At 44.3% G+C, this 144,179-nt stretch overlaps 2 protein-coding genes and 4 long non-coding RNA genes across 11 annotated transcripts in view; 4 read left to right on the top strand and 2 right to left on the bottom strand.

Moving 5' to 3' along the window:
- Window positions 1–11,868: 11,868 nt before the first annotated feature.
- LOC308583099 lies at window positions 11,869–18,764 on the bottom strand. The gene is made up of 2 exons (XR_014006055.1): window positions 18,675–18,764; window positions 11,869–12,323 (listed from the first exon to the last, which is right to left on the bottom strand). It is a non-coding gene; the product is annotated as an uncharacterized lncRNA (long non-coding RNA).
- An 11,617-nt stretch (window positions 18,765–30,381) lies between these two features.
- On the top strand, window positions 30,382–61,719 carry LOC308582190. Its single transcript, XR_014005543.1, has 3 exons — window positions 30,382–30,696; window positions 54,154–54,282; window positions 61,390–61,719. It is a non-coding gene; the product is annotated as an uncharacterized lncRNA (long non-coding RNA).
- On the top strand, window positions 39,395–49,036 carry LOC308582295. The gene is made up of 3 exons (XR_014005607.1): window positions 39,395–39,518; window positions 39,981–40,051; window positions 48,895–49,036. It is a non-coding gene; the product is annotated as an uncharacterized lncRNA (long non-coding RNA).
- LOC308581791 lies at window positions 60,574–69,981 on the bottom strand. Of its 5 annotated transcripts, XR_014005287.1 has the most exons (6): window positions 69,849–69,951; window positions 67,818–68,017; window positions 67,283–67,538; window positions 65,748–65,894; window positions 63,773–63,917; window positions 60,574–61,118 (listed from the first exon to the last, which is right to left on the bottom strand). It is a non-coding gene; the product is annotated as an uncharacterized lncRNA (long non-coding RNA). The 5 variants fall into 5 exon arrangements; XR_014005285.1 differs by lacking the exon at window positions 67,818–68,017 and having other exon boundaries at window positions 69,849–69,965; XR_014005286.1 differs by lacking the exon at window positions 67,818–68,017 and having other exon boundaries at window positions 67,499–67,538; window positions 69,849–69,965.
- Window positions 69,500–135,841, top strand: ITGA6 (integrin subunit alpha 6). Of its 2 annotated transcripts, XM_081204900.1 has the most exons (26): window positions 69,516–69,985; window positions 92,831–92,958; window positions 94,483–94,562; window positions 97,010–97,265; window positions 99,933–100,064; window positions 102,856–103,069; window positions 103,796–103,989; window positions 105,815–105,903; window positions 107,891–108,018; window positions 109,409–109,504; window positions 112,359–112,420; window positions 113,728–113,915; window positions 115,268–115,426; window positions 116,264–116,379; window positions 116,483–116,672; window positions 116,916–116,999; window positions 119,099–119,178; window positions 119,351–119,428; window positions 119,519–119,621; window positions 120,395–120,568; window positions 121,076–121,174; window positions 123,378–123,488; window positions 123,715–123,810; window positions 125,099–125,224; window positions 127,005–127,134; window positions 131,848–132,086. In XM_081204900.1, the coding sequence occupies exons 1-25, from the start codon at window positions 69,831–69,833 to the stop codon at window positions 127,110–127,112; spliced, it is 3,246 nt and encodes a 1,081-aa protein (XP_081061026.1). In that variant the 5' UTR covers window positions 69,516–69,830; the 3' UTR covers window positions 127,113–127,134; window positions 131,848–132,086. The 2 variants fall into 2 exon arrangements, with proteins under 2 accessions (XP_081061025.1, XP_081061026.1); XM_081204899.1 differs by lacking the exon at window positions 127,005–127,134 and having other exon boundaries at window positions 69,500–69,985; window positions 131,848–135,841.
- A 4,994-nt stretch (window positions 135,842–140,835) lies between these two features.
- PDK1 (pyruvate dehydrogenase kinase 1) overlaps window positions 140,836–144,179 on the top strand; it is a 15,684-nt gene continuing 12,340 nt past the window's right edge. The window contains exons 1-2 of the mRNA XM_081181622.1: window positions 140,836–141,250; window positions 143,883–144,024. Of these exons, the coding sequence (XP_081037748.1) occupies window positions 141,133–141,250; window positions 143,883–144,024 (260 nt within the window). The 5' untranslated portion in view covers window positions 140,836–141,132. The remainder of the gene's footprint in view (window positions 141,251–143,882; window positions 144,025–144,179) is intronic.

Here is a 144,179-nt window from a genome sequence, read left to right as displayed (position 1 = left end):
AGGATGAGTCAGGACTTGAGTAAGTACTTACCCTCCTGGTTCTGCAAATAAGACCTGTCGTTGCGTGTCTCCTTGCTAAGGCATGTCTAGACAAAGATACCTGCATTTCCAGGTGAGCTCTGCTATGTGCAACTGGAAGGTGGTGCCAGGGGAGGCAGAAGCAGCTGGAAATTAAAGGCAGGGTGCTATAGAGCTACAATTTCCAGAGTTCCCTGAGATGAGGGATTGATTGTTGAACCACTGTGGCACCTGGAACTCTGTGAGGGGAATAGAGTCTCTCAGCATCCTTAACAAATTACAGTTCCCAGGATTCTTTGGGGAGAAGCCACGACAGTTTAATGTGGTATGATACAGCTTTAAAATGTAAAGTGCTGATGAGCTCCGTCATTCATGATGTCCCTCAGGGAAGTTTTACATTGGCCTTTGGGGACCAGTTTGGAAGCTTCTCCATCTGGGCTGCTGTACAACCTGCCAACTTTCATATGCATGCAACTTCCACCTGCAATATGCAGCTGGTAGCTGGAAGTGGAAGGTTTCGGTCGTCAGCTGCTGCTAATAATAGCAAATTGATCTGTGTTCACCTGTCAACTCCAGCAAGGCCATTTTTGGTCATTTCAGTTAACAGTAGGGCTATTAACAGAATGGGTTATTTTTAATATGCTGTAATAATGAACTGTTTTTGAAGAATGGGGGGACTAACAATGAAACGTATCCACCTTACTGTGTTTTTGGACTTTGTAATGATCCTTTGACAAGTTGTTGTGTTTTGCTCTTTGCTATGGACATCCGATCTCTCTAATCCATAAATACATAATTTTAAAACGTTCATTAAAATCAGTGGGACTTTAAAGTGCAGACCTCCAAGTATCCCTATTTTCCAAGGACAGCCCCCAACTTATAGGTTTCTGCTTTGATCCCAGAATGTCCCGCTGTTTATTGAGAATGCAGCCTGATTTCTTTGCAAAACCATTGCAAGGAGGCTAGACAACAGTGCTGCCTATTTATTCAGCATTCATTTTGATTTGTGTGCTGGGAGGTGAGATGATGTTGCGTCAAGTAAATGTAACTCCATCGTTTCCAGTGACACTTTCCGAATCACAACAAGTCTGATTTGAGCAGAAGCTGTAAATCAGCTTTAATTGTGCAATCTGGATTTACTGGAGTTTGAAACCAAAATAGCAGCAGTCCGGCAGCTCTTTTAATCAGTAGGACTTTGCAGACCCATTCCTAGGTGTTGCATATGGCATTCACTTTTTCCCATAACCAGATGGTACGCCCAGAAAAATGGGTCCATATTTCCTATACCGAAAATGCAATAGCCAGTATGTAAGTGAAGAGCAAATTGAAACTTTTCACTTCTTGACTCTGTGCTGCCAACTGAATTAAGCCGCAAGGCTGAATTCTTCCTAAAATTCAGGCTATAATTATACCCTTTTAAAAGATGTCTCTTTGTGGGGTGGGGGTGGATGTTAATGGGTTGTTGTTTTTATTCTGATTACCGTATTTTTCCTGATACGTTCATTAAATCTGGTTTGTGGCACAGGTCATCCTCTGGAGAATTTTGAGCGCTGCTGTGCAGAATCTAGCACAGGGGTCGGCACAATTTATCGGCCATGGGCTGGATCACTCCCACGGAGGTCGTCCGTGGGCCGGGCCAGCGTGGTGCGATGCCGGAAATCATTTCTGCGCATGCCCAGACACCAAAAATCTCACCTGCGCAGAAGTGATTTTTGGTGTCTGGACATGCGCAGACATGATATCAGGTGCCGCTCGGCAAGTCCCTGCACTGCGCTCATTTAGCACAGCGCGTGGGGGACTCACCAAGTGGCTGGCTCGGTTTGGGGGCGGCTCGTGGGCTGGTAAAATGGTCTTCAAACGGTCTTCGTGGGCTGCATTTGGCCCATGGGTCGCACGTTGCCAACCTCTGATCTAGCAGCATTGTATGCTGTAGCAGGATTGGTAAAGGTAAAGGGACCCCTGACCATTAGGTCCAGTCGTAGCTGACTCTGGGGTTGCAGCGCTCATCTCGCTTTACTGGCTGAGGGAGCCGGCGTACAGCTTCCGGGTCATGTGGCCAGCATGACTAAGCCGCTTCTGGCAAACCAGAGCAGCGCACAGAAACGCTGTTTACCTTTCTGTTGGAGCGGCACCTATTTATCTACTTGTACATGCTTTCGAACTGATAGGTTGGCAGGAGCAGGGACCGAGCAACGGGAGCTCACACCGTCGTGGGGATTCGAACCGCCGACCTTCTGATTGGCAAGTCCTAGGCTTTGTGGTTTAACCCACAGCGCCCAGCAGGATTGGTAGCTTCTTCTTAAAAGAAATTCACTTGGATGGTAGCAGCCTCTTCCTTTCCCTAACTCACTTTGCTTCTTTGGTGGCATGGGGAATCCTTGGTTATCTTATCTCTTCCTCTCTCCCCCACTGCTTGTTGTGCAGTGCTTGAGAGGAAATGCAGAGGTGAGGTAATGTTGTGCCAAGATATCTGATAATGCCTTTTCTGTCAGGAACACACAAAAAATGTGCAGTGTCTTCTTGGGTACAAAACTGTGCTTCGCAAGCATATTTTCATTCAGGGTATTTCAGCTGCCATCGTGTGGATCCACTTTGTCTGTTCCCTTGTGCCCATTAATGAAACTCTTCAAAAGTGTAGTTGAATGACGACGACGATCGCAATTTTTAGTCTGCTACGAGAAGAAGATTAGATACTGAAAAAGATGCACGGGAGGCAGTTGCCCAGATGTTACTCTCCCACTTTCCCCAGGAAATCCTGCCCATATTGTAGAATGCAATTGCATTATGTATGCTGCAATACATAGCCAAAGTCGGTCATCTGCCAAGAGGGAGGAGGCCCTATGTCAATAGGCTGTAGGTGAGCCAAATGTATATGAATGCAGCTTGGCAGCAGGGAGAGAAAGGAGGGAAATGGCTTCTGTTGCTGCTGCAGGTTCCCCCAAGAACACTTATAAAGCTACTGTGAAATCATAAGCTGAGTTAAAATACAAAATGGATGGGCGGAATAACAAAGGTGCTTGGTACCAGTAGCCGGTCTACTTTACCACCGTGTGGCAAAACTATGTTATTATTTATGACCCGAGATAAGAACGTTAAAAGATCCCTGCTGGATCTGTCCTAGGTAAAAAAGGTAAAGGACCCCTGGACGGTTAAGTCCAGTCAAAGGCGACTATGGGGTTGCGGTGCTCATCTTGCTTTCAGGTCGAGGGAGCCAGCATTTGTCCACACACAGCTTTCCAGGTCATGTGGCCAGCATGACTAAACCGCTACTGGCATACGGAGAACCGTGACAAGTACCAGAGCGCATGGACTAAGCATGACTAAGCCGCTTCGGGCGAAACCAGAGCAGTGCACGGAAACACCACTTACCTTCCCACCACAACGGAACACCGTGATGGAAGCCAGAGCGCATGGAAACGCCGTTTACCTTCCCGCCACAGTGGTACCTATTTATCTACTTGCACTGGCATGCTTTTGAACTGCTAGGTTGGCAGGAGGTGGGACAGAGCAATGGGAACTCACCCAATTGCAGGGATTTGAACTGCCGACCTTCTGATCAGCAAGCCCAAGAGGCTTAGTGGTATCTGTCCTAAAGGCCTACCTGCATTCATTTTGAAATCCACCACCATTAAAAAGCTTCCCTATAATCTTCAGCTGTCTTCTTGTATAGTTACTTATCTCCTTGGTTCAGGGGTCACATAACTCCATACCCTCCGGTGAAAATAGGAAAGTCCTACCATAACCCTCCAACATTTCTCCAATGAAAATAGGGACATCCTAAGGAAAAGCAGGACATTCCAGGATGAAATCAGAAACTGGGACGGCTTCTCTAAATCTGGGACTGTCCCTGGAAAATAGGGACACTTGGAGAGTCTGGAATAGAATGTGTCTCTTGAGTGGAGGAATGTGTCCTGATTTACAAGGTGCAACTGCTTTCTTACTATCTTATTATTCAAAAATAAATAAATGACAGTGGTCTTTTGGAAACAGAAGAGCTGTATCTAGGAATATCACTTTGCCCGAGATGGAAACTCTTCCCAGAAAGCAGAAATTCCCTGACAGCTAGCTGGCACCACACTGTACGCTGTGATCTAGAAAGAAAATTTCAGAGACCGAATGCTCATTTCTCATTAGAAAGAACTGCAGAGTTTGCATCTCTTGCTTTTCTCTGCAGTTTCTTTTTAAAGAAGTAGCGATAATAATGTCCATCGGGCGGCCCAAGCTGAAAATAACACATTCCACCTTCCCAACAGCCAAGGGAACTCTCTTCCGGAGCTGCGTGTATGTTTTGGAGATTGTCCTCCCAATGTGTCAGCCAGGAAGTCTGTGATTCAGGGTCGCTTTGTGACAGGCACCTGATGCACAAACACTGCCGTGAGTCACGCTTCCAGGTTTACAGGAGAAGCAATGGCTTGCTCTTCTGCCAAAGGAATTGACGCCGGACTGAGTTGGCTTTGTAAATACATGCTCCTCGGTGCATTCTTATCGTGTTCCTCCCTCTGCTGATGAATGCCAGAAAACCTTGCCTGCGTTGCCCCACCCAATAGCACAGAAAACCTAGAGCGAGATTTTACGATTGTAGCTTCTGATCAGGGTGATCCGCTTTGTTCCTAGTGCAATCCTGTCTCAACATGGAACATTTTCATTCCAAGAGCTGCATATTATATGTATTTAACGTATTTTTCGCCCCATAGGATGCACCAGCCCATAGGACACACCTAGTTTTTTGGGGGGGAAATAAAGGAATTCCCCCCTTTATTTCCCCCCCAAAACCAGGTCGGGGAATCCAAACCAGGTCGGGGAACAGTGGGATGGCGGTGGTCGACCTCCCCGCTGTCCCCCCAGCTTGTGGGGCTGCCCGATGTTTTCCCGAAGCGCCGGGCGCTCTGCTTTCAGCGCGCCCCGCGCTCCGGGAAGCAGGCTGCTATCCACAGCTTAGGGATCCCTGCGGGAACTCCCGCGGGCTCCCCAGGCTTGCTGATAGCTTCCTGAAGCCTGGAGAGTGAGAGGGGTTGGTGCGGACCGACCCCTCTCGCTCTCCAAGCTTCAGCGAAAGCCTGCATTCGCCCCATAGGATGCACACAGATTTCCCCTTCATTTTTGGAGGGGGAAAAGTGCGTCCTATAGGGCGAAAAATACGGTATACAATTTATAAACTCATACCCTCTAACGTTTCTCCGATGAAAATAGGGATGTCCTACCACACCCTCCGTGGGACGTGGGTGGTGCTGTGGGTTAAACCACAGAGCCTAGGACTTGCCGATCAGAAAGTCGGCGGTTCAAATCCCCACGACGGGGTGAGCTTCTGTTGCTCGGTCCCTGCTCCTGCCAACCTAGCAGTTCTAAAACACGTCAAAGTGCAAGTAGATAAATAGGTACCACTCTGGCGGGAAGGTAAACGGTGTTTCCGTGCGCTGCTCTGGTTTGCCAGAAGCGGCTTAGTCATGCTGGCCACACGACCCGGAAGCTGTACGCCGGCTCCCTCGGTCAATAAAGCGAGATGAGCGCCACATCCCCAGAGTCTGTCACGACTGGACCTAATGGTCAGGGGTCTCTTTACCTTTACCTAGCCCCTTCATGAGGAATTCTGTGGATGCTTGGACAGCCAGAGCCCCAGGGAGTTGGCACCCATGGCCAGTACATACGCAAGGCAGCATTAGCATGCCAGTAACTGGTGCCCAGAGCAGGCACACAATTGGTCGGCTAACTTTCTGTGAGTGTGGGACCGGTGTGGATGGAAAGTGCATTTACAAATGATCGAGGCAAGGAAGATGTCTGCAAAAAACGTTTGTGCTGGTAAGTACTTTCCCAGAGGCCTATAGCATGTATCTATGGATCCCGAGTAAATTTAATTCGCACCACTGTGTCCATATATGGTCACTGTTAAACTGCATTGCGCGTTACAGGAAAATAAGGAGTGTTTGTTTATTTTGACTACAGCAGAAATTTATGGAATTAAAAAAAATGCATTGGAATATTTTAAGGCTCAAAAGGTGGGGAGTGTTTTTTTTTATTAAAGCTTTCTCTCCCTTACTCTATTTGTCTTTTTTAATTGGTCTTTATAAAAAAGATTGATGATCCTCCCCCCATCTCTTGCTTGACCCTGTCAGGTCTTGTGCTGTATCACACATTGGGTATCTTATATTTGGGGAAAACTGCACAGTTCTCTGTTCTTACCAGAACCTCCCAAAAACTTAAGGTCAGCTTTCTCCTCCTAAGGAATTCTTACATAAGCAGTGTGGTACTAAATGCTTTGTGGATTTATGATGATTGAAGAAGGTGATCCAAAGAAATGTGCTTAAAATGTTTAGATGTTCCAAAATCTGGAGTTCAGTGTTTAATCACATAGTTTTGTGCTGGTACTACATTGATATCCCCCCAACTTTTTTCTTTTTTTTCTTTTTAGCAATTGCTCCCATCTTAGACTTCCTATGTTTTCAGAGGCAAATGAAGAAGAACAAATGCAAACCGCTTGGCAGAGGAAGGCTGCCCACTTCACTTCACACAATGCATAATTAACTTGCAGATTTCATTGTCACAAAACACAGCGATTGGCACTGTCGTGGCTCTAGCCTCAAACTTAGAATCTGAGGGTGAGCCAGCAGAGTCTCGGATTGCTGTGGGGAGCGGGGTCAAGACCCCAGTGCTGAGGTTGGTGGACTGGCGCTTGCAGCTCCTGAACCAAGACCCTCACAGATGCATCCTCGCTCTCCACTTCACAGAAGGAGAACTCAAGTGCCTTCTGCCCTCCAGTGCTGAGAGTGTGCCCGGCAGAAAGCCACAGAAGAGTGATGAGGCTCTCGTCATCTTGAGGCAGTGGCACATTTAAGATCCACATTCAGGGTGGAGCTTGGGAAGAGTAGGCTGGAGGAAGAGACTCATAAGCCTCAGTTCTTTGTTGGAACACGTTGCTCACTTGGAGCTGTCCGTGGCGCTGTGACTACCAACGTGCCCTGCCTCACGACGATGCCCAACGACTTAGATGACTATAGGTCTAGTGATAGCTATTGGCTATGGGCACACCTTGGGCCAATCACTGTCTCTCAGCCTAGCCTACCTCTCAGGTTTGTTGTGAGGATAAAATGGAGAGGGAAAGAATTGAGTTCATCTTCAGGAGGTCCTTAGAGAAAATATGGAATATAATTTTTTGAATATAATTTTTATTAATTTTCCAGTATAAAATTATACAAAACAAAACCTCCAATTTATCACCAACCTCCTCTTTTTGGACTTCCATCAGCATGTCTGATAATTCTCCGTTTTACTCACTTCTTCCACATTTCTCAATTTAATATTGCACTATATTAATATCTTGTTTTACCTTATTTTTTAAACAATATTTCTACTATACATTCTCACAGAACTTCCTGAAAACTTACAAACATTATCTGATCGTCACATACACTTTTCATATAATCTGTAAATTTATTCCAGTCTTCGTGAATTTCTGGTCTCGTCGGTTCCGGATCCTCCCTGTTAATTTATCAAGTTCTGCATAGTCCATTAATTTCATTCTCCATTCTTCAATCGTAGGTAATTCTTCTTGTTTCCATTTTTGGGCCAACAAAATTCTTGCTGCCATTCTTATTTATCAATTTCATTTCCTATTATTCCTAATAGAAATGCTTCTGGTTTTTTAACAAATGTATATTTCAACATTTTCTTGATCCATATTTTTCGCAATTATTTTGGTCTTTCTCTTATTTAATTTAAAACCCGCAACCTGACCAAACCGTTCTATTTCTTCTAACACCTCTTTAATACTCCTTATAGGATCTTCTACTGTTATAACCAAGTCATCGGCAAATGCCTTTACCTTATATTCATTTCTACCAACTGTCACACCTTTTATTTGCACATTACTTCTTAGTGATCTTAGAAAAACTTCCAGAACTGAGATGAATAATAACGGTGAAAGAGGACACCCTTGTCTTGTACCTTTAGTTATTACAATATTTTCTGTTGTCACATTATTCACTATCAATTTAGCTCTTTGTTCAGTATATATTGCCTTTATACCGTTAAGGAAAGATTGACCCATATCCATAACTTCAAAATTTTTCAACATAAATTCCCATGAAATATTATCAAAGGCCTTCTCAGCATCCACAAAAATTAACACTGTTTGTTTATCACTCCTGGTAGCCAGGTATTCCATTATATTAATTATATTTCTTATATTATCTTTCATCTGTCTACCAGGAAGAAAACCTGCTTGATCTTTATGTATCATTTCTTTTAGTATCTTTTTCATCCTACTTGCTAATATACTCGCAAACAATTTGTAGCCATTATTTAACAACGAGATTGGCCTATAGTTTTTAACTTGAGTCAAATCAGAGTCTTGTTTTGGAATAAAGGTGATATAGGCTTCTTTCCAAGTTTCTGGTATTTCTTCCTTTTAAAAAAATATTATTCATCACCTCCTTCAACGGTACAAGTAGGGTGTGTTTCATTTCTTTGTAATATCTTGCGCTGAATCCATCCACTCCAGGTGTCTTTCCACTTTTCAATTCTTTTATTGCACTTTTAATTTCTTCTATTTCAATTGGTTCATTCAGCTTATCTTTTTTATCCGTCAGTATTTTCTGCACTTTTTCTTTTTTAAATATTCTTCTATTTTTTTAATATTACTTCTCTCTTTTCTTTTATACAAATGTCTGTAAAAATCCACAAATCCTTTGCTAATTCCTTTCGGATTATCTATTTCATGATCTTCCACCTTAATTTTATTAATTGTATTTTGTTCTTTCCTTTTTTTGGTCTGCCATTTCCCTGATTTATTTGTGAACTCAAAATTCCTCTGTTTCTGAAGCAAAATATAAAAATGTTTAAAAAACTGAAGCAAAATATAAAAATGTTACAAACTCAATTTGCGATGATATTAAATAAAGAAGTAGAATGGAATATTAAAAGAAAGAGAAAATATGGAATATAAATGTAACACATCAATAAATGAATAAATGTTGATGCTGAAATTGTAAAAATGGAACAAAGAGGTTCTCGCTCCCTTTCTCTATTAGTAGAAGTCTGGTTTCTCTGAGAAAACAGCCACCATGCACATAGATAATCAAATGTTATTAGTGTACACACAGTTGTTTTCTCTTGGAAGGTTTCAGAGGATGGTACTGAGAGAAACAACCCCATTTTGATAGGGCAAAAGATCAGCATATAAGATTGCTACTAAGTAATGTATTTGCCAGCATGCAACACAAAAAAGAATGGTTTGTTTAGATAATAATAATAAAAAAGGAGACACTGCTAAATTATTTTCTCCATTTAAAGACAAGAAGTCTGTAAAATTGATTGATGATACAAGGAAATGTCAGTCTATTATTCAATGATGAACAATATGGCTAGATTCCTTTGAAAGATTTCTTTTACTCTTAGAATAAGCAAAAAATGGTGCTTCTCTCAAAGAAATTGTGCAGGTGTCCCAGGAGCTGGTGCTCTTTCATGGATTAGTATTAAACATCTACATGTCCCAAGTTTCATCATAAGGATGGTGAACACTTCAAGGTGGTCTTGTCTGGAGAATGGTTGTGCAGAACAGGAGGCAGATGAAACCCTGAATCAACAAGTCCTGCCTCACAAACCTTCTAGAGTTCTTTGAGAGTGCTAACAAGCATGTAGGTCGGAGTGATCCAGTAGATCTGCTTTTGACAACATCCCTCACCAAAGGCTATGAAGAAAACTCAGCAAACATGGGATGAGAGGACAGATACCTTATGGACAGATAAATGAGAGAATGACCACTAAGAGTCTTACGGAACCTTAAAAACCAACAAATTTCTTAAGGCATAAGCTTTGTGGACCACATTCCACTTTATCAGTAAACTGCTTTATCTGTAAACTACTAAGTAAGTTTCCGAGCGCAATTCAAAGTGTTGGTGCTGACCTTTAAAGTCCTAAATGGCCTCGGCCCAGTATACCTGAAGGAGCGTCTCCACCCCCATCATTTTGCCCAGACACTGAGGTCCAGTGCCGAGGGCCTCCTGGCGGTTCCCTCACTGCGGGAAGTGAGGTTACAGGGAACCAGGCAGAGGGCCTTCTCGGTAGTGGTGCCCACCCTGTGGAACGCCCTCCCATCAGATGTCAAGGAAATAAACAACTACAGTGGTACCTTGGGTTACATACACTTCAGGTTACATACGCTTTAGGTTACAGACTCCGCTAACCCAGAAATAGTACCCCAGGTTAAGAACTTTGCTTCAGGATAAGAACAGAAATCGTGCTCTGGGGGCCCGGCGGCAGCAGGAGGCCCCATTAGCTAAAGTGGTGCTTCAGGTTAAGAACAGTTTCAGGTTAAGAACGGACCTTCGGAATGAATGAAGTTCTTAACCCGAGGTACCATTGTACCTGACTTTTAGAAGACATCTGAAGGCAGCCCTGTATCAGGAAATTGTTAATGCCTGAGTTTTATCGCATCATCATCATCATCGTCGTCGTTGTTGTTGTTGTTGTTGTTGTTGTTGTTGTTGTTGTTATTTTGTTGGGAGCCACCCAGAGTGACTGGGGAAACCCAGCCAGATGGGTGGGGTAGAAATAAATAAATAAATAATTATTTTACTAATTTGAAGATGGGAAAATGTTCTCATTTCAGAGGATAGGAATAGATGCCATTCTCACAATGGAGGCATATAAGAAGCACAGTTCCCCACCTATGTATATTGAGACTGATACTTTTAAACTGCTCATAAATGATCTGTTGTTAGGGGTGAGCTGGCTGTGGTTTTGGTTGTACCAAATTACGATGGAAACAAAAAGGGACTGTGAGGAACTCAAGAAAGATCTATCCAAACTGGTTGAATGCACAATAAAAATGGCAAATGGGGTCCAGTGTAATTAAGTATAAACTGTAGAGTGATGTACACCGGGGCCAAAATCCTAATTTCACACGAACGCTGATGGGATGTGACTGGTCAGGAAAGGAATCTTGAGGTCGTGGTGCAAAGCTGAAGGAAAACATTGACCCAGTGTGTGGCAGCTGTGAAAAGGGCAAATTCCATACTAAGAGATCATTAGGAAAGAGGCTGAAAACAAAACCGTCTGTCTCATAATGCCTTAATACAAATCCATAGTGCAACCACACTCAGAATTCTCCATACAGTTCTGGAAATGGCATCACAGAAAGAATATTGTAGAGGGCTAAAAAGAATAGGAAAAGGGAACTGGAGCAGAAAGCTTACAATTTGTGGGCCTTTTTCAGTTCAGACGATCTGAGGATCAACTGTGGAAGATGATCAAGGTTTAAGCTATTATGCATGATTTGGAGAAAGTGAAAGGAAAGAAATGAATAGAGAGATGTTTTCCTCCCTCTCATAATACTGGACTCCAGTGGGAACATCCAATGAAACTGAATGGTGGGAGATTTGCGATGGGCAAAATGAAGTACTTCTTCACAGGGCACAAGAGGTGGTGATAGATTTTAAAAGGGATTCGATAAATGCATGGAGAATTATGATATGAGAGGTTTCCAGAAGAAGAAGAAGAAGAAGAGTTTGGATTTGATATCCTGGCTTTCACTCCCCTTCAGGAGTCTCAAAGCGGCAAACGTTCTCCTTTCCCTTCCTCCCCCACAACAAACACTCTGTGAGGTGAGTGGGGCTGAGAGACTTCAAAGAAGTGTGACTAGCCGAAGGTCACCCAGCAGCTGCATGTGGAGGAGCGGGGAAGCGAACCCGGTTCCCCAGATTACGAGACTACCGCTCTTAACCACTACACCACACTGGCTTGATGCCTCTGGGATTATAGGCTTTGAGAAGGCAAGGAGGCCAGCAGTAGGAAGAGCTAGCAACACACAAAGGAGAGAGAAATGGCAGGCAATTCAAATAGCCTCATCCTCATTAATTAAAAAAAATATTGGTATAATTTTTATGAAGTTTTTCTATTTTACATTTTAGAATATTCATTTGAACAACCTTAAAATATCAGGGACTTCCCTTCTTCTCCTTCCATGGTTCAATTTGCATGCCATAGATCCCTGCATATTTTACATAAACTAAGCCATTCCGTATTCCATTTTTACATCCATCAAAACTTATTTACACTGGTGAATTTATCCTAATGCTGCCAACGTTTTCAAACGTATGCAATTTTCACCCATATATTCATTAAACATTTTCCAATCTTCTTTAAACGTATATTCTTCTTGTTCTCTTATTCTGTAAATTAAGTCTGCCAGCTGCGCGTATTCCATCAGTTTAAGTTGCCATTCTTCTTTAGTTGGGACCTCACTCGTTTTCCATCATCCTCATTATTTCGAAAGAAATTTGGCAAGTTGTGGCCCAGCCTTTTCGCCAACCCTTTTGACCCAGGAAGAAATAAACCCCAGTAAAATATCACAAAGCAGTGAAGGTAAAATATCACAAAGCAACACGAGCCATCTGTCAGCGATTTATTTTTGTTACCCCAGAAAGTGGCATTTGGGTTGCACCAAAAGGAGTTATATTCCAGCTATTTAATTGGCACAGCAAATGCATTGTGGAAGAAGGTTGCTTTTGGAGTCGATGGCTAACAGTCATAGCCATTACCAAACAAAGCAGACTTTTCATTTCAGCAGCCCTGAGAGAAATGATGACGCAAGGCCAAAGGGCTAACATTTCCTCAGAGAAAAAAAACATCGATAGCCAATATAGTCAGCACAATTTTGCTCTCCTGTCCTTGCCATGCATTTTTGTCCAAAGGTTGTATGTAATGCTCAGCCCTGACCCTTGAGAAGAGATGAGAGGAGTTCTCCGTGGCATCTCATGTTAGGTTTCTCATTTTTAGACCTGATAAGGAAAAGAATCTCTAGAATGCAGTGCAGGGAGGAGGCAGGGATTAATTCTTGACATTTATGAGATTGTGAGGGCTGAGCTAATTTCAGAGTTTAGGTTTATTGAGATAAATGCACACACTCCAACATTTCTCCAGTGAAAATAGGGACGTCCTATTCCATAATGGTGATGATGGCAATAACAATAACAACAACAATAACAATTTTATTATTTATTCCCCACCCCACCCCATCTGACCGGGTTGCCCCAGACACTCTGGGTGGCTTCAAACATAAGAAAACATTAAACATTAAAAAAATTCCCTATACAGGGTTGACTTCACATGTCTTCTAAAGGTTGTACAGTTACTTATCTCCTTGACTCAGGAGTTGCATAACTCCATATGCTCCAACTTTTCTCCGATGAAAATGCCATGCCTGTGCCAAGTATTTTTGGGGGGGGGGTAGTAAGCAGGCTGGGTAAAGCTGAGAAGCTGTCTTTATGGGACTCAAGCGGAATGCTTAGTGGTGTTTCCCATTTCCTGAGGTAAATTTCAGGAGGAGCTGACTCGTGTCAGGGACGTCCTACGGAAAAGCGGGCTGTTCTTGGATCAAATCAGAAACCGGGATGGTTTCTGTAAATCGGGGCCTGTCCCTGGAAAATAAGCACACTTGGAGGGTCTATAAATGTGCCCAGTTGGACAATGCGAACCACCATTTGGAGTATAGATAGTGTCTTGGGACCAGCCAGGGATGTTCAGACCAACAATTAAGCTCTCCCCCACTGTGCTGGAGAACAAACACAAACAGAGCTCCTTCAACACCTTGTTGTTTCTCACACTTTTCTCCAAGTGGCCTCTGTTGCCTCGGGCGGCCATCTGACTTTGTCTGGAGGGGAGTGTACAAATAATGGAGAGCATCAAGAGGTGTTTTTTGTCCATATGAAAAACTGCCCCAACATGTAATGGGAGCAATTCCTTTGGCTCAAATTGTTGTCTTCCTCAACCTCGGCCCTCCAGATGTTTTTAAGACTACAATTCCCAGCATCCCTGACCACTGGTCCTGCTAGCTAGGGATCATGGGAGTTGTAGGCCAAAAACATCCGGAGGGCCGAGGTTGAGGAAGCCTGTCTTAATATAACTCTTTGCTTGGCTTTCCTTTACCCTCATCTGATTTTTTAATTACTGGCTGGGCTCAGGATATGATAGAAGGGGAAAAAACATGTTAAAGTTCACAGCAAAGGAACAGGGTTTTTCCAATGTTTAGTAAACCATATATTCTTTTAAAGACAAAAGATGGATATCCTATGAATCCTCTGTGAACGACCGTCCTATATTTGGCAGGAAATATGCACTGGCCTGCAGAATGAAGCTGGTAGTCTGCCGAGTTTTCCTGAGCGGCATGACAGAATTGCCCAGGAAATGCCACCTTCCCCTAGTCACATTGTGCCCAGTGCCCTGGCACACCGTTAATTTCCCTGCCTTGAAAAAAAAAGGAAAAAAGCCTTCCTCCTTCCAAACGCTACTGCAGAGGAAAGCGAGGAAGGAAGGAGGAAGTTGTATTTCAAACACATTTAAAATTCAGTTCTAGCAACAGACCGATTGCAGTACCAAATACATGTTTCTATTAGCAATTTCCAGCTGTAGTTAGACCCTCCTGTTTAATATAAAATCTTTTCTTTCATATCCTAGGTGGGAGCATTGTGGGGATGTGACTGAGGACAATAATCCTAGTATGCTTCTAGACTGGAAGTTACGGGCAGGAGTGAGGTGGAGGGCTTAATTTGCAGAAAGCTTTGAGATATCACAAATGGGCCAGCTGACATTATGTTATGTTATTATGTTATTTATTATGTTATTATGTTACTTATCAGATTTCCCTAGAAAGGATAAATTAGGATAAAATGGGGATGGGGGTAGGAAACAGGCTGCCATTTTGATGCTGACAACATCACATTGATGCTGCAAAAAATGTGCATGCATAAGGAGCCCGCATCCCACAATAAAGACCAGTCTGGAGGTATCTCTAGAAGGCACTGAATGAAATGCTTCCTCATTGATAAAACATCCTTACCCCACTGATAAAACTAGGAAAAAACCCAAAAAATATCCAGAGACAACTGACACTGCACAGGCAAAGATTACCCTCTTAGAGCTAAGCCAGTTACATTAGATATGGCAGCTAAGGTTTGTGTAGCAGGCATGGCCAAACTTGGCCCTCCAGATGTTTTGGGACTACAATTCCCTTGACCCCTGACCACTGGTCCTGTTAGCTAGGGATGATGGGAGTTGTAGTCCCAAAACATCTGGAGGGCCAAGTTTCTAAAGATCCCTTCAATGAGGGGCTGGACCACCTTGTTTGAGAAGCAAAGTAACCATTAGGAATACGTTTTCTGTGAAGTACAATAACAACTTTGTAAAGTATACAGTTTTGGATTCCGCCCCCCCCTTTACTTTCCCTTCTACACGGGTGCTGTTTCTCTTTCTCTTTTTCTCTCTTTTATTTATGTCTCACCATGTTTACTGCACATAAAATTATGAATTTTTAAACTTTAAATAAAGATTTCGGGGGGGGGGGAGGAATGTGTTTTCTGTCAGGATTTCTGCATTGTGACAGGACTTGTGATGAAAGACATTGGCATATCAGAGGGGGAAAGAGAAGAGCTGTCTTTGCCAGATCAACACAGAAGTCAAATTAATCTGCGACATGTCAGTCAATACTTGCTCTTGCTCAGAGAGTTCTTCAAAACTGACATTGATATGAATAGCGGATCACTGCCTCTTAAGTGGATGTAACCTTGCACCAGTTGAAATCTCTCAAGGGGAGAAAACAATCACAGCAAACCTCTCATCAGCCTGTACGAATCCACTTTCTTTTTTGGTTCTGAATTTCTCACACTGATTTCCATACACACTCTTTAATTGCAAGTGCCTATTTAGCCGTACAGTCCGGATGCTTTTCACACCTCAGGTCTTCAAGCATCGGGGGGGGGGGGGAGGCGGGGAATGCACACGAAACATTTCTATATTATTCATTTGGTGGAGACAGTTTAGAAGTGAGTAGGTTCCTAGGGCTCTGTAATAACTGACACCAATGAAAGGCTAGACCATGGGTAGGCAAACTAAGGCCCAGGGGTCGGATGCAGCCCAATCGCCTTCTAAATCTGGCCCACAGACGGTCCGCAAATGAGCATGTTTTTACATGAGTAGAATGTGTCCTTTTATTTAAAATGCATCTCTGGGTTATTTGTGGGGCCTGCCTGGTGTTTTTACCCGTGTAGAATGTGTGCTTTTATTTAAAATGCATCTTTGGGTTATTTGTGGGGCATAGGAATTCATTCATTCATTTATTTTTTCAAAAGATAGTCCGGCCCCCCACAAGGTCTGAGGGACAGTGGACCGGCCCCCTGTTGAAAAAGTTTGCTGACCCCTGGGCTAGACTATGGATGTAAATGATAGATACATTGATGATAGACACCTCACTCCAAATTTCCAGATGATCTCTCCAAAAAGCATCAGCTAGGGTCACAGGAGCATGACAGTCAGTAATCACACAGTTAAAAGTTGGAGTTAACTCTATATTAGCAAAACCACGATTTCCACAGACTTGGTTGAGTGTCAGGCCTAATAAGCAGAGCAGCTTATTCCCAGTGGTCTTACTCCAGTTGCCGAAACTGAAAGTCCCTCTTTCCTGCCATCTAGGTCCTTGCCTCTCCAGGGCTTTCCCCAAGCAATCAGAGACTGCTTCTGGATGCAGCCAACCTTTCCTCTGCCCGTTTCAGCCCTCTACTGGTTCTGGGAGATAAGCGAGGAGGGGAATTTGTCTCAGGAAGAAGGGGAGACACCTGTGACTCTTCACCAGCCAGACTCATCTCTGCCTCTTGGTCCCCCCTCCTTGCACTTTCCTGTTTCAGCTTCTGTCTCTGATTCCGGACTTCTCTTTGCCACAGACTCTCTTTGCTCACTCAGCCCTGTTACCTCTTCAGCTTTCAACACCACCTCTTCCCAGTCTTCTCCCTCTGACCACTCACTGTCATCCCACCTCCTCTTCCCAGTCTCAGAGCCTTCTTGCCTTGGTGGTTCCCTGGCTGGTTCCTGCCACTTTTTCTCTGCATCCAACCAGTCTGTGACAGGTAGGTGTTAAAAAGGATGGGGCACAAGGTGGAATTCTGCAGTGCCTCACACATCAAAGCTTTGAAGTAGGAAAGGTCCATGCAGGGGGTGGGGTGATGCTGTACTAGGTAAGGTAAAGGTAAAGGACCCCTGGGCGGTTAAGTCCAGTCAAAGGCAACTATGGGGTGTGGCACTCATCTCACTTTTCTGGGTCAAGTGGCCAGCAGGACTAAACCGCTTCTGGTGCAACAGAACACCATGACGGAAACCAGTGCACACAGAAACGCCATTTACCATCCTGCCACAGTGGTACCTGTCTATCTACTTGCACTGGCATGCTTTCAAACTGCTAGGTTGGCAGGAGCTGGGACAGAGCAAAGGGAGCTCACTCCATCACGGGGATTCGAACTGCCGACCTTCCGATCGGCAAGCCCAAGAGGCTCAGTGGTTTAGATCACAGCACCGCCTGCTCTCCTGACAGCAGGGTTCCTGCAACTTACCAGGATGTCAGTGCCAGGGCTTTGTGAGTGCAATGGTGGGAGCATAGGATTGGCTTTGCCTGTGCACCGACACAGCTCCAACCTCACCACTGCTGTGCCCCCCCCATTGTGGTACATGATCCACTGTTGGGAAGGTGGCAGCACCAGGGAGAGGGAGGTCTGTAGGATCCAGTCTGGCCTTCAGCTCGCTGTCTTGGAGCCATAGAATTGCTTCCTTGGTAACTAACCTCACCAGGGCCAGATTTAGGTTTGATGAGGCCCTAAACTACTGAAGGTAATGGGGCCCTTTCTATGTCCAGCTGTTCTTTGTCAACAACAAATTGCTGCTGTTTCTTGTGTTGAATATATGCTGTATGGTAATTTATGGACCTAATAGGTATCTAAAGCCATTTGCACACAATAGATATGTATTTTATCAAAGTAATTGTTGAAAAGTCCATGCAGAATGCAAAGTTCATGCAAAATGTATATATAGAAATGAGCAAAGTAGTGATATTTTAGGGAGAAAGCTAGCAGGCGGGGCCCTCTACTTACATCACAGGAGCCATGAAACACTGTTGCTGTATGTAGGTTTTATTTTATTTGTTTTTTATCTTATATTTTGGAAATGTACATCCAGGTTTTTCCCCCTTTAATTTTTTTTTACGCCCCCCCAAGAGAGAGAGAGGCCCTAAGCCAGGGGTCAGCAAACGTTTTCAGCAGGGGGCCGGTCCACTGTTCCTCAGACCTTGTGGGGGGCCGGATTATATTTTGAAAAGAAAGAGAAAAAAAAAGAACGAATTCCTATGCCCCACAAATAACCCAGAGATGCATTTTAAATAAAAGGACACATTCTACTCGTGTAAAAACACGCTGATTCCTGGACCGTCCGTGGGCCGGATTTAGAAGGCGATTGGGCCGGATCTGGCCCCCGGGCCTTAGGTTGCCTACCCATGCCCTAAGCTATAGCTTGTTTAGCTTATACGTAAATTCGGCACTGAACCTCACCTCCACCCTCAGCAAAATAGCATTAGCAATGGTGTGCCATGATATGACCAGCGATCTTGGTCTATCAGTTGCTAATTGCTTTCTGTCTCCAGAGTTCTTTTCTCACATCTTCGGCCAGTGAACCTGAGCCGCCTAAAAGAAGCGATAAAAGTTTCCAGAGATAACCTCCTATTGCCTTTCCTGATTATTCAGCAGAAACCCAAGATGCATCTGCTGGGGTCCCCTCTCCTAAAGAGCAGGTTGAATGGATGACCGCCATATTTGCTCTTTTGTCTTCCTGGCCACTCATGAAATACTCACCTCATTTAGAATGGATGGGGAAAGGCCCATAGGAATAGAGGAACCCTTTTGCCGTTCCGTAAGGTCAGTCAGCCATGGCGTTTCCCAGTCCAATCTCAGAGCAAGCCTTTGATCCGAGAAACTTTGTCCCCAGATTATTTACCCAAGGCTATCAGTCTTGTTAAATTATTACTCAAGCGCACAGAAACTGGCAAGCGTGTCTTCCCTTGGCGACTGGGCTAAATGCTGGACTGTGGCACAGCTGAATATATGGGTGAATTGCTCTAATTTCGTTAAACTTCCAGAGCTTGCATGTTGCCTGTCCACAAGTTCCAGCACTCAAGTGCTTGCAGAAACAGGAGAGAATGGCTTACTAGTATGGGGGCAGGGGGGCAGGCACTGATTAACTAATCAGTGGCCTTTCCGGGTGGCTCCTGAGGACAAGATCCTGGTATCTGAAAATATCCAGGTGTCTGGAGACATTGGCAGGACCTCCCTTGTTGAAAAGCACCTCAGAAACATTGTGTCCCGTGTTGTTTTCTTCCTATCATTAATGTAGTGAAGAGTACTGCTGTTGTAGGGGTGCTAGGACCTCCTCCAGAGGGTTCGCACTCCAGAGGTTAGCAAGACTCAGGGTTACTTTCAAGGGAAGCAATAGTCCTACAGTGGTACCTCAGGTTACAGACTGTGATGGCCTGGGATTCGGACTCAGAGGCTGAACCTGAAGAATCCCAGCCTGCACAGGAGTCCCCGCCTCCAGAACCAGCTGAGCTGGGGCTGGGGCTTGAGCCTGAAGGGTCCTCACCTGTGCTGGATCCTCAGGTGCAGGCACCAGCTGAGTCTGCTCTGGCTCCTGAGGGGATGGAGGACCCATTGCCTGCAGGTGCTCCACTCTCAGCCCCATCAGAGGAAGCTGAGGTTGCCTCTGGGTCCGGTAACCCTCCAGCCTCTCCTGAGCTGCAGAGGCTCAGGGCAGAGAGGCGGAGGGAACTAAGTTCCTGCAGGAGGAGTGCTCGCCTCCAGGCCAGGAGAGGTGAGTCACCTGTGGACTGGGGCTGCCCTATGCCTCGGGGCAGATAAAAGCCAGTCACCCCCAATCCCAGGTTGTGGGAGCAATGTTGTTGCTAGCCTGCTCCTGCCTGACCCTGTCCTGCTCTTCTGCCAGAGTTCCTGACCCCACCCGACTCCCCGCCTTGGACCCAGCTACAGCTTTGATGGACAGCCTCCATACCGCACCATCGACCTCGGACTGGACTCGGACCTCGCCTCTCGGTTAGCCCCCGGGACCAGCACACAGACGCTTCAGGTTACAGATGCTTCAGGTTACAGACACCACTAACCCAGAAATATTACCTCGGGTTAAGAACTTTGCTTCAGGATGAGAACAGAAATCGGGCTCTAGCAGCGCGGCGGCAGCAGGAGGCCCCATTAACTAAAGTGGTGCTTCAGGTTAAGAACAGTTTCAGGTTAAGAACAGACCTCCGGAACGAATTAAGAACTTAACCCGAGGTACCACTGTACCTAGAAAGAAAATGAAACAAAAAGAAAGAACAAAGAGAAAAAACAAAAACAACCCCCCCCAAATCATATACCTACCAACACACTAGACTTCCTGTCTATCCCGTTGTATATTCCTTTTTTTAGAAATGAATGTACTCTTATTATTGTCTATTTCTTTGCATTTTATCTAATACATTCCTATACTGTATCAATATGTGCTCTTAGTCTTATTTCTCAACACAGTCTCACTCCAACGTCAATCAAATGCTAGCGTAGATAGCACACCTTTACAGTGGTGCCCCGCAAGACGAATGCCTCGCAAGACGGAAAACTCGCTAGACGAAAGAGTTTTCCGTTTTGGAGGTGCTTCGCAAAACGAATTTCCTATGGGCTTGCTTCGCAAGACGAAAATGTCTTGCGAGTTCCTGCGGGGTTTTTCCCCTCCCCCCCTTTTCTAAGCCGCTAAGCCGCTTATCAGCTGATCCGATCAGCCGAAAAGCCGCTAATAGCGCTAATAGCGCTAATAGTGCTAATCCGCTAATCTGTCAATGGGCTTGCTTCGCAAGACGAAAGAACCGCTAGACGAAGAGAATCACAGAACGGATTCTTTTCGTCTTGCGAGGCACCACTGTACTGTATTTTTGAACGTATGTTTTATATCTATCCCACTTTTCCATAATTTTTTGTTTTGAATTGCCTCTCGGGGTATTTGTTAACTGTGCCATTGCGGCAAATTCTTGTAGCTTGTAATGCCAGTCTGTTATTGGCTTCTTGTTCCTTCCACCCCTTTGCCACCAAAGTCCGAGCTGCGGCCGTTGCATATAAGAACACCTCCCTAAAGGCCTTCGGGATGTCCCTGTCAACAATACTTAACAGAAATGTCTCTCAGATATATATATATATTTAACTGTCTACCAAAATCTTTGACATTTAGGGCCAGGGGGAAACACCACAGGGGGTGCTTCCTCCCCCACAGCATTTAAAGCTATATATTTGGGTGCTTAGAAATAAAACCATTCCGCCTGGGTGGAAAAGCACATTCTCCTCTTCCCCTCAGTCTGCAGGCGCCCAAGGCACGTCATGCTGCAGGGGTCCATGAATCACAGCAGAATGGCACCAGGCTCTCTGCAACGTATGACATTTCCGCTGGCCGATAGCCAGTGTTTTCCTTTTAACAATCTGACGCTCCACCCTGTCAGAGGATGCCCTGCCCAAAGGCAGATTCAGGACGTGAAACAACAGATTTGTTTTAGAATACGAGCCCTTCGGTGGTATGGAAAGGAAATGAATGTGAATCCCCAACTGCGCTTTCTGGAATGCCGGTGTTTACTTGTCCTTCGTAGAGCAGGCATTTCTCCCATAAAACCCACCCCCTCTGGGTTGATTATTGTAGTTTAGGGACAACCTTCCCCAGTCAATGTTACATACCAGGGGTGGGGGGCAGGGAATGAAAAGGAGACAAAAACATTTGCTAGCATCTCTGGATTCTAGGTGTGGTATGAGCACAGCGCCTATGAAGTGGCAGGCACTGGAAGCAGGACAAAGCTGGATGCATTCTGGTGATAAATCCATAGCTGTCAGCTTACAGATTTGAAAATAAGGGACCAGCAGCCTCGAAAATAAGGGATCAGCAGCCAAAATAAGGGATTTTAGTCAGCCAGCTCCTTTCCTTTCCCCCATAACAGTCAACCGAAGGAGCCTCCAAAACAAATCCAAAAGCCCCTCCCACGAGTTCGCCGCCCGCCATTGTACTCAACCAGCTCCTTTCCTTTTCCCCCACCATGTGCCCCCGCTCCAGACAGACCTTTTCCCCGGCAAGGGTGAGTGGGCCGTCGATGACGTATCCATCCGATTCCGAGCACAGGTATGTTCAACTTCTGAGCCCCTCCGAGCCAAAGGCAGAAAGCCCAGCCAGCAGCCAAATGAAGCCTCAAGCGGTGGTTCCCACAGCGCAGCAACCTGGCAAAGGGGATACAGCAAGGAAAACCACCGTCACCTCTCTGCTGGGAAGCGCTGAGCAAAGGCGAGTCCCCAGGCAACGCGGCCGATTTGATTGGCACAAGGCATGCAAGCTCCACCCCCCAGTCGTTCTTAGACTCCTTATTGGGTGAGCAACGCAGCCAAGCAACACAGTTGGAGCCTCCCTCCTCCCTGGCTGGCCGGCAGTGAGGGAGGGAGAGGAGCAGCTTCCTTTGAAACCCGGGAAATTTAAGGGATATCATCAATAAGGGACAGCAGCGGGAAACGGCGCTGGGATAAGGGACTTTCCCGCCAAATAAGGGATGGCTGACAGCTATGGATAAATCACACAGAGGCATTTTTGAGTCCTCTGAGTGGCATGCTAAAGAGGTGGCAGTTTATATGTACAGTATATATATACAGTCATACCTCGGATCCCCAACGCCTTGCGAGTCGAACATTGTGGCTCCCAAACGCAGCAAACCCAGAAGTGAGTGTTCTGATTTGTGAACGTGGCTACTGGGGCTTCTGATTGGCTGCAAGAGCTTCCTGCAGCCAATCGGAAGCTGCACCTTGGTTTCTGAACATTTTGGAAGTCAAACAGACTCCTGGAATGGATTCCATTCGACTTCCGAGGTACCACTCTAATTTTTATTAAATTTTCTGTTTTACAATTTAGAATACTCGTTTAAAAATGCTTAAAATATCAATTCCTCCCCTTCTTCTCTTTCCATCGTTCATTTTGCATACCATAAATCCCTGCATATTTTACATAAACTAAACCATTCAGAATTCCATTATTGCATCCATCAAAACTTATTTACACTGTTGAACTTATCTTAATGCTGCCAACCTTTTAAGTGTACACCATATATTCAATAAACATTTCCCAATCTTCTCTAAACGTATGTTCTTGTTCTCTTATTCTATATGTTAGGTCTGCAAACTGTGCATATTCCATTAGCTTAAGTTGCCATTCTTCTTTAGCTGAGACCTCAGTTGTTTTCCATTTTTGGGCTAACAAAACACAGGCTGCAGCACTGGCATACATAAATAACCTTTTTTGACACCTGGGAATTTCCGTCTGAATTATCCCCAACAAAAAGTACTTTTAAACATTTTTTTTTCAATTCATTATGGATTATTTCCCAATACTCTTTTACTCTTTCACTGGTCCACCACATATGAAGAATGTTCCCTCAACCTCCTTGCATCTCCAGCACTTATCTGATTCTGTCTTATACATCTCAACAAGGCTACAAGCTTTTCAAGTGTCCCTTTATAGCTGGCTGAGATGACTACATGCTTCCTTTCAAACACTTGTTTCCTTTTCAGCCTCCTTCAGCTCTCAGGTTGGTTGGAACCACTTCCCTGTCCATTGTAATACCTGAAGTGTGTCTCTTCAGTCTCTCCCACCTGCTTAACACCCTGAGGACAGGAAAGAGAATGACTGGGTAGCTGCATACCCTCCAACATTTCTCTGATGAAAATAGGGATGTCCTATTCAAAGATGATGATGATGTTTATACGCCACCCATTTGACTGGGCTGCCCCAGCTTCTCTAGGTGGCTTCTAACATATATAAAAGCATAATAAAACATTAAACATTAAAAAACCCCTTCTATACAGGGCTGCCTTCAGATGTCTTCTAAAGGTTCTATAGTTACTTATAGCCCTTCCCCAGAGGGGATCGAAGGTGAATTCAAAGGTACGAGCTGTAGAAAAACTGTAAGATATCCTGTGCACACAGCAAAAGAAACTGACCAAGGATTTGCTATAGCTACCACAGTTATAGCCATTCCTGAAATAACCCTGTTTGCTTTCCTTGGAGGAAAGCCTGCTCCATTGAAAGTGATGTTTTAGACCCAAACCATTAAAAGCATACAGTATTAGTGAACTTAATATATTTTGTAAGCTGGCGGTTATACCTTCTCGTAAACTAGCATGCTCAGATTTTTTAAAATAATAATATGAAAGGTAGATCTAAACACACAATGTGACCCAAATGAACAGCAGCTGGAGAAATGCTGGAATAAAGCAGAATTTCAAACGAAGGCGAATTAGCTATGGGTGAGAGAAGAAGGGCGGGCAGAAATAGCCTTGCCTAGGGGGCAAAGTGTTGGTTGATACTTTGCTAAATTGAAGGTGGTTTGATATCCATGAAACTCCAGTATTTCCACACACCCCCTTCAGTCAAGACTTTTATCCGGTACTATTTTTCTAGAAAAAGAGGTACCGGAGCTCACCATGAACTCTCCTTTGTTCTTTTAGAATGGCAATGGCGCCTACCTGAGAGGTGCTGGAGCAGAGCTCCGGCTGAAAAAAAACCCTTGCTTCTATCACTGTGTCGGGGATGAATTGTAGACAGTAATTAGGGACGCAGGTGGCGCTGTGGTCTAAACCACTGAGCCTCTTGGGCTTGCTGATTGGAAGGTCAGTGATTTGAATCCTCGCAATGGGGTGAGCTCCCGTTGCTCTGTTCCAGCTCCTGCCAACCTAGCAGTTCAAAAGCATGCCAGTGCAAGTAGATAAATAGATACCACTGTGGCGGGAAGGTAAACGGTGTTTCCATGCGCTCTGGTTTCCATCACGGTGTTCCGTTGTGCCAGAAGCGGTTTAGTCATGCTGGCCACATGACCTGGAAAGCTGTCTGTGGACAAACGCCAGCTCCCTCGGCCTGAAAGCAAGATGAGTGCCGCAACCCATAGTCGCCTTTGACTGGAATTAACCATTTAAGGGTCCTTTACCTTTACTTTTTACCTGTAGACAGTGGTAGGAGATGAGCCAAAAACCAGAAGTTGTGCCAGAAGATCAGAGCTAAGTGATAAAGCCACAGGTCAGGACCAATGAACCAAGCAGGGCTGAAGGACAAGCCAAGAAACAGGACTGAGGAATAAGCCAGAGGTCAAGTCATGACTTTCATTTGTGAGTGAGAAAGTCTAATATCTCAAAAACAATACTTTTCCGTGGAGCCTGTTCACACATTCAGCTGCAGTAATCGAGTGATGTGCACACATAAGTGAGCTTGGGTGTGTATCCTGATACACATTTGCATGGAGCTCCTGCACAAATGTACCTCTCCATCCCTTTGTGTGCATGGCGTTGGCCTTTTCTCTGCCGAAGCAAATGGGCTTGCAATCCGAATGGTAGGCATGCATTGAATTCCCTAACCAATAGCTGCAAAAGATTGTTGCTGTGGAGGGCAGCAGGCTGGCGAAGACCATCTTAAGGTAGTTAAGGGTTGTGTGAAGCTCTGAGAAGGAAAGTACAGCTCCCAGGATTCTTTGGGGGAAGCAACGAGTTTTAAAAGTGTGTTGGGTGTGCTTTAGATGCAGGTGGCACTGTGCTCGAAACCACTGAGCATCTTGGGCCTGCCAATCAGAAGGTCAGCAGTTTGAATCACCGCGATGGAGTGAGTTCCCCTTGCTCTGTCCCAGCTTCTGCCAACCTAGCAGTCTGAAAGCACACCAGTGCAAGTAGATAAATAGGTACCGCTGCCACGGGAAGGTAAACGGCGTTTCCGTGGGCGCTGGTTTCCGTCATGGTGTTCCGTTACACCAGAAGTGGTTTAGTCATGCTGGTCACATGACCAGGAAAGCTGTCTCTGGACAAATGCCGGCTCCCTCAGCCTGAAAATGAGATGAGTGCTGCAACCCCATAGTTGCCTTTGACTGGACTTAACCGTCCAGGGGTCTTTTACCTTTACTGTTTGGCTCTGCCTTCAAATGGCAGTAGAGTCTGCCAGTAACCTCACCAATTGTTTAGGCTCATAGCTGGGAGTTGCTGGTAGATGACGAATGCCTTTGAAAACAGCCACTACCAGAGTGCTAATAATCAAAGTTAGTCCACTGTGCAGAAGCAACACTGAGAAACTGTCAGAGGGATTAATATGTGGATTCCTAGGAAGCTGTCATGCATGTTATTTATTTATACGAGAATCCAATTTAATTCAGGGGGGGAAGGGAGAATTAGTATGGATGCTGATGGGGTTTCCACCAAATTTATAGCTTTGCAACTTACTAAAAAACATCTTTTCTGGCTTTTTTGGAAGTTTACATTTTGAGTTCTTGCACCAGCATTAATGTTAGTTTTAATTTTAAGCAAGTTGAATGAAAAACAGGAGGGGGTTGTGTGAAAAGCTGCTGCTTTGGTTTCTGTACAGTTTAGCATTCTTATGCCTCTAGTGTAAGCAAGGTCAGAATGATCCATGTGGAGCTCACATCCTGCTCCTGGAAAACTCACATGAGTGGAGCAGCAGCCCAAGGCATTTAGCGGCCTGAGGTGGAACCAAAATCCCACCCCACCCAGCTAGAGCCAATACTTTAAAACAAGGGTGGTGAACTGTTTCTCTCTGGCAGGCTGGATACTCCTCCCCCTCCATGAACCCACTTTGAAAGGGTGGGTTGGGCCACCCACCTGCCAATCACCTGATGTCATTAGGACACCAGAAGACAACATCAAAAATACTTCCCTGTATACCTGAAGCAGCGTCTCTCCAGCCCCATCTTTCAGTCCAGACACTGAGGTCCAGTTCCAGGGTCCTTCTGGCAGTTCCCTCACTGAGAGAAGTGAAGTTACAGGTGACCAGACAGAGAGCCTTCTTGGTGGTGGCACCCTCCCTGTGAAACGCCCTTCCATCAGATGTCAAGGAGATAGAAGACATCTGATGGCCGTTTTTAATATTTGAAGTTTTACTGTGGTTTTATAATATGCCCAGAGTGGACTGGGCAACCCAGTCAGATTGGTGGCATATGTTGTTGTTGTTCTTATCCCTGTAACTGCCCATAATCTGATCATCTGTTTTGGCAAGTCCCCTTTGAAAGCATACTGTTAGTGCCAATCAACTGGTTTTTAAAAAAAGTTTTAAAATCCAGGCATCACCCCCTGCCTCCATCTGTCGCCTTAGCCCAGTGCAACGTCAGGTAGGTTGCTTCAGAGTGCTCTATGGCGGGCTCTGTTCTCGCTGAACTCAACCCTTGGGTCATGCAGCCCTGTCTTCTTTATTGTGTCCCGTTTCCTCCTGAAACGCTCCTGGGAGCAACGGGAGGAAATTGATGTTGGAACCTCAGAGAGAGCATATAGTTGCAACCTATGTTTTATTACCAAATGCCGGTTAGATCCCACCCACTCAAACATGCCACAAAATCGCTTTTGAATATCTACTGTATCTATATATGGAAAATCCAGGGATTTAATTGGTTGATTATAATTTTATCCCACTCTTCCACCAAGATGCCCAGGTGAGCAAGGCACCTGTGGTTCTCCCCCTCTCTGTTTTATTTTCATAGCAACGGTCCTGTGTGGGGTAGGTTAGGCTCAGACCATCATTGCAAGATATTTTCAGATACACAGATTCACCAAGATCCCCTTCCTGCAATGTGTGCTTCTTGCTGATAACCAGCCCTATCATCTATCTAAAGGCTTCGTGTTTTCTGATTAGTAAAATCGCCTGATTTTGAATCATATCCTCTTGCTACTGCCAACTGCAGTTATCTGATGGGTTGCAACTTTCATATGCTTCTGGGCTGCCTTCCTTGCAAAGAAAAAGAAAGAAAGAAAGAAAGACCCCCCCCCCCAGCTTGCCAAACTTGCAGAAGCCGGTCAATAATTGCTGAGGGATTTTAAAATCTCCAAGCTCTAACAATAGCGCATTTCCCAGCCAGCACGTTCTTAGTTAAGATTCTACTTTGTTTCCTGTTGCAGCAAGGCCTCTTGTTATTTCCTTAGCCTGCTCATTAGAGCTTGCTAACTTAATGAAACTGGGTTTCACCCAAAAAAAAGGGGGGGGCAGAAATATTGGGCTTTATGTAGAAAATAGGCTCTTGGTTATCTCGAGCTACCTAAAGACCTGTGAAATTTCACAGATGAGGTGGAGGGTTGGGGGTACTTCTGATGTTGGCCCTTCCCCACTTCACCTCCCACTCCCCAGCCTCTGTGGTTTGAATCATTCCAACCTCCTAACTCTTGGCCAGGGTGGGGAACTTCCTGTGAAGCATGGTGTTCTGTATTCAGTGGTCTGTGTTTGCCTGAGCTTGAGTCTGGACTAAGTATTTTGAGCCCCTGTGTTCTGATTTGACACATGATATCCAACCACAGAACATTTCAGGATTTGGGCCTCTGCCATTGGCCCTTAAACTCTGAGTCATGATTCGCGGCTTGGAAGTTTAGACAGCCAAACACGTTGGGGGTGGGAGTGGCCCAGGCCTTCAGAAACGTATATAAGCAGTTGCTTTGCCCCTGTTGTCCAGTTCTGTTCGTTCAATAGAGGTTCTTGCTGTTATCACTGTGTCTTGCCTCGTGGGAACCCACCTACATTTCTAGCTCCAGTTGGTACGACAGCTACAGCCCTACCTGGACAAAGATGGACTCTCCACAATGATTCATGCATTTGTCACCTCATGTTGAGATTGTGGTAATGTTCTCTGTGTGGGGCTGCCTTAGTGCTTGGTTCAGAAACTGCAGCCAGTACAGAGTGAATGCTGTGGCTAGAGTACCGAGTTGTACACCTAGCCTTACTTAAGCCGCACTGGTGGCTTACCTATTAGCTACTGAGGCAAGTTCGGGGTTTTACTGTTGACACATAAAACTCTAAACCACTTGAGATGAGGATAGCAGGGAGACCTCCCAGATTCTCCAAGCGCCTTTATTTTCCAGTGACAGTCCCAGATTTACAGAAGCCATCCCAGTTTCTGATTTGATCTTGGACTGTCCCACTTTTCCCCTTAGGACATCCCTATTTTTATTGGAGAAATGTTGGATGGTATGGAGTTACGCAACCCCTGAGCCAAGGAGGCAGCCCTGTATTATTATTATGTTTTTATAGATGTTGGAAGCTGCCCAGAGTGGCTGGGGCAACCCAGAAAGATGTGCGGGGTATAGATAATAAAATAACAATCTTGCAGATCTAGCTTATAGAATAAGAGAGCAAGTAGAAAATTCGTTTAAAGAAGATCGGAAAATGTTTATTGAATATATGTGGGAAGTTGTGTACCCTTGAAAACGTTGGCAGCATTAAGATAAATTCAACAGTGTAAATAAGTTTTGATGGAAGTAATAATGGAATACTGAATGTTTCAGTTTATATAAAATATGCAAGGGTTTACGCTATGCAAAATGAACCACGGAAAGGAAAGAAAGGAAGTCATTGATATTTTAAGGTTGTTTAAATGAATATTCTAAATTGGAATATATATATAAATGGAATAGGCTGTCCCTGTTTTCATCAGAGAAATGTTGGAGGGTATGCAGACCCTATTTCATAGGGACAGTCCCGGATTTACAGAAGCCATCCTGGTTTCTGATCCGATCCTGGAATGTCCCGCTTTTCCGTAGGACGTCCCTATTTTCTTCGGAGAAATGTAGAGTATGCCCTCCTCCTCTGTTACAGGTCAAATTGGCCTTGACAATCAGCAGAGTAGAACCTAATTATCCTCTCTTGGCCTGCAGATGGCCATCTGGAAATCTCTGAGGCTGCTTCAGCTGTAGCACCAACCCTCTGGAACACTCCCCCAAAAGAAATTGGGGAAGCCCCATCCATTGGATATTTTATATGTCTCACCCTGTGGATTTGGCAAAAAAGATGGAAGGGAAAGACAGTCTGTCATGGAGCCATGGAGCTGGCAGCTGTGGTGAGTTTAGGACAGAGATGGGGGACATGCAGCCCTCCATATATATTTTAGGCTACAACTCTTCTCATCCTCGGCTCCTGGCCTTGCTGCTGATGGGGACTGGAGTCCAGCAACATATGGAGGGCCACAGATAACACTTCCCTGGCCCTGGGATTCTTAAAATGATATGGTTGGTGCCCGGACGCCTAAGGAAGTTGCAGCCCATGCAGGAATATCACAGAGATGGACCTCAGCAGTTGGTCTTGTTGGTGATCCGCACACGTTCTGCATCTGCACCTCTAGCAAATGAGTCCGGCAACTTGCTTTGTCCTCAAAGTGCCTTTCAATCCTGCCGTTTTCAACAGAAGTTGCAAAGTGTTTTTGCAGACGGTGTGCAAACATTATTCCTGTGGGAGGCCTCCGCCGAAACGCTTTCCAGCTCTCCTGACACAATTTTTTTACATGCCAGCTTTAAATGGCTTTACGCTAAGCAGGGAGTGGGGAGGGAAGTGGAAGAATTAACGCGTAAGGACTTTGGCCTGCATCCCACTGCTTGCTCGAATGCTGGCTGGCTGGCTGCACTGTGCAAGGTTGCTGATGAGAGTGCCTGGGAGAGGGGGAAGCGGAGATGGGGGCAAGTCGTTCCAGTGTTGAAAGGTATCTCTGAAATGAAACAAGCTCTCTTTCATTGCCCAGGTTGAGGTGACCTTGTCTGATCCGCCTGGCACCTTGGGAGCTCAGAGGAGCCGCCGTTTGGCTAACAGCCTGGCAGGCAGAACTCATGCAAGGGCGTTCTTTGCCGGAACCATGAGTAGCATAATAAACACACAGACTTCAGAAGCTAGTTTGCTGCTCCAAACTCCCTGCGGCAGCTGCACCAGGTACAGAAGTACTGCACAAGGGGAAGGGACACCTCAACAGGAATCAGCAGTGGCAGCGGTTTGCAGGTGTCACTGCCTGTGTAGCACAAAAGCAAGGTAAAGGTAAAGGGACGTGGGTGGTGTTGTGGTCTAAACCACTGAGCCTCTTGGGCTTGCTGATCGGAAGGTCGGCGGTTCGAATCCCCGCAACGGGGTGAGCTCCTGTTGCTCTGTCCCAGCTCCTGCCAACCTGGCAGTTCAAAAGCACACCAGTGCAAGTAGATAAATAGGTATCTCTGCAGCGGGAAGGTAAATGGTGTTTCTGTGCGCTGCTCTGGTTTCCATCATGGTGCTCCATTGCTCTTTAGTCCTGCTGGCCACATGACCTGGAAAGCTGTCTGTGGAAAACCCCGTCTCCCTCGGCCTGAAGCGAAATGAGCACCGCAACCCCACAGTCGGCTTTGACTGGACTTAACCGTCCAGGCGGTCCTTTACCTTTACCTTTTAGCACAAAAGCAGTCATTAAATTCAAGGAGACCTTTTATTACGCCAGCCTCAATTTCCCTTTCAACGGTGATTTCTTGTTCAGCGGTGGAGTGGAGGGAAGTGGCAGAATTAATCACTCATACCCTCTGACATTTCTCCAATGAAAATAGGGACGTCCTATTCCATAATAATAACAGTAATAATTTTATTCTTTATACCCCGTCCATCTGAATGGTTGGCCCCAGCCACTCTGGGCTGCTTCCAACATATAGCAAAACACAATAAAACATTAAACATTAAAAATCTTTCCTATACAGGGCTGCCTTCAAATGTCTTCTAAAGGTTGCATAATTACTTGTCTCCTTGGCTCAGGGGTCACATAATTCCATACCAACGAACATTTCTCCGATGCGAATAGGGACGTCCTAAGGAAAAGCGGGACATTCTGGGATCAAATCAGAAACTGGGATGGCTTCTGTAAATCCGGGACTGTCCCTGGAAAATAGGGACACTAGCAGGGTCTGCATTTTGTGCCTGAATATTCCAAAACATCCTTTGTCTTCCAGTTGATTCGGTCAAATCCTTAAAAAGTCTGCATATCACTTCATTCACCAGCCTAAGCCTTCCCCAGAAAGGCAACTTGCTAGACTAGGGGTCAGCAAATGTTTTCAGCAGGGGGCCGGTCTACTGTCCCTCAGAACTTGTGGGGGGCCGGACTATATTTTTTTGGGGGAAATGAACGAATTCGTTTGCCCCACAAATAACCCGGAGATGCATTTTAAATAAAAGCACACATTCTACTCATGTAAAAACACACTGATTCCCCGACTGTCCGCGGGCCAGATTTAGAAGGCGATTGGGCCGGATCTGGCCCCCGGGCCTTAGTTTGCCTACTCATCTGCTAGACTATGAATGGTTTTATGAATTTATTTGTTCACGCTACCATAGACTTGTCTGGTACCCAGATCAGTTTGTTTACATTCGGTGGGTTAGTTAATTAATTAAGTAAATAATAAAAACAGAGGAGAAATGATCCCAATTGTTTTTTCTAAATGCGGTGGGGCAGGGGGACGGGAATCCAAATGTTATTTGACAGCAAAAAGAAAATGCTCTGCTAGAATGTTCTCCCTGTCACTTTCTAAACTGAAGCACCTCGATCCATTTTCTTTAGCCAAACAACTTCAGTGGTGATTTTGCTGTCTTTGAGGTCTGGTAACCTTCAGATAATGATTTATGGCAGTAATTAAAACGTCTGTGTAGGATCAGGATGGAATTGATTGATTGTCTATGCGGTGGCCTAACAATAGCAGTTGTGTATCTTCTTGGTTCGTTTCCCTAACGCATTTCCAGGAGAATCGGTATGGCTCAGGGACTGTTTTTAGCACAGATGTTGCCTTTCCAATTTTATCCGGGCAATAATCCTTTTTTAAGAGCCTCTGTTTTACTAAACACAAGCAGAGGACATTGTTGGCTCCGTCACACCACCGCCCAATTTACTGTGGCATAAAGATTTTGTGAGTCAGGGGCCATTTGGTCAAGGGATGCAAGAAGCAGATTCAAAAGTAGATGAAACCCTGGGGGAATAATGCAGTTTTATACAGCACGACATTTCTTAATATATAAAGTGTGGGGGGAAGCCCCACCCCTGCAGGCTTCATGAATCTCCCATAAGGAACTCAAAATCCTCTTCCGCCCTCAAGCCATGCCCTTTTAATTCTGTTTGGCTCCAGTTTACATTTGGGGGAAAGGAAATGCAGCTCTAGATTCTGTTCAGATTTTCCTTCAAACTCTGTGATTGATGATTTGCCACCTTGTTTTAAGCAAAACCTGTGTCTATGCCATTCAAGGCTTTCAAACTCTTGTGTGCAGTCTGGGGAAAGGAGGGGAGGCTGAACATTGTGGTCCCATAAAAAAAACAAACCAATGACATGCAAACAAGTATGAGAGCGCAGACTGTTAATGCACAACTAAACATAGCTCCGAATGGGCTTGGTAAAGCCTATTACAATCCCAGGCCTGCTGCTGTCCATTTCTTCAGCCAGAGTCAGGAGACGATGTCAGGCTGTCCCAAAAATTTACAGTGGTGCCCCGCAAGACGAACGCCTCGGAAGACGAAAAACTCGCTAGACGAAGGAGTTTTTCGTTTTCTTAGCCGCTTCGCAAGACGCATTTCCCTATGGGCTTGCTTCACAAAACGAAACTTGCCCCCACAAGCTCCAGGGATAGCGGAGAAGCGCAGCGCGTCTTCCCCGCTGTCCCCGGACCTCTTTTGAAGCAAGGGACGGCGGGGAGAAGATCGCTTCTCCCCATTGCCAGCCCCGCAATCTCCGGGGACAGAGGGGAAGGCGCGCGCGCGCCTTCCCCTCTCTCCCCGGACCCCTTTTGAACCAAGGGGCGGCAACGGGGAGAAGCCTTGCTTTAAAACAGGTCCGGGGACAGAGGGGAAGGCATGAGGCGCTTCCCCTCTGTCCCCGGACGGTCTCCATAGGAACGCATTGATTGATTTTCAATGCATTCCTATGGGAAACTGTGCTTCGCAAGACGAAAAACTCACAAGAAGAAAAAACTTGCGGAACGAATTAATTTCGTCTTGCGAGGCACCACTGTATACTGAATGGGATTTTGTATTTTAAAAAATATATTTCAGTCTTGTAGATCTTTTAGCTAAATTTTAAATGCCAAGTTTTTAAAAATTAAAATAATTTACTATTTAAATGTGTGTCTAGTGTAAAGGTTAAAAATCCGCTATCTTGTGATTTTAAAGTGCTCCTTTTGAGTTTATTTCCCCAGTGAAAATTCCTTTAAAAAGCAAAGTTCATAATGCTCAACTTTATTACAAGATGAGTGCCATTTCCCCCAGAGGTTCTTCCCTGGTTTAGAATGTTAAATAGAATTCTGTACATGCACAGTCCACACTGAGAAGGGAAGGAGACGAGGTCAGCCTCTTCGAAGGTGGATACCCAGAGTTCTTTAATATTAACCCCATAGTCTCATTGAAACTGTTGTTGTTTGCTGTGCAACTGTAGGCTTGTTCACTCATTGCACCCGACACAGGTACACGCTGTCTGTACACACGTACAAGCGTTTGTGTGAAAGAGTGAACACTTGTTGATTTGCATGGTTCAGCTATTGTGGACAGAAGTATGCAGACTGCACATGCCTTGAATATTACATGTGAAAAACTGTAAGTGTATAGCGCAAGTGTTGTGTACACAGGTAAAAAGATTGTACATGAACAGAACGTAATGTGGGAACACTGGCTTTTTGTGGGTGCATCTAGAAGAGTTATGTGTGACGCTCTCATTGATTGCCACGAATTTACATGACCAAACTACCAAACTAAGCAGCCTTTAGTTTGATAAGTATTTACTCTGGGTCAATTATCTTCATTGCAAATATTTTGCGCAGTTGCTGTCCTCCATGCAGATAGAAAACCCTCTCCTGCCCCTGGATGTTTTGTTGGAATGAGAGTTTTTTCCAAGCAGCTCTGTATCCTGGCTGGCGTTGTGGGGTGGATACAGACAGGGGTCACAGGAGTTCAGAGGCAAGCAGATAACAAGAATGTTATCATGGTGGCGTTCATGTGCATATGTGTCCATGTTAGAAGCAACGAGGGAATATTTAGAAACCATAAACGTTTCCCAAAGCTGTGCTCATGAAGCTCATAAATACTGAGCCAACTCCAAATTAAGCTGTGGGGAGTTCACCCGTAACAAATCGAAGCGCTCCCTGACATAAAACGCTTCCACTTCAGGCATACAAAATCAGAATGTCAAACAAAATCTAGCTCAGAGCCTTCTCTCCAACATGCTAGTTATGTATGTGTAGGAAATATGTTACGTTGGAAATCATTTGATCCCCCAATGGGACACTTCAACAACAGGTGGTTCATGTGAGACTCATTTGTTTGAAGCTTTACCGATGCCTGTATTTTTTCAGTATTCTGAAAACCCATATCTGAAGAATATCTGAAGAAGTGTGCATGCACACGAAAGCTCATACCAAGAACTAACTTAGTTGGTCTTTAAGGTGCTACTGGAAGGAATTTTTTTATTCTGAAAACCCAGGTTCAAGAAGAATTCAAGAAGAACCACTGGCAGTCATCTTTGATAATTCCTGGAGAACAGGCGAAGTCCCGGCAGACTGGAGGAGGGCAAATGTTGTCACTATTTTCAAAAAGGGGAAAAGAGAGGACCCAAATAATTATCGCCCAGTCAGTCTGACATCAATACCAGGGAAGATTCTGGAGCAGATCATTAAGCAAGCAGTCTGTGAGCACCTAGAAAGGAATGCTGTGATCACCAATAGTCAGCATGGATTTCTGAAAAATAAGTCATGTCAGACTAACCTGATCTCGTTTTTTGACAGAATTACAAGCCTGGTAGATGAAGGGAACGCAGTGGATGTAGCCTACCTTGATTTCAGCAAGGCATTCAACAAGGTGCCCCATGATATTCTTGTAAAGAAGCTGGTAAAATGCGGTCTTGACTATGCTACCACTCAGTGGATTTGTAACTGGCTGACTGACCGAACCCAAAGGGTGCTCATCAATGGTTCCTCTTCATCCTGGAGAAGAGTGACTAATGGGGTGCCACAGGGTTCTGTCATGGGCCCGGTCTTATTCAACATCTTTATCAACGACTTGGATGATGGACTCAAGGGCATCCTGATCAAATTTGCAGATGACACCAAACTGGGAGGGGTGGCTAACACCCCAGAGGACAGGATCATACTTCAAAACGACCTTGACAGATTAGAGAACTGGGCCAAAACAAACAAGATGAACTTTAACAGGGAGAAATGTAAAGTATTGCACTTGGGCAAAAAAAAATGAGAGGCACAAATACAAGATGGGTGACACCTGGCTTGAGAGCAGTACATGTGAAAAGGATCTAGGAGTCTTGGTTGACCACAAACTTGACATGAGCCAACAGTGTGACGCGGCAGCTAAAAAAGCCAATGCAATTCTGGGCTGCATCAATAGGAGTATAGCATCTAGATCAAGGGAAGTAATAGTGCCACTGTATTCTGCTCTGGTCAGACCTCACCTGTAGTACTGTGTCCAGTTCTGGGCACCACAGTTCAAGAAGGACACTGACAAACTGGAACGTGTCCAGAGGAGGGCAACCAGAATGGTCAAAGGCCTGGAAACGATGCCTTATGAGGAACGGCTAAGGGAGCTGGGCATGTTTAGCCTGGAGAAGAGGAGGTTAAGGGGTGATATGATAGCCATGTTCAAATATATAAAAGGATGTCATATAGAGGAGGGAGAAAGGTTGTTTTCTGCTGCTCCAGAGAAGCGGACACAGAGCAATGGATCCAAACTACAAGAAAGAAGATTCCACCTAAACATTAGGAAGAACTTCCTGACAGTAAGAGCTGTTCGACAGTGGAATTTGCTGCCAAGGAGTGTGGTGGAGTCTCCTACTTTGGAGGTCTTTAAGCAGAGGCTTGACAACCATATGTCAGGAGTGCTCTGATGGTGTTTCCTGCTTGGCAGGGGGTTGGACTCGATGGCCCTTGTGGTCTATTCTAACTCTATGATTCTATGATTCGATGATTCTAAGAATTAAATTATTTAACTGGAATAAATTATGCAAACAAATAGTCTATGCACATATTCCCCCCCCCCAATTTTGCATAACTGGTTCTGCTTTTATTAGTCATGGGAAGGAGCTAGAAGCTACGCAGAACACGGAAATTCCACGCACCAGGAGTATCTCTCTGGCTTCAGTGATTTTTTTCCAAGCAGTTAAAAAAAAGGTAGAGGTAAAGGACTCTGGATGTTTAAGTCCAGTCTAAGGCGAGTATGGGGTTTCGGCGCTCATCTTGCTTTCAGGCCAAGGGAGCCAGCATTTGTCCACAGACAGCTTTCCGGATCATGTGGCCAGCAGGACTAAACTGCTTCTGGTGCAACAGGACACCGTTACGGAAACCAGAGCGCACAGAGACGCCGTTTACCTTCCTGCCACAGCAGTATCTATTTCTCTACTCACACTGGCATGCTTTCAAACTGCTAGGTTGGCAGGAGCTGGGACAGAGCAACAGGAGCTCACGCAGTTGCAGGGATTCTAACCGCTGATCTTCTGATCGACAAGCCCAGGAGGCTCAGTTGTTTAGACTACAGAGCCACCCGCATCCCCTACAGGAATACGCGGGGCTTATATGGGAAGAGATTCTCTCAGACAATTTTCAGTTCTCTGTAGTTCTAAGACCTTGACTCTAGGATGCTGAATTCTAGGTGCCGGGTACCAAATGTTCCACAAATTATCCACTGAACTGTTCAGTTTCCTGAAATCAAGGGGCGAAATTGCTTAGGACTCAAAGGGGCTTCTCATATCTAGGATGCTGTTACATGGTATATTTATTGTTTAGATGTGCAATATCAAGCTCAAATGTGTGTGTGTATATAATAATACAGTTAAGAGTGTGGGAATCAGTTGTGATCTTTAGGCCACTACTGGTGGAATGATCTCACTTAGGGCGATGGGATTATTCTGGAGTAAATTATATTAGAGTTATAGCCGGCGCTAATTTTCTCATAAAGAGCCATTTGTATGGTGCTTTCCTTTCTTTTCATGAAATTGATTTGGCTAGCAGCGGGTGGCTTTTGAAGCTGGCCGGTTGCTTGTAAAGACATAATACGTTATGGTGATTTCAGAAAATTCTCAGCATTCTTACAGGAGAAAGTTTATAAATGCACAGCAGCTGCTCAGCTGCCATGGACCTGATATCCTCGTTGCCCTCTGGACGTCTTCTGAGCCAATCTGTCGGCGGCGGTGTGTTTACAGAGTACGAACTTCACTTTGTAATCCACGGCAGACCCTTTCATATCAATAGACTGCCGATGTTCCAAGGCTGTCTCTTATCTTTCGGCAAGCATGTCGATAACAAGTGTGAGAAAGGAAAATCGTGCTTCACAAGCTGGAAAAGGAAGGCAATTGTTCTGTTACAAAGACGCAGAGCTAATTTTTAAAACATACGTCTCTTTAGACTGTTGAAGAAGAACAAACAAGAAATTCGCAGATGGGAACTTGCCAGTGCATGAGGGGGTGCAAGATTTTTCCCCTCCTCCACGGTGAATGTATCTAGATTTTTGGTTCGTAGTAAGGGGATGTTCACAGTAAGATGTCTAATCAGCGATAGCCCTTCTGTTCCAGAATTTGTAGTCTGTGAATGATTGAAGGCAGGCTACAAATTTGCATGTCTGCAATTTTACCATGCAGTGGGGAAGTGGTGGGATACGATTTTGCTATCTGATGCAAACAGAAACCTCTAGATCTCTGAGTGCCTTTTATTTTAATGCACAAGTTAGAAAAATGCAAATAGCATCCATGGGGTTGGTGATGAGGACAGGGGCACACACTGTGATCAAAGCAGGCATGAAGGGAGAATTTAACTCTTCCCTGCTGCAGTCTTGAGTAACAGCCTTCCTTGAGGCTAGTATTTGCTTTTGGGGGACATCTATTGGCTCCAATGGGTAATTCCCCCTTCCCAACACAAATACCAAGTTTCATTGGAGGAATCTTCTTCAAGACTGCAACAGGGGATAAAACAAATCTACCATCCAGGCCAGTGGGCTGACCATTATCAGTCTCCCTCAGCTGATGCTATTTGCATTAAAAAATCCTAAGCATTAAACATAAAGATGAGTCTAATTCACATCTAGCCTGACCTTCAGTTTCTCTGTTGTTGTTGTTGTTGTTGTTGTTGTTGTTGTTGTTGTTGTTGTTGTTGTTGTCTGAGGAAGCTCCTAGCCCACACTGTTATGGAGACGAAGCTGTGAAATGAATGAGAATGCTTACTGAGGGTTCATGTTATGTACTGAGTTGAATAGGATCCAAACTGCAGCAGTCTGATTGGTTCTAGAACAATAGGATTCAGAATGCAGCAGTGTGATTGGTCCAAGAAAAATGCAGCAGTATGATTGGTTGGCAGGAACCACCCAATCATGCTCCAGATATAAGTGAATCCACAACCTGATTGACTTACAGTAGAATTCCAGAATTAACCAATCATGTGCAGCCCATTGTGTAAATAATGTATATAAAGCAGATACTTTGAGGGGACTTTCATTCATTCCTCCTCACCACTATGAGCTGAATAAAGAGCATGAAATCACTTTGCGACTCTGAGTATATTTCAGTTCAGAAAGTGGAAATAGGATTCCCAGTGAGGTCCACAATTTCTGATATTTTAAGAGATTATGGCTGGAAGGATGGGAGGGAGGTGGTGGTAGCAAACAGAGTGGCAGGTTTGGGCTTGTTGGGGGGCAGCTGATCTGGGTCTCAGCTGTATGACATCATCATTATGAGACTCCATCCTTTTAACTGTTGTCTACCATAAGCCTTTGTGAAAAGTGAAGTTATATATTTGGGCGACAGACAGAGAACCTGAGTGGGAATGCGAGACCAACATTCTGCATCAGAAGCAAAGAAAATGGCCAAACGCAGGTTGTATTGTAATGCAGCAAATTACTTGACGTTAAACTCGAGGCAGCTCATAACGTAGTAAGCCATGATCCAATTATGTGTGCTGGGTAACCTTAGAAAAGGCACAATTCCTCAAAGGTACATGGTGGATGTCTGATTCCCAACATTGCCCTAGATTAGATTTACTGTATATCCTGTCTGCTCAGAAAGCTCTAGCGGTTTACAACCCGAAGCCTTGGATGTGCTCCTATAGTTCAGTCGTCCTTTGTCATTTCCAATTGTTATAAATGGAGATGTCTTCAAAATGTAATGAAAGCCGCTGCTTATAAATAACTAAATCATGGCAGCAAAGCCCAGGTGTTCAGATATGTATTATTCACAAAGTAGCCGCTAATGGCAGGAAAATACAAAACTCTACTGAGGAGTTTTATGTTTTTGTTCCCGTTTGTTAAAACAAGTCATTGCCATGATCCATCCTGACAGGTCCTGGAGTGACATTATAATTGTTCTCCCCTCCCCCAAAATGTTTGGACTACAAAGGACGTTGGCACCAAGTAAGTGGCAACACAGCAGTGTCAAATCGTGTCACTTGCCCGTGGAGCGTGGAAATCTAATATTTCTATATGCTGTTCACTGTAGCAATGGCGGTGGGGCGGGGATTCTTACTTGGCTAGTGGAGAGACAATAGCGTTGGATGGATTTGCAGAAAAGCGATGAGGTAAAAAGAAACATACACACACAAAAATAAAGATTAAAAAATAAAAGACACTGCCAGATTAAGAAAAAGTACAAAGAAAACTAACAGATATCACCAGATAAAGGCATAAAAATGAAGATTAAAATTAAAAGGCATCACCAGATTCTATCAATATCTATCTTTCCATCTATCTATATCAGGGTTGGGGAACCTGTGATTCCAATTCCCATTAGCCCTGGTCAGCATGGCCAATACTTAAGGATGATGGGAATTGTAGTCTGGAGGACCACAACCTTGCCTGCCCTGATCTATACAGTGGTACCTCGGGTTAAGAACTTAATTCGTTCCAGAGGTCCGTTCTTAACCTGAAACTGTTCTTAACTTGAAGCACCATTTTTTTCGTGGAAGGGAAATAGGGTCAACCTTAGAAAAAAATTTCTTTACATATGATTAAGGTATATAATCTAAAAGTTGATTTTTAAACTGAACTAAATATAATAATGAATTAAGGGTTAAAATCTAATACAAATAAACATATTAACAAATTAAGGTTAAGACATTAGGGATAAAAACTTGTTGAACAAATAATTGGATTTGGAATACAAGAAGGGGAGGTGAGGGGAAGTCGTGAAAAGAAGTTATTGAAAATGAGATTTTAAAGGTGGAATTTTTTGTGTTTTTTTGTCTTTTTGTTTTGTTTTTGTACCTTTTGAAACTTTAATAAATATTACTTAAAAAAAAAAAAACTTGAAGCACCACTTTAGCTAATGGGGCCTCCTGCTGCCGCCACGCCGCTGGAGCACGATATCTGTTCTCATCCTGAAGCAAAGTTCTTAACCCGAGGTACTATTTCTGGGTTAGCAGAGTCTGTAACCTGAAGTGTCTGTAACCTGAAGCACCTGTAATCCAAGGTACCACTGTATATGAGAGAGAGAAAGAGATCAGACTTAATAAAGGTATCCACAGTTTCTTCTAGTTGCAGAGCCTGAAAGACATGAGCTTTGCCCTGCGCTCAGGACTCTAAGAATACTTGCATGCAAATTGCTCTAAATAGCGGAGCACATTGTAACATACAAATATACCCATTTCCTTAAGAGGTATTGTCATGTAAATGCTAAAAGACACACATAAAAAAAACACCACCACTGTTCTGAATCTTTTTTTTATATATTATTATTGTTATGATTTGGACAAAAGAAAAGCCGAGTGCTTTGTTCTTCTTGCTTTTGACAACAAATGGGACTGAGGGAAAGTGACTCGTTTATGTGGGTTAAGCGCATGGCGAACAATCTAAAGAGAATATTTACGGCTGGGCTGAAAACAGGGCGGGGGGAGAACGGAATGGTTGGAACAACAAGCTCTTTTATACGGCACAGCGGACAGAACCCCCTACGAGCTGGGAAAGGTTTGGGGAAGAAAGGGAGAAAAGAGGCTGGTGGTGTTTTGTTCCGCAGAGCAGCCTTTGTGGGGAGTAGCAGCTGGGTAAAATGTGTGTGGCTTCATCAGCATCATGAGTTGAAAAGCAGACCCCTGCCAGATAGGATAGTCGCAGCTGTGCAAAGGCTGCTCCATCAGTAGAGCACTTAGAGGCCATCTACTGTGGGCACCTGTTTGCCCCCCAGGTGGTGAAAGTGGAGCTGTTCAAAAGAAAACCTCCAGCAGGCCTCACATCTTATTTTTCTGGCTCTTTCCCCCCTGTCCCCCACTCCCCCCCCCCGCTTATATATCCCATATTTTAATATTTCGGAGGATGGAGTTGAAGTTTCAGCTCTATTCTATTCCATCCCGTGTATCAGAAGCGAGCTGGAGTTCCCTATTGGTTCAAATGTCCAGTATGAAAGGTCCTTCGCGATGAGAGGAATACCTGAAGAGGATTCATTATTTACTCCAAGGGCACATTCAGTGGTACCTCGTTAAGTACTTAATTTGTTCTGGAGGTCCGTACTTAACCTGAAACTGTTCTTAACCTGAAGCACCACTTTAGCTAATGGGGCCTCCTGCTGCCACAGCGCCGCCAGAGCACGATTTCTGTTCTCATCCTGAAGCAAAGTTCTTAACCTGAAGCACTATTTCTGGGTTAGCGGAGTCTGTAACCTGAAGTGTATGTAACCTGAAGCGTATGTAACCCGAGGTACCACTGTATTGGCAAGTTCAGGTTGTGCGATTAGAGTGGATTTGGTGCTATTGCTCAACAAACTAATTTCCCCTTCCCCTCCCCACAAAAAACCCACACTTTTTATGATAGGGAATGCGAAATTCACTGGAGGGAGTGGGATGATACTTGCTTGACACATCATATAATCTCTCCATGAACAAATAAGAATGCATGCTCAATAAGTAGCCAGTGTAATCTGACCTCCCGTCAAACTTTGTGCAAAGGAATCAGGGGTGAATGTTCCGCAAACAGGTCCATCAACATAAGCTATCATACCCAGTGCAGTAGATCACCATGATGCTTTGGATACAGGCAACTTATTTTCTACTTATCTTTTATGTTTTAGCATCTCTAAGGCAATAACAGGTGGTGGTAGTGAATTCACTTTTAAATGGTTGTTGCCCTTCCTTAGACTGAATGGATTAAATAAACAAAACAATTTGATTATGCAAGCACCACCATCTTTCATTAGAGGGACCTTAACATGTAAGCACACAAAAGTTACTGGTTCACATTTTCTTGTTTTTGACATAATTCTTATTCACCGTTTATAAATCATAATCACCACTGAATGTAGAGGATGGTTTAAAGGCCTCTCTGCTCTCCAGGTGCTAACTCTTGGTGGGCAACTTTGAGGCCCTTGCTGTTCTCTCTTTTGAGTTGGTCATAGAATCATACAATGGTAGAGTTGGAAGGGACCCTGAGGATCTGAATCCAGTCCAACCCCCTGAAATGCAGGAATATGCAACTGTCTCATAAGGGGATCGAACATGTTGCAACCTTGGCATTATCAGCACCACACACCAACCAAATGAGCTATCCAGGAAGCTATTATGTATTCAGTGGTCTGTGTTTGCCTGAGCTTGCGTCTGGACTAAGGATTCTGAGCCCTTGTGTTCTGATTCTATACATGACTTCCAATCACAGAACATTTCAGGATTTGGGCCTCTGCCATTGGCCCTTAATCTCTGAGTCATGATTCGCAGCTTGGAAGTTTAGACAGCCAATGACGTTGTGAGTGGGAGTGGCCCAGGCCTTCAGAAATGTATATAAGCAGTTGCTTTGCCCCTGTTGTCCAGTTCTGTTAATTCAATAAAGGTTCTTGCTGTTATCACTGTGTCTTGCCTCGTGGGAATCCACCCACGCGTCAGAAGCCACACTGCTTCATTTCTAACCAGTGCATATCCCACAACCTCCTGATCAAATCCCACAACATTTTATACCACAAGCGTTCCGGTGGTTTATTTTTGTCCTGCTTTGTTGCACTATAGCCCCTCCGGACAGCATTTGGGAAGCATAACAGAACAAACTGAAGTATAACAAATCCACTACTAATGCACTATTATTGTGTCAAGATTATATTGCAGAATACACCCACAATAAAACAACCATCTGGAGGCAACCTGACTCTTCTTCCTGTCTTTTGCTCCTCTCTAGAATTAGATGGAAATCAATGTCCCTGTGTGCCTACATAGTTGAAGACTACATTAAGTTATCACAGAAAAGAGCAGATCTACCGGTATTTCCCTTCCTTTTCCCATTTCTGTCTTTCTGATCTATTGATGCATTACCTGTGGCCATCAAAGCAACCCGGGTGTTCTCAGAAGTCATATAAATGCTGTGCTGTTAACGCAGAAATGTCTATTCGAGAGGGGATGAGCAAATTCGGAAACCAACACATGTCTTCCTTCTAAAATAGAGACATGGCTTGTCATTAATCTAAGACTCCTGAGACGGTGCCCTTGCCTTATTAAAGTACAGTACTAAATGGTTTGGAGGTCATGTTCTTTTAAATTATGTGTATCTTTTAAAGCATATTTACATGGCTGATCCGGCCGAATCAGTAATGTTTTGCTGCTGTCATTAATGGGAAATCAATTTCCACCTTAAACATATTATGAATTGAAAAGAGAAAAGACTCTTAAGAGGGCCTTTAGAGATGCCTTTTCCATTAGTAAAGCTGTATGTTCACTTTCCTCATGTCCTGTTCAGCTGGATATGTCCCTCTGATAAAAGCATTATTTCTGCAAATTTCCTCCCTATTCACAATAGTCATAGGCTTGTCTTGCATAGGGCACTGATATAAATTCCAGGCATACTTTTGCTGAGTCAGTACTCTAGAGAGCAATACCATCTGACACGTGTGAATACCAGAATCACATGGGTGAAGCCAACTTCTTTCATACTCATTTGTCTTCCTACCTCTCAGAAAGACTCCTACAATTGGCCTTGCCAGTGAGGTTCTGGAAGTAGGTCCCATGCTTTTATGGGTGTCATATGTATGTAAATAGGGGATGCGGGTGGCACTGTGGGTTAAACTACAGAGCCTATGACTTGCCGATTAGAAGGTTGGTGGTTCGAATCCCCGCGACGGGGTGAGCTCCCGGTGCTCGGTCCCTGCTCCTGCCAACCTAGCAGTTCAAAAGCATGTCAAAGTGCGACTTCCGGGTTGGCGCCATCGCCGAATGGCGGATTCCCTCCGAGCTCCAGAGGGAGTCTGCTCGACAGGGGTCGGGTTCTGCCGCGCCGGCGATGCGGGGACCCTCAAAAACCACGGGCGCGGATGCCCGTGGACCTGGTGACTTGGCGGGCACCGTTAGCGCCCTCCCGACCCGCGAAGGAGCCTTTTTAAAGGCTACGGAACGGGGGACGGGGAGCGGCGCAGTGCTGTGAGTCTACTGCTTCCCCTGCGAGCAAAGCCGCATGCCATTCGTCGGAGAGCGCTGACTTCTTCCTTTGAAAATTTGGATTAAAAACCAAGAACAACAACCCGTGAGTAATTTGGAAACTGGATTAAATTTTTTCCCTTTTTTGTGGATTCGGCACGAGCGGGGGAGGTGCAAAGAGGAAGTCCGTCTCCCCCCATTGTAAACATTTTAAAGCAAGGATTTGTCAACTAAGGTCGAGAGAAGAGTTTTTTTTTTCCTTTTTGGATAAAAGTTATTAATTCCACGGATTTAAAAGTATAAGTTACTGTGCTGGAGGATAAGAGCTTATTTTCTGATCAAGTGCCACCCTTCCCGGGACCGGGAGTGATCCGCGAGAGGAGCCTGCTGAGGAGATACAGAAGATTTTGACAGCTGTTAAATTAGCTGTCAAAGTCGGAAAAAATAGAAAGCTTTGGTTTAGCCGGTTATATTGTTACAAGTTGTTGAAAATAAAGAAGGACTGAAACAAATTAATTTGACTTTTGGACTGGAAGTGAAAGGAATACTAAATAACCAGAATCCCTCTAGAGGGGGTTCAGGGACATTACAAGAATGGAAATAGGTCGGAAAATACTGGCTGACTTGGATGAGGTTGTTTTTCTCATGGGAAAGCTGCGAAAGATGTACGAGCAAGGTCATGTTTTGTCTACAAGTGCTACAAATTTGAAGACAACAGCAAATATATCTATCGAGTTGGAAAAGGACTTGACGTACAAAACCCAGGCAGCTGGACAAGAAAAGAAATTAGAGACTGAGGAGGAGAAAGAGATATACGCTGAACAGGAGGAGCAGAAAGGAGGGGCTGAAATGTTACAGAAGGCAAATGAGAGCCGGAGGCCTGCCAAGATGGACATAAAAGAAAATAAGGATTGGGAGAGGAAAACTTGGTTTGAACTTAGAAATGAGGAATGGAAAGATCTTCTTTTGTGGGGATCTGAAGATCTAGGGACTATTAATTTGATCAAGGTGGAAGCTGGAGCTTTTGGGACATTTGGATCTAAGAAACAGGATTTGAGCTCCACCTTTAAACAAGGAGGCCTGGCTGGAAGGAACATGGATATTATAGAGAGAGTGCCCCTTCGAGACTAGGTGTTAAATACAAGGGACTTTCAAAGAAGCCGGCAGAAAGGGACTGAGAGAGATTTAAGAGCCTCGGACGTGAGGTTGCCAGGCTGATAATAGATGGACTAATGGACTATGGTTTTGGGATTGAAACCGGGGAAGGGAGGGTGGGGTTTGGAAATCCAAAGGGGGCTTGATCTTTTTTATTCTGTGTTTAATTCTGTGTTGCTATTAGTATAAGAATGGGGAATTCGTGGAAGGGAAATAGGGTCGACCTTAGAAAAAGTATTTTATAAATGATTGAGGTACATAAGTTAAAAGTTGATATATAAATTGAACTAAATATAATAATGAATTAAGGTTAAAAATTTAATAGAAATAAATATAATAACAAATTAAGGTTAAGAAATTAGAGATAAGAACTTGTTGGATAAATATTTGGACTTGGAATACAAGAAGGGGAGGTGAGGGGAAGTCACGGAAAAAAGTTATTGAAAATGGGATTGTAAAGGATGAATTTTTTTCTTTTTTTTCTTTTTTTCTTTTTGTTTTCTGTATTATTCGAAACTCTAATAAATATTACTTTAAAAAAGAAAAAAGCATGTCAAAGTGCAAGTAGATAAATAGGTACCACTCCGGCGGGAAGGTAAATGGCGTTTCTGTGTGCTGCTCTGGCGCCAGAAGCGGCTTAGTCATGCTGACCACATGACCCGGAAGCTGTACGCCGGCTCCCTCAGCCAATAAAGCAAGATGAGCGCCGCAACCCCAGAGTCGGTCACGACTGGACCTAATGGTCAGGGGTCCCTTTACCTTTACCTATGTATGTAAATATATATCCTCTAACATTTCTCTGATGAAAATAGGGATGTCTAATTATTATTATTATTATTATTATTATTATTATTATTATTATTATTATTATTAATATTAATATTATTTCAACCCCACCCATCTGAATGGATTGCCCCAGCTACTCTGGACAGCTTGCAACATATATAAAAACATAATAAATAATTAAACATTAAAAAACATCCCTATACAGAGCTGCCTTCAGATGTCTTCCAAAAGTTGTATACAGTGGTACCTTGGGTTAAGAACTTAATTCGTTCCGGAGGTCTGTTCTTAACCTGAAACTGTTCTTAACGTGAGGTACCACTTTAACTAATGGGGCCTCCCGCTGCTGCCGCACAATTTCTGTTCTCATCCTGAAACAAAGTTCTTAACCTGAGGTACTACTTCCAGGTTAGCGGAGCCTATAACCTGAAGCGTCTGTAACCCAAGGTACCACTGTCTCCTTGACTTGGGGTGGTCTCCTTGACTTGGGGGGGTCACATAACTCCATACCCTCCAACATTTCTCCAATGAAAATACATACGTCCTAAGGAAAAGTGGAATATTCCAGGATCAATCAGAAACTGGGATGGCTTCTGTACATCCTGGATTGTCCCTGGAAAATAGGGACACTTGGAGGATCTGTAAATACCTGAATCAGGTACGTGGAGCCTAATCACATAGGCCTGTCATATCCAGTCAATGCCTCCTTTATATGACTTGCCACACAATTCTACACTATGTAAAGGTATAAGGTAAAGGACCTCTGGAAGGTTAAGTCCAGTCAAAGGCGACTATGGGGTTGTGGCACTCATCTTGCTTTCAGGCCAAGGGAGCCGGCGTTCGTCCACAGACAGATTTCCTGGTCATGTGGCCAGCATGACTCAACAACTTCTGGTGCAACAGGACACCGTCACGGAAACCAGAGCGCATGGAAATGTTGTTTACCTTCCGGCCGCAGCGGTACCTATTTATCTACTTGCACTGGTGTGCTTTCAAATTGCTCCGTTGTCAGGAGGTGGGACAGAACAACGGGAGCTCACGCCGTCGCGGGGATTCAAACTGCTGACCTTCCGATCGGCAAGCCCAAGAGGCTCAGTGGTTTAGACCACAGCACCACCTCCCTTAGCCTGAAAGCAAGATGAGCGCAGCAGCCCCATAGTCACCTTTGACTGGACTTAACCATCCAGGGATCCTTTACCTTTACCTACACTATGTAGCCTTCTAGGACCATACAATGAGAGATGGCTCTTATTCAGCTTCAGGTTGGGGTGAAAGGGATCACTGTAGCATACCAAAAATCAAACTATTGTTTGAATTCTCTCTCTCTCTCTCTCTCTCTCTCTCTCTCTCTCTCTCTCTCTCTCTCTCTCTGTGTGTGTGTGTGTGTGACATGTGCAGTCCTGCAGCTGTCTCAGTGCATGTCACCTGTGGCTGGAAGTCTACACAGATTGCCTCTAAAATGGCTGCCATTTGTGGGGAAAGGTCGTGAGACACAGGGAGAATAGGTCGTGAGAAAATCTAACTAAAGGGAGCCTCTGGAGAAACTTTGGTCATATAAACACACCACTGTGCTCTAAATCCTTTCCTCATTCCCTCTGCTAAAATGGGACTGTTTATCATCTCACCTAACAACACAGTGTGTCTCCTTCACTCAGAGTACAATGGCTACATCCATTGCCTCCCTTCATTTCCTAGGCATGAGGGCAAATAAGTCCTCCCTTATCTCAAGAGCATCAGATGTTGACAGCTCAGCTTATTTTGGAAGGCAAGCCCTCTGTGTGTAATGTCTGACTGTCTGAAAACATGTTTTTCATCAAATTGCCCTATTTCCCTTATTTTAGCAGATGAAAGATCTTCTTCCTGTTCCCAGTGCAGTTTCTTTTCTGCCTGAATATTCTACTGTTTAATTTTAATTCTATCTAATTTTGATTTGATGGGCAGATTGTCTGAACAAGTATGATGTGTCTGATGATGAACTCACATTTATTGAGATATTATAATCTCAATAATCAGTGTTTTTCAAGTCAACACAGAGCTTTCCAGAAGAACCTCTTTTCTGTATGTAAGTTTATATGATGGCTAATTTTATGTACATCAGTTTTCATTAATGGCAATGCTTTGGATTTCATTTGGTTTATATTCTTTCATTGAAGAAATACAATAAAATGTTGTGGGAAATAATTGGTTTTAAGCTAGTACTATCCGAAAGAATACAGAACAAGACACAGGTCAAGACTTGTCAAGCATTCTGCATTACTGAATGAGTCCTCCTCTGCAAAACTTAATTCACACTCAGTATATATTACTCAGTATTCTGGATCTCTTATGACTACTTAGCGCATATTATGCATACCTTCCAGGTAAACATTTGCTCTCCATGTCTCACCTTGCGGTTTGGTTAGCTGGGATATAAGCCGCCCCACCTTTTTCCAGAAAGCAATCAAAAAGCTTTAAGTTCTGACAGTATCTTAGAATGGTGTTCTTTAGATGGCAACAAACCGTTTTTGAGTGTCTGGATTCGCTTGGCACTGTCTGGCATTCCTGCAGATTTGCAATGTTGTGCTCCTCAACAAAGACATGGGTTGTGGTGTAAAAAACCCCACCAAAATTATAGAACTGATTGTTGTTGTTTTTGTTGTTGTTTTTTTGTATATTTACAAAATGCATTACAGAAACTGAGGGGAAAGTCATTTACTATGAGATATACAGAACTTTAACTCCTACAAACTGGGTTATTCAGACAGGACTTTGCAGTGTGAATTTTATTTTATTTTTTACCAACCAGTATTTACTGATACTTTTACAGATGTTTTGATTAACCTTACTGTGATTTTGTATGCTGTACACTGTCTTGCTGTAGTTTTATGAAAGTGCACACTATAAATATTTCATTAAGCAAAGATAGAGGTAGATAACATACTGGCAATGTTGGTGTTGGGAGGTTGGCTCTGTCCCAGCATCCCACCTGTTCCTGGCAGATGTGCTTCTTTCTCACAGTGTCTCCAAAAAAATTTACACATCACTTGGGAAGACAGGCGAACTAATGCCAGTGTACTGAAAGAAGCAAAGATCACCAGTGTCAAAGCGAGGATTCTTCAGCATCAGCTTTGATGGGCTGGTCATGTTGTTCAGATGCCTGATTATAGCCTTCCAAAGCAACTACTCTATTCCGAATTTTAAAATGGAAAGCGTAATGCTGGTGGTCAACAAAAGAGTTTTAAAGACTCTCTCAAGGCAAATCTTAAAAAATGTAGTATAAACACTGACAACTAGGAAACACTGACCTGTGAGCGCTCCAGTTGGAGAACAGCCTTTACCAAAGGTGTCATGGGTTTTGAAGATGCTCGAACTCGGGACGAAAGGGAGAAATGTGCTAAGAGGAAAGCACACTTGGCAGACCCTCACCGTGATCAACTCCTGCCCGGAAACCTATGTCCCCACTGTGGAAGGACGTGTGGATCCAGAATTGGCCTCCACAGTCACTTATGGACTCACTGTTAAGACTGTGTTCATGGAAGACAATCTTACTTGGCTACAAGTGATCACCAAAGAAGAAGAAGCAGCTTCCTTCTCACAGCTGCCCGCTACAGCTGAAGGAGCCCAGTGAGAAGGAGGCAATGAAGTTCACAGCCACGAATTACAAGGAAACAAAGATATGCAGTTAGGTAGGCTGTTGAAAAGGCAGGCATGTAGGCTGCATACATACTATACATTTAAAGCAATCCCCACAAAGAATCCTAAAAGCTATAGTTTGATAAGTGTGCTGGGAACTGTAGCTCTGTAATGTAGCTCAGTGCTTTTTTCCTAAAAAAAATGTTTAGGGGTACTCTCATTTTCTATTCTCATATTGAAATACTGCCCCTCAATGAGGCCAAGCTTAAGATTCACAAAATGTTTAGGGGTATGCGTACCCCTGCGTTCCCCCCAGAAAAAAAGCAGCAGCTAAACCACAGTTCCTAGAACTTCTGTGGGTGGGGAAGGTGTTTTAATTGTGCTTTAAAAGTAGGGTGTGTATGCAGACTTTGGCTCTCTCTTACTGTGATGGGTGCTTCTGTTTCTCAGAACTTGTGATAAATAACGCAGGATCTCTTTAATCCAATCAGCTGCAAAAAAGGGGACATTTTTTCCTACAATCACCACCGGCCATCTCCACACAGCCTGTTAAGTTTACTTTTGCTTTGTGAGCATCCCAGACAGGCGTTTAATCAGAAGTTTCAGTTCCCTGTGTCCAAGACTATGTTTTGGTTCAATGGAATTAAACCAAATCTAATCTTAAAATAGGTCTTAATCCCAGATAAAACCAGCATTAGCGCACAGAGAGGTAATTCTTTGCTTTTCAAAGAGCAATAATGACTGAATATTAAAGGCAAACTACATGGAGTCCAATACATCAAACCTCTAATCTACTTAGCAGGATCGTGTTGTATGGTTTACATGGAATTAGAAAGAAATGCAGTCACCATTCCATTGCTTGTGAGGGATACTGTATTCAGTGCAGTCCATGGGATGCTACTTAAAATGCTGTGGTGGTGATTCTTAATAGCTCTAGTCTTGTGAACCAAAATCATTTTAGAAAGTGTCCATCACTCATACCTGTTATTATCCCAGGCATGTATTAAAGCTGATGTGGGGTAGGGAGAAGGAGTGGTCATTTGGCTACTTCCTATGGTTTATTGAAACAAGCCAGGGAGGAGCCATTGTTTCTGACCATGGCTCATTCAAACTAACCATGGTTATCCTTGTCATATGTAACAACAAACCATGGTTAATTCTAAAATGGAAGCTGCTGCTTCCAGTCTCCACCTCCTAGCTCCTCTTCCCCATCAAGGTGCATAGGACTCAGTTATGGATGGCCATGTTGTTTTGAGGCGGAAAATCACACAAGTGCCTCTTGCTGGGAGCAGAAACATTCTGATAATGGAAAGGAACGATTTGCATCCTTTGATTCACGTTCAAGATCAGCTGCCTCTAGAAAATACACATATGTATATACACATATAATGAATGATTTTAGAATGTTGTTTATGTTGTACTTTTGTACTGTTTTATTGTTGTTAGCCGCCCTGAGCCCGGCTTCGGCTGGGGAGGGCGGGATATAAATAAAATTTATTATTATTATTATTATAAAGGTACTGTGGCCAAGTAATTCATTTCTACCTCTTCTTGTTGAAGATAAAATTTATTATTACTACAAAACCTTATACAGTTTAGATTTGAATGATTAGCTGCATTCCTGCCTCCCCACGTTGACAGTCTCTAAAGAAACAGAAAGGCATGTGAATCTTACCCTTCCCAAAAAAATTGCATTTATCGTTCCTGTTGACTTACTGTAACCTTTCTGAAAATAAAAAGGAATCACATCTCTTCCCGCCATCTTCCATTTCTCCTTTTCCCTGTTTAGTCTGTTATTGGGAAGTTGGCTTGTTTCTTTGGAAAAGCAGTATCCCGTTCCAGAAGAGCTTCTATAAAATGTACCACAGTCTGACATTTGCACATCACTTGCTAGCTGTCCAGTTAGCCGCCAGTTCTAATTCCCAGGCTTAGTTCAGCAAACATTGATCTGCTGCAGCAGGGCTGTTCTCAATGCTCCTCAGACATATTCCCATGCTTTTCCTATGATGGTCCTTCTACATAACTACCATGTTGGTTGGATTAAGATCTAGTGCAAAGCTACTGAAAGAAATGAGGGCTCGGGTGTTAATTCTCTGTTCTAATGAGCCTTTTTCTTGAGGGAAATTCCATTATTCCGAATAGGATTCCTCTCAAGAAAAGGGAAAAGTTGACAGCTATGGGTAAAGGAATGCAGCCTCAACTTTTGCCTACTGCAAAATGAAAAATGAACTCAAAGTGTGAGCTGTGACTCTCGTCCAAATATAAGGCATTCACACGGAAGTTTGTTTCTTTCCACTCAAAAATTCCAGAGTTTTGAAGCATTAGCCATGCCCCACAGTTAAATTAATCAAGGCTTATTTTGGCAAATTCCTGCTCCACCTACTTTTCTGGCAAGCGAGAGCTTAAAAGCAAATGGAGAGGCCCGAAAACTGGAAAATATGATCATCGTGAGTGGTTTATTCAATCTAAAAGGGGGAAAAAATCACACCAATGTATACTTTAATTTAAAACATTCTCAGGCACACAGAGCAACGAAGTGGCATTTTTTTTAAAAAATGGCATTAAACGTATAAGAAAATATAAATCAGGACAGTGGCCCATCTAGTTTTGTATCCTTGCAGTGGCCAACCAGATGTCTGTGGGAATGGCACTTTCTTCTCCTTCGGTTTTAAGCAACTGGTACTCAGAAGCATATTGCCTCTGACCATGGTCATCAAGGGGAGTAGCCACTGAAAGACTTAAAGGACCCCTGACCATTAGGTCCAGTCGTGACTGACTCTGGGGTTGCGACGCTCATCTCGCTTTACTGGCCGAGGGAGCCGGCATACCGGAGTCCTAGGCTCTGTGGTTTAACCCACAGCGCCACCCGCATCCCAACCGATAAACTTATCCTCCCCAAATTTGTCTAATCCTCTTTGAAAGCCATCTGAGTATCAAGATCAGGGATGGCCTTTGAACTGAGCAACAAGAAGCAGTCGCTTCTCATATAAGATTACAGAGAAGGCACCATATTGTTGCATCCACTTGCCATCTGTCTGTGTGTCACTTGGGGGGGGGGAGGGAAGGAGGAAAGGAAGGATATCGTTTCTGGTTAAGTCAAGTGAGACTTTGGTTTAATTCAGGGATGGGGAACCTGTGGCTGTCTTACTCTGCCCAAGGGTGGCCTTGACTGAAAGCATCAGAGAATGATTGACTGATTGACTGATTGATTGATTGATTGATTGATCGACAGATGCCTTTGCCTCCTTATACCATGCCGCCTTTCTTCTGTGGGCTCATGCAGCTGTAGCAGGTTGCCTCATTTCAAGAATAAAAAATATCTGAAGGAACCCAGTGGACAGCAATGAGCCCTTCATGACACATCTGAAGTTTTTAATGTTTGATGTTTTATCGTGTTTTTAATATTCTGTTGGGAGCCACACAGAGTGGCTGGAGAAACCCAGCCAGATGAGTGGGATGATGATGATGATGATGATTTCCATTGTTAATATCTGGGAGCACCCACTTTTTGTCCTCCGTCTTTCACCACATTTTCCAATAGCTGTTTTTTGCAGACCCTCCAAGTGTCCCTATTTTCCAAATTTACAGACGCCGTCTCAGTTTCTGATTTGATCCTGGAATGTCCCACTTTTCCTTAGGATGTCCCAATTTTCATCGGAGTAATGTTGGAGAGTATGGAATAGGACGTCTCTATTTTCATCGGAGAGATGTTGGAGGGTATGTTGTTGCTGCCTCTTGCCTTTTTATCGTGACCATTATTGTTCCTGCTGTGTATCAAAATATAAACACTGTGCTATCACAACTTCCTTTCACCAGAGCAGCGAGCGTGAAGAAAGGCTGGCTGCAATATGGTTTCAGGAGGCGGAAAACCATGAAGACAAGCCTTTCGTTCACCTGTTCACAGGCTCACGGCTGTGGATTTGTCAGAAGTAGAAAGCAAATCAAATAGTGAGGGAATGGGTCTCACAAAAACACCCAAAGAATTTTGTTTCAGCGTTCCACCCCCCCAACCAGGGAAACCAAATAAAGGTTTCCAATCATTTTATAAAATGGTTGGGCAGATGACAAAATGACGTTACATGCAGGAAACAACTGCTTCCCTTCTCTCCTTTTTGGGCATTTATATAAACAGCAGTGTGACTGTTACATAAAGCCAAGGGCTCTCTCCCCTTTATAGCATTTTTCAGTGTTTATCTTATGCCAGCCACAATAAATACCACCGCCACTTCCCTTCCATTTATTTTCAAAGAGTTTATCTACTAGCAGCAGCGTAAATAGGGAAGATAATAATTTATAAACTCTGTGAGACATGTATGTTAAAAAAGTTCTCAAGAACAATCAAAGTGACAGTTAGCATAGGATGTTTACAAGAGCAACTTGTTCCCTGGTTTACAGCGAAGACGTTTTCAGGTGTGGTGGCTTATTAACCATTATAGTTCTTGTTCATTTCTCCAGAATCCCGAAATGACCTCTTCCTTGCCTTCAGAACCTGTCGTCCAGACAGCTTATTATGATCTCATCATGGACACCAAGTGAATGGGGTGAACATACCCTCCAACATTTCTCTGATGAAAACAAGGACACACTATTGCAACAAGCTATCCTGGGACACGGGTGGCGCTGTGGGTTAAACCACAGAGCCTAGGACTTGCCAATCAGAAGGTTGGAGGTTCGAATCCCCGTGACGGGGTGAGCTCCCGTTGCTCAGTCCCTGCTCCTGCCAACATAGCAGTTCGAAAGCACATCAAAGTGCAAGTAGATAAATAGGTACTGCTCTGGTTCATCAGAAGCGGTTTAGTCATGCTGGCCACACGACCCGGAAGCTGTACACCGGCTCCCTCGGCCAATAAAGCGAGATGAGCACTGCAACCCCAGAGTCAGTCACGACTGGACCCAATGGTCAGGGGTCCCTTTACCTTTATCCTTGTTGCCGGCCCAGATCTCTCATGCATGCAACTGCATTTCCTGGAACCAAGCACTTTGTTTCAGTGCCTTGTAATTTCAAACATTTTCCAATAAAAATATTAAGCTAATTAGAAAGTAAAGTAGTTGCATATCGGCTCATGTGATCATCAGTTGTGGTTGCACAATCCTTAAATGAGCAGTGTAGTGAAAACATGTTAGTTACTGCGGCAATTACCTTGAGCTGTTCAGTATTTATCTAGGCATATGTTCTAGTCAGCCAGTGGAAAAAACCTCTTTTGACTCGTGCAGTAATCTAGTCAGTCAGGGGAATAACTGCAGGTTGGTTGCTTCCAGTTCAGGTTTGCTGTTGTTTTGTTAGCAATTTAAGAAATCAGACCACACTCAGACTTGATACAACCATGATGAAGCTGTCAACAAAGTGTTGTCAAAAATAGATTTCTGCTTTATTAGGGCTAGAAGAACAGACAGGAAGTAACTTTAAATCCAAATGGGACACCGTTTCCAGTACTGTGCTTACTCAGGAAGTTTGGGAATCAGATCTTTATAAATGGCCCAGAAACTCCTTCCTTTTTGAAGTTAGGCTGAGCAAAATATGTTTTTTAAACAAGATAATGCTGGCAATGTGGTAACTCAGTAGCTGATTTTTCTTCTCTTCCTATATTATATTTCCACTCATTAGTCGTCACACTGAGGACTGAGTGTGGATGCATCCACAGCCCAGGAGGCCTTCCAATTCTTTCTTTGCTGTCACTGCCACCATTGGGGGTGTGTGAAGGGAATAAAGGGGAGAAGCTCTTTCTTGTCTTTGTCCATGCCTCCTCCCTGCCTCTGGTCCTGATGCAGGTGGCGCTATGGTCTAAACAGTAATAGGAATAATAATTTATTATTTGTACCCTGCCCATCTGGCTGGGTTTCCCCAGCCACTCCGGGCAGCTTCCAACAAAGATTAAAAATACATTAAATGTCACACATTAAAAACCTGCCTTCAGTGTCTTCTAAATGTCAGGTAGTTGTTTATCGCTTTGACATCTGGTGGGAGGGCGTTCCACAGGGCGGGTACCACTACTAAGAAGGCCCTCTGCCTGGTTCCCTGTAGCTTAGCTTCTCACAGTGAGGGAACTGCCAGAAGGCCCTCGGCGCTGGACCTCGGTGTCCAGGCAGAATGATGGGGTGGAGACGCGCCTTCAGGTATATTGGGCCGAGGCTGTTTAGGGCTTCTAAAGTTAACCACTGAGCCTCTTGGGCTTATCGATCAGAAGATCGATGGTTCAAATCCCTGGATGGGGTGAGCTCCTGTTGCTCTGTCCTAGCTCCTGCCAACTTAGTGGTTCAAAAGCATGCCAGTGCAAGTAGATAAATAGGTACCACTATGGCAGGAAGGTAAATGGCATTTCCGTGCACTCTGGTTTCCCTCACAGTGTTGCGTTGTGCCAGAAGCGGTTTCGTCATGCTGGCCACATGACCCAGAAAGCTGACTGTGGAGAAACGCCGATTCTCTCGGTCTGAAAATGAGATGAGCGCCACAACCCCATAGTCACCTTTGACTGGACTTAACTGTCCAGGGGTCTTTTACCTTGAGGACAACAAGAGAAGGAAGCCTGTATTTCGAAACCCTCACCAATACATTTAAAGCACATCAAACACATTTAAAGGACACAACTTCTCCCAAAGAATCCTGGGAACTGTAAAGCTTGCTTTTATTTTATTTCATAAAATTTATATACTGCTCAATTGTTGTTGTTTTTAAAAACAACCTCTTAAGGGTGCTGGAAACTGTAGCTCTGTGAGGAGAAAACTATAGTTCCTAAGAATTCTTTGGGGAAAGTCATGTTCTTTCAATGCATGCCAAAGGAGTTTTAAGTGTATGGTGTGGATCTGCCCATAATTATGTGGCTATTATGTGATAAATACTTTTGTGACTGTGAACCAGGTCATACGCCCTGTCTGCTAAGTTGTTGTTTCCTGCTCTGTACTCTGTGCCTCTTTCTACATGTCAAAGTATTTTGCAGTTGCAAAAGTGGGTTGCATATTTTGCCAGAACTTCCATAATGTTTTTGGGAGTCTAGATCTGTTACTCAATGAGAGTGAAATGCATTGCTTGATGTCTATAATGTTCTCAGCTCCGAGGGCCTTCTGGCAGTTAGATAGATAGATAGATAGATAGATAGATAGATAGATAGATAGATAGATAGATAGATTCTTTATTGTCATTACACTAGTGCAACATTGCACAAGTGCAACGAAATTGGATGCCATCCCTTAAAAACAGTAAAAGCAAAACAACAACAACAACCAAACAAACCACCTTCCAACCACACCCACCCCCACCCCCAAAAACTCCCAGATCTCACTATCGAGTTACAGCATTCAAAAAGGCCACAGCTCTTGGATAGAAACTGTTTTTCAGTCTATTTGTCCTTGACTTGCGAGAAGTGAGGTTACAGTGAACCAGGCAGAGGGCCTTCTTGGTAGTGGCGCCTGCCCTGTGGAATGCTCTCCCACCAGATGTCAAGGAAATAAACAACTACAGTGGAACCTCGGTTGTTGAACGTAATCCGTTCCGGAAGACCGTTTGACTCCCGAAATATTCAACCATGGGCGGTCGACAAATCCCACTGAGAAAACTGAGAATCGCACATCGGAAGCCGTTCAACTTCTGAGGCGCGTTTGAAAACGGAAGCAATTACTTCCAGGTTTTCGGCATTCAAAAACCCAAACGTTCAGCTTCCGAGACTCTTGAAAACCAAGGTTTCACTGTATCTGACTTTTAGAAAACATCTGAAGGCAGTCCTGTTTTGGGAAGTTTTAAATGTTTGATGTTTTATCGTGTTCTTAATATTCTGTTGGGAGCTGCCCAGAGTGGCTGGGGAAATGCAGCCAGATGGGCAGGGTATAAGTAAATAATAATAATAATAATAATAATAATAATAATAATAATAATAATAATGGTTCTCCATATTTGTCTGTTAATGCCTACTTTAAGTGCTGCTCTATTGCAATGCCATTCACCATTGAACCAATTGCTTGTCCTATAGTGGTTTATTTGCACATTTTAAATGTATTGAAATCTCTTATTTTCAGGAGGTATTTCATGTGCAACATTACGGTACATTAGACCATTAGGCTATGTAGATAGGCTTCTGAATATTTTATTCTCATTATGAATACCTTACATCAAAGCCTCAGTGACCTGCAATGAAAGTAACTATCAAATGAGTATACAATATATATATATATATACACAACAATCTTGATATATTCCAGTTCATTCAGACTTTCATCATTGGTTAAGTGATCAGCATTATGGTGTGCAAATGTGTTGATTACAACTAATCAAAGCAGAAATGGAGTGCTGTCAGAACTTCTTTATTGTTTCAGAAAATGGTTTGAATTTACCATTCAGATATAAGCCCCCACCTACAAACAGCCAAGGGAAAAATTAAGAAGAAAATGACAGGCTGCTATTGTCTGCTCTCTACAACAGAGTTCCATTGTATGGCTTTTCAGCGCTGATTCTTCCATTAAAAGGGACAGCTTTAAAATCTTTCTTACCTCAGTAGGGGAAATGTTACATGGGTCAATACTGGAAGATTTTAGGTTTATGAAAGAACAAATCTTTCCCATCCATCCCACAACCCCCTCTTCATTGATGAGGTCAAACAATTGAATAAACTTGGGAGACATGCACAGGTTTCTACCGTCTAAGCCCAAAATGTAGAAGTGAAAAGGAGAACGCAGTAGTAGAATGATCATAGTTTAAAATCCGATCTATCAGAGCAGCATTGATGGCAAGCAGAGCTGCTCTCCAGTATGTTGAATGATGTTCAGCGTTAGGCAATTACTGAGTGTGGGACTAACAATGGAATGACGTATTCATATCAATGAGCCAACTCAAATTATCTAAAAGCTTAATCTTTGCTGCGCCTTTAATCCATTCCCGTTAGATATGCAGTTCATAATTGAAAGGATCCTTACAAGAAGTGGGAGACTATCTAGAAACTGCCCCCTGCAAACTTCTCTTCCTAATAACGAACTTTGGACAAGCTCTGCTGAAACTAATGAAGTCTGCAAAGCCACCATAGCGCCTGATGAATTGCTCCCATAAGGTTTCAAGTTACCTGGTTGGATGGCCGCCGAATGCTTGAATTAGCTAAGTGGATTTCCATTTAAGCAGGTGGTCTATGAATTAGTCACTCAGTTTTCAATTGAAATCTATTAGCATAATTATTCGTAACAACAACAACAATATTCCCCCCCCCTTTACTTTTTGGTAAAAGATTTTATACATTTCCTAGAAACTGCAAGAGCAGTACAATAAGAAGGAAAAAATATGCTCAGAAATTCAAGCCAAACCATTGCTTCCTCACTGAAGGACCATTTAGCATGTGCCTACAGACAGCTTCATCTGCAAATCTCCACTTCTTAAGAAGGAAAAGGAGTACTTATTCCAGCTACAGTCTTTTATCAAGAGCAGGGGTCAGCAAGGTTTACCTCGCCTGGGCCGGTTCACCCCAGCGGAGAACCCTCTGTGGGCTGGATCGCGCGCGTGCATAAGCATGTGCGCCCACGGTTTTCTGGCGTCTGCACAGACGCGATTTTCAGCATCTGCACAGATGCAATTTTTGGCGCAGACGTGATTTTCGGCGCCGCAGAAGCGAGTCCCCATGCTGCGCTGCACCAGTTTAGTGCAGTGCGCGGGGACTCGCCGAACGGAGGCTCGGTTTGGGGGTGGCTCGTGGGCCGGTTAAACGACCCCCGTGGGCCGCTTGTGGCCCTTAGGTTGCCGACCCCTGATCAAGTGTATCTCTCCACTGACTGCCAAGGTAACAGGAATGTGGTGACGGAAGCACTTAAGTGGGAGCACTAGCAGCTGGGAGGGAGGGATATTCTATCCCCCACCCTGCACCCATCACTTCTCCCAGAATTTGCTCCCCTCTGGGAGTAGAAGAAACCTAAAGGGGAGTAGTGGCAGCTTACTGGAGCGCTTCTGATGCAACTGGCCTGCCTAGGTTGTTGCTCATGGAAAGAAGGAAGAAAAAGAAACTGTTAAGTTGTGGGTGAACATATCAGACGGCACAGCGATTCTTCAAACAGCTCTTATTTATTCACAGGCCAGAACAGAACTGAACAGAAGGGTTCAGTCAGCCTGCTTATATACAGCTCCAGTACAACGTAACTGTAACAATTTTCTAAAACTATCCAATCACTGAACGCCACTTTCGATCCCTTATTTGCATAACTATCTACAGTATCCCCCTGCTGGCCCAGGGTGAGAACTTCAGTACATAACAGAAACATTCCCCCCTTCCTGTACAGAGGTATCTTCCTGGAACACAACTGGGTTGTGTCCCTATCAATATTTCAATTAAAACGTTCATTTAAGATCAAAGAGAGGTTTCTGTGATATTTACAAGGATTCCACTCCCTCCCACCCACCCACCCACCCACCACTCTCAGTTTCATGGAGACCAGGGTTGGGAAGACAGTCAAATAAATGGTGATGCAGCACGGCAGGTAATGAAGAATTCGGGAGGGTTAGATTGTCAGCAACCGCATCTCCTCCAAGTCAGGGTGTGGGCCAACAATTTGGCTGAAGGTCTTCTGCACAAGTTAGAGGAACACAGCGACTGTAAAGCAGGAAAAGCATGCCTTGTCAGGGCATTAAGTGACGCAGATTCTGGAGTGATCATTAAAGCATTTGAAAACGAATGTGTGATTTTGGCCTTAACCTGTATTAGCCCAAATGTGCTGACTCTGTGTGGTTTGCAGATCTGGCTGGCTGTGACTCAGTGAAAGTTAATCTGTTTGATATTAAAAGACTGCTGGTTCATGACACTATTTGATTCATTAGAGACATTATTGCTTAACTCCTGTGATGTTATCTTCCACCCACTACAGGACTGGATAATAGACACCCAGGAGCAGCAGTGTAAATACCTCACATAAAAGCCACCTGAGGGTATGAATCTTCTCCATCTCTGGCGTGTGGAGACAGAGCACATCAAAATATTTAGGTGTTGGCTCGCTGCAGTCATGATGAAGAAATGTCTTCCAGCAGGAAGGAAACCTCCAGCAGACATTTCACCAAAATTCACTGACTGAATAAATCGTGAAAGCAACCAACTTGTGTTTGTTTCTATACTTATCTGAAAGTGAGCATGACATCGATTTGTGCAAAGTGCTTTTTCAAGAGTTCTGCATTACACCTATTGAACGGAGAAATGAACCAACAGGACTTACCCTTATTTCCTAATCCAGATACTTGGATGTAAACACTGAGGACATACCGTATTTTTGGCTCCATAATACGCACTTTTTTCTTCCTAAAAAGTAAGGGGAAATGTCTGTGCATCTTATGGAGCGAATGTGTGGTCCCTGGAGCCGAATTGCCCAGGAGCAAACAGCAGATTGTGCTTTTTTTTTTGAAAGAGGGAAGTGAGTGTTGAAACAAAGCTGCTGATCAGCAAGCGATTGGGAAGGAGATAAGGGACGCTAGAGATAAAGGAGGCTGCCTGGGAGGGGGGAGGTAAAAGCCTATGGATCCTCAGGATTTTTGCACTGGATCACCCCAAACCCACTGTCAAATCACATGTCTGTGGCCACAGCATGAACCATAAAAATCATACACCCACTGTTTCATTCAGAATATTTTTTTTCTTGTTTTCCTCCTCTAAAAACTAGGTGTGTCTTATGGTCAGGTGCGTCTTATGGAGCGAAAAATACGGTACATTTAAAGCACACGACTTCCCCGCAAAGAATCCTGGAAACTGTAGTTTGTTAAGGGAACTGTAGCTCTCTGAGGGGTAAACTAAAGTTCCCAGGATTCTGGGAGGAAATGTGCTTTAAACACATGGTATGTTATGTAGCCTGGGACAATTTGGGAGTGGTTTCCATTGTGTTCATTTTACCCTGGGACTTCCCAGGGTTCTCCAACTGCCATCAACCTTGGCTAGCATCACCAATGGTCAGGGATGATGAGATCCACCATCGAATAGCATCTAGAGGTTCACAGGTCACCCATGCCGTTAAATAATCAAGGTGCATTGTATATCAACGATGGACTGTTGGACTATTTATGGGGAAAACTCTATGATGTGCCCAAGATCCTGAGAAGACTAAAAAGAAGACTAAGAGAGTCTGTTCAAACCAGTAATTACTTGTAACAAAAATATTATTTTTAACACTCAGATTTTGAGTGCTAGGACTTACAGGGGGAGCGTGGAGTTCCTCTGGGAATTATTAACATAAGAACTGAAGATAACTTAGAATTTGCTTTCTGTTAAGGTTTGTTCCAAAACTATGAGGATTAGTTCTATATTCCAGTAACAGTTTTCTAGGTTTTGTCAAAAAGGCCATTAGAGTAAAAGCTTAGGGAAGAGAACCGCTACAAACCATCGTGTATTAATTGCTTCTCTTAAGACAATGGCTTTCCCGAATTGTCGTGAATGGGTCACCCAACCCCCGCCCATCGTTGGTGAGTCCTGCACATCAGTAATTAATGGTTGCTTTGTTACGACTTTGGCCCTAATGGATAAACTAGTGAATCACTTGAAGTCAGCGAAGCTCGCACAACTATTCCTATTGTCTGCCCTGATCCCATGAAACCCCTTATGCCAAACTGATTAGATTTACTGTTCACTTGCTAAGCTTGTCTGTTCACAACAGCATAATGCAATCAAGCATTTTGAAGAGCGAAACTGGAGCTCCGCAGAGGAATGGGATGGCGGGGGCTTCCTTACAAAGTGTGTGAGAGTGTGTGTGTGTGTGTGTGTACGTTTATTCCTTTAGCCCTTTCCTCCTTTCATTCAGGACTGGCTGGAGGCTAATTTTAAACCCCCCCCCAAAAAAAAACCACCCCACGTCCATCCACTTCCCGTCTGGCATGTCTCTTTATTTGGCAAAGTTTTATTCCTTTAAAAAAGGTTCCTGGCATGAAATAGTGAATGGACTTTGCTTGGCAGGGGGTGAGAGTGGAAATAAGCACATTATAAAGGAGGAGAGAAATAAGAAAAATGCCAGCATTTCGATACAATGGCTGTTTAAAAACGCTCTGTAACTAGGCCCCAACTCTGCAAAGATGTAGGTAAGCAAAACCTTTTAAGTACTGTAGATCCATTGGCTGGAGTAAAACTGCTTTTAGTGAAGAAATGTTAAGCATAAATGGAAAACCCCTTTGGCCTTAAAAGTTATAGTTAGAAATAACTGGGTAGATAATAGCCAAAACAAAGGTTAAGGTGGAAAACATAAACCAATAGAAAGCATTGAAAGCAAATGTACTTACAGAGGCCCTGATTCTTTGTTTGCGTGTTTCACCAAAACAAGCAATGTTTGTGGTAAGGTATAAGTGAATGGGTGAACATCAAACAGTACTTTTTCTGTTTTCACTCAACAGCCACTTCTCACTTTAGATTATTTTAAGTATACACCTGAAAATGTAAATAACACAAATAAATAAATACTAGGCAAGCACCCCCATTGTACTGTTTTCGATGCCAGCCTTAAAAAAGAAAAAAATGTATGGACAGGCAAACAGATAATTTTATTATATCTATTTGTTTTTAAAACTTGATTTTATGTGTATTTGATCATTTTATTATGCCTACTTGTTTTCAACATCCGTTGATTTCTATCTGCATATCCTTAAGGTTTTATATTTATTTTGTATGTACTGTAAACTGCTTACAGGTTGGTGTTTTTAAATTAACTGTATAAATATATGTGTTTGGACACATGTCTATCATGCAGGTACACTCATCAAGATGTGAGAATGGTTGCAGCAGCTCCTAATTAAACACACACACACACAAAAGTGGCAAAATCTAATTGTCCGACATGTAATGTGTGGGAGCAATCAGAGCTACTTTTGTCAATGTTGAAATGGTGCTGATGTACTCATTGTGGCTGAATGTTATCAGATCCCTTCACAGGCTTCCTGTCTCCAGCCCAAACTCCTTGCCCTCACTTTAACATGACCTTGCCTCGTCTTCTGACCCTTGTTTCTCTTCAGATCCCTGCTTGCGACGTGTGCTCTTCCAGATCTACTACCTTCAGTGAACAAAAGGACTTCTGCTCCCTTAAACTGCCCCACCCACTCTCCCTCACTACCCCCTATATGCATGCAGTGCCACACTGTCTCTCTCACTTCCTTTCAATTTGTCATGAGTTTAGACAGTCTTGATTTACTCTGAATTGATATATGCTACGGTTTTGCCTAAAGTGTCGTGGCTGTGGGTGAGAATTGGTGTTTTGACTGAAGAGCCTTCATGTTTCTTAAAGGCGGGTTCTTCAAAGTTGACTTTGGGGGACAAGATGACTTTCCCAGTCCAATCCCCAGTTGGGGGGTGAACCTGCTACCATCTGAATGAAAACCAAGTGCTTTCCTAGCGAGCTACAGCCCCCACCCCAAGCCACATAGTCGACATGCATTTCTGTAACTCTAACCCCACATCCTAGATGTTACTCCATCAAGATAACTAAAAGTATCTATAGCACCAAGAAATTCTCCTAAGCTTGAACAAGCATAGAAACGACCTAGAGCAGTGTTTTCCAACCTTGGGTCTCCAGCTGGTTTTGGACTACAACTCCCATCATCCCTGACCACTGGTCCTGCTAGCTAGGAATGATGGGAGTTGTAGTCCAAAAACAGCTGGAGACTCAAAGTTGGGAAACACTGACCTAGAGATTTTCAGCTTGCACTTACTGTGCTGTCTAATACCTCAGTATTTTCTACCGAGGCTCTCAAAGGGACCCCCAAAACGAAACCCACTTCCACAAAATTATCTACGTACTGTAAACACAGAAGTGCTGAGAGGTTCACATAGGAGGTATCGGAGTACAGTGGTACCTTGGGTTAAGTACTTAATTCGTTCCGGATGTCCGTTCTTAACCTGAAACTGTTCTTAACCTGAAGCACCACTTTAGCTAATGGGGCCTCCTGCTGCCGCTGTGCTGCCAGAGCCCGATTTCTGTTCTTATGCTGAAGCAAAGTTCTTAACCTGAAGCACTATTTCTGGGTTAACGGAGTCTGTAACCTGAAGCGTATGTAACCCGAGGTACCACTGTACTTAAATCCAAATATGTATTGGTATTGTCAGTGGTTTCTGACAGTCCTGTGCTGAAATGTAGACCCTGAGCGATGCTTAACAGTGGCGATTTATTATCTCCCAGACTCTTGTCTCGTGTAACACAACTGCCCCAGCTAACAGACCTCTTTGCATTCTGGTAACTAACGGCAACTATGCAGAGGTTTTGCTTACATGGGGAAATGAAGCCATTGTCTGGGGCAAATAGCTCAGGCCTTCGTTTACCAAAAAAAACACTCTCTGTGCTGCTGACTCAGTCCTTTGGCGGTTCTACGTTGGAAGGAGACGAGTCCAGTTGTCAGTGCGCTGTTCCTTTTGCAGCTTGCGTGCAAGGAAGAGAAAGAAATGAACGGAGCTTAGCACACTTTAAAAACAAACATTTTGACTGCGGCTTGACATGGTCCGCTTTAAGCTAGCATGAAGCAAGCACCGACATGCAGTGCAGAATGAATACCTAAGACGCACACTTCGTTTCAGTGATCTTCTATTATGTGCTACCAAGATGCTCAACGTTATGGAGGGAGGAGCTGCAGGATCAGGCCAGTGGTCCATTGAGTCCAGTATCCTATTCTCAGAGTAACCAACCAGATGCCTATGAGAAGTCCAAAAACAGGACCAGGCACAGGAATACTCTCTCCTCCTATGATTTCTAGCACCTGGTGTTCAGAATGTCCCTGTTTTCATCAGAGAAATGTTGGAGGGTATGGAAACATACAGCCTCCAACCATTAAGGCAGAGCATAGCCATTGTGACTAATAGCCACTGATAGCCTTTACCTCCGCGAATCTGTCTAATCCAAGATGGCGGTCGCCACTGCTGCCTTATGTGGGAGCCAAACATCCCACAGCGCTAAGATGGCTACAGGACTCCTACCCACAATTTGAATGGTACTTAAAACCCTGGACTGCCAGATTGCAATTACTGACATTCAGAACAAACCTATTCGGGGTTTTTTTACAGAGTTTTATTCTAAAATGCATTGATTGTAATCTAGGTTGGGGTGGGGAATCGTATATTTGGTTTACGAACTCGTTTCACCTGCTGCCTGAAAGATACACAGCTGTGTGTTCAACATACACCAACAAAATTATACACTTTAGGCCAAATACATGTGCAAATGTGCTTTTTTTGTGTCCCTCTGACAGATGAAGACTTTAGCGATGAAAGAGACCATTCTTAAAGTGTATCCAGAAGGCAGATTGGAGTGCCTCATTTGGCTCCAGCTCCCTACGCACCTTTCCCCCCTCTTTAAAAATGAACATTTCAGCTTCAACCCTATCATTAGGCAAAGAATCGTTACATTGATGAGGAGAGCATTGCTGGCACGGCTACAGCTCAATATGGAAACCTAGCAGGCCCACATCTTGCAGTACGCTTGGCAGAGTCCCAGCATGCCATTAATAAACAGGCAGCTGAAAATCCAGCGATGGCAGGACACGTGTGAGCTGAAGAGACTCACAGCTTACATCTTGTCGAGAGACCATCCTTGGCAACAATGACTTCCACAGAAACGTATTTATTACTTTAAAAAAAAACCAACCCCTGCATCCTGCCATTTCTTCCCCAAAGCAGCTCACAATAAAAACAAATAAATTATTATTATTATTATTATTATTATTATTATTATTATTATTTAGTCACTTTCCACCCAAAGGGTTTTCTAGCAACTCAGATTGAAAAACATATACAGAAATAAATTACAGTGGCACCTCGGAAGTCGAACAGAAACTGTTCCAAAAGTCTGATCGACTTCTAAAACATTCGGAAACCAAAGTGCGGCTTCCGATTGGCTGCAGGAAGCTGCTTCAGCCAATCGGAAGCAGCGGAAGCCCCATCGGACATTCGGGTTCCAAAGAACATTTGCAAACTGGAACAGTCACTTCCAGGTTTAATGTGTTCGGGAACCAAAACGTTCAACAACTCACAAGGCGTTCAGGATCGGGATCCAAGGTACAACTGTATGCCCTGGGAAGAAAGGGGGAATCATATAACACATTAATATTCCATACAACATATTGTACTGGAAAAACCAACCACATTACAACCAGGTAACCACAACTTTCCAGCCTTAGCTCTAATCAATCTGTAAGTCTTTATTTTCTATTGATAATTAGGAACATAGGAAACTGAGTGAACTCTAGCTGGCTTCCCCTGAGCAGCTGATACGTTACAATTTTTTTTGCTGATACCAGGAAAGCTTTCTTTGTGGTGAAAGCAAGCAAGAGCAAAGAAGCCGAGAGATACCTAGAAAGTTGAGGAGCAGCTCCACATTGGACGTGGCAAAGGTATTTGCTGTGGGTAGAACACATCAACCTGTCCTCCGGCAAATATACCAATTGCAACGGAGTCGGCCTTAAGTGCACATATAACCAGAGAGCTGTGGAGAGGATGTGTCTTGTCATTCATACTTTAGGTGGTTGTTTACGGAGGCACCAGGGCAACACCTGAAGCAAACACAATTGCAGGGTCAGGTGGTCCTAGGTTGCTAGATAGTGAGCTTGTCCGTCCGACACATGAACCACAGGACCTTGAAACATTCATGCACTCATGTCACGCAGGCGCTGCCCGGTTAAGGCTCCCAGGTGCGTGTGCACATAGGTGTGTAAGGGCATGTGCCTGTCATTCACACACCTCAGTTGTTTGCTGCAGGAAATGACAGCAGAACACTGTCTGCAGCGAGGAAGAATGGAGCCACTCAGTTTCCTATTGGTTTAGAATTTTTGGCTTGGCACAGGAGCATGGAATGTGTGCAAGGCCTTCAAGAGGACATATTATTATGGCTTAGCTTTCGCGGACAGCCAGTGTGTTGTGGGCACTGGAATCTTGGTCTAGGTGTGCTGAAAACCATGTTCAAATACCAACCATGAAGTTCACTGAGAGGTTTTGGGCTATATGCTATGCTTTCTCTCTACTGAGCTGACAGGGTCCTTATGAGAATAAAATGTCTGTGGGCGAGGGGGAAGATTCATTGCCTACAAGGAGTGGGATATACAGTGGTGCCTCGCAAGACGAAAAGAATCCGTTCTGTGATTCTCTTCGTCTAGCGGTTTTTTCGTCTTGCGAAGCAAGCCCATTGAAGGATTAGCGGATTAGCGGCTTATCTGCTGATCGGATCAGCTGATAAGCGGCTTAGCGGCTTAGAAAAAGGGGGGGAGGGGGGAAAAACAGCAGGAACTCGCAAGACATTGTCGTCTTGTGAAGCAAGCCCATAGGAAATTCGTTTTGCGAAGCACCTCCAAAACGGAAAACTCTTTCGTCTAGCAAGTTTTCCGTCTTGCGAGGCATTCGTCTTGCGGGGCACCACTGTAAATAGATAAATAGCCACTACAAGTTGGGGCTCGCAGGGCTAACTGCATCTCCCTAGACCACTCTAATATTCCTTGGTCAGACCACACCTGGAATACTGTGTCCAATTCTGGGCACCCCAATTTAGGAAGGATGTTGACAAGCTGGAATTTGTGCAGAGGAGGGCAACCAAGATGATCAAAGGTCTGGAAACCAAGCCTTATGAGGAACGGTTGAAGGAGCTGGGTATGTTTAGCATGGAAAAGATTTTGGCAGAAAGCCAACCCGGGTTCCACCATCTGTTCCAGAAAGTTGTCATCTCTGGTTTGGGGGGGCGGGGGCGGGATCTCACATAAGGAAGAATGGTGGTATATATAAATTTAATAAATAATAACAATAAGAATAGCAACAACACACTAACAACAGTGAAGCTGGACCGCATCCTAGCATTGGAGAACAGTGAGTCTCTGGCTGTTAACCAGAAAGTTGGCGGTTCGAGTCCTGTGGGCAGAATTCCTGCATTGCAGCAAGGGGTTTGGACTACATGGCCCTCGAGATCCGTGCCAACTCTGCGATTCTTACGAACACGCCCCAATCTGTTCCTGGAGAGCGGTCAGCCCGAGCGATTCCAGCCGCCTTGACTCAGATTTTCTGGGCAACAGGCAAAGCGGAGTTCCGGCAGGCCGGGCTGGGCTGGGCAGGGCAGGGCAGGGCAAGAGCGCGGCAAGGCAGCCGTGCGCGCTCGGGGAGAGACGGGGCGGGGCTCCGCGCTTGTTGTTCGTCACTTGGTGCAAAGCCCGAGCGAGTCTCCGGAGAGAACAACGAGCTCATTCACGGAGTGGCAGCGAGGCGGGCAGCCAAGCCGGGCGAGGAGCGCGCCCCGCCAAGCCTGGATTTTCCTACTCGCCCTCCATCCAGCGACAAGCCCTTCCCTGGGATTTGCAGCCGCGCGTGGCGCACCCTCCCGGCCCCATGCCGCCGCTTCTCTACCTGTCCCTCCTGCCGGGGCTCGTCCTCGCCTTCAACCTGGACACGGGCAACGTGGTCATGTGGAGCGGGGACTCCGGAAGCCTCTTCGGCTTCTCCTTGGCGATGCACCGGCAGCTGCAGCCCGAGGACAAGAGGCTGTAAGTGGGTCCGTGGTGGGGGAAGAAGTTGCCTGCATCTTGATCCCGGCTGGGTTTTTTGGAAGGGGGGCGAGTAAATTGTGGGGGGAGGGGAGATCCCCATAGGGTACCTCGGCTTGCCTAGCCCTAGATGCGCCGCGTACTGGACTAGAACAGTTTCTGGCTCCCGAGAAGCCTTAATGCGGATCCTCTGTCTTGGGCAGAGCTCTTGGCTGGGCTGAAGCGCTGATCGCCAGATTCCGAAGTCGATTTAAGTTGTTTGCTTGCTTCTTTTGGGGGGGGGGAGGATGCAAACGTGTTGCGCCCTCACGGCGCGCGCAAGGCCCGCAGGTGCGATCGGGCAGAAGTAACCCCACTCGCGCGCGCACAGGCTGCCTTGCGAAGCGGCGCGCTCGCTTGGATCAAAGGATCCGTCGCTGCCAGCCGCGATTCTGTGCTTTCCCCACTCCTTGGGGTCCTGTCGGGGATGGAACCCGGGCTGCACACGATCCGCTCAGCTTTGGGGAAGCGGAGCCGGAGGCGCTGCTTATTCGGAAGTTTGTTCGCCGCCTGTGCCCGCGTTGCGATTTCTCCACCAGGGGGATGGAGGTGTGGAGCCAGCAGGCAGGGTGAGGCTCCCAAGGACACCAACTTCCGCCGGTGTGTGTGTGTGGCAAATGCCTCCCTCTCCCCAACCGACCCCCGATCGCGGATTTGCATGGAGTTATTTTGTGCATGTGTGTGCGTGTGTGCATGTTATTTTTGGCTAAAACCCAAAATGGGGATCGAAGGACCCAGCAACCACCTGTTATGGCGGGCTGTGTTATGATAGTGGGGAAATCAAGAGTTGCTGCAGAAAACGCGAGGGACGGATGGGACGGATCAAAATGTCGGAAGGGAACTGGGTGTTCTGGAAAAAAAGTGGCTGATACGGGTTGTTGCTCCGGGATCCACTACCTGATGGAGAGTTGGGGATCCATTAAGCCAAACGAGATTCTCGGAAAAGGCTCGGTTTGGAACAAAACAAAACCTGCCCCAGTGTGTTTGCGCATTCCTGATCCCTGCTAACAAAGAATGCCGACGGGGGTGTAGGGCAACAAAAGGGCCTTCCCCCTCAGGGAATGCAAACTTTTCAGGTCGGTTGAGCAGCAACGCCGAAGGGCGGTGCTAAAATAAGCAAGTGTTTATATGCTCCCCTTCAGGAAAGCACGTTGAAAAAGGCAGGATGCCCGGTTTGAACAGCATTTGAACGGTGCCATTTTTTGAAGAAGAAGAGGAAAGAATCCTTTGGCATTTTGTGGGTGTGTAAGCTTTGCCCAGTCATGCCAACACACACCTGAGATACATGTCTCTCATGACAATCACAAGATATGCTTGCCCCCAACTTTTCCTTAACTCTTCTTGCGGACGGACGGAGTAAACAAGCCGCTTAAATGAGGGAGAGGCTTTTAAATTGGGTTGCCACCTGGTTCAGAAAAACAAGCACAACCACAGTCTGGCCTTCTCTTCGCTGTTAACACAGAGATTTAATCTTCAGAAATTGCCTTAAGTTCATGTGACTAAACATGATTATCTGCAGATTGCTGCAGCAGACCCTCCAAGTGTCCATATTCTCCAAGGACGTCCCTGATTTAGAGAAGCTGCTTCTGACTTGATCCTGGAATGTCCCACTTTTCCTTAGGGCCACTGACCCTAATTTCATTGCAGAATTGAGCCCTCTAGAGGCAATCCTGTTTAGGGAAGTTTTAAAAATGTTTTATTATGTATTTATATATGTTGGAAGCCGCCCAGAGTGGCTGGGGCAACCTAGTAAGATGTGTGGGGTATAAATAGTAAAATTATCATTATGGAATGGGACATCCCTACTTTCATTGGATAAATGTAGAAGGGTATGGGAGCCACCACCACCAAGGCCACCAGCTGTGTCACCTTGTGGAGAAGCAGCGTTGGCATTGGTGCTGATTCCCTGAAAGAACTTGCAAGATCTCACCCAAATCTCATGAGGATGTAGGCCTGGCCAGGATGCCTTTCCTGCTATACCTTCTGGGCTTGACAAGGCATGTGACCCTCACCTGTTCTGATTCTACTCCAGCTGACGAATCACACACCTCCTCCCCTAGCTAGCAAGCCCCACCTGGGCTGTGGAAGTGCCACCCTGCTCTGCCAAACCACACCACCACCACCCGTGGGGCACTCACCACCACTGTACCACCTGCCAGTGGCGATGCAGCTGTACTAGCACTGCAGTGTTGGCCTAGGCACCGATTCCCTGAAAGAGCGTGCAAGATCTCACTCATATGAGATCTTTTGCTCTCTTCAACATCTTGCAAGTCTTTGATAAAATCTCGCAGGAAATGAGCACCTATCCTGGCACCACTTCTCTGGCAGAGGTGTGGGCATGGCAGGAGGCGCCCTTGAGGGTGCTTCCTCGGGGGCTTCTGCTGCCTAAGGCAGTTACTTCACGCCACTTCCTTAGGTGGGCTGGCCTTGCCGGATGTCATTCTGGGTATGCACACTGGTATCTGTATACCTGTGAGCACACACCTTTAGTGTGTGGGTTTTTTTTAATTAAAAAAATACAAGTTTCTCAATCTACCAGATTTGCACAAAACAGCAGCCGTGTGTGTGTGTGTGTTGCTCCAAGCAAGGAAACCTGAGATTCATGGGTATGTGTTTACATGTACACATAACACCTGTGATCTACCATGCTTGCACAAAAGAGCAGTCCAAAAATAAAAATAATTGATGCCTCATTCCAAACTAGGTAAGGATTTGTTCACATTTGGAGTTGTTGCCTGTCACTTCATTTCCTCCCCCTTTCCTGCCCATCTCCTGTGCCCATGGGCGTAGCGGGGGGGGGGGCAGAGGAATCCACAAATATTATTGAAAAGCAATGAAAGTACTCAGTTATTACCAAGTGCCCCTATTTTCCAGGGACGTCCTTGATTTAGAGAAGCTGCCCCTGTTTCTGATTTGATCCCCTTTTCCTTAGGATGTCCCTATTTTCACTGGAGAAATGTTGTGGGGTATGGAGTTATCCGACCCTCAAGCTGTCTGAAGGCAATCCTGCATAATGTTGTTTAATGTTTGGTGCTTTGTTGTGTTTTTATAGATGTTGGAAGCTGCCCAGAGTGGCTGGGGCAACCCAGTAAGAAGTGTGGGGTATAAATAGTAAAATTATCATTATGGAATGGGATACTCCTATTTTCATTGGAGAAATGTTGGAGGGTGTGCTGCAGATGAATAAGCTGTAAAGGGGTAGAGCATGAGACTCCTAAGCGCAGGGTTTGAGCCCCACTTGGCGCAAAAGGTTTGTGCATGGCAGGGGGTTGGACTAGATGACCCTTGTGGTCCCTTCCAACTCTACAATTCTGTGATTCTAGGTGCAGGTTGAAAAACGGAAAACGCTCGTAGTTTAAATTGTATCATTGCTTGAACATTTGGCATAAGAGAAAGCTGTGTGGGACCATCTGGGTATATTTTTTGAAGGACACACTTTCGGTCAAGCCTAAATACCAATTTTGCGCTGGGGAAGAATCTGATAAAAGAGCATGGGAAACAGGTGAAGTGATGCCACCTTTAAGACCAACGCAACTGTGTTGTGTGGCTTGCTCATCTATAGATAATTGGTGAGATCAGAATTGCTGTATATAACACCTCTTAATCTGAACATGTTAATAACTGGTGGGAAACCTTTGGTCTGTGGGCCAAATATTTGGCCTGTGAGTTGGTTTTGCGAAGCCATGTCCACTTGTCTTTTACTTGATACATGAATGGAGGGGGTTGTACTAGATGGCCCTTGGTTTCTGTGATTCTATATGATGACCGGTGTGGGGCTGGTGAAGATACTGCTGGGCCAAAATGGGGTTTGCAGAGCCCTGCTGATTGTAAAATTCTGGTTGTCAGCTGGTCAATGCTTGCAGAGGGCTGTGCTTGGCATTTGAGGGGTGGCTATAACTCAGCTGATTGTCAGGGCTTCAGAGCAGGGCAGTCTGCAAACCCCAAAGATCATCTCATTCAATAATTTACATATAGCCCTAGATTTTCACAAGTGCAGCATTTTTATACATTTAGCACAGGCTTCCCCAACTTCGGTCCTCCAGATGTTTTTGGCCTACAACTCCCATGATCCCTAGCAAGCAGGACCAGTGGTTAGGGACGTCTCCAAACATCTGGAGGGCCAAGGTTGAGGAAGCCTGATTTAGCACTTTAGAATGGTGTGTTTTTACATACGTTATCTTGTATTCCTTACACCAACATTGCATGGTCACCCAGCATTATCCTAATTGTAGATGTACAGTTAAGGCTGAGAGTGTTGCTTACGGCCGCTTGCTGAGCTCATGGCACAGCTAAAATTCAACCCACAAATTTCATATTCTCAGCAGTGCAATCCTGTGCATGTCTACCCAGAAGTAAGTCCCTTTGACCACATCGGGGTTTATTCCCAGGTAAGTGAGCATAGGATTTCAACTTCATTCTCTTAGTCTGTAGTCCTATACTCACATTTCTTGGGAATAAGGTAAAGGTAAAGGGACCCCTGACCATTAGGTCCAGTCGTGACCGACTCTGGGGTTGTGCGCTCATCTCACTCTATAGGCCGAGGGAGCCGGTGTTTGTACTCAGACAGCTTCCAGGTCATGTGGCCAGCGTGACTAAGCCGCTTCTGGCGAACCAGAGCAGCGCACGGAAACGCCGTTTACCTTCCTGCCGGAGCGGTACCTATTTATCTACTTGCACTTTGACGTGCTTTTGAACTGCTAGGTTGGCAGGAGCTGGGACCAAACAACAGGAGCTCACCCCGTTTCAGGGATTTGAACTGCTGACCTTCTGATCAGCAAGCCCTAGGCTCTGTGGTTTAACCCACAGCACCACCCGCGTCCCTATTCTATTATTCCCTTATTCTTGGGAATAAGTCCCAACAAATGCAACAGGGCTTATGCACTGTGCTAGAGAACTTCATTTCAGCAAAACTTTGTTTTGTTCCAGGAACTGAGATGAAACAACTCTCATTCAACTCTTGAATATTTTATGTGAAATAAAGTAATGCATATATTGGAATGGGGAGCCTAAAGTGAAGAAAAACTGTGTTTGCAATGGACTTAACAATATTTAAACTGCACCTCCTATTAAACATTAGCTTCTTTTCATTCTGGAGGAGCAGAACGGAAGAGGAGAACTCCCTTTTCTTTGCCCTCAAGGCTCGGGTGAGCTGCCACAAGTACGAACATGTGCTTCCTTTGGGCATGGCTGCCTTATGCCATTGCTGGCGTCGACCCAGGATTTATCAACTTGCCTTTTGACTGTGCATTGTTTGTTGAGCTCTCTCACTTTTTGAGGGGTAGAAATAGACATAGCATCAAAAGCGTTCTTCACAAAAGCTTGGCTCCAGTTATGAGTGTAGAAACACACACGTTTAATATAAGATTGCAGCCCTTAACACACCTATTTGGAAGTCATATCCAGTTAAATAAATGTTTAGGACTGGGGCGTAAGGCTGTATTACTGTTTATAAAATGAAAGTCGATGGATCTCAGGCAAAGGTCATCAGATATATTTACAGGGGCTCTTGGAGACTTTAAGAACATAAGAGCCCTCCTGGATCAAACCAAAGGTGAACTGCTCAAACCAATGCATCCTATTCTCATGGTAGCCAACTAGATGCCTATAGTAGTAGTAGTAGTAGTAGTAATTATTATTATTATTATTATTATTATTATTATTATTATTATTTATACATACAGTGGTACCTCAGGTTACATACGCTTCAGGTTACAGACTCCGCTAACCCAGAAATAGTACCTTGGGTTAAGAACTTTGCTTCAGAATGAGAACAGAAATCGCGCGGCGGCAGCAGCGGGAGGCCCCATTAGCTAGGTTTCCCCAGCCACCCTGGGCAGCTCCCAACAGAATATGAAAAACGTGAAAAAACATCAAACATTAAAAACTTCCCTAAACAGGACTGGCGTTTCCATGTGCTGCTCTGGTTCGCCAGAAGCGGCTTAGTCATGCTGGCACATGACCCGGAAGCTGTACGCCGGCTCCCTCGGCCAGTAAAGCGAGATGAGCGCCGCAACCCCAGAGTTGGCCACGACTGGACCTAATGGTCAGGGGTTCCTTAACCTTTTTAAACAGAACTACCTTCAGATGTCTTCTAAAAGTCAGATAGTTGTTTATTTCCTTGACATCTGATAGGAGGGCATTCCACAGGGCGGTCGCCAGTACTGAGAAGGCCCTCTGCCTGGTTCCCCGTAACCTCACTTCTCTCAGTGATGGAACCGCCAGAAGGCCCTCAGAGCTGGATCTTAGTGTCCGGGCTGAACGATGGGGGTGGAGACGTTTCTTCAGGTATACTGGGCTGAGGCCGTTCCTATGGGAAGCCTACAAGCAAGACGTGAGCACAATATGGTTGGGCAATCTGCTTTTCAACGTCACGATATATCACCAGCTAAACATCGCTATATAATGACATATCGCGATGTGTGAAATAAGGATGGAGCAATGTAGAGGCACTGGCTGGCTTCATGGTTTTCCCCACTTTGTGATTTTTGCATAGTATTTTGTTGTTTAGTTGTCTTTGTTGTGTCCGACTCTCTGTGACCCCATGAACCAGAGCATGCCTTGGAAACTCTCACTTCTTCTCAAAGCTTCTCCTTTTTTATGTCCATGGAGTTTTCTTCGCAAAATACTGGAGTGGTTTGCCAGTTCCTTCTCCGGTTGCATAGTATACACACACACATATCACGATTTGCAATATATTGCCAGGTCAAAAGTTATGAAACTGCTATCACGATAGGGACTTCAAACTAGTTTTGGACAATATATCAATATATTGCCCAGCCCTAGAGCATGAGAGTTCTCTTCCAACTTTAACTGTCTTGAGGATTTTATTTTATTTTTTCAATCAACTGGTATATAAACTTTATTAAACAAACAAAAAAACTTGAACAGCAACTGGTATTCAGAGGCATACTGGCTCTGACAGTGAAGAGTAGAGCATAGTAGCCATTGCAGCTTGTAGTCTTTTCTCCTCCATTAATTTGCCTAATGCAAGCTGGTTTCAAGATTCATATAGTTCTGACAACCGCAGAAAAAATATCTAATTAAATTTGTATACTGCCCTTCATCCGAAGATCTCGGGGCAGGTTCACGGCATAAAAATACAAAATGCATAATAGAAGCAAGAACAAACCAAGCCCATAATCCCTGCCTCCCACCAACACATTTAAAAGGACATCGAGTGTTAATCAGCCCAAGGCCTGGTTGAAGAGGAATGTTTTCACTTCCTCAAATAGAAGAAGTGCTATCTTAAGCTGGCAGGGATATTTATACACCCATAGTTGTGGAAGGCTAAACATTATAAGGAAGGGAAATGAAATGCAAAAATGGGGGCTGTGATAAATATGTTCTTAAATGCATGCCAAATTATCCCTCTATCCAATTGTAGCTCACTCAATAATGGAACGTTTCCATATCAAAGACATGTGAAACTTTCTTTGGAATAGCGAGTTCAACCCAGGATGTGCATCAGGTGAGTTGAGGTGAGGTCTACATGGACTTAGAAAAAAATACATATGTTCATCTCTTGTGTTGATAGGGAGCTGGGAAGCCACATTTGCTTTTGTTTCTTACTTTACATCCTTATCTCACCTTTCCTACAAGAAACCCAAGGCCTTGTATAGCCATGGTTCTTCCCAATGAGCCACCCATATTTTATTATCGCAACCACCCTGAGAGGTAGATTGACCCAGGTTGATCTGGCGAGCTTTGTGGATGAGTGCGGGCTTGAACCTAGGCTTTCTCAGTCCTAATGTGGCACCAGTCACATGCACACAATACATTTGAAGCAGTATAAGATGGGGTGAGCTGCTGTTGTTCAGTCCCTGCTCCTGCCAACCTAGCAGTTCGAAAGCACGTAAAAGTGCAAGTAGATAAATAGGTACCACTCCAGCGGGAAGGTAAACGGCGTTTCCGTGCTCTGCTCTGGTTCATCAGAAGCGGTTTAGTCAGGCTGGCCACATGACCCGGAAGCTGTACGCCGGCTCCCTCGGCCAGTAAAGCAAGATGAGCACCGCAACCCCAGAGTCGTCCGTGACTGGACCTAATGGTCAGGGGTCCCTTTACCTTTACCTTTCACAGTCTTGGCTTCCCCAAAAGCAGTGGTGGAGCTTCAAGCTTTTTTTGGGGGGGGGGGAGAGCAGCTGAGGTCGTGGCTGGCACACATCCCAGTGGCGTGGCACACATCCCGGTGGCGTGGCACCCTGTGCGGGGGAGGCAGCTGCAATGGCACTCCACTGGGATCGTGCCGCCAGGGGCGGTACGCTCCCCCCACACCCCTGTTCCTCCACCAGTGTCCAAAAACATTATGGGAGTTGTTGTTAGGAGACCGCTATTGCACACACACAGTAGCAATTCCAGAGTGGTTTAACAATCGGGTCCTATTCACAGGGAGTTCTGTGGGGGGAATAGAAGTTTCCTCACAACTCTTAACATCTGTAACAAACTACCACTCCCAGAATTCTTTGGGGGAAGCCATGACTGTTTAAAGTGGTATCATACTGCTTCAAATGTATTGTTCGAATATGGTCACTCTAACCGCGACACCACACTGGTCCTGAAAGCTAGACTTGTCCTTGCTGAGTGTGGCAATGCTATACAAATATTAAGTATTAATATGACTACTTCAAAACAAAATATCAGAAATTGTTTGCCAGTTGATAGGAATCTTGTGCAATCTTGGTAGTCAGGAATATATATTGGCTAGTGTCTCCCAAATATTATTGTTTCCTGGTGCATTAGACATTAAAAAATTTCCCGATACCGGGCTGCCTTCAGATGTCTTCTAAAAGTCAGATAGTTGTTTATTTCCTTGATATCTGATAGTGCATTTGGGGTGAGAATCATTTAAACACTAATGTGAGCACCTTAAATTGTGCCCAGAAACAAACTGGCAACAAACACAAACCAGTGGCCTGAAGACGAACATTTGGTTGATGGTTTGAAATCAAAATCTCTATTCAGCATTCTTATTGCTGTCAAGGGGCAACAAGCAGGTTACATCGTGTCCTCACGACCGCCCTGTGAAGTGAGGACGGCGAGATCGTGATTTACTCAAGGTTGAGAGGCTTGTATTCACAACAATGTGTTTCCCCCCCATCCAAATCTTAACACCCAGTCGCTTCTCCTCATAGACACACCAAATGTTAGCGACATTATCCTTTTCTCCTTCAAGAGAATCAGGATTAACTCTGTGACACACTGCAGCGTTCTCCACAAGGCCCTTGCTAGAATGAGTGGAAATGTTTGTTAATCTAAAAAAAGTACCAAATGTAAACACAAGTTTAAGGTGCAATCTGTCTAGTTCAGCTGCTCTGTCACCTCCATTTGTTTCCTTGTGACTTGTTTGCAAATCCCATGCAAGTCCCACAGAAAGTTTGGAGTGGGGATGTTAAGAAAGTGTGTGTGTGTGTGTGTTAGTGTGTATGGGAAGCAATGTTTGGTGTGCAGCGATTTAAGTGCTATGTGTGTAAAGCACTAGTTAACATATGGGGACTTCAGTTGATTTATAAGAGCAATGAATTGTTTGCAAACGGATTGCTTGCACACCCTTGCCTTAAAATAGTTCCTATACGCAGCAAATGTGCATATGCTGAATTACCGGTAGATAAACTGGTGGTTTCTTTGTTTCCTGTTAAAAACAGCTAGCTAGGTCTGAGCCTGCCTAACAACTCTGTGGTCTGAAGAACAATATAGGGGGCATTATTTGGGTTAATTTGTATGGCGGTGGTTGTTTTTTGGTCAGGAATCATTTCCCCTCTCTGTATAACTGAGGAAAATTCAGTACATGCTCTGGTGATGCACATATCTCTCCCATGGTCAGATTTGTCTTTAGCATACATTTCTAATTGTGGGCGAGATTTGTGCGTTAGTACTTCACGACGCTTGTGTTTTTCCAGATATGCAAAAGAGCAGAAGTCACTCTTGCACCTGCAAAATCTGGAGAGCGGGCAGGAGAGAGTAGAATGTGTATCAAATATCTCTTTGCTCTTCAAAAAACACAGCCATCACGCCCACCTCCCCAATTATCTTTTGTATCTCAAAAATAAGACCTGTGAGGCAGCTGGAAATTTGTCATAGGTGACTCAGTGGGGGAGGGGAAGCCACTCATGGAGGCACAAGAATATGGCCAGGGCGAAAGTTGAAACTGCACATTTGTGGCCTTGTGTGATGTGACTGCGCCACACAAGTAGATTTTGTTTATTAAGAAAATGAATTCCAGTTGTTGGGAATCACAAATATTGCACTTAAGTTGGGCCCTAAATGCAGGCTTTCCGTAGGCCACTGTGAGAACAGGATACTGGACTAGAAAGGCATTTGGCCTGATCCAGCACATTTTTCTTATGTCCTTAAAACATGTACAGATGTTCAGTAGGTTGGTGTGTGTCCATGGTGCAGTTGTGTCATGTGCTTGGGCATACCAAAAGATAATTTTGTGCTTCTGTATATTTTAACTTCTACTCATAAACACTTAAGTGAGTCTCACAGCTCTGAAGTATTGGCCCGTTAGGGGAGGTCATGAGATTTCTTAAAAAACAGATTAGTTTCTCTGCTCATAGATTAGCTTTATCTTCACACAGGTTGAGTAGCCTTAACGCATACATGAATCTTTTAAAGTGTGTATAAAAAGTGTGGTGTTGTATAAAAGACCGGCTACTAAACACCAAATACAGGCAGCGGTTGATTTGCGTTCTGAGGCACTGTGCACTGGTGCAGTAGAATTGAAACACCCATTGAAAAAAACCTGCAAACTGCCTGTTCTGTGGTGTAGTGGTTAAGAGCGATAGACTCGTAATCTGGTGAACCGGGTTCGAGTCTCCGCTTTTCCACATGCAGCTGCTGGGTGACCTTGGGCTAGCCACACTTCTCTGAAGTCTCTCAGCCCCACTCACCTCACAGAGTGATAAAGCGGGATATCAAATCCAAACTCTACTTTTTGTGACATTTTCAGGTCACTTCTGGGTTCGGTGTAATGCGCATGTGTGCAGTTGCACACATATTGGATGCGCCTAAAACGGTCATTGCCTGTAAGCTTTTTGAAAAATTGACTTTATAATATAATGGAATAGCAACTACATATTCAACCATATATCTTTTACTTTGTGTTACAAATAGATTTTTATTTTTGTTTGTATTTATCAGCTTACTTTTTCTACGACTCAGATGTTTCTGCGAGTATGTATAGATGTTTGTTTTTTTAAAAAAAAGATAGGAAGCATGGGTTGTGTGACAAATATAACCAATGTGCACAAATGGGAGGATAATTCTGATCCATGTATCCTGAATAAAGTAGTAATGAATACAGGTATTTGGGAAAATCCTTTCATAAGCTGAAAATCAGATGAAAAGAAAACAGTGTTTGCTGCAGTTCATCCATCTTGCTTGTGGAAAATAAAGTGTGGCATATGGCTGCAATCCTAAACACACTTACTTGGAGTCAAGTTCCATTAAAATCAGTAGGTCTTACTTCCAAATTGTGCTGTAAAGCATGCTACTGGGTTGTAACTATTTTGAGTTTAAGTGAACTTGAGTATACCTTAATTAAATGTGTAGTGATTCTAATCCACTTTATTTTGTTCACTTACTTAAAAGATTTAAACTCCATTTTTCCATCTATGGTCCCCAAGGTGACTTACAAATAGAATAAAATAATGCAAGGAGCCATCTATAGTCACAGACTCAGGCAGAATCTGAGAATCTTTTAGCAATGTTAACAAGAGAATAGGATTGGTGTTTCGGGATTAATTTGATTTTGTGACCTTGAGAGCTTTAATTCGAAGAAGATTGTATTTCAGGTTCCCAGCTGTGCTTGACCTGTACAGTCTTCCGTTCACACCCTAGCTTTCCCCCCATTTTATTTTTATTTTTGGAAAGGATCAATCGCTCTTCCTAATTTCATCTCTATACACCACAACCTCATTGAGTAAGAGAGACTTGATAAGGGTAGAGGCATTTGTTTCACCTATCAGGATGAGCGGGTGTAGCAATCCTCAGAGCTCATTTGTGGCTTTTGAAAAGTGAATTATTTATTTGTTTAAAAAAAGAGTTGCGTCAAGATGTCAGAGTCCACTTCTACCGTGGGGGTTTAATTCAAGTGACAGCTGGCTTCTGTATTTGGCATGAGCTTTCAATCTGGGAACCAACCCCACCTGTTTTTTGCCAGGCAATTGGATCTTCACAATAAATAAAACACATAGAGGGGAAAATGAGTCCTGCAAGAGTAAAGAGGAGCTTGGTGGAAGTCTGTATAGATTAGCAAGACTTTACCGAATATGCACTGATCATGATTCAGAAACTTGACGCCATGCTTCTTCATACTGATATTGCATCCAAAGCCCCATGGATCCACTGAGAGGCCCAATCATCAGGCCTGGAGCTGGTGCAGCAAAAATAGATAAATAAATCGCACAACAACATCAACCCTCCCTCCAATTTTCCACCCTGGCCAGCATGAGCTGGTAGAGCTTTGGGTGCAGCAGTTGATCTTCCTCACTGCTCCGCAGCTGGAGATTTGGATTATTCGGCCTCAAAGTATAGAAAACTGCTTTACACTGAATCAGACCATTGGCTCCATCTAGCTCAGGGAGCAAGTGTTGAGGCTGGAGACATTCCCTGCCCCTACCTGGAGATGCTGAGGATTAAACTGGGGTGGGGGTTTCTACATGAACCATCTGCCCTATCACTGACCTATAGTCCTTCCCCTTTTGGTATATTTGGTTTTGGTGAGTCATCTTGTGAGTGTTCCACTCTGATCGGCGGAAAATAATGAATAAATGTGCTCGCTCAGCACTGGGTAGGAGCCAAAGTCTTGCCACGACTTTGGCATGTCGTGAAATGGCCATTGCGGCAGGGAGCATTGGTTCATTTGTTGCCTAAGCATCATGCGCACTTTCTCTCTCTTCCCCCTCCACCCTGCCAAACAGCAGCAGCAGAATGTCGGCGATGAAATGGCTGCTCTTTGGGCAAATGCTGGGCCTCAAAAATAATTCGGAGCAGCACCAGTCTACTTTAGGCTTTAGACTGTGACAGAAATTGTCCACTCGTCATGTCCCAGAAGCTGTTTTCACTAACTGCTTCTTGGAATTCTTGCTAAGACAATGCTCTCATTCACCCCACACTCTGAATGAGGGCTCAGCAATTGGTTTCATTTTTTAAAACCATGGTAATCTCTAGTTCTCTCCGAATTTTCACTTAATCTTTCCTGTAAAGTTTTACATGCTTAAGATTCTTCAACATTGCTGGTGAGTAACTCATATTTGAAATCCCGAGTTTAATACTGGGATCAAATAAAGGAACAGCCCCCCACAGCCCCCCCCCATTTCCTCTGAGAAAGGAGAAAAGTGTACAGAGGAAAGTGTGATTTTGATCAATAAAAGGAGAAAGTGCTTAATTCTTTCCCAGCAACCTGATTTCCCATTCACAATTCCTGCTAAGCGGCTTTCCCTCCCATGCCATTCCAGATGCATGTTTTACATAAGAGCAGATAACCCAAAGAAGAGCCTTGCTAGATCAAGCCTAGCATCCTGTTTCCGGCAGTGGCCAATTAGATGCTTCTGGTGAGCTCGCAAGCAGGATATGAGGGCAACCGCCTTTACCCTGCAGATGTGGCCGTTGCAGTTAAATGCAGAGCTGCAGGATAGAACCAGCTATGTAGAACAGCTCTTTGAGGAACGATTCTCCTGAAAATCCTTTCTCAGAAATACTTGAAAGCAGAGCAATTTCACTCACTTCTCCATGTATTCAGGCCAAAAATTGCATGCAGTGTTGGGGGTGAATGGTCGCGGGCCAGTTGGCTTTAATACTACAAGTCATGGCTGGGTTTATCCTTGCTCTGAAGCTCTGCACAAAAAGAATGTTACAGTGGTACCTTGGCTCTTGAACGTAATCCATTCCGGGAGTCTGTTCGACTCCCAAAACCGTTTGAAAACCAAGGTGCGGCTTCCGATTGGCTGCGGGAGCTTCCTGCACTCAAGCAAAAGCCGTGTTGGATGTTTGGCTTCCGAAAAATGTTCGCAAACCGGAACACTGACTTCTGGGTTAGCGGCGTTCGGGAGCCAATTTGTTCGGCAACTAAGCCGTTCGAGAACCAAGGTACCACTGTACTCTTAAACTGAGTAAGGGATCTAAAATATGGAGATCTCCCACCTTCATTATAAATTTTAGAAACCCCGGAGATTTGAAATAGTTCGTTGGATTTTCTACTTCAGTTCTTGCCAGACATCACCTTGGTTCAGATGTCATTCATTTATGTAGGTATGCCATTTATTTATGTAAGCCACTCTCTGTGTGGCTTACACAAATCAGTGCTAAGATGGTTCCTGTCCTCAGGTTCACGATCTAAAAAGATATAACACAGCAAAAAAGAAATGGGAGGAAAGTTCATGAGGAAGCCATGCTTTGAACATTGGGGTCTAGGGCCTCTCCAATTGTCTCCTGCTCTTCCCGGTTCACAATAAATGTAGTTTGCTATGAAGTCCAAATCAGGCAAAAGGCCATTACCACTAACTGTAGCTCCCCTCTTAATCGAAAATAGAAACCATGGTTTGGAATGGGTTTTCAGTTGTGGTTTGGAGGCAATGTATGGCTTGTGGCAGCAATAGTTTGCTTGATTCAGACATTGTGGTAAACTAGATTACCATGGAATTGTGGGGTGGGGGTGGAAATCAGAGTGCATGAGGTGAAGAGGAAAGGTAACAATGGAGCATGTAGGGCATGAGACATGATCCTGATAGTTTGACCATGACATCTAAACAAGGTTACTGTGCTGTGTTTGATGCCTTGACAGTTTTAAAGCTGCCTGTAATTTTATTTAAGACAGGCAGGGTATTACACTGTGGTGACGAAGTGGAAGTATATAATCCTTACTGGAATGCAATTCAATTATAACGGCTAAGTTAAGTAGCTTTAGGTTATTATACATTGGTTCTGTCATCTTCATTTGGGTAAGGAGTTGGCAGAGGCAGCACTGAGATCAGAGATCAGTGTACAGAATATCAATGCGCATCTTATTTTATTAACATATAAATCAACCTCGTATATCCTGATAAAACTTAAAGCGATGTTCTCATCGTATGAAAAGTGGCTCCGAGGGGGGAAAGTGTGTCTAGAAACTGCACTGCGACGTGCCTAGACGGAGGACTGACTTATAGAAGGTGAGCTACCAGTTTGATGGCTGCAGGTATCCTGGCCATTGTAGCAAAGACCATAAATCGCCAAGTGGAGATAAGCATTTCCACCTGTTAAGGGATCTGTGACTGGCTGTTGCATGTCCATAATTACAGACTTACATCTTTTTTATGCTGTGGTCTTTGAAAACCAGAATCCAACTTTAGCCCAAGAGTGCATATGTGGGCCCCCATCTTTACTTATTGCACTGCTGTTCTGTCTTAGATCAGGCTGTGACGCAGGGGGGTAGTCACGACCCACTTGCAGAAGCCCAGTGTACAATGTTGTACAGCAGGGATGGGAAACCTCAGGTCCAGGGGCTCAATTGCTGCTCTCCAAGCTTCACCCCTCACTGGTCTTGCTTCACAGTCTCATTCAATGCTTTTGGGAGTGGCCGCCGAGACCATATAACACCTGTTCTGAAAGATAAAGGTAAAGGTCCAGTCATGACCGACTCTGGGGTTGCGGCGCTCATCTCGCTCTATAGGCCATGGGAGCCGGTGTTTGTCCACAGACAGCTTCCGGGTCATGTGGCCAGCATGACTAAGCCGCTTCTGGAGAACCAGAGCAGCGCATGGAAACACCGTTTACCTTTTCGCCCGAGCGGTACCTATTTATCTACTTGCACTTTGATGTGCTTTCTAACTGCTAGGTTGGCAGGAGCTGGGATTGAGGAACGGGAGCTCACCCCGTTGCGGGGATTCGAACCGTCAACCTTCTGATCAGCAAGTCGTAGCTCTGTGGCTTAACCCACAGCGCCACCCGCGTCCCCTTTCTGAAAGATAGCAGAACAGTAAAAACAGTGAGTTGGGTCCATCAAAGTGTTTACTGAATCAAGGTCAAAGTTGTGTGTGCAGGCGAATCTAGATTCCTAAAATGAAGACCTCCAGATTCTAGATTACATTCTGCAATTGCAATGCACAAGGATGCGTTTCAGTCCAGTTATGAAACCTGAAGGACAAACGAAGCATTACTTCGTGGAATTATGTGCAAGTAAGGCTGCAAGCTTTGGTCTACTTACTTGGAAGCAATATCCGCTGAATACAGTGAGACTTGTCTCTAAATAGAAGATAGCCCTTCAAAGCCCCAGAGGAAAGAGTGCAGAGTGGAAACTGTGCTAAAAAAAAACCACACCCCTTGATTCTGTGCATATTTGATAGGTTCCAAAATGCATCCCTCTGTTATAATGTACTCCCCTCGCTGGGCCTGACCAATAATACATTTCTTTTCAATTGGGCTGAGCGCTAAAGGAGCACTGGTTCCTAATTCAGTAGTCTCTCTTGGAACTATTAAAAATAGTTAAATCCAAGAACGGGTGCGTACAAGAGATAGTAAATAGAGAGGCCAGGGAAAATGAAAAACCAGCTGTTCTGTTCTTCCTTTTCAGACTAGGCTGATGTAGACACGAAGAGACAGATGGGCAGACCTTTGCCATGCAGCCAGAGACAGGCAAGACAATCCTGTCTCTTCCTTAAATGTAAACCTTTTGTCTTCAGTGAAGTTGTTAATGAATGAATCATTCCTTTGTATAAAAGGGTCATCATTTCTTTAAAACACAAAACAATAGCCAGAGCTAGCTAGCCTAATAAGGAAAGCATCTGAACTGAGAATTTGAAATTTAATGGGATTAGCTAAAATTTAACTAGTTGTGATGAAACTTTTCTGGAAAGGTTGGTTAATCAACCCACAGTCAGTGATGGTGTTTTTCTTTAGCGACCCTGCCTGGCCACCCTCATTCCTCTTTTTCTATGCCTTTTTGTTCTCTGAAAGATAGAAATGTTGTATTAGCTGTCAGCTGCCAGCTCCAGAGCAATCTTGCCCTTGTGTTGTTGCTGTTAAAAAGTTATTCCCCTCTTTCCCGCTCCACAAAGGAGTAGGTCAGAGCAGCATATAAAAAGCAGACTTTTAAGAACGATCTAACCTTGAAAACGTAGGTCAGCTTCAATAACAGCAGCAAAAAGCAAAAAACTCAGAAAGAGCAGCATTAACAAGCACCCTACTCTTTCAAACACTTCTTTTATTTGTTTTGTTCTTGGAAAACCATCATGGTAATGGATGGGCAAATTGACTTTGGGAAGAACCACCACCAAGAAGTCTCTGTCTCCGTTAGCCAGCCACCTTGCCTTGGAAAGGGGTAGGGAGAGGGAGAATGTACTAAAAGTTGGACCCTGGTGGGAATTTTTAACAACCAGGCAGGTTCATATGGAGACCATTTAATGCTTTGTGGATCACAACCAACATACTGAATTGTGCCAGAAAACAAACTGATAGCCAGCAATGCTGTTTTACTATCATATATTGTTGCTTTGCTGTCTCATTTCAATATGGCGTTGATCAAACTGCTATAGGTCCCCAGTAGAGGAACGATGTGCTTATATAGTCAGCATCCTCTCTGTCACTTAAAAATGTGAGTGGATACCAAAGTTTCCATTGAAATAGGTGTAGAAAAACCAGCTGTCCTAGCAATTCTAAGTGGAGGTAGAATTCTTGTGGACTATTGCTTGTTATGACGGGACGCAGGTGGCGCTGTGGGTTAAACCACTGAGCCTAGGACTTGCCAATCAGAAGGTCAGTGGTTCAAATCCCCACAAAGGGGTGAGCTCCCGTTGCTTGGTCCCTGCTCCTGCCAACCTAGCAGTTTGAAAGCACGTCAAAGTGCAAGTAGATAAACAGGCACCGCTCCAGCGGGAAGGTAAACGGCGTTTCCCTGCGCTGCTCTGGTTCGCCAGAAGCGGCTTAGTCATGCTGGCCACATGACCTGGAAGCTGTATGCTGGCTGCCTCAGCCAGTAAAGCGAGATGAGCGCCGCAACCCCAGAGTCGGTCACGACTGGACCTAATGGTCAGGGGTCCCTTTACCTTTACCTATTGCTTGTTATAGTTTTGGGACCATTCACTCAACTGAACAGCACTAATTTTTTCCCATATAATCATAGACTCCAGAGAAATCAAGAGTGTCACTAAATATCTATGTATGTATGTACTTAAAAGCAGTTATATAATTTTTAAAATTTCAAAAAAAATCTCTTACGTGATTGTATAACTAGGGAGAGCTGCAACAAGGCTGCTTCATAAATGTTAACATAATCAACTTCTTTTTATCATTTCTCGTATGTCTAATAACAGAACAGAGTGCTTTCTAGATTCAGCTCCATCCTTTCAGGGTCCCCCATCGCAACAAAAATAAAACAGGACATTGTCCGCTTCACTTTCTCAGTTCTTTGGCAACCTAATAGAAACTAACATTTTGTAAAGCCACAAAGTGTGGCAATTCCCACTATTCCTTTTTCTTTCTTGTTAAAAATCTAGCCAGAGAGGATTTACCAGGCAGCCCCATTATAACTGGGAAAAGAACTAGTAAAACCAAAGTGAGATGGAAGCAGAATAAAAATGAGGTAAAAATAAAAGATGTCTTCTCACAGCGAGGGAGGAGAGCCATACCGAAAACACAGAGCTATCAAATGAATGGTTTGGCGCCGAATCTTTCACTCTGAAAGACAATTGCAGCTCAGGCCTCGCTATTGATTTCAGTGGGAATTTTGCTACCAGCCTTTGGTTTGGGTGTAGAAAGCCCTACACAGTTTGGAACCAGAATACCTGAAAGATAGGCACCTCACCCTTTATATGCCCTATTGATCACTGTGTTCTGTGTTCCTACCAATACCGCTTTAACTAGGAGGTCCATTCTGCACAATGTAGGAAATGGGGATGGTCAAAATGTAAACGAAGGGGACATTGGTCAGGTGAAAAGGGAATGTGGAAGAAGTGAGGGTGGCAAGCAGGAGTGGCAGCCCTTAGTCTTATATATTTGTGTTTCTCTTAACATTTAGGTCTTCTTAGAGACTATCTTAAAGACAGCATATCCCAACTCTGTTTTTTTATATATAAAATATTTATTAAATTTTCACAAATTATATAAACAAACACAACAATTCAAACAAACACACATACAAGAAAAAACAAGCATAATTTCAAATCCTTATTTTCTTAAAACTTACTTCCCCGACCTCCTCATACCTTCCCTTTCTGCGTTCCAGTTTCAAATATTCAGTTCAGCAAATCCTCACCCTTACTTTTATGTAATTATTAGCCTTTCTTTTCTTTTAACTTAATCTTTACAGCTGTAATCCATTTAATTTCTAAAACCGCATCATTCTAACACTCATTGATTTTACAATGTTTCTTAAGATAGTTCTTGAATTTCTTCCAATCTTCTTCCGCCGTCTCCTTTCCCTGGTCTCGGATTCTGCCAGTCATTTCTGCCAATCCCATATAGTCTATCACCTTCATCTGCCATTCTTCCAAGGTGGGTAGCATATCCCAACTCTGGACTGCTGTTGCGAATTGGAACGAACCTTTTATGAGTTCCGTATCTGTGTATACCTGGTCGGGGTTTTGTGTCTCACAGTCTTTCCAATGAATAGTCCAATAAATAGCCATTGAAAGTTGTTGTCGAAAATGAACCTGTTGCCTTTGGGTTTCATAAGGTGGTGTAGCAATGGAGATTTTGAGGCTCGCAAAAATAAAAGCTGTGGGTTTTCTCAATTCTCTTTCCGTCCTGCCACCCAGACAGGTTTTCCGTTGACCAATGGTGGTGGTCCAGTGAACTTTAAGTCTACTTAGGTTAAGCCAGCGACGAGGTGGAGCTCGATAAAATTTTTGAATTGTCCTGAGAATGTTCCTCAAGACAAACCCAAGTCAGTTAGACACACACACTGTGTGTGGGTGGGTTGAAGTTCAAAAGGAAATGCATATTTGCTTAGGGAACACCCAGTCCTGTCAGCCAACAGCTACTAGCGTGCTTATCAGCGGCATGTGATAAATTTCACCTTGATTCCTCTTTTATTGCCCTTTAAATATATGTGCTATAAAAGAAACTTGTAGGCATATTTCATTTCCTCCCTTTCTTAAAAAGTAAAAGGAAAATATATTTGTATGCACGTATTACACACACACACACGTGCGCGCGCACGATTAAACAGTGGTACCTCAGGTTACATACGCTTCAGGTTACAGCCTCCGCTAACCCAGAAATAGTACCTCGGGTTAAGAACGTTGCTTCAGGATGAGAACAGAAATCGGGCTCCGGTGGCGCAGCGGCTGCAGGAGGCCCCATTACCTAAAGTGGTGCTTCAGGTTAAGAACAGTTTCAGGTTAAGAACGGACCTCCAGAACGAATTAAGTATTTAACCCGAGGTACCACTGTACACATATATATTTAATAACTTTGGTTTCTTCTACATTTGACTTCTTTCGGTCTGATCCTGTGCTTTCTGTCTTACAAGTAAATGCCACTGAGTTCAGTGGAACTTGAAGGTAGAGCAGTTCCAGGGAATCTTTTTTGGAGAAGAAGTTTTTACTTTCTTTCCAAGGAGCTGAAGAGGAAGGTGATTCAATGGTTATTCATAATAATACAGGTTGTGAAAAGTCTAGTGAAATGGATTGACAGGCGGTACAGGACAAACAAAAGGAAGCGCTTCAGACAGTGTTGATTAATTTATTGAATTCACGGCCATAAAATATGGGCATGACCTCTGGCTTTTAATGACTTTTAAAGAAAGGGATTAGATTAGACATTTCCATGGAGGACGGGTCTTTCAGAGACTGCAAGTCAGGGCAGCTGAATGAAACAGGCCTGTCCAGAGAGAGAATATGCAGAGACAAACACCCAGTAATGACATTACCAAGGGTAAAGTTGGGAGGCCACCTTGGATATACATTTGACCCTGACTGTCTACATATTTCTCCCTCCACTGACCCTTCATAGCAGAAGTGGCGAGTCCTGCTTCAAAACTGGGACCGTTTCTAGCAAGTAAATGTGTGGTGCTGCCATATTCAGGATTGGACTCGTTGTTGACATCCATCTTGTCTCAAAAGACAATGGAGTGCGCCTCTGGGGTTGAAGTCCAATGGCTGCATTAGCAGCATTGAAGGGACCTCTCTGTGGCACAAGCCTGGGGCTCCGTACAGTGGTACTTCAGGTTACATATGCTTCAGGTTACATACGCTTCAGGTTACAGACTCCGCTAACCCAGAAATAGTGCTTCAGGTTAAGAACTTTGCTTCAGGATGAGAACAGAAATTGTGCTCCGGCGGCGCGGCAGCAGCAGGAGGCCCCATTAGCTAAAGTGGTGCTTCAGGTTAAGAACAGTTTCAGGTTTAGAACGGACCTCCGGAACGAATTAAGGACTTAACCCGAGGTACCACTGTATATGGAAGTCCTGGGCTTCCCAGATGACAAGACTCCTCCCTGGTGTGGTGTAGTGGTTAAGAGCGGTAGTCTCGTAATCTGGTGAACTGGGTTCGCATCTCTGCTCCTCCACATGCAGCTGCTGGGTGACCTTGGGCCAGTCACACTTCTCTGAAGTCTCTCAGCCCCACTCACCTCACAGAGTGTTTGTTGTGGGGGAGGAAGAGAAAGGAGAATGTTAGCCGCTTTGAGACTCTTTCGGGTAGTGATAAAGCGGGATATCAAATCCAAACTCTTCTTCTTCTTCCTCCCCTCTCGGCCTCGCCGATGTGATCCAAAGGAAAGCAGAGCAATACGTTTGGCACCTGCTTGATGGCACGTTTTGCCGAAAGGAGGCGTACAAGGCATCATCCAGCCATCTTATGGACGCCCCTCCAGATTTGTGTAGGGCAGTGGTGTCCAAACTTTTTTCAAAGAGGGCCAGATTTGATGAAGGGAAGGGCCGTGAGGGCGTGCCAATCCACGTTGTTGACCTTTTTTTAGGATTTTACCCCAAGAAATAAACTGCCACAGGAGCCGGATCAAACCAACCGGCGGGCCGGATTAGGCCCCCAAAACGGACTTTGGACATGCCTGGGGTAGAGTGATGGGGTCTGGCTTTGGGTGGGGGTCAAAAGCAGCCTTCAAGGCATCTCTTTCTGCCCTTTAAGACTCTCACCAGTCCACACTTATCTTAGTCCTTTTTCTATTCAAAACCTCATTCCAAATAAAAAAATCCATTGGAGATAGAAAATTAGCTCACCAGGGCTCACTAGGCCTGCTCCGCTGGCTTTTTATTTGGAGGGAGTTGGAGGAGCATTTAAATAGCAACGGGCGTAGTTACCTGCTGTCTGAAGTGGTATAATCCATACTGCTATCATACCATTACTCTTACCACCTTGTTCTGCTGAACTTGTAGATAAGACCCAAGTTCAGTTTTAGGACAATATGTTATTTGTGGGAAACAGCCGGTGCCATCCAAACTAGACAGAAGCGGAATTGTAAAACAAATAAATATAAAATGTATGCATAAAGTTGTACCTTGGAAGTCGAACGGAATCCATTCTGGAAGTCCGTTTGACTTCCAAAACGTTCAGAAACCAAAGCGCGGCTTCTGATTGGCTGAAGGAAGCTCCTGCAGCCAATCAGAAACTGAAGAAGCCCCGTCGGATGGTCAGCTTCCAAAAATAGTTCACAAACTGGAACAGTCACTTCCAGGTTTGCGGCATTCGGGAGCCAAAACGTTCGAGAACTAAGCTGTTCAAAAACCAAGGTGCGATTGTATCTATCTATTGCATTTTATTTTCTTCTGCAAATTTTTGGAAGTTCAGCTTTCCTCCACCTCGGTTTTGGCATTTCCTTTTGCGAAATTCCCCCACTGTCCATTCCTCAGACGGAGTTCTGTTTGTCTTTCAACAGGTTGCTGGTTGGTGCCCCTCGGGAAAGAGGTTTCCCGTCACAGCTAGCCAATAGAACTGGAGGGTTGTATAGCTGTGACATCGCAACTCCAAATGCAAAATGCACACGGATAAAATTCGATGAGAAAGGTGAGCTCAGCAATATCTAGGCTTCGTTCTGTTCTGTTTTACGCAGTGGCGTAGCGTGGGGGGTGCAGGGGGTGCCGGCCGCACCGGGCGCAACATCTGGGGGTTAGGGTTAGGGTGTGCAAATCCACGGATTAGGGGGCGCAAATTACTTGCCTTGCCCCGGGTGCTGACAACCCACGCTATGCCACTGGTTTTACGCAAGGTTCAAACGCTCATTTTTTTTAAAAAAAATAATAAACCATTTGGGAGGGGTGGAATCTTATTTGTTTTTTTAAATTATGCTCTGGGAAGTTATTGACTATTATTTGACAACAGTGCCATGGTGCCTCTGACTAAGACATGGGCACAGAACCCATATTTACCTAAATCAGCCTGGTATGCTGTTGGGCGACTCTCATTCATTTCTAGGAAGGTTACGCCAAAGTACTTTCTGGTGCTTATGTCCTTTTTAATAAAGCAAGTTTCTATTAAAGCTTTTTCATAATACAAGAAGATAAATAACACAACAAATGTTGGTGCTGACCTTTAAAGTCCTAAATGGCCTCGGCCCAATATAAGGAGCGTCTCCACCCCCATCGTTCAGCCCACACACTGAGGCCCAGCTCCAAGGGCCTTCTGGCGGTTTTCTCCCTGCGAGATGCGAGGTTACAGGGAACCAGGCAGAGGCCCTCCCATCAGATGTCAAGGAAATAAACAACTATTTGACTTTTAGAAGACATCTGAAGGCAGCCCTGTTTAGGAAAGTTTTTAATGTCTGAGGTTTTATTGTATTTTTAATATTCTGTTGGGAGCTGCCCAGAGTAGCTGGGGAAATTATTATTATTATTATTATTATTATTATTATTATTATTATTATTATTATTATTATTATTATTTCTGTTGGGAGTCACCCAGAGTGGCTGGGGAAACCCAGCCAGATGGGTGGGGTATAAATAAATTATTATTATTATTATTATTATTATTATTATTATTATTATTATTATTATACTAAAGAAAAACATACAAAGGGAAAGAAAAAGAAAAACTCTCTCTCTCAAAAGGTAGCTCTTAACCTTTGTCTCACCCAGAAAGTGGTGGACACTCCTAGCTTTCACCTGGTTGGGTCTTTCTTGGAAAAGAAAAGCTCAATTAAGGCACTAGAGGAGTCACAGCTTCATTATATAGCTCTGCAAATCACTTAATCCTCTCAAAATTGAATATAATATTAATATTCCCAGACCGAAATGTCCGTAGTGATGCTCATTTGAACCGTCCTGTGTGAATATTGTAGGCAAACACTGCCATCTAAAGACAGTTTCAGGTACTGAATGAATATATGGTTCAATCGTATGCATGCTTACTCGGAAGTAAACCCCACTGAGTCCAACGAGACTTTCCTCCAGGTAAATTGTGTATAGAATTGTACCCTTACCTGTCAGCGGAGTCGTAGTTGAAATAATATGTTTGTAAGTCACTAGAGAAATGTTATTTTAGAAGTTGGGTGTTTTTTAAAAAAAGCAAAATCACCTTGTGATAATTTTTCAGCTGATCTGAGTAAAGAAAGCAAGGAAGACCAATGGATGGGTGTTACTGTCCAGAGTCAAGGGCCTGGGGGGAAAGTCGTGGTAAGTTCTCCATGAATCACTATTCAGCAAACATTTTGTTAATGGTATTTCTCACTACATTTTTTTTTAATTATTCAAAATTATAACAAGACATATTATCCAAAAACATATTATCCTTGTCCCCCCCCCCATTTTTCCTCCCTCCCCCCTCCCACACAACCCCCCCTGGCTTCCCTCAGTTCCAGTCTTTGGTTTCTCTAGGAATGCTGTTTTCCGCATGTTACAAAGTTGTATAGATCCTCAAACTATTTAGCTGATTATTATCAATAAAAGGTTTGTGAATGTTTATTCAAAACCTTCCAAGGAGTCCAGTTCGCTTTGTTGCGTCTTCAGATACTTTGTAAAGGGTCCCCATTCATCCTTAAAGTCACAGTTATCCTTGTCCCGTAGCTTATATGTCAGTTTTGCCAGTTCTGCATAGTCCGTCAATTTTTCTTGCCATGATTCTTTAGTTGGGGTTTCTTCAGTCTTCCATCCTTGTGCTACCAAAACTCTCGCGGCCGTTGTCACATACATGAAGATGTTTTTCAACTTTTTTGGCAGGTCTTTCCCTACAATCCCCAACAAAAATGTTTTTAACAAAGGTTAAATGGAACATTTTCTTCAATTCGTTGTAAATCATTTCCCAGAATTTTTTAATCACCTTACAATCCCACCACATATGATAAAATGTCCCCTCTTTTTCCTTACACTTCCAACATATATTTGAACTAGTTTTGTACATTTTCCCTAACTGCATTGGTGTTGTGTACCATCTGTATATCATCTTCATGTAATTCTCCTTCAATAGGGAACAGTCTGTAAATTTTAAGTCAGTTTTCCATAATCTAACCCAATCTTCCATCATCATGTTGTGCCCTACATCTTCTGCCCATTTAATCATAACTGATTGTACCTCTTCATCTTTCGTCTCCCATTCTAATAGTACGCTGTATGCGGCCTTCAGTAGTTTCACTTTCCCTTCAATCACTTCCGTTTGAAACCTAGACCTAGTATAACTAAATCCTTTCTTGCTGTCTTCTTTATGTGTTTCATATAGTTGTCGGTAATGCAACCAACTTTGAAAGAACATGTTTATTTATTTTTAATTGAAAAATACTAGGAATCGACCTGAGAAATAATTTCCTCTATTTCCAGTTTTTGGACCGTGAATGCCATTGGTTACGAGGTCAAGAATGGCTACTATTATATTACTATCAGCCACCATTATGTAGCCAGAGCAGGCTTGAAGGAAACCTGGAAGCTACAGAAGCACAAAAATATTTAGTGTAGGGGTCCTAGCGGGGAGGAACCCACAAAACAGTCCAATGGGGAGTAAGCGTACTGAGTGGTCATGGAATGGCAACTGAATGTTGTGGGGTGGAAATGGAGTGGTTGGAAATCGGAACAACAGCTCTCCGCAACGTTTTATTACAGGTTTCACTTGCATCCTATGTATACTTCTCTTGATTATTAGTCACAGTGGTCTTCAGGTACCATTGCAACATTCATATTCTAAGGAAAAGAGAACGCATGCACAGAACCTTTAAAAAGGTTCTTTTGCTAGTTCAGAATTCAGCAGCCAGGTTTGAGCATATTACACCGATCCTGGTCCAACTGCACCGGCTACCAGTTAGTTTCTGGGCCCAACTCAAAGTGCTGGTTTTGACCTATAAAGCCTTAAACAGCTCAGGACCGCAATTCCTCAAGGACCGCCTCTTTCCATATGAACCTACCCGGACCCTGAGATCATCTTCTGAGCCCCTCCTTCGTATGCCCCCTCCTCCAGAGGTCCGGAGGGTGGCAACATGAGAACGGGGCCTTCTCTGCAGTGGCTCCCCATCTGTGGAATGCTCCCCCCAGGGAAGTTCGCCTGGCGCCTTCATTATACATACACCTTTAGGCACCAGGCAATAACGTTCCTTTTTAACCAGGCCTTGGGTTGATTTGATTTACATCCCTTGCCCTTTTAAAATGTGCTGTTTTTTGAGGGGGGCTGTTTGAGTTGTTTTTATTTTTATTATGTATTTTGTGGTTTTATATCTTTATTTTATCCTGTGAACCGCCCTGAGACCCCCAGGTATAGGGTGGTATAATAATAATAATAATAATAATAATAATAATAATAATAATAATAATGCCATCAAACTGGTGAATGCTTCACTGATACCTTCCCGTAACTGTCCTAATGAACAAATATTGTGAGACAAAATAAAAACGCATACTTCCAGATGATTTAAAAGTCATCTGTCTTTTGGTATGGCAGCATGTTGGCTATTCAACGCAGAAGCATTCCATATCAGTGAACTTGATGTCAGCCAGTCTAGGATTGTACCCTCTTAATTCCTCAGCCCTGCCAAACTCCATATAGTTGCCCTGTTGAAATGCCAGTGGCCCCTTTTCGTTTCTCTTGCGGATAAGGCAGCTCAGCTTTGCTTATTGCCTACGGTGTTCTTAATGCCTTGCAGACTTGTGCCCATCGCTATGAGAAAAGGCAGTACGTCAACACGATCCAGGAAACTCGAGATATCATTGGAAAGTGCTACGTGCTGAATCAGGACCTCTCCAGCAGCGAGGAAATGGGTGGCGAGGATTGGAGCTTTTGCGATGGCCGGTTGCGAGGCCACGAGAAGTTTGGCTCCTGCCAGCAAGGCGTAGCTGCCACTTTTACCAGAGATTTTCATTATGTTGTGTTCGGGGCGCCGGGTGCTTATAACTGGAAAGGTATGGCTTGGATTTTTCTTCAAATATCACTTCTGCGGGGTAGCTTAGTCAGTAGAGGATGAAACTCTGAATCTCAGGGTTGTGGATTTGAGCCCCACGTTGGGCAAAATGGGGATGGAATAGATGATCCTCGTGATTTCTTCCAGTGCTACGATTCTATTATTTCTGTTGTCTGTCTGTCTGCTGTTTCAGTATCGACAACTTTGCTATTTGTAGATTCTTGATCTGTATACCCCCCCACCTACATTGATGCTCTTTCCCCCAAAATCAAAACGTTAGGTGTACAGTGGTACCTTGGTACTCAAATGGCTTGGCTCCCGAAAAAATCAGCTCCCAAACACAGCAAACCCAGAAGTGATATCTGGAAGTTTGTGAACTTTTTTTAGAATCCAAACGTCGGCTCCCTCGACCTGAAAAGCAAGATGAGTGTCGCAACCCCATAGTTGCCTTTGACTGAACTTAACCGTCCAGGGGTCCTTTACCTTTACCTTTTATAGGACGGCCATACTCACTACAGGCATGTGGCCCTCAAAGGGTTGACCAAGGGTAAATGTGGCCTCCGGAACAAAAAAGGGTTAGTTGCCACAGCCTAGATCACTGTTAATTTTTTTGTAGCCAAGTAAAAACGCACTCAGTTGGGGGGAAAGTGTTTGAAAAATAAAACAACAGTAATAGTAGTAGTAGTAAATAAATAAATCCTGTTGAATTTTGTGGCCTCCAAATTAAATAAAAGCCGATGGATTGGTTTGTGCTTACTTAGGCTAAAAAGCTGTGAAATACCACCTTTCTTTTTTAAAACAACAAGGTTGTTGTTGTGGCCTTCTATTCTCCTCTGACCTTTCTCCTTTGCAAAAATAGCAGCGTGCCCCTGTGCCCGGCACGTGAACCATGCAAAACCCTTGACCCTTGGTGTAAGGTGTACTTGAGATTACCCTTCCAAATTCTGGAAACTGGACCACCCTGGTGCGGTGCGTCAAATAAAGAGCCATTGCTTTAGTTGAATTGCAGGTACTTATTGCCACGGCGCTTGGTTTGAAGAGTGCTCTTTTACAGCCCAGAGGAAAAACACACAGGTTTGTTTAGTTGAGAGCGTATTGTATACCTGTCAAAACCGAAGTGCTTCCTTTCTAAATAGTGCAGAAGTGTGTTTTCATAATTAGGGGACGGCTCTTTACCTAAGCAACAGCAGCAGCAGGGATTTAACATAATGGACATTTTTAAATGTTATGGTATTAGCGCATGAAAAAAAGAGTTTATAACAAACATCCACGCTGAAGAGTCTTTGCGAAATGCCACCTGTCATTTGCAGATGCAGATAAACAGGATCCTCCCTGTTACTGCAGCCCGTCCCAATTTGTCCACATGTTGTTGCAGTGCATGTCTGTTGGTCACGCTGGTAGGGGGCCGATGGGACTTATAGACCCAAACAGCTGGAGGGCACCACTTTGGGAAAGGCCACATTCTTTTTTAAAAAAATCTCCCCTTGACCCAGTGTTCCACATCACTTGCCTTCTGTTTTAGCTAAGACAATTCCTGGTTTTAAATGACTTGTCTGTGGACTTTGGACTCAGAATGTGACTTCCTGAGTAACTTAGCTTTTCATTATCAGCACAAATCACTTAGTTTTTTTGTATCAACCCTCAGGGTTGTGGAAGTAAAACTGGAGGATGACTGAGGGAACATAAGGTGCCAAGGACCTCCCTCTTGGAGGATGATTTGGCGCACCAGAGGAAAACTCCTTGGCCATTATTGTGCCGTTGCCAGTTCTGTGCTGTTTGTACACTGGGGCTCGGAAGAGGCCATTTTGAGGGTGGGTGTGTCAAAAGAGCACCCCAAGTTCCCTTGTTCCCCTGACAGCCACCACATGGTTCAAAGAAATACCTTACCTAGAGTTGGTGCTCTCAGTTCCATCCCATTAGAATTGAAGGTGGTGGAGTTGAGAGAACAATACAAGAGAAAAGTTATGTCTTCTCTTTCTCTTCTTACTTGACCAATTTTCCTTGGTTATCGCAGCTTAGGACCGCGATACCTCAAAGACCACCTCTCTCTCTCTCTGAACCCACCTGGCCCCTGAGATCCTCTTTTGAGGCCCTTCTTTGTGTGCCTCCTCCCTGAAAGATCCGGAAGGTGGCAACACAAGAACAGGCCTTTTCTGCAGTGGCTCCCCACTCGTGGAACGCTCTCTCTAGTGAGATTCGGCCGGCGCCTTCGTTATCCACCTTTAAGGCAAAAACTTTCCTCTGTAAACAGAACTTTGCCCGATTGATATCTGACGCCCTTTAAACAAGTGTTGGGGGAGGATTATTGGAATGCTTTTATTTTTGTTATGTATTTTGTCTTTGTATATTGTGATTTTATGTTGTGAACCACCCTGAGACCTGCAGGTATAGGGCAGTATACAAATTTAATTAATAATAATAATAATAATAATAATAATAGCAGCATCACATATTTGCTGCATCCTGCAACTTCAACCCAAGTCTAGAATGGGGTCCATTACACAGTGTTGCGTCAATGTTCCTCCCTCCCTTTCCCACAACGATTATACCATAGTTGCTTTGTCTTCTGTTTTCATTAAAGTTTATTTTATTTCCCTCCCCCTCCCCCTTCCTTTGTCATTCATCCCACTTTTTTGTTCTTTGCCATTTCATATTTTTTTTCCCCTAGGAGTGGTGCATGCAGAGCAAAGGAATCAGTCATATTTTGAAATGGGTATCTATGACGATGGGCCTTACGAAGTTGGCGGGGAGAACCAGCTCGATGAGAGCCTAGTTCCTGTTCCATCTAACAGTTACTTAGGTAGGACGAAGCTCTTCAGAGATCTCGAGGAAATTTCACTACCCAAATGTGGAGCGATAAAGTGAAACGCTGTTGGAAAGTAATTCAGTTACGGGCCCTCCCCACCCGCTTGCGTTTAAACCAAGAGCTTTTTGTGTGTGCCCTCCTTTGCCATTTCCACCACTGCTTTGAAGTGTAAAATGGTACTCTCAGTTGAGGTACCTCTAAGAGCTGCTAATGTAATGAGACATTTCAGAGCACCGATGAGGACTTGCAGATTTTTACATCGAGAATTATAACCTCTCTGTTTCTCTCTCTATGTCTCTCTCTGTCTTTCTCTTTCACACACACGCGGTAAGTACTGTATGTGGATTAGTAGCCCTAAGCCATTTGACCTCAACATGTGTAGCACAGGGAAGTTTAATGAAATCCTTTGTTACTCAACAAGATTGTGATGGCTAAGAAATGACGTTCATGGTATATCTCCAGCGGATAGGGATCCTGAATTTGTCAGCTAACCTCTTTGCAATGCTTTAATGGCCAACCCCCCAAGATTGGTGTGTCATATGGCAAATTGTCGAGATTGCATTTTTGTTCACCCTCGCTTTCTGGGTGCCAGTTGATGCAATTTGTGCAGCGTTTTTCAACAAACGGTGAAAACAATTCCTTCTTAACACAAACAGTGAAGAACGTCAAACAACTCACCAGCGTTTGCGCATGTCTCCTCCAAGAAGGGTAGGGGCCCTTAAGGGATTGAATAGCGACCCATCTGTAAAAGCACACATTGGGATGAGATTTTGTGGGGAACGTTTGAGCCCAAGGATGATATTTTGCCATTAAAACTGATGAAGGGGATGGAAGGAAAAGTCTGTTCGTGTGTAAGCTGAGTTAATACAGTGTCATTTTTTTTAAAGCTCTGAGGCGGGATCCAAATTTACTGTATTTTTCACTCTATAAGACGTACTTTCCCCCTCCTAAAAAGTAAGGAGAAATGTGTGTGCGTCTTATGGAGTGAATGCAGGCTGCGCAGCTTTCGCAGAAGCCAGGAGAGCAAGAGGGATTGGTGTGTGCTGATCCCTCTTGCTGTTCTGGCTTCAGGGATAGCCGCATGAAGCCTCTTCGGGGCAACGGGAGGAATGTTCCCCCTGCCCTGAAGAGGCTTCGCGCGGCTATCCTAGAAGCCAGAACAGCAAGAGGGATCGCTGCTTTTGCTGCGCAGTGATCCCTCTTGCTGTTCTGACTTTGCTTCGCTGAAGAGGTGCTGTGCAGAGAGGGAGAAAATATTTTTTTCTTGTTCTCGTCCTCTAAAACAAGGTGTGTCTTATGGTTGGGTGCATCTTATAGAGCGAAAAATACGGTACTTTGCAATCCAGGACCTTTTTAACCCTCACAGCAATCTGATCAGCGGGGAGGTTTCCACGAATCTTGAGTCCCATTTGCCGTGAGAGAAAATCTGTAGATGTTAATGGGTATAAAAGGGTAGGAGTGCTAACCCCCAACCTCTTGTGTGGCAACAGGTCACATGCCCTGTTGCTTCAGGCAAGGCCCTAAAGGATGTAGCTTGCCTATATTTCCATTGGTAAAACTTCTGCTTTCCTTCAGGTTTTCCCCCTAAGGCTCCATGTTGTTATGCTCTCTGCTTAACCTTTCCTTCTTTCTTTCTTTCTTTCTTTCCTTCATCTTCTTTCTCCACCCACATTTGCAGGTCTCCTTTTCCTGACAAGTGTGTCTTTTGGTAGCCCCGATCAGTTTGTGTACAAAACACTGCCTCCCAACGTCAGGGTAGGCAAAGCCACCGATCTGATGATGAATAGCTATCTAGGTTTGTGACCTCTGAATAGTGGTTGTCCACCTCGCTTCCTTCGTTACATTCCAGACTTTCGACATCAATTTTTGTTTTCCATTTCAAGTTGGTGCGTGTTGTGGAAAATGCTCCAATGAGACGAGGGAACTTCTGAAAGTTTTGGGCGAAAAAGAATCCTGAGGAGCTTTCGGGGGGCTGGCTTGGCTAGGGGTCTGCAGGTCAAGGATGGAGAACCTGTGGACCTCGATGACTGCTCCACCAAAACGTGGATAGAGAGGAGCCAATAAGATGAAGGTGGCCGCACCAAAGAGGGAGTGCTCAAATTGTTTACTGTACCTGTGTGAGCCTTATAGAGCTGAATGTAGAAGTTCAGAATCAGTACCTGGGGGAATCGCGCCATAAGCATGATACATTTTTCATGAGGTCTTAACATTCCTTTAACATCATGGGAGTGCTCTGTTAAAGCAAGTGAACACTTGAATCGATTTTTATTTATTACAAAGCCTGAAGAAAGCACAACGAAATTGCTGTGAACGTGGCTCTCTGAAATTGGCACTGTATACAGTGGTACCTCGGTTTTCGAGCAACTCGGACGCCGAATGTTTTGGTTTCTGAACGCCGAAACCCCGGAAGTAAACACTTCTGTTTTCGAACGCTCCTCAGAATTTAAAAGGCTTCCGCTGCATTCCCCCCGAATTTTCTCCACTGACTTTGCAGACTGCCCTTTGCGCCTTGGTTGTCGAACATTTCGGAAGTCGAGCAGTCTTCCGGAACGGATTACGTTCGACAACCGAGGTACCACTGTATGTGCTACTTTGAGCCTGCTTCAGTGTCTGCTGGGAGAGGACAGGTTTAAGCTTTTAATCTACATGTGTAGACCCTGTTAGGTGGGTTTTCATTGACCCTGTGCTTCCTGTCACACCTTTTAACATAGCAACAATCACAGAGGCTTTGCCCTACAATAGCACCACACCTTCAACTGTTCGTCTGTTTTATGTTGTGCGGTAGGTTTTTCTCTGGACTCTGGAAAAGGCATCACTTCGCAGAACGAGCTCACTTTCGTGTCTGGAGCTCCGAGAGCAAACCACAGTGGAGCAGTCGTCCTTTTGAAAAAAGACACTGTCATTCAACGGGCATTGTCTCCCGAGCACACATTTGAAGGCGAGGGACTAGCCTCCTCTTTTGGCTATGATGTGGCCGTTGTAGACCTCAACAGTGATGGGTAAGCCTGCCCTCTGGCTCCTCTTTCTTCTAGTACCATGGGGAAGTGTGATCGTATCTCTTTTTTTTGCAAAGTGGGAGAAATGAGGCTGTTCCTCATTAGGTTATGGCAAACTCAGAAAAGCATAAATGCACCATTGCTTTTAAGAAAAGCAATCATCCTGACCACTGGTCCTGTTGCTAGGGATGATGGGAGTTGTAGTCCCAAAACAGCTGGAGGGCTGTTTGGCCATGCCTGGTTTAAACCAACTAACCATGACCCCTTCTACTGTGGTCCAGAGGATTAAACAGAACTTGGATTTGGGAAATCCTGATCATGAACTTTGACTTGAGTCACTCTTAGGAGCGGTACAATCTTGTGCATGTTTACTCAGAAGTTGAGTTAAAAGAGACTTACTCCCAGGTGAGTGATTATAGGACTGCAGCCCAAGTTCCATACATGCAAAAACTGGACGAGCGGTAACCAACTTGGCAAGATTGTCGTGAGTTCAGTGAGAATAAAACACCGTAAAAAAATACAGCAAAGTACTGTAGAAATGGCCAGGGGGGTGGAAATCTAGCCGTTTATCACTGAACTTCTTAAAACTGAATTCAATAGATCTCTCTGAGCAGCTGTTTTATTTGGAAGCCTTGTCTTGAATTGTGCACTCTGCTGAACATGTTGTCGTTCTGAGGTCACCTGCTTCTCACAGTTGCCTTAAACACAATGAACTTGTTGTTTTCTCAGTTGGCAAGATATTGTTGTTGGAGCACCACAGTACTTTGACAGGGAAGGAGAAATTGGCGGTGCTGTGTACATTTACATTAACCAGCAAGGCAAGTGGGAAGGAGTCAAACCAGTTCGGCTCACAGGACCAGCAGACTCCATGTTTGGAATCGCAGTCGAAAATATTGGTGACATTAACCAAGATGGCTTCGAAGGTAAGCCGGAAAACGATTGGCCTGCTCTTTGATGATGATAATGATGATGAATTTCATTTCTATACCACGTTTTATTTTTAAGAACAATATTTCAAGGCAGTTTACAACTTACATCAAAACATCCTATAAAACAATCCTGAATATTATTATTATTATTTATTAAATTTGTATACCGCCCTTCATCTGAAGATTGCAGGGTGGATCACAAGATAAAAAAGACAAAATGAGGACATAAAAGACATAATAAAGCAAAAAAAAAACAAAACAAAAAACAATAGCCTGCTCTCTGGCGAAAGTCAAATAGAAAGTATACATTCAAAGCAACATGATTAACGGGAAACTAAATATTTCAAGATGAAATATTATAAAGGAGGTTTGACTACAAAAGCACATTTAACACAGCAAAATTAACAACAAAAGCCACACGAATATTTCAAAGGAAAACACTCCTAAAGGAAGTCAAATATAAAACGTATATTTAAAATGGTATAAATAGCAAGAGAACATTATCATAAGCATATAACATATCTACTGCTGTTGCTGCCAATCTTGGCTATGGTGGTTCATGGTGGGCAGCAGCTGTGGAGGATCAGGTTCCATGACCTGGGTCCGCACTAAGAGACAGCCAAGTTGGTCTGTGGCCTCAGCTTTCAGAGTCTCACAGCCAAGGTGGTCCCTGGCCTCTTTAGCAGCCTCATAAGCTCTGAAATGAGATGCAATGGATTGGTTTGGATTCACAATTGCTGAATTTATCCATATGCTAATTTCCTCTGACCTCAGCGCCATGTGACCCCTCCCCAACGCTGTCCAGAGAGTTCCAGCTAACGGGCAGCCTAAGCATGTTCAAAGCTTCCTCCAATATGTGGAGAACATTTTGAGAGAGGCTGGGACATTGTGAAATTGGGGACATGTGAGTGCGCATAGCTCTGCTTTCCCTCCACACCATGTTAAAATACTTCAGGATAGAAGACTTGATTCCAACAAAATGTGCACTTATTTTTTTGTTTACGGGTTGTTTAAAGTATTTGTACCCCACTTTAATCTCTAGATCTCTGAGAGTTTCATTCTTACAAAATTTGCTCTTGGCAGAATGACCTTTTGTTTCCATTTTGTGCGTGTAAAATTTGTAGCAGCAGAGAATGCGGTACATCTCCAGCCCTCCACACACAGCTACTGCTTCTTGGCAGTGATAGAAACTGAGATAGATACCGTACTATTCCATGTATAAGACTAGGTTTTTTTTACTTTAAAATTATGTGAAAAACTGTGGGTCGTCTTATACACGGATAGTGAGTGGTGAGGATTTCTTAAATTGGAGTCCCTAAAAATAGGGGGGGGCGTCTTATACACAGAAAAATACAGTAATCTAATTGCCAAATGGCAGCTTAAACCTAGGTTACAGTCGCTACAATGGAAAGGCTACGCACCATTCCCGCCCCCCCCCCACACACAATGAAGTTGTCGCTATCGTTGTCATCATTCATTCCATCTCTATACCGCTTTATATTTTAAAGAACACATCTCAAAGCGGTTTACAACAACATGACAACATCAAATAAAACAAATTCAAGCTCCAAGGAAGAAAATGTTTCAGATCCTTCTCTAAGCGAACATTTTGCTTTCCCCAGTCGCCAGCCTGGGGATCCAGAGATCTCCACGTGGTCACCATTGGACCTGCGCCAGCCGTAAAATGCGGCTAATTTCTGATTCCGGGGCCTGGACAAACTCCATGGGCCCTGCCTTATTTGAGCAATCCATGTAGCTTTGAAAACCTGCATGTTCAGTTTGACTGTTGTTGTCCTTCTCTCTTTTTTTTATGCAACAGATATTGCTGTAGGGGCTCCATATGACGACTCTGGCAAGGTATATATTTATCATGGCTCCAAGGATGGGATAAACACAAAACCAGCACAGGTACTAGCTAGTGATGTTCGCTTCTCCTTCCAATGGAACTGAAATATTCATTTTGTTTGTTTCCTAAGCTTCTCCCAAGCAGCTGCCCACTTATAGTTCTCTGCCACCTGCTTCCCTCTCTCCTTTGACTTTGCACAGCACTCTCTTCTCTTCCTAATATCTTTTCATGTAAGACCCCATCTGCACTATACATTTAAAGCAATATCATACCACTTTAAACAGTCGTGCTTTCCACCAATGCATCCTGAGAACTGTAGTTCATTATAAGGGCATTGAGTGTTGTTAAAAGGTAAAAGGACCCCTGACCATTAGGTCCAGTCGTGGCCGACTCTGGGGTTGCGACGCTCGTCTCGCTTTATTGGCCGAGGGAGCCGGCGTACAGCTTCTGGGTCATGTGGCCAGCATGACTAAGCCACTTCTGGCAAACCAGGGCAGCGCATGGAAATGCCATTTACCTTCCCTCCAGAGTGGTACTTATTTATCTACTTGCACTTTGACGTGCTTTCGAACTGGGATCCCTATTCCCCTAATAGAGCTTCAATTCCGTAGTTTCCTGGAAAGAGGGGTTGATTGTTAAAGCACTCTGGAAATTGTAGCTCTCTGAGTGGAACAGTTTTGTCCTACGTTTCCTCAAGCTATTCCTCTTAAGAGATGCTGCTTGCTAAGCCTTTTGCCTTCTGTAGAAAATAAGATAAAAGACTTTTTCCTGTTGTTGCAGAATTCAGCTCTTCCTTCAGATTTGTATTATTATTTTTTTGCATGTGTGGAGCATGGCCTGCCTCCTAATAAATGCAGACGTGATATTCTTTTATTGTTTTAATTGCCATTGATTTTTCTGTTTTTATTTATAAGCTTTATGCAGACAGGAAATCTTGGGGGGGGGATTGACTATGTGTCCCGATGGCTTTTCAGTAGACTCTTTTAACTGCATTAATCAATAATTCTTTTAATGACTTATGGTTCTGGAGATAGGTGTTGATCAGATAGATGCTTGGCTAGTTCTTTTCGGTTGGAAGTGCTCACCTAATTTCCATTGATACCGTATTGGTCTGAATATAAGCCTAACTTTTCCCCCAAATTCCGACCGTGAAAAGTTGAAAATGCGGCTTAAATTCGCAACCTTACAAAAATGGGCTTTTATACGATATCGCCGCCGAAACAGACATATGGTAAAACGGAACAAAAAAATGTTTTATTGCCAATTTGCGAGCTTGAGACTGTTCATTTGCCATTTACGGGAGTGAGTGCCTGCGGAATTGCAGCAAATTGAATAGCGATTTGCGATTTCAGCGATTGTACGGTAACTTTTGCGGGCTTGCAAGATCAAAGGCTTAAATTGGCTCGGAGTTGCAATTCTACCAACTGCAGCGATTTTCAGCCTGCAACCCAGTTTTAAGGGAGGGGATTATATTTGGCTATTGTCTCCCCCCTGCCTTGAACTTTAAAGGTGCAGCTTATTTGTGGGTGCAGCTTATATTCAGCCCAATACGATAGCCTATAATTCTGTGACATTTGACAGCACCCTCTTCCATAGTGTGTACCCCATTGCGGCTCCTTTCTGACTTCCTTTACCTGTGCTTCCCTTTTTATGACCCTTTTCTATGTCTGATTTACTCTCTGCCTTTTTCCTAAGGTGACGTTCTACTAATTGCAGGGCGAATCTTTGACCTTCCAAGTTGTTTGACCCTCCAAGCCCCATCAGCCATAGCAATCCTGTTCAGTGATTAGGGACGTTGTAGTTTAGCAACATCTCAAGGGCCAAAGGTTCCCCCACACCAGATGAAGCTGCTAAATGCATACATTTATTATTTAAATGTTTTTAAACCACCCTTCATCTTTAGAGACATGTGGACTGTATACAGGGGCATGAACATATCAGAATATTCCAAAAATCCAATACACTGAAAACAGCAAAGAAAAGTGTATATGGATCGCAGTCAAGTAGCAAAATACAGCATAACAATTTCCTTTTTTCGCACTGTTTCAGATTCTGGATGGTGGGGCAAACGGAGTCTCATCCTTTGGTTATTCTATCACCGGAAACATGGACCTTGACAAAAACTCCTATCCTGATATTGCTGTTGGGTCTCTTTCAGATTCTGTAGCTGTTTACAGGTGTGTAGCGCCTTCTTGATTTAACCTTGATTTAACTCTTGAGATCCTTAATGTGGCACCTGTTGCACCCTGGTTGTTCTCAGACACCTCCTTTGTCACCCGTAAAAAAATAACTGAGGGTTTGGGGCATTGTTTGCTTGGGAGGTTTCCTGCTTTCTTTCTTTCTTTTTTTATTTGTTATGGGGTGTACACAGGATTTTTGTTTATTTGGGGGGGGAGTCTGAGCATCACCAGTTTTCTTCTGTGAAGTGGGTATTTTGTGGTGCCCTAACAGTTTCTTCCATGGGGTCATGAAGTGTTGAACACAACTAAACAACAACAACAACAGTTTCTTAGATTTTCAAATGTGCCACTGAGCCCAAACATTTTTGAGGAGACTAGACTTAACAGTTGGCATGAGTTTCCACAGTGTACTTTTCATCTTTTAAGAACGGCGAGGCCCCAAACTTTCATAAATATTAAAATGAGTGAGTCCTTGAACAAGAGCACAGTCACTTGGGCATAATTCTCTCAGACATAGGAATGATGATATAGTAAATGTGTCTTGGACTGTATCTTTCAGACTGTTGGGGGCCTAGAATCCTCCCTCCTACAGTCTGTCTGTCAGTGTTCAGGGAATTGTTTTCCATTGTGGAGGGCCAAGCCAGTCATGTGACTCTATCTGCTGCCCAGTGGTGTAGCGTGGGTTGCCAGTGCCCGGGGCTCCATGGCGGGAGGGAAACAGATGGGTATGCATTCAACTGCCCAGTGACATCCATGTCACCCAAGAGATCGCAGCCGCAGCGATAAGAAAATAAGAGCAGTTCCATTGTCTGGAGAGGTCACTTCCTGGTTCGCACATAGAAGCTGTTTTCAATGGAGCCCAGTGGTGGAACCGTGCAGCTGTGTTGACGCATCAATGAGTGTTGAAATTTTGCGCCCCTAACAGTTTTGAGCATGGGGAAACCGCCCCTTTGGCCCCCACCCCACGCTACACCGCTGCTGCTGCCTGAAGTAGAACAGTCCAGACACAGGAGAATGTCATCCAGGCCTAAGTTGCCACTATTGTGGGAATAATTGTGCATAAAAACAGAGACAGACAGAAAGAATGACAGGCTAGGACTAAGGAAGAGAAGTCAGTTTTATTCTAAATGCAGTCACCCAGCCTTTGTTTATCAGATGTGCAACATATTTTGATGAAACATTTTACTCTAAACCCTCTTGTGCTTTCGGTGCTAACACACTGCAAAGAACTAGGCCACTCTGTCAGAGCCTCTCCCTACTACAGCATGAAAATAGAAAGCCCAACGGGGCTTTCCCTGTTTATTAGCCTAAGAATTCCTTCCTCGAGTGCCATTCATTGAAATAACAAGTTTCTTCCCCAAACTCCTCTTCCCTCCTGACATACAAGATCGCGTCCTGTGGTGAACGTTAAGAAAACTATTAAGATAGACCCCGGCAGAATAGACCTAAAGAAAAAGAACTGTGAAGTCCCCAGTGGGATTTGGTAAGCCGTTGAACTCCTAATATTTGTTTCAATGTTTTGGCAAACGTTCATGTGTTTCATATGCACGAGAATTTCCACTATATGGTGCACCGCATGGGAGGTTACTATGCCAGCCCGCAAATACACTGTTACCTGTTAGGTTGGATTGTTGATGTTACTCCTGTATTGTTGGGTGTTAAGAGCTACAACAATGCCTCTTCTTCCCATGTTGCCTTGGTAATGTTGGAAGCAAGGGACCATTGCTCCAACCCATCCCTCTCACTTACTGAGGTAGCAGGGCCTCATGGGTCTCTTCCTCCTCGCCGTCTTTACCAATATCTACTCTCCTAGCCTGAAGGCCACAGTTCTTAAAGACTCGGCGTGAAGAGGAATGTTGCTTTGCCTTTCTGTGGCCGCTCAACAGGCACACTTCTTCCCTGTGCCGTTGGGCAAGTGTTGTAGTATGGAAGGCACCCAATTCTTCTGGCCAGCCGTGCTTAGGGGACTGTGAGGGTCCTGGCCCAGCTCTGAAGGGTCCAACCCTCAAGTTCTGTGATCTCTGAACCACCAGCCTCTGATTCTATGGGCTTTGAACCACCAGCATGACAGTCCTGGTCTCAGCTGGCTTCTCCTCCTTGGAGCTCAAGGCTGGAGCCCTACAAACCTTTTATGGTGGAGACCACGCTGCCAGGTTTTTGAAGACCCTTGGGCAAGGTGTCCTCAGTGCGCCTGCTCCACGAGTCACCATTTTTGCTACAGTCACCATTGCCTTTTCTCTTTAGGACCAGCCCGTACCGTTGCCCAGAACACCAAGCAAGCACTTATTCTCATTGTTCTTGCCCCTGATCATTAGGGTTGGGCGACATCCGGTTTTCAACATCGTGGTATCTCAGCAGCTATATACCGCAATGCGGTGGTACCTCTGGTTACAAACTTAATCCGTTCTGGAGGTCCGTTTGTAACCCGAAACTGCTCATAACATGAGGTCAGCTTTTGCTAATGGCGCCTCCCGCTGTTACCGCGCTGCCGGCACGCGACTTCCACTCACAGCCCGGGGCAAAGTTCGCAACAAGGGGCATCTACCTCCTGGTTAGCGGAGCTCGTAACCTGCAAGGAGGACAGTACGTAACACGAGGTTCCACTGTACGCTGATACATCACGATGTCTGGAACGTATCGCAGCTGCGTCTTCGTATCCCCACCACCTTACAGGAAGAAGAAACAGCTGAGATATTTCACCCAGCCCTACTGAGCAAGCTGGAGGGACATCAGGGCTTCGTTAAACTGCTCAGGTGGGGGCAGGAAGTGTCCTGTCCCCCATCTGAGCAAGTACCAATACCACTCAGGCTCACGCAAGCCGGAGGGGCGGGGGGGCTTCCTTAAAGACGCAGGCAGGCAGAGCCCAAGAAGGTGCTCCCCCATAACCTTCTTCGGCTCCGCCTGCAACTTGAGTCGGCGCAACGTATTGCCAGCTCAAATTGTCTGAAACCGGTAACGCGATCTGAACGCCATACCTGTTTCAGACGATTTATCAATATACCGACTAGGAGAAGGTCGGCTGGAGCCTGTCCTTACCTGGCCCTCACTCCGTCCCCCCAGCCTGCATCCGATTGGCTAGCCGGGGAGGGGGCGGAGCGACGGTCCAGCAAACAAGGTGGGGTGTCACCTAGGCTCGGGAATTCCGGGCCGAGTCGCAAACCCCGCCCATCGCTTAGATGGATGAGTGGATGAACTGGTAATTGCCAGCTAAAATTGTCTGAAACCGGTATTGTGATCTGAACGCCATACCAGTTTCAAACAAATAATAATAATAATAATAATAATAATACAGTGGTGCCTCGCAAGACGAAATTAATTCGTTCCGCAAGTTTTTTCTTCTTGCGAGTTTTTCGTCTTGCGAAGCACGGTTTCCCATAGGAATGCATTGAAAATCAATTAATGCGTTCCTATGGAAACCGCTTGCCACGCTGGCGGTGCGGAGAAGGGCTTTTCTCCCCACCGCAAGCCTTCAGGACAGGTACGGGAACAGAGGGGAAGGGGCGCAGCGCTTCTCCTCTGTTCCCGGGGCTTGCGGTGGGAGGAGGGTTTTTCCTCCCCACCGCCAACATTCAGAACAGCATTCTGAATGTTGGCGGTGGGAAGGAAAACCCTCCTCCCACTGCAAGTCTTCAGGAAAGCCATCCGAAGGCTGGCGCGGGGAGAAGGGCTTTTCTCCCCACCGCCAGCCTTCGGAGGAGGTCCGAGGACAGTGGGGAAGAAGCGCTGCGCTTCCCCGCTGTCCCGGAGATTTCCCTATGGGCTTTCATCTTGCGAAGGAAGCCCATAGGGAAATTCGTTTTGCGAAGCGCCTCCAAAACGGAAAACCCTTTCGTCTAGCGGGTTTTCCGTCTTGCGAGGCGTTCGTCTTGCGGGGCACCACTGTAATGTATTATTTATACACCGCCCATCTGGCTGGGTTTCCCCAGCCACTCTGGGCGGCTTCCAACTGAATATTAAAACCAATACAGCATCAGACATAAAAAAACTTCCCTAAACAGGACTGCCTTCAGTTGTCTTTTAACTGGTATGGCATATATATCGCCCAGCTCTACTGATCACTTGCTTAGATCAGATGGGGTAGTGGCAGCGAAGAGGCAAAGGAGCAGCAAGGATTTAAAGGGCTTGGCCATAGCAGTCTCATTCCCTTTTCCTTCTTGGGACAATGCAAATACCAGGCCTCAGGACGACAGAAGATGTGTTTATGGCACCAAGTACCTGACTATAGAGGGTGGGCACTGAAGCAATGCATTTACTCTCGAGATTCCAGCAGCTTTTGGTGAAATGTCTCCGGTGCTGAACTCTTTGAAGTTTATTTCTGTGCTCTTGAATTCTTCCAGCGTGAACATTGAAGCTTGCTTTGAGTACACAGCTAGTTCCAGTGACTTCAACCCCAAACTAAGTAAGTTGCTATGATATAACGATACTTGCATATCGTTAAGTGTAGCTCCCACAACAATTTGTCCCATTTGCAAATGTGTCCATGGACCCCAATATTTTTTTTATTTTTATTTTTTGCAATCCCCTGTTCTGCATTGTTTTAACTTCACGTGTTCATGCAAAAATGCCTGAAGTTCAACACTTGTGTCCTTACAAAGCCAGCTCAGTGGCGCATCTTGCAAGGTGACCAGGTCTTAAAACTTGTTGCCTTCCTAGGTGTGTAGGTATGTTGATATGTACAGTATAGGTAGGTATTATATAGAGTAATGTAGGTATGTTTTATGTTATGAAAATAAGGTAGTGTATTATGTATGTGTACTGTGTAAATATATACAGTATTTTTCGCTCTATAGGACGCACCAGACCATAGGAGGGGGAGAACGGGGGGGGGGATTCTCCCCCCTCTGCTTAGCGCCCCTTCAGCGAAGCGGCAGGCGAAACGGAGCCCCTTCCATTTCTCCTCCCGTTCACTGAAGGGGCGCTGCACAGAGAGGGAAAACTGTGCAGCGCCTCTCCAGCGAAGCGAAGCCTGGAGAGCAAGAGGGATCGGTGTGCACCGACCCCTCTCCCTCTCCAGGCTTCAGGCGGCTATCCGCAAGCCTTTGGAGTGCAGCGGGAACTCCTGCTGCACTCCGAAGGCTTGCGGATAGCTGCCTGAAGTCCCCAGAGCGCAGCGGGAGTTCCCTGTGCTCCAGGGGCTTCAGGCGGCTTCAGCAAAAGCAACGCGAAGCCTCTAGAGCGCGGGGGGAGCTCTCCCTCTGCGCTTCGGAGGCTTCGCATTGCTATCGCTGAAGCCAAGGAGCCTGCATTCGCTCCATAGGACGCTCACAAATTTCCCCTTCATTTTTGGAGGGGGAAAAGTGCGTCCTATAGAGCGAAAAATACGGTATGTATGTGTTTGATATGCTTATAAAAAAATCTAAAAAAATTAAAATAAAATAAAACTTGTTGCCTTCCAGGGCAAGGCAGGGAAAAAATGGGCTAATGTACAACATCTGTAAGATAGTATACCAGCCTTTCCCAACCTGGTGCCCCTCCCCATGTGTTATGGACTACAAATCCCATAAGCCCCCAAGGCAGGGATGGTGGGATTTGTAGTCCAGCAATATCTAGAGTGAGCTAGGTTAGGAAGGCTGAACTGCGTTGATTTCTAGCACCATTTAAACAAAGAGCAGTGAATTAAACATGGTACAACTTGTCTTCCCTTATACTATTTCTGAGGGTTCTTTTTCTTTCCACTCCAACCCCCTCCCCCCCCCCACTTCCCAGTTCTGAACTATACAATTGAAGTAGAAAATGAGAGGAGGCGATCGGGCTGGCCGTCCAGAGTGCAGTTTTCCGATCGACTCTCTTCCAGAGGGCAGTCTCTTGAGCGACTCTCCGATCAGCTGAGTGGGAGTGTGACTCTCCAAGGACAGAAGAAAGAAGAGTGTGTGACAAAAAAACTCGTGTTGCAGGTATGAGAAGCGCAGAGGCTTCTGTGTTTAATGCTGCCCCATTCAGGTCTAGTTTCGCCAACGATACGCTTTCAGGTGAACTTGAGGTGGCCTCCGGCTTGTGGTCACATATGAGATCCGTTGTGATGCCGTGATTAGAAAGCTGGCTTGGGAAAACCTGTGGCCAAGTTCCTACACAGCCATGAAGCCCATTGGGCGACCTTTGGCAAGTCTGTCTCCATCAGCCTTAGCCTACCTTACAGAGTTGTTGGGAACATACAGGTGAACAACATGTATGCCAGCTATTGCGAGCTCTGTGAGTTTGCATGTTCTAATCATTGCTCAGAATAATAATTTCATGTTTGTTTCTTTAGTTCAGGCAAAAGGAGTTTGCATAATATAATAATAATAATAATAATAATTTATTATTTATACCCCGCCCATCTGGCTGGGTTTCCCCAGCCACTCTAGGTGGCTTCCAACAAAACACTAAAATGCAATAACCTTTTAAACATTAAAAGCTTCCCTAAACAGGGCTGCCTTCAGATGTCTTCTAAAAGTTTGGTAGTTATTTTTCTCTTTGACATCTGGTGGGAGGGCGTTCCACAGGGCGGGTGCCACTACCGAGAAGGCCCTCTGCCTGGTTCTCTGTAACTTGGCTTCTCGCAGCGAGGGAACCGCCAGAAGGCCCTCGCGCTGGACCTCAGTGTCCGGGCAGAACGATGGAGGTGGAGACACTCCTTCAGGTATACTGGACCGAGGCCGTTTAGGGCTTTAAAGGTCAGCACCAACACTTTGAATTGTGCTCGGAAACGTACTGGGAGCCAGTGTAGGTCTTTCAAGACCAGTGTTATATGATAGAAATATCAAAACCTTATGCATGTATGTAAGCACCCTGGGAACAAATTCCTTGCTTGTGTCCTTTGGTGTTACAAGCAAGGAATTTGCCCACCATTTCATTTGACTTTAATGTTTTTTAAAAAAATAGTCCACTAAAGGCCTCTATTCCTCTATAAAAAGTTCATCATTTTGAATGCATAGTCCTTTACTTTCAAAAGCCACTCGTCCTTCATTGGAACCTCCTCTTCTTTTCATTTCTCCGCATTTAATATCCTAGCTGCTGCTGTCACATACATAAATAGTTTGGCAATGCAAGTAGTTACTTTTAGGTTAAGTATTTGTGGGATGGCCCTAGCCTGTTGAACTAATGTGCCAGTGTTGGAAACCGAGATGTTGTCACAGTGATGGAATTGTGCAGGCTAGGGCGTTTGTGCAAGCTCAATGCACAGTAAGTTTGAAGCCAGGGTATTTGCTGCCAAACCCAGCAGGGGGTTATTCTGTGTGCTAATAATTCAAATGTATGTATCTCTTAGGAAAATATCAAAGATAAACTGCGTCCAATTCCTATAACAGTTGGCGTCGCAATAAACGGCTCCGAGTCCAGCTCTCAGTCAAGGAGGAGACAAGGACGGTCGCTCCCAGAACTTCTTCCCATTCTAAATTCCAATGAATCAAGTACAGTTAATGCGGAAGTAAGTCCCCCCCCTTCCTTTTCTAATCCTGAGATCTGTTCCAGCCTGATGAGTTCATTTTGCACCATGTCTCAGAAACACATAGAAAGAAGGAAAGGTTTGTCTGAGTAACAATTCAGAAATCTGCATTTGTAACGCCTGCATGCTTGTTGATGTGCGCTGTCTGTTAATCCAAAATTCACAGGGGACCAAGCTGGTTATGAGCTGGTAGACAGATATACCGTATTGCCCTGAATATAAGCCGCACCCAAATATAAGCTGCATGTTTAAAATTGGAGGGGGGGAGAGAAAAAAAGAAAAAAATACCCCCAAATAAGCCACTCCATTCCTCACTGCTCCTGGCTGCATGGGTGGGGGGAGAGCTGCGTTGAGGGCAGCCTTTCCCCTTCTTTGCTCTCTCGCTTCCCAGCCTTGCGGGGAGAGGACAGGGAACTGCACACGGGGCGGGCGCCACTTTGCTGCGCTCCTGGCGCTGTTTGCCCCGCGCTCCTGGCTGCATACTGTAAGGTCGCAAATATAAGCCGCACTTTTCACAGTCAGAATTTGAAATAAAAGTGAGGTTTATATTCAGGCCAATACGGTATATACGCACAAGAGTAATAATAGGTACGGTGTCAGGCTTTTCAAACTCCTTGAAAGCCAATTCTGCACCTCATAAATATTTGGGTGTAGAAATTTGGCACGGCACTATTTGGGTTGATTGAATTTAGGTGTCGTGCGGAAAAAGACCGAAAAAGTGGCTCGTGGCACAGGATTTCTATACCTCCTCTGTTTCCTATGTGGCTGTAATTCTTTAAATTCAATGCTGTTTCAAATCTAAATTTGCGTTCATTGTAGGTGCAGTTCCTGAAAGAAGGCTGTGGAGAAGACAATATTTGCCACAGCAATTTGAAGCTTCATTACAGATTTTGCACCAAAGAAGGGAATGAAGACAGATTTTCCTATTTACCAATGTAAGTCTTTAAGGATACCAGTTTTGAAAATAAAGTCGCTTGTGTTCCTTGGAGGCTTTTCTTCCCGCCAGTCCCTAAAACCTGACTCGTTCTGTGTCCTTAGTAAGAACAACATTCCAGTGCTTGTCCTCAAAGACCAAAAAGACATTGCCCTTGAAATCACAGTGACAAACAATCCGTCAGACCCAAGAGATCCTGAGGCAGATGGCGAAGATGCCCATGAAGCTAGACTCATAGCTACCTTTCCAGATAGCTTGACTTACTCTGCTTTTAGGGAGCTGAAAGCCTTTCCGGTAAGTTCTGTTTCTGTGTAAAAAAAGCATTTCAGGAAAACGCATTGTAAACTTTATCACGGGAAATCGCGTTGGTGAAACACTGGACTCCACAATGTCATCTCGTGTCGCTGTGTTATAACGCACGTAAAACGCTTTTTCTTTGCTAATGTAGCTGAGTCCCAGGTGATGCGGACGTTCAAAGAACCTTTTCATTATTTCATTTAACTCTTTGCATTGAAATATCGATCTCTTTTAACTCAGGAGAAACAACTGACCTGCGGGGCCAATCCAAACGGCTCTCAAGTAGACTGTGAACTTGGAAATCCTTTCAAGAGAAATTCTTCCGTAAGTGGTTTTTTCTTATAGAGCCAATGTCTGGTGTACAGTGGTACCTTGGCTTTTAAACGTAATACGTTCTGGAAGACTGTTCGACTTCCGAAGTGTTTGAAAACCGAGGCACAAAGGCCTGCTGGCAAACTCAGTTGAGAAAATTGAAAAATACACAGCAGAAGCCGTTGGACTTCCGAGGCGTGTTCGAAAATGGAAGCATTTACTTCCGGGTTTTTGGTGTTCTGGTTCCAAAATGTTCATCAACGGAGACATTGGAGAACCGAAGTTCCACTGTATTTTAAAACCAGTGTTTACTCAACATCTGATAACTGAAATGTGCTCCTTTTCTTCCAAGCTAAAATCACTCCCCCCAAAAAGCTACTGTATTTTTCTGTGTATAAAACCTCCCCATGTATAAGATGACCCCTATTTTTTTTAACCCAAATGTAAGAAATTAAGTTGTTTAGCTTTTTGGGGTGGGGTCTTTATGGGGTCCGCCAATTGCTCACCCGCCTGCCTGCCACTGCCGGTTGCTTGTCACAGCCACTACCGATCGCACACCTTGCCGCAGCTGCCAATCGCCTGCCCACTTGCCACAGCCAATCGCCAGCAAGCCTTGCCGCAGCCACCAGTCACCCGCCCAATCGCCGCTGCCAATCTCCTGCTTGCTGCTGCCATTAATCGCACGTCCCCCCCTCTGCATTCACTATATAAGACGACACCCAATTTTTGCCTATCTTTTGTTAAAGCAAAAAGCATTGTCTTATACACGGAAAAATATGGTATTCATTAACCATCTAGTCAGGACAGAAACTTATAATAGCAATCAAAAGTAACGTGAAGGAGCATCTTACAGTTGATATGTCAAAGAAAAGATCGGAAACAATGAAGCACAAATTTAGGGCATTATATTTATACCATATGGGACGTGGGTGGTGCTGTGGCTTAAACCACAGAGCCTAGGACTTGCCGATCAGAAGGTTGGCGGTTCAAATCCCCGCTACGGGGTGAGCTCCCGTTGCTCGGTCCCTGCTCCTGCCAACCTAGCAGTTCAAAAGCACATCAAAGTGCAAGTAGATAAATAGGTACTGCTCCAGTGGGAAGGTAAACGGTGTTTCCATGCGCTTCTCTGGTTCGCCAGAAGCGGCTTAGTCATGCTGGCCACATGGCCCGGAAGCTGCACACCGGCTCCCTCGGCCAATAAAGCAAGATTTATTGGCCGAGGAACCCCTGACCATTAGGTCCAGTTGTGGCCGACTCTGGGGTTGCGGCACTCATCTCGCTTTATTGGCTGAGGGAGCTGGCATACAGCTTCCGGGTCATATGGCCAGCATGACTAAGCCGCTTCTGCCGAACCAGAGCAGCGCACGGAAACACCGTTTACCTTCCCGCCAGAGCGGTACCTATTTATCTACTTGCACTTTGACGTGCTTTTGAACTGCTAGGTGGGCAGGAGCAGGGACCGAGCAACGGGAGCTCACCCCATCGTGGGGTTTCGAACCGCCAACCTTCTGATCGGCAAGTCCTAGGCTCTGTGGTTTAACCCACAGCGCCACCCGCGTCCCAAACTATACTTTACAAGGTTGTTCTTGTACTTCACCAGATCTTAACCTATTACAGTATTTGTAAGAATGGATTCCAAATATCATTGAATTTGTCCAGGGCAAGTCTGCGTTCATATGCAAGTTGTTGTGAGTTTGTGTAAGTCTTCAATCCAATCGTAGAAAGGAGCCGCATTTTTAATTTTCCAATTATCAATATCAGTCTTTTTGCTGTGGTAAGGGCACGGAGAGTCCATTCATATTGCCCTTTCATAAGGTTCCATGTGCTGGGTATATCATTCAAGAGGGTATTTTGCTCTATAAATGTAAGGCTGTTCCGTACAGTTCTGTTGATAGTTTCAGTTACCTTCTGCCAAAAATATTTCAGTATAGGACAATGAAAAAACATATGTGGCCTAAACACCTTGCTGAACATTTCAGTCAATTCAAGTATCTAGCCAATGACTGCCAGCCCCTTGAAACATCTATCAGAATTACCTATCTAGTACATAAAGCAAAAATTGATATGTCTCTAGTATATATTAATCACTTTGCATTTATCCCATTTCTCAGGTTACATTCTACGTGATTTTAAGTACAAGTAAAGTCAATGTCGATACCAAGGACTTGGACATTAATCTGAAATTGGAGACGTAAGATTTTTTATTTTTTTTAAGTATTAGTTGCTTTTTCAAATGCTTGTAAATATTCTGAAATGGTTGTGACTTGGTTGTGAATGTGGCGTAATTATGACATGGAAATGGTTAGTGGTTTTAAAAACAAAGCAGAAAAAACAAGTGTCCTTTTGTTTCCTTTTTGTTGCAGAACAAGCAATCAAGTTAATTTGGATCCAATTACCGCTAGTGCTAAAGTAGTTATTGAACTGCTTTTGTCACTCACAGGGTAAGTGTCTTATATTTAGCATAACAAATCAATGCTAGAGACAATCCTTTTGTGATGGCCATTAAAATGTGATGTTTCTTTTAACAACAGGGCGGCTAAGCCTGCCCAGGTGTACTTTGGAGGCAACGTCATCGGTGAAAGCGCTATGAAATCTGAGGAGGACATTGGCAGCTTAATAGAATATGAATTCAGAGTAAGTTGATATATATATGAAGGAATAGTTCTAGCACCTTCATTATACATCTTTAGGCGCAAAGCGAAAACGTTCCTTTTCAACCAGGCCTTTGACTTGTTGACATCTGATGTCTTTTTAAATGTGCAGATGTGTGTGTGTGTTATCGGTTTGTTGTTGTTCTTCCTTTTACAACGTATTTTGTTTTGTAATGTTATCAGGGCCGCATTTAGGTTTGATGAGGCCCTAAGCTACTGAAGGTCATGGGGCCCTTTATATGTCCAGCTGTCCTTTGTCAACAAAAAATTGTTGCTGTTTTTGTGTGTTGAATATATGGTAATTTATGGACCTAATAGGTATCCAAAGCCATTTGGACATGTTGCCGTGCAACCAGTCCATGCAGAATGTAGGCACCCTATATATAGAAATGAGCAAACCAGTGATATTTTAGGGAGCAGGCTAGCAGGCGGGGCCTATTACTTACATCATGGGAACCCACACAACACAAAACACTGTTGCTGTATGTAGGTTTTATTTTAGTTGTTTTTTATCTTACGTTTTGGAAATGTACATCCAGATTTTTTCCCTTTAACTTTTTGGGGGTCTCCAAGAGAGTGGGGCCCTAAGCTATAGCTTGTTTTGCTTATACGGAAATCCGGCCCTGAATCTTATGTTGGGAACTGCCCTGAGATTTGCAGATGAAGGGTGGTATGCAAAAAAACCACAACCAATATCGATAATGTCTTGTTGCATGAGAAAATGCATGTTTGTTTTGTTTTTAATATTCTTGACAGATAATTAACTTGGGCAAGCCGCTGAAAACATTTGGCACAGCTTCCTTGGACATCCTGTGGCCAAAAGAAATCAAGGGAGGCAAATGGCTGCTGTATTTGGTATCTATCAACTCCAAAGAGTTAGGAGAAGTCCAGTGCGAACCTCGGAATGAAATAAACCCTTTGGGAATTAAGGTGAATAAGCGTTGCCAGTCCGAACATTGCAGGGATTTATTGCAGCTCTTTGGCAACTGGAAGAAGGCTGTATGTTGTTGTCTTTGCAAGAGTGCCTGAGAAAAAGTGCATATAGGAAACTGGGTGGTGATGCTGCTGCTGTATATACTTTTGACAAACCTGCAGAATTTAGTTCTCCTGCATAAATCCTGCTCCAGCTACTCGGTTGTGTTAAACTTTTAAATCTTCTGTAGCAGGGGTGGCCAACTCCCAAAAGACTGCGATCTACTTACAGAGTTAAAAATGAGCAGTGATCTACCCCATTTTGGGGGGTTCAGGTCATAGTTGCTGAGCATTTTTTAGGGGAGCTAAAGTTGTTTAGCTTCTTTGTGGGGAGTCTGTGATCTACCACAGACGTCCCATGATCTACCGGTAGATCACGAATCTACCTTTTGGACGTGCCTGTTCTATAGCACACTTCTTTAAAAAAAGACCCGACTGCATTTATATCCCTGTTCATTTTTATAGATGTCTCGAAGTTCAAGGACGAAACGTCAAGTCGCAGAGAAACAGACAGAGGGTGGCAAAAGCTTTTCTTTGTTTTCAGAAAGAAAATATAAGACTTTGGTAAGCATTTGCCTTAACCTGTTACCAGTTGCTTTCTATGCCTCTCTCTCCCTTTATTTTCCAAATTAGTCCCTTTATTTTCCAAATTAGTCATCAAGTATTTATGCAGGGAGATATTAGGCATAAAGATTTTGAATTCCTGTTGAATAATTTTATTGAGTTACATGTAACACGTATTTTAAAAATAACTGTTGTTTTGAAATTTAAAGGATTACAGTCGCTTGTCACCTTAAAGATGACCACTTTTATCTGGACATAAATGTTTGCAGATTAGAGCCCAATTTATTAGTGGGCACTAGTCTGTGACAGTTTACGTCCTAATAAAATGATCCGCAAAGTAACTGGCTGTGTTTAACTATATAAATTCTTTATACATCATATAAACATAACTCTTTTCACATTATCTAACCGAGTAGAAGCAATAAGGACCAACATTTAGAACAGGAAATACAAATAGATTAGTTCTTATATACGTAATGTCCAAATAGAAGCTTTTGTGTTCCACGTATGTACAAATGAATCAGATGTGAACCATACTTTGCAAAGGCAGATGTGGAACATTACAAAGAAAAGATAATCTTTTGCAAGTACTGCTCCTTAAAGTTGTTACGTTTGACACTTGTATTCGCTAAGACATACAGTGGTACCCCGCAAGACGAATGCCTCGCTAAACGAAAAACCCGCAAGACGAAAGGGTTTTCCGATTTTTTAGAGGCTTCGCAAGACGAATTTCCCTATGGGCTTGCTTCGCAAGACGAAAGCCCATAGGGAAATCTCCTGGGACAGCGGGGAAACGCAGCGCACCTTCTCCTCTGTTCCCAGACCTGTCCTGAAGGCTTGTGGTGGGAGGTCCGGGAACAGAGGAGAAGGCGCGCAGCGGTGGGAGGAGGGTTTTTCCTCCCCACCGCCAACATTCAGAACAGCATTCTGAATGTTGGCGGTGGGGAGGAAAGCCCTCCTCCCACCGCAAGCCTTCAGGACAGGTCCGGGAACAGAGGGGAAGGCGCGCAGCGCTTCTCCTCTGTTCCCGGACCTGTTTTGAAGATTTGCGGTGGGAGGAAGGATAGCAGCCTGCTGCGCCTATCCGCAGCTTGGAGATCCCTGCGGGGAAGTCCTGCAGGGCTCCCCAAGCTGTGAATGTCTGCCCCGCGTGAGGGGCGCGCTGCTAAAGAGCGCCCCTCGTGCGGGGCAGCAGGCTACTATCCGCAGCTTGGAGATCCCTGCGGGGAAGTCCTGCAGGGCTCCCCAAGCTGTGAATGTCTGCCCCGCGCGAGGGGCGCGCTGCTAAAGAGCGCCCCTCGTGCGGGGCAGCAGGCTGCTATCCGCAGCTTGGAGAGCCCTGCGGGGAAGTCCTGCAGGGCTCCCCAAGCTGTGAATGTCTGCCCCGCGCGAGGGGCGCGCTGCTAAAGAGCGCCCCTCGTGCGGGGCAGCAGGCTGCTATCCGCAGCTTGGAGATCCCTGCAGGGAAGTCCTGCAGGGCTCCCCAAGCTGTGAATGTCTGCCCCGCGTGAGGGGCGCGCTGCTAAAGAGCGCCCCTCGTGCGGGGCAGCAGGCTGCTATCCGCAGCTTGGAGAGCCCTGCGGGGAAGTCCTGCAGGGCTCCCCAAGCTGTGAATGTCTGCCCCGCGCGAGGGGCGCGCTGCTAAAGAGCGCCCCTCGTGCGGGGCAGCAGGCTGCTATCCGCAGCTTGGAGAGCCCTGCGGGGAAGTCCTGCAGGGCTCCCCAAGCTGTGAATGTCTGCCCCGCGCGAGGGGCGCGCTGCTAAAGAGCGCCCCTCGTGCGGGGCAGCAGGCTGCTATCCGCAGCTTGGAGAGCCCTGCGGGGAACTCCTTCTTCCCCCGCCAGCCTTCAGAAAAGGTCTGGGGACAGACTGTCCCCGGACCTGGTCTGAAGGCGGTTTCCCTAGGAACGCATTAATTGATTTTCAATGCATTCCTATGGGAAACCGTGCATCGCAAGACGAAAAAACCGCAAGACGAAGAGAATTGCGGAACGAATTAATTTCGTCTTGCGAGGCACCACTGTACGTGGAACACAAAAGCTTCTATTTGGACATTACGTATATAAGAACTGATCTATTTGTATTTCCTGTTCTAAAAGCTTTCATTGTTCCTTTTGGCTGCAAAACAGCACATTTGGCAGAAACATTGGGTATTCACCTTAAAAGTATGCACTTAAAAAAAAGTTTTGCGTATTTAATGCAGGAATGTAACAAGGAGGCAAACTGTGTCACCATAAGATGCCCACTACAGGGACTGGACAGCAAAGCATCTGTTGTGTTGCGTTCAAGACTATGGAATAGCACTTTTCTAGAGGTATGCTCTGTTAACTTCTCTTAGATAGATTCCGTGTTCAGGGAAGTTTTTAATGTGTGACATTTTAATGTATTTTTAATCTTCATTGGAAGCCGCCCAGAGTGGCTGGGAAAACCCAGGCAGATGGGCGGGGTACAAATAATATATTATTATTAGGACCACCTCTTTTTATTTGACCTAATGACAATCTTTCTTTCTTTCTTTCTTTCCTACCCCGCTTTACCAGGAATACTCTAAAATGAGCTACCTAGACATTGTTCTTAGAGCAACCATCAGCATCGCTGCGGCAGATAACATTAAGCTGGCAAACGAAGCTACCGATGTGAGTCTGTGACATTTCTTTTGATGATGGAGGCCGTACGTTTTCGTAGGCGGGGGGGGGGATTCTTCCTTCGGGCACGAGGCACACAGCATGTTCAACAGGGAATATATATCAGTAAGGAATCCTCTTCTGGCTGATTTCCCAGGGGCCACATATCCATGGTGGGTGGGGCCAGGGCAAAAGTGGATGGAGCCACAACTGTAAATCTCAACTTTTTACAGTGGGCTGATTTCTGCACACACGCCTTGGACCATCTGACCATCTGGGTCCCTTCTAACTCTACAGTCCAGTGAGTCTGTGCAACTCAGCCCAGGCAAGCAGGAAGCACTGTTGGTAGTGCAAGGATACAATCCAGCCTGGCAAAGACACCCGAGAAGGCTGCACAGCAGGGAGAGTGAGAAGGGTGTAGCCTGGAGCGAGGGGGTGTGGATGGGGAGAGCCAGATAGAGCTGCTTTCCCCCCCAAATAATATTTATTATTTTCAGTAAATAAACATAGTAAAGAAAGAAAAGATTAACAATAATAAAGACAAACAAAAAAGAAAAGAAAAAGAAAAAAGATACATACAACATATTACCACTTAATTAATTAAAATTAAGTACCATCCATCTTCATAAACATAGTATTTGACTTCCTCGAATCTCTTCCATCCGAATTTCTGAGTATATGTAGCAGTTTCCAATATCAATGTTTCGAAAGACCATATCACAGTCTTAATCATATTACATAGCTTTCCTTATTGTACATTTTCTTATTTATAAATTTAATTCCATTTTAATCCTAGGCCTAATTGTTTCTTTCAAGTGATTACATATCTTTAATATTACAATATTTATTCAAGTAGTCTTTAAATTTCTTGATAGAGCTGCTTTTCAGGGCTGCATTTGCCCCCACCCCACCGAACCTAAGATTTTCCACTTTGCTATAGACCACGGCTTCCCAAACTCTGGTCTCCAGCCGTTGTGCGGACTACAATTCTCATCACCCCTAGCTAGCAGGATCCAGTGGTCAGGGATGTTGGGAACTGTAGTCCAAAAACAGCTGGAGACCCAAGTTTGGGAAACCCTATTGCAGACGATACTGAGCTAGGCAGCCTGATGGACCTGCTTGGGTATAAGATAGCCTTCCTACGTTCCTACTTTTAGTTGCTAGTAATAAACCATCTGAAAAACGGTTTAACACTGTCCACTATGATTCCATTGCTCAAAAGGATGCAGATTTTTAAAGTTCAACACATTGTGCCCAGTTATCTTCTCCACTGACATTTATGTATTTTCCCGATCTGTAGGTGCGAGTGACTGTCTTCCCTGCAAAGACGGTAGCTCTGTATAAAGGGGTTCCTTGGTGGATCATCTTAGTAGCTATTCTTGCAGGCTTGTTAATGCTTGCTCTGTTGGTATTCTTGCTATGGAAGGTGAGTTGTTTTACTAATATGCTATTTTAATATGTGCTCCACACATCATGGGGCTTGTTTTTTGTTGTTTTTTTTACAGATGGAAAGATACCACCATCCACTTAGTATAGGGAAATGTCTTTCCTTTGGCTGAGATGTTAAGTGAAACAACTTGCCTAAACAAGCAAGTAGTAGGGGGTAAAAAACCATTTTTGATGTTATAATTATTTGTGCTGAAAAATACCTGGTGATAATTTTAAACTCATGTGCATTTTGTTTTTTGTAGGCTAGCATTTATCTTCATAAGATGTCAAAATAGTATTTAGAACATGAAAATTAATTTTGAGACTGTTATTAAATGGGGAATCAATTCCTAATTTTAAAATCAATATGCATAGACATGACTCAATCTCATTAGGATTGAATGTTGGCACTGAGGCTATTTTTTTTAATAAAGGACAGAATTCTGAAATTAACCAAGATCATAAAGGACACCACATGTAACGCTAAGCCAAACCATAGCTTAGCACGACTAATCAAATGTCCAGATTCCTGGAAAGAATATCATGACTGCCGTGTTCCTCTAATACTGCTTCTGCTGCGCTGCTGTGAGATAAGCTATGGTTTGGCTTAGTGTTACATCTAACTCAGACCTGCGGTTTATCTCCCCCAAACCACAAGTAGCAAGCCATAGAATAAACCTTGACTACTGTTCATGGTTTATCTGCAGCATGATAAATCTTGAGTCTAGATTTGGATGCAACCAAGCCACGCCATGGCTTATTTCACCGCAGCATAGTAGAAACAGAACTGGAGGAAGAACAACGCAGCCACAGTCTTCTTCCCAAGAAACCCACAAATTTTCCTCATTCGTGCCAAGCTATGATTTGGTTTAGCTTTTTTCTGTATGAACTGGGCCAGTCTCTTTCATGATCTCGGTTCGCTTCAGAATCCTGTCCTTTGTAGATATGTAAAAATAGCCTAGCATTATTTGTGAACCAGGTCACCATCTTGAGATGTTTTTCACATATCTACATCTAAACACGCTCTGTGTGTGTATGTATACATGAATGTGCTGCCCCTTGCATCAAAGGATAATTGATAAGGATTTCAGCTCACTACCTAAAGGACCCAATCATTCTCCGTGTGAAGCGTGTTGCCCAGGTGTATGGGGATTCCCATAGGACTCAATATGCCACCCTTTCCACTACCTCAGTGTGCAGGACGATGCCGTGTGCCAAAAACCTTACAGGAAGTGGGAAGTTCATGAACACCTCCCACAGTTCTTCCTCTCAGTGCTGTTCAGATTAGTTGAGGTCAAGGTGTTGAGTTGCCCACACAAAAAGTGGGACACAGAAATTCCATCAGAAACCTTTTTATACATAGGCCAAAAAAAAGGGGCGGTCTTCACAGTCACTCCCTCTTTAAAACACCCGTTTGATTTCTCAGAAAAGTGAATCAGGTTTTGTTTTCTGCTAGAGAAAACAAATATTATGTGATTTCAACAGTGCCAGCCTCATACACAGAGCATTTGTATCTGGTTCCCCGTATTTTTTAAAATTAATGTTTGCCAGCCTGCTGATAATGTATAATGTATATAACTGAAGGGTGAAAACAGCAAGTGACAAAGCCAGCCATGGAAAAGTCCTACTGCAAGCAAGTCAGCTTCAAAGGTTATTGTAGAACTGTGACATAATTGGATGGATATTTTACCATGCACATACATCTGGTTCACCTTTTTTTCCTTTTTTTCTTTTCACATTAGTCCGTAACATTGACTAAATGCCTTGCTTCCTTATAGTGTGGTTTCTTCAAGAGAGATAAGAAAGATCATTATGATGCCAAATATCACAAGGCTGAAATCCATGCTCAGCCATCTGATAAAGAGAGGCTTACTTCTGATGCATAGTATTGATCACCTTCTGTAATTGGTAATTGATCAGTTTTTTTTTTAATTTGTTAGCTGCTGCGGGACATGCTTTTTGGTTGTGGTGGCTAATGACTGGAAGCTTGCTGCATCTGTTTCCATTAATTGCTGCGTTTTCAAAATATCAATTTGCGCTTGCTTATGTCGTTTATAACCGTCTCTCCCTCTCTCAATGCACGAAGACGCAAATCCTTTCGTCAATTATTTTTAACAGCTGTTTACTTGTGCGTTCTTCCTTGAAATTCTGAAGGCTTTCTGCCTAAGGATGGCAACCCAGCTTCTCAACATGTAGGCACATGATCCAGGTGACAGATTGTGCCCATGGAGCTATGTTATTCTGCTGTGGGGAAAAAGGAAATGTTCTAAGGAGTCCCCGGGCTCCGTTCTTCACTGAGAAGATGGGTTCTATCAGGAGCAAACTAGACATGACATTAAATGCATCTGCACGCATCAATATGCAGATTGTAAAAAAAATGGAAATAGAATCATGTGGAATGAAGAGGGGATGATAGATAGATAATTTATTACGGTCAAAGACCAGGCCGCATAACACAGTAAAAACAGCGTTCATAAAGATAAAATATTCAATCAGAGCAGATTGCAGCAATAGCTCATGAGTTAAAACTGAGATATATACATACACCCGTACAACTGAGATTTGGGCTACCATGAAAATTGACCCTGAGGCACCCCAAAGGGCGACTTCAGCATTTCCCTAGTAAGCTATTTTATTCTAGAAGATGATCTGTGCCTACAAATCTGGGCGCAGAATCTGGCTACCAGCCAGGTCGTCTTGTGATCTTTGCCTAGATCGGTGAGCCTCTTCAGCAAAGGATCAATGGTGTCTCTACGAATCTCAACATAAAAAGGACACCTAAAAATATATATGTTCGGGGCTTCCTATTTCCCCTAATGGAGAGGGGATGATAATTGTCAGGAACCCTCCGTTCTCTGAAGTAGTTGTTCACCTTGGGAGGAAATCCCTCGCTGTGATTCCTGCACCCACCCTGGCCAAAGCAAATGTGAGCTCCAGAAGAGGGATTTTCCACAGCAAAGGAGGAATTAGTTAAATTACCCCTCCCCACATGCTGCAATCGCAATAATGATCAGTCCTAGCCCTATGGCTGATGCTATATATAATTTTTAATACCTTCACATTAAACTAAATGCAAAAGTTGAATGTCCTATATAGTTTGGCCCAGTGGCAAGCTTTCCCGAAGGCCACCTTGCCCAACCGCAATGGATCTTTCTCTGCAATATGCAATAGAGGATTGGATGTGCCCTAGATTGAACTCTGGATTCACATGGACCTATGAGGATTTGACATCCTGCCCCATGTTAATGCGTGTGGATCCTAGGACATGTCTGAGAATCCTCTGCAAGGTGTTGGGATTCTGTAGCTGCCTTAGAGGTAAACTGCTGCGGGAAGGGAAATTGTGGAGCCAAGCTGCCATTCATTGGCAAGCAACAAGGAGCTAGGTAACTCCATCTCGCTCACCTAGATATAGGAGCATTTTCAGATGTGAGGCTTGGACAACAGCCTTGGAACCTCCTGTGCTGTTTTGTTCGAATGTGAGTTGATAGCATGAAAGAGAAAGCAAGAGAGACCTGAATAGAAATGAGCACCCGTCCCAACTTTAGGTTTCCCACTGAAATGTGAAGCAAGAAGCTCTAAGCTTGTGTGTGGGGAAAAATGGTTTTCTTGCACCGACTGTGGTGCACGTTTTCATGTAGGTAGTTAATGAAACTATTAGAGGTGGTTCATTTAAACCTGCCTGTGGGTTCTTTCAACATTAAAAACAATCGTCACTATGGCATTAGCATTTTAAGGTTTTACTTCCCCAATCCATCACATAGTTAAAGCTGCAATCCTGTACCCATTTACCTAGGAGAATGCTCTGCTGAACTGAGTGGGACTTTAATCTGAGTAGACATGTATACGATTGCCGTGTGTGTGTGTGCGCGCGCGTGCGCGTGCATCTGGACTGTGGGCTGTGATTGCGGTCCACAACAATTAAATCAATGTGAGATTTGACATAGGCTTCAATATAGCATGAGCCATACCATATATAGATTGTAGGATTCTACATATGTTTTGCTCCTGCGCTCAGAAGTTCAATAGCTCTATTAACCACTAACACATGCCGAAAGCCTTTATTGCTGGTACTGCTTTTTCTCGTAAAGGGCTGTTCTCAATTTGTCAATTTCTGTGGGAAGTTTATGGTAAATTTTGAACTTCTGTTTTCTATCCTTAAATATGCATTTCTGCTCTGAAGCTTGCCTTCTGCATGATGCCGTGTGCTGCTGCGAAACCTGAAGTCATATTTAAGTAAATATTATATTCTGCTTGCTGGATTGCCGGGACAACCACTTTGATCTTTAATGAGCAAAAGCATCACCTCTAAAAGAAGCTGAAATGAGTCATTTGTCAGACAAAACAAGCATTTATCTTAGGTTCTGAGTCTGTTAAACAATCTCAAGACTCAGGCACTGAGGTGAGGGGTGGATCCAGAGGCCTATGAGCTCCAAATAATAATAATAATAATAATAATAATAATAATAATAATAATAATTTATTTATATCCCACCCTCCCCAGCCGAACCTGGGCTCAGAGCGGCTAACAACAATAAAATAATACAGTAATCTGGTGCCCAGTTACCATGAGTGAAAAATCGGAGGAAAGCTAATGCCTGTGGATGTTTGTGCCAATTCCCTGTATCCATTGGCGGTCTTCAGATCTCGTGAGATTTGCAGAAACCAATCAGAAGCACCATTAAGCAGAACATTCAACATGATGAACAGTGAGATCCCCAGCTAAGCTCAGCTTGAGAGACTAGAGAAAAGGGCCCTTTCTGCGTGGCATGCACTCTCAAGACCGACAGGTCCCAAAGTTCTTGCAGGCATTCCTCATACGTAGGCGAGAGGAACCAGAAGGGCCTGTCCTTAGAAAAAAGGGACATCTTAAGGACATTGAGATCCCAGGGAAACTGGTGATGAGATTTGCAGGCCCATGGGAGTAAACGAGTTAGGCTTCTGGCCTCCAGAGTGCATACCCTGTTTCCCTGAAAATAAGACCGTGTCTTATATTAATTTTTGCTCCCAAAGATGCGCTAGGTCTTATTTTCAGGGGATGTCTTATTTTTCCATGAAGAAGAATACGGTACACGTTGAACCAAAAAAAAAAAAAGGAAATTTATTACCTGTACAGTGGTACCTCGGGTTAAGAACTTAATTCGTTCCAGAGGTCCATTCTTAACCTGAAACTGTTCTTAACCTGAAGCACCACTTTAGCTAATAGGGCCTCCCGCTGCTGCCGCACTGCTGGAGCACGATTTCTGTTCTCATCCTGAAGCAAAGTTCTTAACCCAAGGTACTATTTCTGGGTTAGCGGAGTCTGTAACCTGAAGCGTATGTAACCTGAAGCGTATGTAACCCGAGGTACCACTGTATACAGTACAACGCCTTATGGTAGCTTCGGGGGCCTTATATTCCGGGGTGGCCTTATATTACAGCGAGAGGCAAAACTGGAAGTTGGTCGTATTTCCGGGCGATGTCTTACTTGCGAGGAAACGGTAGAATAAGCAAGGTTACCCCCCACAGGGATGGAGAACAGTGCCTACAGGGCATTTCTCTCTTGTGTATTATTAATTATTTGTCTCTTGTGTATTATCAACGCATGCCCTACTGTCGTATCTGACGACTGCAAGTAAAAATCGGGCAGCTGGAGGCGAGAGTCAGCATTCATACCAAGCTAGGAGGGAAGACACTGGGAAGTAGCAAGACTGAACAGCCTCACTCTTCCACAGAGTAGGATGTGGTTTTGAGGCAGTCAAGTGGTGAGGGGGGTGCTTTCCACTTCTGGTTGCCCCCAGCCTTCTGTGAAGTGAGAAGGCCAATCGCTTCCCTCCCTCCCTCCCAAAGTTCTTTAGAAAAGTGGGGAGCCTTGCACAAGAGACATTTTCACTGCTGGATGCCTTTCGACCTGGTCTTCATCCCCTTACTTCATCCCTTGTGAATTCTCAGTTTGTGCTAGAGCAGGCATAGGCAAACTCAGCCCTCCAGATGTTTTGGGACTACAACTCCCATCATCCCTAGCTAACAGGACCAGTGGTCAAGGATGATGGGAGGTGTAGTCCCAAAACATCTGGAGGGCCGAGTTTGCCTGTGCTAGAGAGTTGGGTTTTTGTTTTTTTGGAGGGGGGGAAGAGTTAGGTTTCTGCCTTTCTATCCAAACTGGCACAAAGTGAGGTGGCATTCCCCATTCTGCCCGCCTCACCCCCAAGTTCTGATATGCAGAACTTGAAATCAATATTTGGCTCTGTTTGTCACTTAAGAAATTCCTCACCACCACCAGAGACCATATTTGTGAGACCTTGGCTCTACAGGGAACTGTTTTCATAGTTTACTAATATAGGATTATTAATCCAGAAGCCACAAACTTACCTTTTATCTTGACAACATACAGAGTATAACTATGTTGGCTCAACTTTTTTCTTTTCTTAAAAAAAGTATTATTTTTATAAGGTAGATTTGAGATTAATGGAAGTGATTTCTATCTCCCTGCTTGGATTGCGCTCTTTGCCGACTCCTGCTGCTGCTGCTATATTTGGGGTGCTGCATTTTGCCTGTTCTCTTTAAAGGAAGGCTTGTCTGTTCTGCCGGCGCAAAGACGTAACTGCACATTTAACTCCTATCTTGGATTTCCTTCCCCTACAGTGTGGGTTCTTCCAGCGTTCCAGGTACGATGACAGCGTCCCACGCTACCACGCTGTAAGAATTCGGAAAGAGGAGAGGCAGATCAAAGAAGGAAAAACTAAAGAGAATTATGCAAAAAAACAGTGGATCACGAAATGGGATGAAAACGAAAGTTATTCCTAGGGATCACCCCTGAACTGAAGGCTCATTAAAAAAAAAAAAGAAGTGTATTTGACTCACATGATGGAAGGTTGGAAGTCCTATGTAGAGAAACAGCTGCCTTAAACAAAATATTGTTACTTCTATACGAAAGCATTTTTTTGTTTTACAGACCTAACTTTTAAGATGGCTTAAACCAATCTACATGCCTTATCTAAAATGTCCAAAAGCTATTTCAGTTTTAATCGAAATTATCAGGCAGGAAAGGAAGAGGGGAGAGAGTCTGTAGAGGGAAAATAATCTCAGGCTGCTCTGTCTCTGTCCGAAATGGTTGAGCCAATTGTGTGGGAGAGGCGATTGTCCAGGAGCTAAATAGAGATGAAGTAACCTGAGATATGTGGCTTATTAGAACTCTCCTGCAAGAATTTGGAGTGTGCATTAGTTTGAACTGCATGTTCGGTCCTGTCTCAACCTGGCTAACCTTCTTGCCCTGTTTTCTTGCATACCTGAGCAGCTAACCTATGAAAGATACTATGATCATTTCCCTAAACATGGGTGCTCTTTAACATTTCAGTTCATTGGTCTTTTGTTATTTAAATCTGTGTCTCGGTGGAAGGGGATATCGCCTTGCATGGAACGCAACGTCACTTTTTGTGTGAGGAGAGTCCAGCCACACAACACTACACAGACACATATACGGTATGAGACTTGAGTGTGACAGAGTGGCATTGCCTACCTCTCCCATTTGTGGCTGCAACTTCCCAGTGGTAGCAAGCCAAGCATTAACTTTGGAACATGCTTTATATTTCCTGGTTTTTAGGGGCATCCCAGCCCCCCCAAAAACCTGGAAGATACTCTCCCTTACTCTCATGCATATGGAATCTGGTTGTAAGTATTCACTTGCGAGAGGCACTCTACAAATGGTCGCAAGTTTATTCCTTCCCATTTCTAGGATTAAGCCATGGCACTGAAAATAGGTTGTAAACTTTGATGGGAGTCTGCTAAAATCAAACCTTTCATTTTGCCCATGTAAGTGAAGTAACGGGTTCTTTCATTTTGGGGGGAATGTATGGCTTGGATTTTCAAAGGCTTTTTTGTTTTTTGTTTTGCAACAGAAGCAAACGCTTCCCAACATTTTGTCAAGCTTTCATACATTTGGTTGGTTGTTGGGTTTATTTGTTTTTTGTTTCTGCCAATACATGTGTGTGTGTTCTTGTAAAATAAGAAGAAGTAGGCATTCAAGAACCGATGCAAATTGGTGTAGCTAAATTTCTAAAGGAGAGGTGAAGATTAGCTTTGTCTGGAAGTCATATTCATGCAAAAGCCATTCCTCCTGTCTGTGAATATATGGAGAATAGGGGATGTTTCTCAGTAGTGAGAGCATGGTGCTTTGCATGTGTTTAAATAGGGTTGACACATTACCCAAAGCTGGTTTTTTTTTAAGCGTTTCTTTTTTCAAAAAAAAACCACAAACCCTCCTTGCCATATGTCCAGGTTTTCCCGATTCATTTTGCCACTTAAGGAAAAATCCACCCTGACTCCATTTTGCAACCCAATTCCCGCATGTGTCCACGGAAAACCCGGACATATGGTAGCCCTAATTTAAAGGCACTCCTTCCTTTAACTACTGTACTGATCCTACTGTGGCAAAGGGAGTGGAGTTTTAAAATTACTGCCCTGCCACCCGAAAAATCACCACCCACCAACATGCATAGCGGCATTGACATGTGTACGTCAGGTGATTTTGAAATCTCCAACAGTGCAATCGTATACACGTCTACTCAGGAGCAGGTCCTGTTGAGTTCCATGGGTCTTACTCCTAAATAAGCATCTATACGATTGCACCCTAAATCTGCTAATTCCTTGTCCTAACTCTTGTGCGCAGCCATGGTAGCCAGCATTATCTTAAAATGTGCAATAGGCCATCTTTCAATCATGCTTTTTAAAGATCAGTTTGTGTGCCCCTGTTGCTCACACCAAATATACACAGGTTTGTTTTTCAAAGCTTGAATATTGGTTGTACTTTTTGTATATACTGTAAGTCATTCCTATGTATTTATTTTTACCATAAATCTTTGTCTTTGACTAACTGTTAAGCCAAAGATTCTTTTTTTAATGAACTTTAAATATAGTGAGCAATAGTGTGTAAGAGTTCAGGGTTTAAGACCGAACACTTTCCACCAGATGTGCCAATTCTTAAACCTTTGGATACCAACGACTAAAACATTCTTGTAAAATCCTTCTTTATACATATTTCTGATTGTGTAATAGAGGAAGTATTGTATCTTCTGAATAATTTGTGCACTAATGCATACCTGCAGATGTTTTATCTATAGAAGTTTTATATGACTAACTTATGTGGCAAGTGTTCCATGGGTGGGTGGGGGGACGAGGGGGAAGGTTTTCTAGCTCTGTATTTCTGTATTTGCAACAAGATCAACTACTGCAAATGTTATCGCACTTGAAACAAAGGATAAGCTACGAATAAATTTAACTATGGATCTTCACCGGTCCAATTTAAGACTACTGACTAAATGTCCTAAATACCTAAATTTTGATTTTAAGAATAGTTCCATACAGTTTGATACTTGTGATTGTAACCAAGGTATTTGCTGTTGTTTTTTTTAAGCTACATCTCTATATATTACAAAAGCCCTCATTGGTACTGATTAAGCAAGGATCATAAATGTGCTGTAACATTTACTATATATGAAATATCAACAGAAGCTTTAGTATGTGCAGATAGTTTGAGATTGGGTGAAAACTATGCAAACCTTTAAATATCTATCATCAGGAACCAGACTCTATATGCCTTACAGTTACACTACAAAAAAATAAAATAAAAATAAAGCGCTAGCTGCTGGTGATTATTGTCCTTTCCAAGGCTGTCAAGTTCAACTTCTTTCATTCCACCTTGATCTGGGATCACTCAGTCAGTAGAGCATGAAACCCTTAATCTCTAGAGTCGTGGGTTCGAGACCATGTTGGGCAAAAGATTCCAGTGTGGTGTAGTGGTTAAGAGCAGTAGACTCGTAATTTGGTGAACCGGGTTCGCTTCCCCACTCCTCCACATGCAGCTGCTGGGTGACCTTGGGCCAGTCACACTTCTCTGAAGTCTCTCAGCCCCACTCACCTCACAGAGTGTTTGTTGTGGGGGAGGAAGGGAAAAGGAGAATGTTCGCCGCTTTGAGACTCCTTCGGGTAGTGATAAAGCAGGATATCAAATCCAAACTCTTCTTCTTCCTGCACCGTTGCAGGGAGTTGGGCAAAATGAATCTATTTTCCAACTCAAGGCTTCGTAGAATCAGTCTTCGGACAAACCCAAAAAAAGAAATAAAACTCTGACCACACAGTTTATATAAAAAAGTATTTTTTTCCAAAAAGCCTTTTAAAAAATTTAAATATTTAAACTTATTATTGCCAAATATTTACCAACTCTGGTGCCTCGCAACGTATTCCACCAAATACTGCTGCTTTGTCTCCCACCTCAGCTAAACAGAGTCTCCTACAAGAGCCTCATAGCAGCACTTCTTAAAGCATTATCGTTCAGGATCCCACAGCTATGGGCTTTGAAACTTGAAAAGGCAGAACTTTAAAACACTACTGCATCTTCTCATTAAAAAAAACATACAATTGTAATTCTGGTGCCTTGTCAAAAAAAGGGGGTTGCAAATCCATAGGCAGTGCTAAATTAGGGCTGGTCTTTATAATATAAAGTGTCATCTCAAGTCACGTCACTGGTATATATATTCATTTTATACATTGACTGTCGCTAACATCAAATGTTAAATCACGGCTAAAAATCACCTGTGGATATTTGTATAAAAAGTGTGAAATAAATTTTGTATGAAAAGCTCTTTCTGTGATGGTGTGTTGTGTACAACTTATACATTTTTTATTTCTGCAAACATGTAACCCATATTAAGTCTGGTTAGGGCCACTCCATACAGTATACAGCAGAAAACACAAAATCAAAACAGCTAAATTAAAAACAAACAAACTTGAGATTCAAATTATAAAATGCTTGGCATAGCAAAAGCTATGCTGTTCTCTAACCAGGGTATTTATGATTGTAGAGGCAAATCAAGAAAACCTATTAGTTTCAGACTCTGATTTAAACCGATTCCACCACTAAAACAATCTAAAGGTAATTCCTCCAGTGTTGTTTCTTTGGCTGATCGACAGTAGGCTGTTGATGCAGAAAAGGCTTTTAATACAGCAGAGAGGCATTTTTATGAGGGAAGCTTTTGAACGAACACTGCATGGGACCAGTTCTGAGAGCCTGGGTAGATTACATAGGGCCACTTTGTTTGGGATTCTGAAAGATGCTAAATTTCACAACTTGGGGGAGGGGAGGGAGGTATGGTAAAGGTTATTGCCCATTTTCTCATTGGAAGGAAGTCCTAGCCAATTTAGCCTCAGCCTAAATAATGCAATGGATGAACATTGCCAAAAAATTGTGTGAAATCAAACGCTTTGGGAAAAGATAGAACGAATAATTCAGGGAATTATTTGTGACTACTTTACCAGAGGGACGCGGGTGGCGCTGTGGGTTAAACCACAGAGCCTAGGACTTGCCGATCAGAAGGTCGGCGGTATGAATCCCCGCGACGGGGTGAGCTCCCGTTGCTCGGTCCCTGCTTCTGCCTACCTAGCAGTTTGAAAGCACGTCAAAGTGCAAGTAGATACAGTGGCGTAGCGTGGGTTGTCAGCACCCGGGGCAAGGCAAGTAATTTGCGCCCCCTAACCCGTGGATTTGCGCCCCCTAACCCTAACCCCCAGATGTTGCGGCCGGCCCCCCTGCACCCCCCACGCTACGCCACTGAGTAGATAAATAGGTACCACTCCGGCAGGAAGGTAAACGGCATTTCCGTGCGCTGCTCTGGTTCACCAGAAGCGGCTTAGTCATGCTGGCCACATGACCCAGAAGCTGTACGCCAGCTCCCTCGGCCAGTAAAGCGAGATGAGCGCCGCAACCCCAGAGTCGGTCACAACTGGACCCAATGTTCAGGGGTCCCTTTACCTTTACTTTACCAGAATCAACAAGCTTGATTTTTAAATATTTTCAGGAATGCAGCAAATAAGGACAATAAGGGGTGGGAGGGCAGGAACAAAGCTTTGCAAAAAATACTTGATTTTTTTTGGAAATTGTCAGGGGAGGGGGGAGCCTGGTATTTGATGGTCATGTCAGAATTGACACAAATTTAAAAGCGCAGGCAAGTCATGGAGCTCTGAAGAACACCTTGGGATTAAAAAAAACAAACCCATGTATTTTGGAATTATAAATATCCTCAGGAACATGCCTGACTGGAAATCCTGCCAGTGTTGGCTGATTATTTCCAAAAGCCCTTGTTTATACTTACGATCTATTCATTTATAATTTGGAGGGATTTCCTGTATTTAGAACTCGGTCATTTCAATTCAACTTTTAAACATTGCTTTTGTATGTTCTTTTGTACATTTCTGTTTTCTTACAAGCAAAATATTTTTTTAAGTCCTGCTTAAAAAAAAAAGGAACCTCCTTACACAGTTTCAATGGAACGTTATTATTTTTTTGTAAAGACAGGCATGGCTAGGTTGTTAGACACACCGCTATTAAGGGCCCCTCATTTTCAAAGAATTGTGTTAAGGATTACGAAACTTAATCCTATACATGTGCATGTGAAAAAGGATTGTAGTTTCACTAATGACAGATCAGGTCCCATGTTGTCATTATACCATTGCATTTGGGAGTTCCAGCCGGTTACACAGCTATGCATAATATACTTATTAAATTAGCATGAATAAAAAAACAAACAGATTTTACATGTCCACAATACAGTGGTACCTCGGGTTAAGTCCTTAATTCGTTCTGGAGGTCCGTTCTTAACCTGCAACTGTTCTTAACCTGAAGCACCACTTTAGCTAATGGGGCCGCTGCGCCGCCGGAGCACGATTTCTGTTCTCATCCTGAAGCAAAGTTCTTAACCCGAGGTACTATTTCTGGGTTAGCGGAGTCTGTAACCCGAACCATATGTAACCCGAGGTATCACTGTATAGGAAGCAATTCTGTCACACTGATTCTACATTTGACAGTTCAGGCAGGTCTCTTCAGCAACCAATAAATGGAAGTGGTGTTTGAGAATCAGCAGCCACTACCAAAGGGAGGAACCAACACACAAATTCATGAAAATGGTAGTTATGCAGTAAGATGTGAGCCTACTGCACTGCAGAAAACTAAGGCCTTTTCACAGAATGTGTATGTATCGGCTATGTAGTACTCAGTGTAATGGATGGGGGGGGGGGAAAGTACTCAGTAAAACATGCATTATGTTTACTAATAACTAAGATACTGACCAGGTTGGGAAAGTAATCAAAAAAGCAGACTTCAATGGAATAAACTATCCCGAAAGAAGAGTCCCTACTACTCAAAATTAATCTTACAATACAATCCTACTCTGCTGAGAAGCGATGTCCAGTGAGAAGTAAATCCAACTGGACTTGCTCTCCGATGTGTATAGGGTTGCATCTTTAATAATGTGCTATAGATTCCAATTCGAAATGCTGCAACGGGGTGAGCTCCTGTTGCTCTGTCCCAGCTTCTGCCAACCTAGCAGTTTGAAAGCATGCCAGTGCAAGTAGATAAATAGGCACTGCTGCCGCAGGAAGATAAACGGTGTTTCTGTGCGCTCTGGTTTCTGTCACGGTGTCCCTTTGTGCCAGAAGCTGTTTAGTCATGCTGGCCACATGACACAGAAAGCTGTCTGTGGACAAACACCAGCTCCCTTGGCCTGAAAGTGAGATGAGGGCCGCAACCCCATAGTCACCTTTGACAGGACTTGACCATCCAGGGGCCGTTTACCTTCTTTTTACCTTATAGATTCCAATCCCGTCTGCCAGAACCGATTGCTCTAATCAGCGTAGTCAAGTCCAAAAGACAAGGCTCCCACAACTGTAATAGTGTAAAAAGGGCAGTATCTTCTATATTTTCTTTTGCATTGCCTTTTATGTAACTGATAACAATTTGTTAGCACTGTTCTGTTTTGCATCTGGTCACCCTACTCCTAACAGTCCTCACCAAGTTCTATTTTTAATCATGATCATAAGCATGTTTATGCAGCAGTCCCAATGAATTCAGTGGGCCTTACTCTGTAGTAATTACAGCGGTACCTCGGGTTAAGAACTTAATTTGTTCTAGAGGTCCGTTCTTAACCTGAAACTGTTCTTAACCTGAAGTACCAATTTAGCTAATGGGGCCTCCCGCTGCCGCAGCGCAATTTCAGTTCTCATCCTGAAGCAAAGTTCTTAACCTGAGGTACTACTCAGTTAGCAGAGTCTGTAACCTGAATATGTAACCTGAAGCATATGTAACCCAAGGTACCACTGTATACACATAAATACACCCTAATATAGGCCCGCCTTGAGCAGAATCTCCCAGAACAGCAGCCAAAGGCGGTTTTCATGTGGGAACTGGGTGCATGAGGGTCTATTTATGATGCTATTCCCCACCCCCACGACTGACACATCTTTAAAGAGCTGCAGGCCAACAAATGGGAAAGTTTAAACTTTTTTTAAAAAAAAAAATGCAATGATGAGAAAAACCTTATTCATGACTTTTAGCAGACAGAAAAAGGGTGCAGGAATTTCTGTTCTCCCCTTGCAGTGTGTAACAACATACTGTAATCCTATGCATGTTTATTTGGAAGTCCTACTATATTGTTCAGTGGGGTTTGTTCATAGGCACCGACTCCATGGGGCCTGAGGGGGCTCGAGCCCCCTCAAAAAATTTTTTTGGGGGGCTCAGCCCCCCCAATAATCTCGGGCGCCCTTCCAGCAGAGCGCCGCCGCCGTCCCCCGCCTCCTCCCCACCTGCTCCCTCGCCAGCCAGCCAGCCAGCCGCGAGCCCTAGTCGGAGAGCCCCGGCCGTCCCCCGCGAGATTAGGGAATCTCCGGGGGCGGGGGCTCCTGCCTCGCTGCTTCGCAGCACCACCGCCACTGCCAAGGCACTGCCGGGGGGAATTTCCTTCCTCCTGGCGGTTTCAGCCCCCGCGAGAACGACCGGGTACCAATCGGCTGGCTGGGGGGGGTGTGGCTTGCCCTATTTAGGGCCGGAGCGGAGGGGGCTCGCCCTCTCTTCTCCGGCTAGCCCCACGTTTCCCGCATATCAGCTGTTCCGGAGCTGATTAATAGGCGCAGCACGCTCTCCCCTATTCGCTCACGAGGAGGAGGCGCCACTTTATTTGCATATTCATGAGCTTATTTATTATTCATGAGCTTTCCCGGGCCCCCCCAATATTTTTTATAAGTCCGCATCCCTGGGTTTGTTCCCAGGTGCGTTCAGGATTGCAGCCAAAGTTGCTCAAGACTGTACTCCTGTGCACTTAAGAATCATAGAATTGTACTGTGTACATTGCAAAAAAGAGGGGGATTGTTATTGTAGTTAACCACACATTAATCAGATATGGTATTTATAAAAACTGAGAGTACCTTTTTTCCTGTTTTGTTTCCCATATGGGTTTTATTTCTTGTTTCCCCCCCATGGCTTTAACTATACGGACCTTTGTCAGCAAGGTGATGCCTCTGCTTTTTAAGACGCTGTCTAGGTTTGCCATCGCCTTTCTCCCAAGGAGCAGGCGTCTTTTAATTTCGTGACTGCTGTCACCACAATGTGGGATACCAGCTGCTAAAAGAGACACAAGGCACGCACGCAGCGAGCAACACCGAAACGCAGCCAAAGAAGCGGGTGCAGGTAGCCAAAAGGCGGCTCGGACTGCAAGCCCCGGATTCCTTCAGGTTGGAGCGCCAAGGAGCAGCTCTTCCGGACCCACCCGCCGCACCTTCGCGCCGCCTCGGCCCGCCTCTCCCCCCTCCTTGGCTGGACGCCGAGAGGAGGAGGAGGAGGCGCTGCTGCTGCCGCTCTTGTCGCCCGGCCCCTTGTCCCTGCCTGGCGTCGCCGCCGCCGCCGCCCACCTCCTCCCTTCTATCTCCGCACAGAGCAGAGAACCTGCCCGGGAAAGCCACCGGCTGTTCGGCTTGCAGCTGCCGAGCCTGGAAATGGCGGCGGGGACGACCTGAAGGGGGGCCCAGAACGAGAGCGGAGCGCGCCGCGCCGCAGCTTCCCGTGCGCCCTGGTGCGCCTTGCGCGCCTCTCCGCGCCAAGGGGTCGCCATGAGGCTCCTCCGGGCGCTGCTGAGGAGCGTCTCCCCGGCCACTATCCCTCAGCAGGTGGACTTCTACTGCCGCTTCTCCCCGTCGCCCCTCTCCATGAAGCAGTTCCTCGACTTCGGTGAGTGAGCGCCGCCGCCAGCCCGGTGGGAAAGCGCGGCGCCCCCTTGGTTTGCTCGCGCACTTCCTTCCTCCCCGCGGCCCACCATTTTCTTCTCCCCGTGGGACACCGTCCCTTGCAGACCCTGCTTGGGGGTCGGAGGGCGCTAGGCCTCCCCTCGGCGACCCACCTTCCCTCCCTCAGCCATGGCAGGCGCCTGGGTGCGGGCAGCCAATGGGAACGGGCGTCCTCTGTGCCGCCTCCCTCCGCTCCCATTCGGGTTCTGGGTTTGCAGGTCAGGAGGAGGAGGAGGAGGCCTCGCGTTGTCGCTTCGAGCAAAACAAATCCGACTAGGCTGCTGCTTCCGGAGTTGCCTGAGAGTTCAAATGTAATGCTGCGGCGGCAGGCGCAGAGCTGGAAGGGGGACCCCCAGGCTCACCTAGCGCAACCCCTTGCAGTGCAGGAATGTCAACACGCGGGCGGGGACCCCATCCAAGTTGACCCCGCTTAGCTTTGCAAATAGGCTCACGCTTTTATTGCAGCAGCAGCAACAACAACACATTGCATTCCCGAGGCTGAGTAAACACGCTTGTGGTTGGCGGTGCGAGTTTTAATTAAGAGCTTTCATTAACACGCGCGCCCAAATTCTCTTGCTTAGTGTGCCAAGCGACTGATTCCAGCAAAGGGAAATTGCCACGCAGCCACCTTAACAGGCGAGGAAGGGTTTCTTCTGGAGTCTGAGCAGAGAGGTGTGATGTTGCCGTGCAAATAATTCAGCTTTATTGAATCTAGCACCTTTTCTCTCTGCTCAGATGCGTCTTAGTAAGTGATGGCCCTTTTTATCCTGGAACAGTTTTCTGCCCTGGTTGTCGTTATTGCAGAGGCCTGCACTTCCCAATCATAGTGTGCAGAGTCCTCTTCTAAAGCCAGGATTCCATAATGTTAATTTCTCCCCAAAGTGGACCATATATAAAATGGACTTGTGTTTGTGTGTGAATGGCTACTTTTCCTTATTTATTGCAAGTGGCCCTGCTGAATTTTTATACAACATGTGCATATTGCATCAGCTAAACTCTACACCCTTATCTGTTGAGAAGCAGTAACGTCCTATGATATCAGCCTGCAAGCGCCAGGTTTATATAATATCTTAAAAACATTTCAGCAATATTGTTCAAATCTAATCTGGTTTGTAGCCTGCCATTTGCCTCAATGTATCTAATTGCAGCACTCTTAACACTACCATGTGTGACATGGCAGCTGATATGTTGTATTCGAACAGTGTACCTGATAGCAGAAACATTATGAAGACTAATTTGGACTTTATGCGATAATTTCGCTTTTGCTAAGTACACCTCCGTGTTTGGTGTTTACAGTGCTCAGTAGCGTAAAAAATGTGAAGGAAAATGCGTATCTCCAAATATTGACATGTATCAGGCAAGTGTGGTGAATGAGCTCTAAATTGAGCATTTGCTAATAACTGTGGTGATATTGCTAGGAAATGAAAAAATCATTTTGCCACTCTTCAAGAGTGTGGGGTGGTTGTTTTTCTTATAGCAGTTGTGTGTTGTTGGCATTTCAACAGTGTTACACAAGAAAAATATATTGCAGTGTCAGTGGCTTCTGTTGCATTGCTCATAGAGTACATAAGGATTTTTGCTAAACTTGAGCAAAGCTACGTGCTTGCTTCTTGTCCAAATCCCTTTTGATAGAAACCAATGTTACTAATTTAATGCAGACCTCAACCTAATTTCATTGTGGCAGGTGACAGGTGAGTCCGAAAGGATGGGAGTAGGGTAGGACGAGGGGGGAATGGGGGAAAAGCTCAATTGGATGGAGTAATGGAAGGAAGGTGAAGGTTCATATCTCTAGCAAGAGCTATTTGACCCTTTCCTCGCAGCCCACTGGAGGAAGAGAGAAAGAAAAAGGGAGACCTGCCCACTGCCAGATTGTGGTCCATAACAGATTACCCTCAAGTTGATGTAGGGGTGACTAGAAGTGTCTTTTACCAACTTGGGTGGTAAGGAAGTTACAACCATTCCAGGATTGAGATAACTTGACCTTGATTGCCCATGCTCTGGTAACTTCAGAGTTGGATTACTGCAGTGAGCTCATGGATAGCTCAGTTGGTTAGAGCATGGTGCTGATAACCCCAAGGTTGCAGGTTCGATCCCTGTAAGAAACAGCTGTGTATTCCACAGAGCAGGCCTTTTCATGTGACTGTCCCTGACCTGTGGAATAGAACAGCATTCCTGTTGAATTATTTCCTAGCTGGCTAAATAGTTTTTTACTACCAAATGTTCAGGATTCAGTCATGTTTTATATGCATTTGCTGTTTTTGTGTTTTTAATTATCTTGTGTGTAAATCGCGTTGAGGCAGTGGTTTAGAAGGTGAGTAATAAATTAATTGTCAGAATAAGAATCATTATGTAGCCCTCCTTCACAGGAAAAGGGTTCCCCATTTAGGATTTAAATATTCCATATATTAGTGTGTGTGTTTGTTTTTGTGGGAGAATAACTACAAATTCTGTCCCCACATTTCCTTCTTCCTCATGAATTTCCACATTTCCATACTTGGGTTCAATGCTCCCTTTATAAAATAACATCCAGTGGTTCTGCAGATACTGTTTGATTCCTATATTTTTTCCCCCTTTAGGATCTGACAATGCATGTGAGAAAACTTCGTTTATGTTTCTGCGACAGGAGTTGCCAGTAAGATTAGCAAACATAATGAAAGAAATAAGTCTGCTTCCAGACAACCTTCTCAAAACTCCTTCCGTTCAGCTCGTCCAGAGTTGGTAAGAATCAGTTTTTAAAAACGAATAGCAAAACTGAACTTGGGTATTTAATAGACACAGCAAGTGATGATAGAAAATGTGAAGTTCCTTCACTTATTTTTTACGTACCTTTGCTGCGTGTTTTCTTCTCACTTGTGAGGAAAGATTTGGAAGCT

This window comes from Podarcis bocagei (genome assembly GCF_964188305.1).
Source record: "Podarcis bocagei genome assembly, chromosome: 1".
In the NCBI taxonomy this organism is placed as follows: domain Eukaryota; kingdom Metazoa; phylum Chordata; class Lepidosauria; order Squamata; family Lacertidae; genus Podarcis; species Podarcis bocagei.
The sequence above is the reverse complement of the archived record's forward strand: the minus strand, read 5'-3'. Positions and strand labels throughout refer to the sequence as shown.

Coding starts and splice junctions, on each gene's coding strand:
- ITGA6 (XM_081204899.1), top strand. CDS start 69,831: ATGCCGCCGCTTCTCTACCTGTCCCTCCTGCCGGGGCTCGTCCTCGCC. Junction 109,505..112,358: donor GAAGTCCCCAGTGGGATTTG/GTAAGCCGTTGA, acceptor GAATTCTTCCAG/CGTGAACATTGAAGCTTGCT. Junction 115,427..116,263: donor CAAGTACAGTTAATGCGGAA/GTAAGTCCCCCC, acceptor CGTTCATTGTAG/GTGCAGTTCCTGAAAGAAGG.